This window comes from Chanodichthys erythropterus, chromosome 15, assembly GCF_024489055.1.
Source record: "Chanodichthys erythropterus isolate Z2021 chromosome 15, ASM2448905v1, whole genome shotgun sequence".
NCBI lineage: Eukaryota > Metazoa > Chordata > Actinopteri > Cypriniformes > Xenocyprididae > Chanodichthys > Chanodichthys erythropterus.
In genome coordinates this window covers 4,381,351-4,525,529 of record NC_090235.1, presented here as the reverse complement: position 1 = coordinate 4,525,529, position 144,179 = coordinate 4,381,351, and the positions used below count along the sequence as shown (strand labels likewise).

The window sequence follows — 144,179 nt, the reverse complement described above, 5'->3', positions numbered from 1 at the left end:
TAGTGCTTGTAAAAATGTTGTTGCCATGATACTAGTGTTGTGTATGTTTCCCAGGGTGTTGCTACATGCTTTCCAAAGTGTTCTGTGCTGTTTTATAATGTGTAAATCATTCCAATTAGAAAGCTAATAGCACACCTTTCCTCAACAAGCCACATAATCTGAGGTATCACTCATGTCCGATGTGAGTTACAGTACACCCTTATGTGAAGGGGTTTTGGAAAATAAGTATGCTACACCTTTGCATTAGTAAAGAGAGAAACTATTATATACACACAAAGGAGACTAAAAGCTTTTAATGAAAATGACAAATGAAAGAAGCAAATATGCATAAACATGCAATATGCCTAAACAAAGAGTTGATACCGCAGTATTTTTCTATTACAGTACTATACAACACTGTTTTCTTCCCAAAAGCTCTGTGCGGAGAGTGAACGATAAAGCAGTGCACCAACACGCAACCTGTCATAACAGACATTAACATTTATAGTGTGCTCAAATGTTGCTGTGTTATGATGGAGAAAGCTCTGCTGCGGTAATTTTAGTGTGCAGGAGAAAGAGAGAGACAGCGGTAAGGAAAAGCCTCTGGCATAATCAAACACATTATCGCAGTCTGTCACTGCCAGCTGTCTATGCTGCGAATATCGACAAGGAATGTGCATACATATTTCCTTTTCACATTAGAAATGCAAGACATTGGATGTTAAACTGCTGTCAAATTAAGGCATATATTTCCATAATACCAAGCAAAAGCAGGATGCGTAGAGACTGGATATACCTGTTTCTATACAATGGTAAACTACAGTCTATAACATCAAAGACTATGTTTTTTTTTTTTTTTTGCAGAGTTGTCTGTGTTCAGCACTTTGCAACAGCGCTGTTGTGGTGTCTTGTGCTTTATTAATAATTCTGTAGTACAAAATGCTGAGCTAAATGTAACATTATCACCTGATGCAGCGCTACACGGCACGGCGCTGGGCGTCTGCGCTGCTGCTACACTAATCTGCAGACGTACTTTCTCCTGCATTACAAAATCCATTATTATTAAACTGCAGCAGTGCATGCATTAGAGCCGCATCAGCTGCAACACATGGGGCATGTTGACTGGGCTCTGCCCCACCCCTATGCAAACGATTGGGGAGCTTGCTGATTCTACCACTGCTGATGACTCCTTGCTTTTCCCTCTTTGTTCATTTCCTGATATCTAATGAAGACGGTGAGGCAAATTAGATTTTAACAGCCACTCAATGATTTACTGTTTTGATTGGAGTGTAAATGGTATTGCGTTGAAGTGCAAATCAAGTGCTGCAATTAAGCAATAAGTGAGAGACTAAGCTGTATTTATTATTGTATTATGTGAAATGTACATTACAATGTACACTACGGTTCAAAAGTTTGGGTTTGGTAAGATTTTTAATTGTTTTAATGCATTTATTTTATCAAAAAACAATAAAAACCATACTATTGTGAAATATTATTACAATTTTTTAAAGTTTTCTATTTGAATATATTTTAAAGGTGCCATAGAACATCTTTTCTGAAGATGTAATATAAAGCTAATGTGTCTCCTGAATGTGTCTGTGAAGTTTCAGCTCAAAATACCCCATAGATTTTTTTTAATTAATTTTTTTAACTGCCTATTTTGGGGCATCATTAACTATGCACCGATTCAGGCTGCGCGGCCCCTTTAAATCTCTCGCTCCCTGCCCTCCCGAGCTCTCGACTACAAGTGCAGTTATACAGTGCATTTACAAAGTTCACACAGCTAATATAACCCTCAAATGGATCTTTACAAGATGTTCGTCATTCATGCTGCATGCATGCATCGATTCATGTGAGTATAGTATTTATTTGGATGTTTACATTTGATTATGAATGAGTTTTAGGCTATATGCTCTGTGGCTAACGGGCTAATGCTACACTGTTGGAGAGATTTATAAAGAATGAAGTTGTGTTTATGAATTACACAGACTGCAAGTGTTTAAAAGTGAAAATAGCGATGGCTCTTGTCCCCCGCGAATACAGTAATAAACGATGGTAACTTTAACCACATTTAACAGTACATTAGGAACATGCTAACGAAACATTTAGAAAGACAATTTACAAATATCACTAAAAATATAATCATGGATCATGGACCATCTGCAATTTTTCGCTATTGCTCTTGCTTGCTTACCTAGTTTGATGATTCAGCTGTGCACAGATCCAGACGTTAATACTGGCTGCCCTTGTGTAATGCCTTGAACATGGGCTGGCATATGCAAATATTGGGGTCATACATATTAATGATCCCGACTGTTACATATCGGTGTTATGTTGAGATTCGCCTGTTTTCCGGAGGTCTTTTAAACAAATGAGATTTATATAAGAAGGAGGAAGCAATGGAGTTTGAAACTCAACGTATCTCTTTTCCATGTACTAAACTTTTGTTATTCAACTATGCCGAGGTAAATTCAATTTTTGATTCTAGGGCACCTTTTAAAATGTAATTTATTCCTGTGATGGCAAAGCTGAATTTTCAGCATCATTAACTTTTATTATTATCATCAATGTTGAAAAAACATTGATGCTTAATATTTTAAAATAAATTAAATGAATAAAAACTAAATATTCTAATAATTAAAATAAATTAAAATGATAAAAACTACTTTGTGTTTCTTTTTCCTCAATTAAGCTTTAAATTAAAAACATGCAGTTTTAATCTACTGACACTCCTAGTTTCTGTTAATAAAAAAAAAAATTGGAAACTTTATTAAGATTAAGTGTTTACACTTTATTTTGATGGTTCCCCAGACATTCTGTTGAATATAAGAAATGTTGCACCTACATGTCAAATAGCTCTTAGAGTATTAGTTGAGTATTAGTAGACTGTTAGGGTTGGTAGAATAAGTTGACATCTACTTATAGTCAGTAGAATATCTGTTGGGGGACCATTGCAATAATGTGTTAGCAGATATTAAAGGATTAGTTCACTTTAAAATGAAAATTACCCCATGATTTACTCAAGCTATCCTAGGTGTATATGACTTTCTTCTTTATGATGAACACAATCTGAGATATATTAATACATCAAAGCTTTATAATGGCAGTGTATGGCAACGAGTATGAAGCTCAAGAAAGCGCATTTATCCATCATAAACGTACTCCACACGGCTTCGGGGGGTTAATAAAGGCCTTCTGAAGTGAAGTGATGTGTTATGTAAGAAAAATATCCATATTTAACACATTATAATGTAAGTAGAATCCCTATGGCCGTTTGGCCGGAAGCTAGTTATTTTACATCTAAAGCGCATATTACGTGAGGCCAAGACGTACTATGCGATGTATAACGTAGGATGTCACATAGTACATCATGGTGTCGTGTAGTTGACATGTAGGTGCATCATTACTTATAATCAACAACATGTCTAAAGGGGACCATCAAAATGAAGTGTTGATAATACTGTAGAGTCAAACAAGCTGAGAACCATTGCTGCATTCTGTAAGGAATTGATTTGAGTTGAAACTATTTTATTATTTGAGAAGAAACTGTGTGTGGAGTGATACGAAAAATGTGAAAAAGAGCACAGCTAAGTGGAAAATCAATAGCCTTGGACACTGATCAGTTACACACATAATTATACAAAAGTATATAACTACATGCAGCATTAGGCAATCAGAATCATGCATTCCACAGTGCTGTTTCAAAACACGCCCTGATCCAGTGTTCTAGAACTGTTCAAACAAAAGCTTTCTAAACCTTCATGGGAAATTTGTTCCTGCAGGCTGATTTGTACAGCTGTCAGCAGGCAACTGATATGATCAACTGATATAGTTCTGCCATATAGCTGTCTTTATGCCACACTGTGAAAATCACAGCTCCTCGCTACAGTCTGAATGTACTGGTACACCTTGAGAAAATTAGCAATTATATTAAAATATTATTTTTGGTATCAATCCAGCCCTGCAATATCATTTTTTGTGACGTTGTGTTTAGTGTAATACTTAAATAACGATTTCTTTCAAAACATTCATGAAAACCAGATCTCTTTTAGGACATACTTTGCATGCAAATTAGTCAAATCTAAACACACTCTGACATTCTTGACAATCTGTTTCTATTAGCCGAATGCAAATGACAGCTGTTAGGCAGAGCTCTGTTGACTGGATTGGAGAGACCGCTCTTATTAATTACTGTTTGTGAGAAAAAGGACCATTTAATGGATATTGTGTACCGCACATTACCATAGATGGATATCGGGAACACCATTCATTAAATATGCAAACCTCTCAGTGGGATTCTCAGCCTGATTTCGGACAGAGTTGTGGAGAATTACCAAGCTCACCACTGAAACTGAATATCAATAAACAGAATCTAATCTAGAGTATGTAAGAAGATGTACAACTATGGGCTGCAAAAGTGGGAACATCATGAGAAACATGATGGGAATCAAGAACGCTTTTTAGCTGATTTTCATATGTTATATTTCCATATAAGAAAGCACATACAACTTACCTGATAAGATGAAAAAGATCCCAGAGATGAAGGCCAGGATGGTGCGTTGAGGACGGATGTGGCCGATGTTGCTTATGACAAAGGCGGTGAAGACAAAGAGGAGGGAGACCATTGGGAAGGGGGTGGCCGTCCTTACCATTTCTAACAGAGCAAAGAGACGAGGACAGAACAAATGATTGAAATTATGAAATGTTAGTCCCTCAAAATCACTGAGTCAAATGTGTGACATTTATTTTTGTAAAATTTGTATGCATTTTATGGCCTCATATTATATTGAAAAACGTTAAATTGTCCATTTGGCATTAAAAAAGCATCTAAAAAAGACAAACTAAAAAATATAAACTAAAATGCCTAAAATATATATTTATATAATATAATAATATTTTTGTATAATTATTATGCATTTTTATTTTATTGCCTAATATTATATTGAAAAGCTTTAAATTGTATGTTTAAAAATTATTGTGACATCAAAAGATATTTGATAACTAAAAGGTGATTAAAACACTTAAATATTAAAGCAGATTACCATTTACGACAGCTAAAATATACTGGATAATATAATATAATATAATATAATATAATATAATATAATATAATATAATATAATATAATATAATATATACTTTATATATAATATAATATATAATTTGACTATTAATATTTTTGTTATGATTATTATACATGCAGTTTTTATGGCTTCATATTATACTAAAAACACATTAATTGTACATTTAAAAATCATTGTCACACTGAAAGACTATTTAAATTGACTAGTTACAGCAGCTAATGTAAAAATAATAATATAATATAATGTAATGTAATGTAAAGTAATGTAATATAATATAATATAATATAATATAATATAATATAATATAATATAATATAATATAATATAATATAATATAATATAATATAATATAATATAATATAATATAATATAATATATGTGCTCTCTATACAAACAATATATCTAGATTTTGGAAAAAAGTTAATGCCCATGATTTCTATATATATCCAATTACAGAATATAACTGAATATTCACTTTTACACTTTAAATGAACTATATTGAATTTAACATCTTGTACTCAAATCGTTGTTTTCCCATCTATATTCATATACAATAAAGTGCATTAAGTTTTCTTACTCAGTATATTGGCTGTGTTCTCAGTGGTGATCTCTATTTCGGGCTCGGTGAAGTATTCAGATGCCACACATCTCCCCTTCTCTGGCCCTGAGATAGAAAGAGAGACAGAGAGAGAGAGAGACAGGGGAACAAAGGGAGACAGGGACACAAAGACAGACAGAGAGAGGGTGTACAGACAGAGCAGGACAAAGATTGACAATGACAGTAGGGGAGACAGGGACAAACAGAAAGAAACACAGCAATGATTTTGGTCCAAACACTGAGAAGAGAGGCGAGAAAACTCACATGCATTACACATATATACTGCACTTATAGTCAGAAGCATCATGCAGTTTTTTTTTGCACTGGTGGCTGTCCTGACTTACTTGGTGGCCTGAGCAAGATAAGAGATGTATGCATTATATCCATATAGGAAGTAAGAAGAACAGGAGTTTTATTTATTTATTTATTTATTTAATTTTTTTTTACTTTTTGATGCAAAATGTATGCATTTTTTGATGCAAAATGTTGATATGAAGACAACAAAATTAAATAACTGACATTATTAAAAATGTTTGTTAAATATTACAATATATTAAATATATTGTAAGTTTACAGCATATCTGTAAAGAGCCCCTAAATGTACATGGTGATGTTAAAAAAATGAGATGGGGGGGAATTATATTTCTAACTTTGTTTTGCTCACAAAACAATTAATATGAGGAAAATAGCATGAAATAATATGAGGTGGGAGGAAAAACTATATCAGTACTTTTGGAAACACAATAGCTTAGCGAGTGAGAGCAAATGTTTCAGAGGGGAACGCAACTTTTTTTGAGAGAGAACGCAAGATTGCAGATTACTTTTTTTTCTTATTGTTAAAAAACTGTCAAAATGTTAAAATAAGCTAAAATTATTTCATGAATTTTGACCAGTCTTTGGAAAGCAGAATATTTAAATATATATATATATATATATATATATATATATATATATATATATATATATATATATATATATATATATATATATATATATATATATATATATATATAAACATTGCAAATAGTAATTATATTAAACATATTTTATTAAATTTTAACCCTTAAAATTTAACCCTAAAAAAGGTACACATATAAGTCCAAAGAGGACAAAAATGTCCTTTTTAAAGAAGACCCTTGGCAGATTATTGTTGAAGTAAAAAAAAAAGTTTATTTATTTAAAGTGAAATAAGAAAAAAGTTCTAGAAGTTTAAGTTTATGAAAATTATTTATGAACATTATTATATTAAAAAAAAAAAAATTATAAAACATGTTGAAACTGCTAGAAAATCAAAGCTATAAACCTAAATAAGTTCCAAATTTGACGTTGATATCTCAAAAAATGAGCTTTCGGTAAGATTGTTTGGGCGCAGTACCAAACTTTCTCCATTAGATGGCAGCAAAGCTCCCCTGGTACACACAAAATTTTTATTTTGAACCCTTGCCAACAGAATGAAAGCCTATTAACAAAGATTGCATCATTTTATTGTTAAATGGCCCTGGAATTAAAAATTGCAGTTTCAATGTGGACATTTTTATCCTGAGAGGAACTTTTTTGTGTAACTATAGTGTTAATTAGGTTTATTAAAGGAAATGGGGGTGAAATAGTAAAATTCCAATAAAAATACACACCTGAGCCTAAATGTATGAAGTTGGCATTAACACAGGCAAAATTATCAAAATAAACAAAAACTAAAAATGTACAAGGGTTAAGAGCACACGTTAACATTGACATTTGCTTTCTCGCAAATCTTTTACAGACCTCCTTGTGGCCCCCACAGGTTGAAAACCTGTTTTGGACAAAGTATTTTAACTTACAATCATTTAAATGAAATCAACTTAAAGGTGCTAAAGAGGATGTTTTGTTTTATACATTTTTGCAATATTACTTGAAACTGTCTTTAATAACTGATAAAAGACTATTTATTAGGTGCACTGAAAGTAATAATAATACTATACATCATCTGTGCACGAGGTAGGGCCTTAAAAACATCAGCCAATCGATTGGCCCTCCGGCTTGTCAATCACTGCCATGACGTTCCTTGTGAGAGACGTGCGCGGCTGCGCTCTCCAGTAACTTTCCACACTCCACAGGCGCTGCATGCAATGTTTTTGTCAGGAGACAGGAGTAACAACTGCAGATTATGAGCTACCTGCAGTGAGTCCGACATAATGAATCCACTAACATGACACAGCGAATGCCGGTGGTAAACACTCGTGTTCCAATACTCGTGCACGAGTTTTGGGATGCGTTCCCTCGAAATGAGCTGTGAAGGAGGGGGTTGTTCTTACGCATGCGCTCATCACAGTCTTTGGTTTCTCAGTCGACGAAAAGATCCTCTTTAGCACCTTTAAAAATCTGAAGAGGCACTAAATGGGCATGACGCTTCTGCATAATGTGCATGAAAGAAGGGTACATTAGACCTCGCTCTTGGCACACACACATATAAAAAAGATCCTTTTTAAACACATAAATCATATGCTCTCTAGAGCGCATGAAAAGAGTGCAAATTATACACACAACACACCTAATGGGCAAAAAGTATTCCTGTAGTGATTTTTCAAACACCCACATACAGGCAAACTAAATACCAGAACTGGTTAAGCTAGAAAAAAGATGACATCATTCTCACACTTCTCTTAGTCAGCCATTTGCCACCAACTGGTGTGGCATCGTTTCAGTCCACCTCAGCACTTCCTGTCAGTGTCATGAAAACAAACCAGCATGCGATGCAAAACAACATATACAATTGCAACACACAAAAAAGATAAGGTCTTTTCCTTAAAGTGCAACTATTATACTTTTTTAAGTGCCCTCAAACACTGTAGTTGTAGCTGAGACCAGGTTCGTGTTGAGACCTGGTCCTGCTCTGCGTACACTTTGCATGTACTTCCAAAGGATGAGGAATTGATACGGTAAAACCTACTGTTTTGTTACTGTACATATCACTGTGTATAAAAGTGTTGAGGAAGCCTCCGGAGCTAAAATTCAGATATGGTAATGGGTGTTTAATTTATGATATGTGCTGTAAGCGGTAGACCAATCACAACAGACTGGGCCATCTGACCAATCAGAGCAGAGTAGGCTCTTGGAAAGGAAGGGTTTAGAGAGATAGACTTGTTTATCAAACCATTTCAGACACTGTGAGAAAAGAGGTGATGCCTCAGTGTACATTATGAGTGTTTTTTTGTAGGAGACCTCCAAAACAAAATTAGGAACATTTAAAATAGCAAAATAGGTGCACTTTAAACAAAACTGAAAAAGGCATGTTTCATTGCATCTTTTATTAGCCTGTGGTTACTGATTTGGCATCTTGCAGTGGTTTGCCCACACAGCCTCACTAGGTTCTGTTTCAATGTGTGGCACGATTTGGGAGGGTGATGCAACAGGATGCCACACCAGTGCGGTGCAGGGACACTGAACACCAGCTGCATAACACAGCAGGACGCCCCACAAATAAACTGCAACTTAACCAAGGGATTTAGATGACGCTACCATTCGATGATACACTGATGCACAGGGATTCGCCTGTGAGCAAAACCTCGACGTCGAGAGGAAGTGATGCTTGACACAGCATGATGCCACAATCAATTGCCATTTGGTTTTTAATCAGGCATCTGTCTCAGCAACCAACTGGGGTGCATTTCCCATGTAATAATTAACTACTACAGTAGGTACAATGCATCACTGAAGAAACTAACCAACAATCATGACTGTATCCCAAAACCGTAGTAACATGGTCACACATCTGCACATTGGTTCACAATATAGGACTGTTGCAGGTGCACTCAAAAAAAAAAAAAAAAAGAGAGAGATTCTAGCTGTTTGCTCAGTTTATTTAAATAAAATAAGCTGAAACACCACAACTTTTTACTTAATTGTAATTTGCACTCAATTTAATGAAGTTAAATGAAATTAAATTTAAATAAAATGGTACAATGTTAAATTAACTTAAACCATTTGTGTTAGGACTACATGAATCATTTATGTTGCGCTGAATCAAACTGGGCAGTGGATTACTAGTTCCCAGCATGCTTTGTGTACGGATAGATCAGAAGAGTAAATGTTGAAAATCAGTGCTATTTAATGTGTTTTTTAGTAAAGGGAATGGCTTGTTAGTGTTTAATGTTCAGTTATGCTGGACATTTAAAAGAGTTTCTATTTTGACATTTTTGTGGTTACCGCTGTGCTGAAGAGTAGAGATTGTTGTTAGTGTAGGTTGTGAGTGGCGACATTAAACTATTATGATTTTTACTTTACTCTTTGAGCCATAGCTTTGATGGCATCAATGCAATGATAGGTAATTTCTTGTTCATTATATTCACATGCTATAGCTATAAAAAGTTATGCATGAACATGTTCCATACTAGCTATTTATTGTAATTTGAAGTAAGATTAGTCGATTACTATGCCCTACTCTTCACCACAGTGGTAACCACAACAACTTGATGAATTTAAGTTCATACAACACTACAATAAATCAGTCCAACTCAACAAATTCTTTCAAATTCTTCTTTCTGATACAAGAACCTAAATTGATTAAGTTTGTTCAACAATCTATTTTTTGTTTAAATGGACTTGTTAAAGTCTTGTTGTATCAACCTAACTTAATTGTCTGGAAAAGTTTTCCTTAGTTCAATGAACAAACAATTTATTTGAGTGTAGAGGAGTATAATAAGTTGCGAATTAATCTATTCAAGATCTCTGAGATGCTGCTGTAATGAGCATGGTGCCTAATGACTTACTTCAATGTTTTTGTGCCATGACATTTTGCTTTATTCTATGTTTGATTAATCGCGGGCTCCTGCATACTTCATTTTCCAGAGTTCTCTTGCGCATTTTAAGTAACATAGGCACTCTTCAAAAACAGTGCTGATTGTTGACACACTAATATATATATATATATATATATATATATATATATATATATATATATATATATATATATATATATATATATATATATATATATATAAATATAAATATAAATATAAATATATATATATATAAACAGAACAAAATATATCCACCTTATTCCTGATGAGCCTATTGCGTTTTGAATTATTGGAATTTCTGGTTTGGGGAACTTCCATTCAAAAACACTGAAACGAATCATTTCAAATCCTAAGGATGCCCTACAAATAAAGCTTTTCTGTCAGTTTTCCTTCATTTTTAATAAAGGATTCATAAGAATCATAATTTTAATATCATAAGAATAAAGTAACGCTTGGTATTTTAACGTGACGTTATAACAAGAATATCTATGGCAAGAGCTCTTTTTAGTTTTCCTCATGATTATTTTCTTTTTTCCTTTTGCATTCTGCTGTAACAGTATTAAAAAGGACAACATAAACTGCACATCTGTGGTCTGTTCTCCCGATTTAATTTATGATATATCCCATTACTAATTCACTGGAATCTCTTGCTTTCTCCTCAAATCCTCACATCTCTTTCCACGATTGTTTTCACAGGTAAATACAATTTATGATTTGTCAAAATCACTTTGAAATAGTATCACGCAGTGCTGAATTTAATGAACATTTTTGATTATTTAACCCTTCTGTTATTGCTGTGGAAATAGTCGTACTTTTGGAGTTATTCATGGGCTGTTGAAAGAACCTTGTTGATGCTTTTACACTTTTAAATGTCCTTTTCAATGGTTGAAGGGTGAGTAATATCATCTCATTGTACCCATTTTATAAAACACGTATTATTGCGTTTGTAGATCAAGCCTTTCACTGATTGTTTACAGCTTAATGGAAGTTACACCCATAATTCATGCAAAGCGTCATGGGGCGTAGGAATAAGATGGATAGAATGTACTGAACGTTAGGTTGCATATTGTGCCCAAGAGCATGATCTACTTAAGTCCACAAGTCATTTAAAAAGAAACTATGCTTCTAACCACATCTCTAGAGCTGTGGTTCCAACCGCGTAAGTTTGCTATGCTGTTTGTGAATGTTTGCTAGAACTATGGTTTCAGGAAACGGCAAATCATTGAATTATGTTGGTAATGACAGAACTTGCGACCATAGCTGGCTAACAACACTTTCAGGAAATGCAGTCCTGGTTAGATGATGCAGCTCTATCAGTAATGGTACCTACCAGCCACAAAACAGACCCTCCAGAGTCCAGAATGCAGAGCCATCTTCACCTCATTGGTCTGGTTCTGCTGGAGGACAATGCCCTCTTCCATTAACAGCCAGTAGTCCGTCGACACAGCCACACCGACCAGGAGCAGCCCGCACGCCCCAAACACGGACGACAGGAGCGTCAGTGCCCTGGTGCTAAATGAACTCATCTAAAAAGATGAGAGAGAAGAACATGAATAAATAAATAAACAACTAAACATGCAATATAAAAAATATAACTTGTGATAAAATAACATTAAAGGGTTAGTTCACCCCCCCGCCCAAAAAAAAGATAGGTTTCTGATCCCCAAGAGAAAGCAACGTAATTACCACGTTCAAGGTCCAGAAAAGTAGTAAAGACATCGTTAAAATAGTTAAAGTGACTACAGTGGTTCAACCTTAATGTTATGAAGCGACAAGAATAGTTTTGTGCGCAAAAACAAAACAAAAATAACTTTATTCAACAATTTCTTCTCTTCCCAGCGTTCTCCTACGCTGTTTATGTTGTAGAGACAGTGCAGCGCTTTCAGGTTAACGTCAGAACACCGACTCACGAAAAGCTCTCGGATTTCCTCAAAAATATCTTAATTTGTGTTCTGAAGATGAATGAAGGTCTTGGAACACAGGTTCCACAGGTGTGGAACAACAGTAATTAAAGGTTTAGTTCATCCAAAAATGAAAATAATATATATTGTGTCTCATCCTTATGTGGTTCCACACCTGTAAGACCTTCGTTCATCTTCGGAACACAAATTAAGATATTTTTGATGAAATCCAAAGGCTCAGTGAGGCCTTCATAGGGAGCAATGACATTTCCTCACTCAAGATTCATAAAGGTACTAAAAACACATTTAAATAAGTTCATGTGAGTATAGTGGTTCAATCTTAATATTATAAAGTGACGAGAATATTTTTTGTGCGCAAATTATCTAGTGATGGGTGATTTCAAAACACCGCTTCATGAAGCTTCGGGGCATTACAAATCGAATCAGTGGTTCGGAGCGCCAAAGTCACGTGATTTCAGCAGTTTGACACGCTCTCTGAATCACTGAATCAACAAAAAAGATTTGTAACGCTCCGAAGCAGTGTTTTGAAATCGGTCATCACTACATATTGTTAAAAAGTCGTTTTGTTTTTTTTGTCAAACAAAAAATATTCTCGTCGCTTTATAATATTAATATTGAACCACTGTACTCACATGAACTGATTTAAATATGTTTTTAGTACCTTTATGGATCTTGAGAGAGGAAATGTCATTGCTGGCGATGCAGGCCTCACTGAGCCATCGGATTTCATCAAAAATATCTTAATTTGTGTTCCCAAGATGAACGAAGGTCTTACGGGTGTAGAACGACATGAGGGTGAGTAATAAATGACATTATTTTGGGTGAACTAACCCTTTAAATAATACAGAAAGTTTCCCCATCATAGGAATAAATCACATTTTAAAATATATTAAAGTAGAAGACTGTATGTTTGATCAAATAAATGCAAGATTGGTGAGCATGAGAGACTTTAAAAACATAAAAAATATTCTTACTGACCCTGAATGAATGCTAGTGTATGTTCTGAATGAAAAATAATATATCTGATCACATAAACAAACAAATAAATGAATAATAACACCTAAAATAACACATAACCTTATATAAAAGCAATCCTATCCTGTCACTATGTGTGTTTCCTAGGAGTCAAACCCATGAGCATACAAACTGCATTTGTATGTAATAATGTTGCTGGATCAAACCAACTTAAGTTGTCACTTAAATAATCACAATTATTATTTTATTAATAAATAAGATAATTCTACTCAGTTTGAACCATTAAGCAACTTATATCTCTGCAAAAGTTAACTAACCATTTGCCAATGAGTCATTCTTTCTTAATTTCAAACTCTTGAATTGTTTTACTGGCTTTTGTTTGCCACTTAAGGCAAATAGAGTGCACTTTAATAACTATAGGCCAAGAATTATTATATTAGCTGTGCCTGAAGGGCTTGATGAAAAATTCCTCTCCATCGACTACTGAACTAGTGTGTGACTCATCAACAGAACAAACAGATGAAGGACAAACAGTGTCCTTAAACACTGTATGACTAAAATGATTAGGGACAAGCATGCAGTGAGACATATCTTCAGAATTATATGAGTGCTTTAAGACACTATAAATCATTTGCTATTTCATTTTTATGGCTTTAGGCTATAATGAACAAGATGGAATAGCAGGAAAGTGTGAGGGAGAGGGAGCGAGAATGGGATTGGGACACAAACTGGATTCTGCACCCTATGTGAGCCAGTGCACTACCCACTGTGCCATGGCTCAATGTTAGCTATTAATCAGCCAGCCCCTAAAAGGTCCGTATTCCGACAAATAGGCAATTACACAAGCAAATCATTAGCTAAATTCATTGTTTAGGGTTATAGAACCGACGGTTGTTGTAATACCCTGCAGTAAAGCATCACAGCTGCGTATCGCTTTATATCTGCTGAATAGATTGACACATCAAAGCTTGAAGGTAAACAAAAAGAGAGAATCAGAAAGAATAATCAAGAAATAGAGAATGTGAACAGTATCGGAAAGGTTTTGCAATGTAATACCTCCTGGATTGTTACACGTTTTGCACTCACGCTCTGGAACAAGAATGAGGATTTGATTGGCATGCCTCCAGAAGAGCCACAATTCCCTTAATTCACAGAATGGCACCATATAGCCGCTGGATTAGAAGCCCGGAAAATTAACATTTTTTTTTTAGGCTTGGTTTTTGGCAGGGGGAGAAGAACACAATAATGGGTTATTATTGGTGAAATCCTCTTCGGTTAGTGTCGGGAGCCCCAGGGTGTGCTTGATATGAATGAAGGATTCGTAGTGAATAGTGGTTTATGTGTGAGGGTTAAGATAATCCATAGAGCATTGACAGAGCAGAGCAGAGCAGAAAAGAGGAGCTTTGAAGAAGTTAAAGGTGAGGAAAAATGGCTTCGGGAAAGATAATATGGTGAATAATGAAGTTCCTCTGAAGAATGCATTAGCACTTGGTGTACTAGCTTTGGAATAGTAGTACATTTTATGAAGAAGTATAGTGTGCATATGCAAAAGTTGTGCGTGTTTGGCGGGCCATTACTACGCAGGGTCTGAATTGTTCAGAGCAGATAGGGAACTCTGGATGGTTGGTTACTGGCCTGTCAAAAAAAAAAAAAAAATTCATCCAGCGAGCAAAAATGATTGCTTAAAATAAATGTGTTGCTCGATCTGTGGTATGATATATACAGTACATTTATATTAGGGGTGCAACAGATTGTTGTTCATCCATGATACGTACGAAACAGGCCCCACGGTTCGGAGCGCATGTAATTCAAGGATTAATTGCGCTTAGCCATTATAAGTTAACTATTTGCACGTTTGTAAGTCTGAACAATTTAAAACACTCACATGTTTTTAATCAATTCAAATGCCTTTCAGATGGCGCGCAAACACATAATAGAGCGCTATTTTGCGACTCCATGAGCTTGAATGGACACATACACAAAAAAATTATTCTTGTATACAGTCGGTTATAAAGTATTAAGTGAACCTAAGCAGTTGAGATAATCGGATGCGTTTCATCATATTGGTTCCGTGCATTCGGTCGTGCATTCATACATTGGTTCTGTGTATTTAGTGACAGCAGCCTAAAAATAACTGCTATGCCATTATTTGTCAAACAACAAAACAACTTTAACAATGATTAATCTATATTTAATGTATACAGTGAACACTATTCATGCAGCATAATTACAATTATATTTATATTATTACATTTCTGTACCTACTGTTAGACCTAACTATTTGTAACTGTTCTATAGTATTTATCTCTGTTTTAATTTGCGTATTCTTATTTTTGCTGTCTGTTCATTTGTCCTTAATAATGTTTAAAGTTTATTAGTTAGGAGTTTTTTCTGTAGTATCAAAGTACTTAAAGTGTTCTTAAGTAATAAATGGGACGCAAAGTTACATTTGTCTTTAACCCCATATTTTTATTTGTATTTTATCGATTTATTTATTCTTTTATTTTACTGATTTGAAAAATTATCCGATCTGCGACTCAAAAACCGTAATATGATCTGAATCGTGAGTTTTGTGATCTGTTGCACCATATATATATATATATATATATATATATATATATATATATATAAAATAATGATATATAATATAATAATTAAATGTATTAATTTAATTATTTGTATTTAAATTATTTGTAAATAATTTAATCATTTAAATATGTGTGAGTGCGTGAATAGTGTACACGTAGCATATGGTAATGTACAGTTGATAAGAAAAAAATACATGAATAAATCATAGTGGTCAATATGTACAAAATTGTGCATAATGCAGAAACAGCAGGTCATGTGATACAGCTATTGAAATGTAAATGTGCAGGTACCAATGTAACCCATTTTAAAAGCCGTGAGGGGCGAAGCGAGTAGAAAGACACTCAGTGAAAGAGAAAAATATAAAAGAGAGCAAATCAAGGCTACAGGGTGGGAAAAGAAACAGTGAGGCAATTGGGAGCTGTCCATCACAGTGGTGCTGAAATCAGGCGACACACAGACCTGTGTTCCTCCACCAAAAACTCTGATCACGAAGGGTTTCTGGGGGTTAAGCGATTTCTGTCACATGTTTATGAAAATACAAAGTATAAAATATTATATTGATATATAACATACATATACATTATATATATATATATATATATATATATATATATATATATATATAAGGAATGTGGATTCCAGAAAAAAGTAATCTAAAACTTTAGTGTAACTGTACAGTGCTGTAATATCTACATTGCCAGTCCAGAAAAGAACATAATAAAACCCTCAATGCCGTGACCATTAAAAACACTATAACATAACTCAACCAATCTAAAACATCAGCCACTAGTCTTGCAACACAACAGAACAATATCCAGTCATCCTTTATTTCTTCCAGGAGATTTAGGCAATATAGGTCCTATGTAGGAGGGCGTTCAACATATGCCAGACATGACCACATTTAGAAAAGACGGCCCTCGTGGTGTACTGGGGGTTCCACAGATGGTGTGTCCACTCGACTGGGGAGCAAGAGCCCAGGGGGAGTGTAGTTTTCTGTAGAGAAGGCAATATGTTCCCCTGTCAGCAGGTTAGGCCAACTGGCAAGTGGGAAGTGTGTGGGAGGAAATGAGTAGAGAAAACAGAGAAATGTGCGCTTTATGAAAGGAAGGTATTGAAGTATTTAGAGCAAAAGGATTGAGAGAGAAAAAAAAGGAAGGGGTCTGGGGAAAGACCTTGGCCCAAAATATCTCAGAGGACAGTCGCGCATGCAGGCCTACACGCATGTGCGAGCTCTCAATGACACACGCACATGCATTCACATGTGCACATTCATGATTTCAGATACAGCGCACCATTCATAAAGCTCAAAGTGATAACTTCATTCCAGCAAAGGCACAGGAAGGCAGAAAATAATCATTCCTGACTCGAAGCAGAATCAAAAAATATATATAAATAATTCTACACGTCACTTTGTCCTCATCCACTCTCAAACACACACACACACACACACCACCACCAAAGGAGACTTTCCTCAGAGTTCATATCCTCTCTAAACCTTACAGATACATTTCAAACATTTACATTAGAACATTATTTAGCATATTAAGCCATTTTATTCACGAGGACAGTAAGTTGAACCCCACAAAGTCATTTCACAAAGTGATTACAGAATTTACTATCTTTGCGACCATTTGGTCCCTACAACATGAGCCTCACAAATATACACATATATTTCTTTACCATTATGGGGACTTCCTTATACTCTGCTAATGATATTTTCTATCCACTGCCTCTAAGCACAACCCTTACAGAAACATTTCTAGATACATATCATTAGATAATTATTTAGCATATTTCTATAGTATACAGCTGGTCCCCACTATGTAGTGGAATTCAGGTTTTACTATCCTTATGGTATGGACATTTGGTTCTTACAATGAAGGCAAATCCTGACCCCCACACAAACATCGTGTCTCCTTAAATTTTCACAACCGCAGTACTCTTTTCTCGTAGCGTTACCAAAAGTCAGCACTAGAGAAATGAGCAACATCCATGACACATACCAGTCCGTCCACGACACGAGCACATAACCTACGAGTCTCGCGCAAAGTGCGACAAAAAAAATTAGCGATACAAAACTCACAAATTACAATTTCGACCTTAGTCGCAAAATAGAGAAAATAATGTTAAATTAATACACGTGAAAATGAATTAAATCAGCGTTCCACTATAGTGCGTGGTCCGCAGGCTTACTGGATATGAATTGACTGGATCTGTCATACTTGGCTCGAAAGCACCGGAACGAATCGATCTCTCGACTTGAAACTATGCTGTCTAATCACGCGCCACTCATACAGCGACGGTAACGTGCATGAAGAAAGAAGAGCACGAGCACTCACCCTCCAGCACGCGACCCAAGTCAGCGCTGCACAGGCGTCGAGAGGAATAACCAAACGCCTGGAAAACCTTGACAGATTTTGCAGTTTTCTTCTCTCTCTACTCACTCGCTCTTTCACACACTAACACACACCACACACACGCGTGTTCTCTTCCTCTCTTTCTCGCTCTCTCTCACGTCGCTCGCTCGCTCTCACTCTTTCAGCACTGCGGTGATTTGGCTGAATGGGGATGGGATGACAGAAGAGAGACTTTCACTCAGTTTGACGCTGATGAGGCTCAATAAGGTCACAGTTAGTTTTAGGTCTGCATATGTCGGTGAAGGCATGTGAGTCATACAGTATACGGTTAACATTTAATTAGCAGATTTTTCCCTAAACAACAAAATTGTGTCCATTAAAACTAAAATGCATATTTAAGTGTGCTTAATGTATAGGTTATAGGTTTAGGCTTTTATGATATTGTATTTTAATATATAAAGTGATCTGATTCCAATCAGTTGCACAACTATTTTTTTTTTTTTTTATTATATAACAATATACTTTAACAGTAGGCTATACTTTTACTTTAAGTGTAGAAATATAATACATATAATATAAAATATATTCAATTCATACTTTTACAATAAAATACATATATTGTATTTGAAAAATATATATTTTAAGGTAACTAATATAACTTTTACTAACATTTTATACAGTTCATATTTACACTAGTGTCATTTGGACTCTGTACATGTCATTTAGATGATTGTACATGTATCAGTTCCTAACTGTAAGTCTTTAAAGTATATATACTGACCAGTTTTTCCCTGTAAAACAAATGGATAGCACAAAAGAAGGCAAAATGATGTCTTAAAGTTTGTCCAAATTTGTCTCTGCAGTAACTGTGTCTGTAACAGCAAAGGCAAAGCACAAACACAAAACACCACAAAGATAACGCACAAGATGCTAAAATTACACAATAATAAAGCAACATTAAGGGCAACCTAAAGCAACCCAAAGTACATAGATGATAACGCCAATCAGAAACTAACTAAAATCTAAACAAACTCACCCCTGGTTTCACAGACAAGGTTTAAGCTTAGTCCTAGACTAAAATTAGCTGTTTTAACTGAAAGCAATTTGCAGTGATATATCTTAATATATATGAAATGTCTCAAGATGATCACCAGTAATGTTTTTTTCTAAGGGAAGTTTATAAAAGCCACTTCAATTCCCTAATTGAACTAAGGCCTAATCCTGGCTTAATCTAAGCCTTGTTTGTGAAACCAGGCCAATAATAGTTTGGAGAGGGATGGTCTCTTTATTTAAGGAGATTGACACTTACTTACAAAATATCACTTTAACAAAATTCTTTCACATTAAAATACACTGCCTGGCCAAAAAAAAAAAAAAAAAAAAAAGTTTGGATTTTAATAGGCAAATACTTAAGTATCTATGAATGGATCATTATTACAGTGATTATATTTTTCTAGCATGTTATATGTTTGGCGATGGTTCTTTTAACCCTTAAAGATGGAGTGTGTAGCTTTTCATTTTTTAAACAACCACGTAGGAAGACACATGGCCATATTCCAAGATGACAATGTCAAGATTCACCAGAGTTTTGAACCAAAAATTGGTTCAGAGATCATGAAAGTCTTTGGGATGTGCAAGATCTTGACCAAAAATTGATGCACCTCTTGATGAAAATAACATCACAACATTTATTTCCATCGAGAGGTGCATTATTTTTTGTGGTCAAGATCTTGTATTTATAATGCAAGAGGTGAACACTCTGTAAAGTCTCCTCCAGCACATCTCAAAGACTTACACTGAGGTTAAGGTCAGTGCCAATTCATGTGTGAAAATTATTCTTCATGTTCCCTCCCAACAATTCTTTCACAATTTGAGCCTGATGAATCTTGACATTGTCATCCTGGAATATGGCTACACTAAAAAAAAAGATTATTTTGATGCTGTTCAGTTTATTTAAACAATTTATTTTGATTCAACACCATTGTATCAGGTTTCTGGTTTAAATGTGATTGATTCATGTTAAATTGACTTGAAACGATTACTCTTTGACTTAAAGGGTTAGTTCACCCAAAAATGAAAATTCTGTCATTTATTAACGACTTATCTAGTGATGGCCGATTTCAAAACACTGCTTTATGAAGCATCGAAGCACAGATGAATCAGTGTGTCGAATCTGCTGTTCGGAGCGCCAAAGTCGCGTGATTTCAGCCGTTGGCAGTTTGACACGCGATCTGAATCATGATTCGATACACTGATTCATTATGCTCCGATGCTTCCTGAAGCAGTGTTTTAAACTAATCGGCCATCACTCAATAAGTCGTTTTTTTGTTTTTTGGCGCTCCAAAAATATTCTCGTCGCTTTATAATATTAATATTGAACCACTGTGCTCACATGAACTGATTTAAATATGTTTTTAGTACCTTTATGGATCTTGAGAGAGGAAGTGTCCATTGCTCCCTATGGAGGCCTCACGGAGCCATCGGATTTCAACTAAAATATCTTAATTTGTGTTCTGAAGATTAACGAAGGTCTTACGGGTGTGGAACGGCATGAGGGTAAGTAATAAATGACACAATTTTCATTTTTGGGTGAACTAACCCTTTAACTTGATGTTTTCATATTGGAATAACATGTTTCAATCAAGTAAACCCAACCAGGACTCAATCAAACAGGATTTTCACTTCCCATCATGCTTTGCAAAGGGGCTGAACTAGGAGTGTAAATGTTGAAATAAAGTGTTATTTTAAGCAGTTTTTAGGAAGATGAGAAAATGGAAAGACTTTTTAATGTTTACTGTTCTATTATGTTGGTATTTAAAAGTTTCTGTTAATTAATAGTTTTAGGGTTACCATTGTGGTGAACTGTTGCACTTGTGCTTGGGTTGAGGACCTGCTAAAAAACTTTCAAATTACTTTAATAAGAAAGAAATCACCGTGTAAGTGCTCTGGATTGCATTTCCCAAAAGCATTGTAAGCCTATGTTGATTGTAAAACCATTGCCACCAATGGACTTATGATCAATCTAGGCTTTACAATGTTTTTGGTTAAGGCAATTTAGGATTAATTCAGTATAACATCTAGATTTCTAACACAGAACATCACAAAAGTTATATAAATCACAAAATTAAACAAGAAGAATTAATTGTAAAAATCAATGCATATGAAAACAATTTATTATTTATTTATTGCTTTTTATTTATTTTCCAAAACTTTTGTAAATTAGTTGGGCTGACACTAAATTAAATTAAGCTGTGCCATCCATAGTAAATAAGTTAAATCAACCTTAATAAATTAAGTTGACCCAAATTAAGTACATTAAATTGGAATAACAGAATTGCATAATGCTGAAATAAAGCAACTTAATCATGTGGAAATCCTTTCCATGATTTTTTTATGTTCTTTCAGAGTTATTTTGTTGAGTGTATGATACACCTTAATACATGTTGTTTAAAAAATGAAAAGCTACACACTCCATGAATTAGGGTTAAAAGAACCGTTGCCAAACATATAACATGCTAGAAAAATAATAATCACTATAATAATGATCCATCCATAGACTCTTAAGTATTTGCCTATTAAAATCAAAAGAGTGACTTTTTTTTTGGCCAGGTAGTGTATATGAACTATAATATAAGACATATTAAATTAATACTTTGACATTTTAAAATATAATATTCTGCACTGTATGGTTAGGTAATTAAGATAACCTTTTAGTAACATTTTCTACTGTGCATTTAAAAGGTTTTTTACATACATTTTGCTTCTTTTTTTAGCTAAAAGCTATGAAAAACAATATTAGGATTTAGATGCCCAATATGGATCAGCACAATTAACCTTAACTCTCAAGGAGAACAACTACAAACTTTTGTCTAAAAAAGGATGATGAATAACAGATGTTTAGGTCCACAACGCACTGTCAGATGTCCACTGTACTGCAGTAAAAGAAAGCTAATTCTGCTGTGGGAAACTTAGAGATACCACAAGACTGCAGCATATGAGCAGATGTTTATAACACTGCAGTGTGTTTGTGTGTGTGTGTTGTATACAGCCTCTACTGTATGTTTGTCTATATGTGATAAACATTTATGTGATAAAGAAAAATTGTGCATAGTTCAAGGTGCAGCACTGCACAGCCTTGAGCTTTTTACTCCCAACCTACCCACTGACATTTGTGGTGCATGTGCATTTGTGCATGTGTGATTGAACAAGGAAGCATAAGGTGAAAAACAAAAGCCTGTCATTTGGAAATATTTAGATTACACCAAATCAGAATGCATACACAACATACACCAACAATCACACGCCTACATTTTGTCCTTGGTTACTTTTTCTGCCTTAGTAAGACATTTAACATTCAGTCAATTCTATCAGGATCAATAATAGCGTTTGAGGTTAATAATTCAACAGATAACTGAAGCGTTCTCATCTTTTATGCTTTGCTATTCATTCTGACAGTGAAAGAAAGAAAGAAAGAGTAAGGGTAGAATAACTGCTCCAAACAGCGGAGGATCACAGCCAACACTGTAAAAAATAGAAACCTGCAAATGTGACCTTAAAGTAATAGATCACCCAAAAATGAAAATTTGCTGTTAATTTACTCACCCTCAGGCCATCCAAGATGTAGGTGTCATTTCCTCTGTAGAAATGTAAAAAGAAGATTTTTAGCTGAAACCGTGGTCCTTGGTGATTGGAAGTCAATGGGTGCCGTCACTTTAAAGGGTTAGTTCACCCAAAAATGAAAATAATATCATTTATTACTCACCCTCATGCCGTTCCACACCCGTAAGTCCTTTGTTAATCTTCGGAATTAAGATATTTTTGATGAAATCCGATGGCTCAGTGAGGCCTGCATAGTCAGAAATGACACTTCCTCTCTGAAGATCCATTAATGTACTAAAAACATATTTAAAACAGTTCATGTGAGTGCAGTGGTTCAATATTAATATTATAAAGCGACGAGAATATTTTTGGTGCACCAAAAAAAAACAAAAAAACAACTTATTTAGTGATAGCGATTTCAAAACACTGCTTCATGAAGCTTCAGACGTTATGAATCAGCGTGTCAAACCGCCAAACTGCTGAAATCACGTGATTTTGGCGCTCCGAACAGCAGATTCGACACACTGATTCATAATGTTCCAAAGCTTCCTGAAGCAGTGTTTTGAAATCGGCCATCACTATATAATAATAATATTAATATCGAACCACTGTACTCACATGAACTGATTTAAATATGTTTTTAGTACATTAATGGATCTTGAGAGAGGAAGTTTCATTGCTTCCTATGCAGGCCTCACTGAGCCATCGGATTTCAACAAAAATATCTTAATTTGATTAAAGAGTCAAAAACAATATATACAGGCAAAACAAAATTAATACCCGTGGCTTGTGACGATACATTGAGGTCTTATGAAGCGAAATGATTGCTCTGTGCAAGAAACTGAACATCATTTACAACATTATTACCTGTAATTCACAGCCTCGGCAAACAGTCCTGAGTGCGGTCATGGCAGTCTGGAGCACAAGCTTCCCGTCGCATGATGACATATGCACGGGAGCGACCTCACAGGTGAGCTGACACTGTGTTTGTTTACAACAGAGAGGGAAGACATTGTTCATCAAAGTGGTATTTACTTGTGCTTATCCTGGATGCCACAACCTCTACAAAAAATTAAGATTACGTTCGATTGTGTGATCTTAACCGGAAAGATTTACTTTTTTTTTCACATATTCCCAAGGTTTGAGCTCCTGCGCATACATTATCATGTGATTGTAGCTGTTGACTTGCATTATATAAATCACCAAGGACCACGGTTTCAGCTAAAAACCTTCTTTACATTTCTATTGAAGAAAAAAAGACACCTACATCTTGGATGGCTTAAGGGTAAATAAAATTAACAGGATATTTTTGGGCGAACTATCCCTTTAAGGAGATATTTCTTCCTCATCTAAGCTTTAATTTGGTTGTGTACGAATATGACATGTAAATATAAATGTATTTGGCCACAATTTTGACATTGTGATACACAGACACGCTTTTGTGAGTATGTATCTTGTAGCAGATCCAGGCAGGTGGAGCTGGGGGAGGTGGAGGGTTTCAGAGGAAGTGAACCAGGTTTTTTAAATGTTGATTTAAAGAAGAGTGATTGATTACAGATTGCATGTGTGGACTATCAGCCTGTGCCATCTAGAGTTTCATGACTGAACTAAAACATGTATTTTGAAGAATTTGTTCCTGGACGGAGGAGGCTGGAACTGGCAAATGATGAATGTAACTTTAATAATAAAATACACAAACAAATGAAAGTAAGTCGACAGCCCCTCACAGATGACTGTTGCATATAAATAAAATGAACCAATAACATAAAGTCCCAGGCCTGGTCCTCTATTGCCTCTACTGTCATCACTCCTCCTTTTATCGTTCCAGAGCTCCTCAGTGGGATTCACTCCATTCCCACGGCTCTCGGCTTCGCCCTGCAAGCCACAGACTCAATTTACTTTAATTGTATGGACAATAATTAAATAAAGATATAACTAAAGGGTGGGTAAATTATGACAGAATATTTCAATTCTGAGTGAACCATCTTTATTAAATAAAATCTAACACTTTTAGATCAACATTGTGTGTGTGTGTTTGTGTACCTGGGCCCTTATTTATCAACAGTGCGTAGAAAAGGTTCTATATTTTGTCCAACAAATGAAATTTAGAATGTGCCTAAGTACAAGAAAATCCGCATTTATCAAACGTGCGAACGCAGTTCTTACGCACATAAGTAAGCAATCATTGTTGATAAATCCCACATGTGCGCAAGTGCCATGCTCGTTCACGTTCAAGGTCATTAGCATTCGGAAACGCCACCAATGAACCATATATGGTGACAAAACTTCCCTTTAAAAGTCACGTGATTGTGTTTTTTCCTCACCGCAATAATAGCAAAGAGAGCTCTTGCCAAGCAGATCAGCATGATCTTGGAAAACGTGCTTTCTGGAGCGCATTGTTTGCAAAGTCTTCCAATAATGCAAGATAAAATAAAATAAAGATAAAGTTTACTTAATTTTTACTTAAGTTTTTGCACACAAACTATTTAAGTAAATTTCAAATATGGGTTTAAGTTACTCTACTTAGCTAAGATAAGTAAAATTATAAGTAACTTTAACTTTATTAGTAAAAAGTTAAGTAATTTCTATTTAGTTTAAAACTCTCTTGCAATACATTTTACACAAAACAATATAACACTGAATGAAACCATGCTGTTGATATGTATGCTTTTACTTAGAAACATCTAAACAGATAATACAAAAGATATTGTATAGACATCATATCTACACATTAAAATAATGCTATAGTTGAACACAGAGACCTCAATACTTGGTAGACAACACACAATGACGGTAACATTCGATGGAACATTTTTGAGTGTGATTGTGGCATTTTGAGTAGAAAATGAGCTCCAAATGTTACAAAATGTTAAGTTACTAAACCTAACCACAAAAGCAATGATAAAACAGTGTAAAAACAGCTGGAAAACAGCAAAAAATTGACCTCATTAATTATTCAAGGCCCAGTGCATGATGGGAACACCAGTATCAGAAATAATTATATAATGTTGATGTTTACACTGTAATTTCTACAAGCTTAAATTGAGTACTACTAAATAACTTGCATTTGTTTTGTTTTATTTTTGTTTTTCTGTACTTTTACTTAACCATAATTTTTTTGGTTTGTTTTTTTGTTTTTTGTTTGTTTATCAGTGACACCAATTACGCACTGTGTGTAAAACTAGACAATTGATAAATTGAGTGTTTTATAAATAAAGGAAACACAGGACATGTGGGTTGCTTAATGCATACTGTGACACTCTTACAGTTTTTTCCAATTGCTAACACACAATTTTTCAAACTAGTCTGGTTTTATCAAAACACTTAACACAATTCACAAAACCACACACCCAAACTGCAAAATACCTCATATATCCTGCAAAATGAAGCACTGCAACCGAAACTACACAGAGCATTATCAAAATCAAACTTTTGCATGAAATGGCACACACTTCATTCATATTACCAGATTTTTGCCTAACCACCTACACACTGTTGGGCATAATGAAAAGCACCCCCATCTTTAGTATGCTTTGCCATAGTACTAAAATATGTATCAGATTGTTCACATGCACAGAAATATTTGCAGATACACACACATGCTGTTGCAACATTTTTATTTTTTTTCCTTCACTACAGTAAACAAGTCAGTACAACATACAAGTACAAGCACAGCAGATATATTTACATGGGACTGAACAAAAATATTCTTACAAAAAAAGTAAAGTGAAAAAGAAAATTTCTGAAAAAAAATATATTACAGTAAAAAAAAAAAAAAAAAAGGCAAGAAAAATAATTAGGCAGCATCTTGCCGCACAGCCGGGTCTGGCCACAACGCCTCGTCAACATCACAGGCAATATCTTCCCTTGCCAGACATCGAGGGAAGAAGCGCCTTGAGTGCCTTATCCATCCCTGAATTGCACCCACATCAATCTCATCACATGCCTCTTCCATGGCCTGCACAAGAGGCATGCGCACAAAGGGCTGCCGGTCGTATACCTTCCACCGCCATGCCGAAAAGAATTCTTCTATGGGGTTCAGAAATGGTGAGTATGGTGGGAGGTATTGCACGAGAAATGTTGGGTGGTCAGCAAACCAGTTTTGGACTGGGGCTGCACGATGAAAGCTCACAATGTTGTGTGTAGTGTACTGCAGTCAATATAGTACTTACATCCACATATGCTCGTCTGAACTCTTTGTTTCTTTGAGAGTTTCTCTCAAACGGCACCTTATAAAGTTGTTTCATTCTGATTTGGTTTCGCTTGAGAATGCGAGCCAATGTGGACAGACTAACTCGTTGAATGTTGTTGAATAAGGTGTTGTCTTGGATGATGTGGCTTTGAATTTCTCGTAATCTGATTTCATTATTTTCCAAAACCAAGTTTACAATGGCAGCTTCCTGTACCCCGGTGAACATTTGGCCCCTTCCTCCACCATGGTGTCGTCTCTCAGTCCTTTAGAAAAAATAAAAAAAATATATATAGGGCTTGGACAATGCAGCCTAAATATTTCCCCCCACAGTAGAGTACATTGTACAGGAAACTTGTACAGTTCATGAATGGCTGATGTCATACACTAAGTAAACAGGTGTCACCCAACTGATACACTATGACATGGGTTATACTACATGTGTACTACATGAAATTTTGGTTACATACCTGTTCTCCAGTCTAAAGGTCCGGATGACAGAGGCGACAGTAAAACGGCTCAAGTTTGGCTGCACTCTCTGTCCAGCCTCACGCATTGTCAACCCATGGTTGATGACATGATCTACTAAGGTTGCTCTGATTTCATTTGAAAGTGTTTGTCTTCTTTGGCCATGAACTCCTCTACCTGCTCTACCCCTACCTCTCACTCTTCCTCCCCCTCTTATTCTCAACCTCCCTCTTCCTCTTCCTCTTCCTCTTCCTCTCTCTGCAATGTCTTCCATTGTTGTTGTAAAAAAAAAAAGGTTCTCACCTGTGGTCTTTTCATAGTGCTTACATCCTGATTGAAGTGTTAACAATTAACCACTGAGGTGTTTGGCCAGGTGGCACATGTAATTGGCCAATTAGCTCATGTAGTGTCATTTTGAATGGCAGTGTTTTGAAATGGCAAACATGTGACTTTATGTCAGATTGTTGTGTCTTATGCAGAGAACTGTATTTAGTGAATTTAAAAAGTGCTATTTTGAAATGCAAAATGTGTGTAAAACAGAAAAGGTGTTTAGACTTTTGGAGACTTGAGAAGAAGTTTTGCTCTCTGTGTGTCAGTTTAAATAATTGTGCTGTGCATGTCATTTTAGTGTGTTAGCAATTGGAAAAAACTGTAAATGATTTTTGTGTGTAGTGTCACTATTCTACCACTAGATTATCTGCGTAAGCATGCTCAGAGGTGTGCTTATATTAACACACATTTCTACGTTTAAGTACAAGTTAGTGAATCCCACACTTTGCATGAAACTGTTCTTACTCACTACGCACAAATCTGTCCGTACGCACCATTGATAAATGAGGGCCCTGGTATTTACTACATTATGGGAATTGTGTCCCCACAAGGGTAATATCAGTAATTTTTGACCTTGTGGGGACTTTTTTTTTTGTCCCCCTGAGGAAAGCAGCTTATAAATCATACAAAAAGAAGTTTTTGAAAATATAAAAATGCAGAATATTTTCTGTGATTGGTAGGTTTAGGGTTTAGTTAATAGAATTTACAGTTTGTACAGTATAAAAGTCATTATGTCTATGGAAAGTCCCCATAAAACATGGACACTAGTATGTGTGTGTGTGTAAACTGAAGCAGACAAGGCTTTAAAATATATAGTGATAATATTTCATAAAACAGCTTTAGCTAAATGCATAAATCTGTCATATTCTATTACAGTCCATTTTCCGGTGATTTGCTCTTTAATATAGGGTTCATCCAATTTCTAGAGCTTGCACTGAACTCAGGCTTCAATCTGCACACATATACCAAAAAGGCTTGGCCACTGGCAGTATGTAATGAAGGATTCACTTCATGGTGGTCTCGAAATTGAGACCCTTTGAGGGTCTTCGTGATCGATCCACTCCAGTAGAAAGGCCACAAGAGGAGGAGCGGTCTAGTCTTTCACTCGCTCATTCTTTCTTCTCTTCCTCCCTCCCACTCTCAACTAAACTTCCTCTCCCTTCCTTTTTTTTTTTTTTTGTCTATTTTTAGACCCCTGGTGGGGAAACCCAATACATGTGTGATAAAAATAACACACAGTGCTGTTGACTGACCTGATATCTCCATTCAAGGATGGCCTAAAATCTACATTCAAATCTCCTACGTAATATTGCACTCTCAAATATCACAGACAGCGTGACATTTGAAACCAATCAGCATTCAGTGATGACAGACATGTTTTTAAATGTGCTGGGGGGAAATTACACTTCTGAGGTTGAACATTTACAATTGTGTTTGAATGATAGCCATATTCACTCACCAAGAAAAATGCTAATTTTAGAGTTTGATTTATATACTTGGGACGATCAGAGAATCCCCAGCATTCCACAGAGAGATAGCCCGCAACCATCCCCTCACTACCATGTCGTTGCTGTGACAACCGTGACTTCAAAGAGGTCTCATCAGAGAGGCGGGAAGTAGGGGCGAGTTAAAACATGAAATCAACAGAAAGAGAGAGGGAGAGTTAGAGTTTGATGGAAGAGGACAAGGGAAGGCAGGGATGCAAGAGGGAGAAGCTCACAGTCCAGCCAGAGAGAACAGAGAGCGGGAAATGCACAAACACTCTCTGTTGCTCTAGTTCTATTTGTGAACAAAAACCAACAACAAAACAAGTTTAACAAAAAAAGAAGTTTAAATAATTGTTCAAAAAATTTTAAAAGCGATGTGTGTCATTTCTGGTCAATAATAATAATAATAATAATAATAATAATAAAAAAACATTTTATATTATATATATATATATATATATATATATATATATATGCCCATATTAATTGATTTCATTTTTTGTATATATATATATTATAACAAAAAATTTCATTAAAAAAAAAATTAAAATCCCAAGGACTATATCCCTGCAGCTTTACACAGAAAATGAAATCAATTAATTGAAAAGGCATATCATTTCATTTAAGTGTCACACACACACACACACACAATATAGTGCCAAGTATTTTTTAATCTAAACTAGCATTTATCTTCCTTCTCTTTTCCCTGAGAGCAAAGGCAGTCCTGAAATCACATAGGGAGTTAATTACGGGCATAATGAGCACTTATGACACATATATACAAACTTAGTTGGGATGAACACTTGCACTGAAAGACAATCTCTTTCTCTCTCTCTCTCTCTCTCTCTCTCTCTCACACACACACACACACACACACACACACACACACACTTGAATATGTGGTTTACGGGAACTCTCCGTAATGGTTTTTACATTCTACAAACTGTATATTCTATCCACCTACACTAACCCTACCCCTAAACATACCCCCAAAAAAACTTGTTCAGTATGTTTTTTTAAGCCATTTGGTTTACGACGACACAAGAAGTGTCCTCATAAACCATAAATATATATGAGAACACACACACACACACACACACTATTACACCCACTTTTCAGAGTGAGCAAAGTTTTTCAAAAGGTTTACAGTAAAATAAAAATGACAGACAACCTGATCACAAGTGGACTTATAAAATGAATATGGGCATTTTTTCAAGTTTGCTGTATAGTCGTATAGAGCTTGGAAATGATTTTAAGTGTTTGTGTGATGCACTGGATGTTTTTAGGACTGTTATGTTTTGTGGCTGTGACCCAGTTCAGGGCAGCGCTGTGCTGTGCCTTGATGTTCAGTGTGTGTGTGTGTGTGTGGCCTCGGGCTGTCCAGCTCTGCCACATCTGTGACAAAAATCACTAGAACTCAAAGTTTTTGAGGAGTTAGTTCTGAGATGTTGCAAGATATCTTGAGTTGTGTTCAGTATTCAGGATATCAGGATATCAAAAAATTGAATCTGACACATTTGTCAAAAACATAGTATACACTGTAAAAAATGATTTTATGGTGAAGTAAATACTACAAAAAAAACAAATGTAATTTTTACATACAAAAAGTTAGTTCAGGCAAGAATTTAAAAAACTAAGTAAATTCTATATTAGTACTCAATTTAAGCTTGTAGAAATTAAAGAGTAAATATCAATATAATAAAATTAAGTAAAACTACTCAACTTTTCTGATACTGGTGTTCCCATCATGCACCGGGCCTTCAATAATTAATGAGGTTGATTTTTCACTGTTTTCTTGCTGTACTTACACTATTTTATCATTGCTTTTGTGGTTATGTTTAGTAACTTGCCATTTTGTGACATTTGGAGTTCATTTTCTACTCAAAATGACACATTCACACACACACAAAAAAAAAAACGATCCATCGAATATTACCATCATTGTGTACCAATTGAGGTCTCTGTGTTCAGGTGCAACATAATACTTAACATAATACTGAAATGTAGATATTATGTCTACATAATATATATTGTATTATTTACTTAGATGTTTCTAAGTAAAGCACACACTTTAAAAGTATATCGTTTCAGTAAAATGTATTGCAAAGGAAACTTCATCTAAGTAGAAATTGTTAAAATGACTTATTTTCTTTGTTAATTTTACTTAACTTAGTTAAGTAGAGTTTACTTAATTCCATACGTAAGTTGACTTAAATATGTGTGCAAAAGTAAATTTTACATATTGTTTTTTTCAGTGATGAACTCATATATAAAAAGCAATAAATCATAATATATTTATAAGCATTACTTAAGCAAAATTTACAAACAAAGAGTCAATAAAATTTACTGGTAATTCCCAAGTACAAACCCGATTCCAAAAAAGTTGGGACACTTACAAATTGTGAATAAAATAGGAATGTGATAATTTACAAATCTCATAAACATATATTTTATTCACAATAGAATATAGATAACATATCAAATGTTGAAAGTGAGACATTTTGAAATGTCATGCCAAATATTGGCTCATTTTGGATTTCATGAGAGCTACACATTCCAAAAAAGTTAGGACAGGTAGCAATAAGAGGCTGGAAAAGTTAAATGTACATATAAGGAACAGCTGGAGGACCAATTTGCAGCTTATTAGGTCAATTGGCAACATGATTGGGTATAAAAAGAGCCTCTCAGAGTGACAGTGTCTCTCAGAAGTCAAGATGGGCAGAGGATCACCAATTCCCCCAATGCTGCGGCGAAAAATAGTGGAGCAATATCAGAAAGGAGTTTCTCAGAGAAAAATTGCAAAGAGTTTGAAGTTATCATCATCTACAGTGCATAATATCATCCAAAGATTCAGAGAATCTGGAACAATCTCTGTGCGTAAGGGTCAAGGCCGGAAAACCATACTGGATGCCCGTGATCTTCGGGCCCTTAGACGGCACTGCATCACATACAGGAATGCTACTGTAATGGAAATCACAACATGGGCTCAGGAATACTTCCAGAAAACATTGTCGATGAACACAATCCACCGTGCCATTCGCTGTTGCCGGCTAAAACTCTATAGGTCAAAAAAGAAGCCATATCTAAACATGATCCAGAAGCGCAGGCGTTTTCTTTGGGCCAAGGCTCATTTAAAATGGACTGTGGCAAAGTGGAAAACTCTTCTGTGGTCAGACGAATCAAAATTTGAAGTTCTTTTTGGAAAACTGGGATGCCATGTCATCTGGACTAAAGAGGACAAGGACAACCCAAGTTGTTATCAGCGCTCAGTTCAGAAGCCAGCATCTCTGATGGTATGGGGTTGCATGAGTGCGTGTGGCATGGGCAGCTTACACATCTGGAAAGGCACCATCAATGCTGAAAGGTATATCCAAGTTCTAGAACAACATATGCTCCCATCCAGACATCGTCTCTTTCAGGGAAGACCTTGCATTTTCCAACATGACAATGCTAGACCACATACTACATCAATTACAACATCATGGCTGCGTAGAAGAAGGATCCGGGTACTGAAATGGCCAGCCTGCATTCCAGATCTTTCACCCATAGAAAACATTTGCCGCATCATAAAGAGGAAGATGCGACAAAGAAGACCTAAGACATTTGAGCAACTAGAAGCCTGTATTAGACAAGAATGGGACAACATTTCTATTCCTAAACTTGAGTAACTTGTCTCCTCAGTCCCCAGACATTTGCCGACTGTTATAAACCGAAGATGTGATGCCACACAGTGGTAAACATTGGCCTTGTCCCAACTTTTTTGAGATGCCATGAAATTTATTAAACTGAACTTAAACATTTATAATTAAAGCTACTTATAATTATGTTTGTAAATTTACTAGCCTTTTCTGAGTGAAAATTGTTTCCAAGCTTTTTTCAACTAAATCCTACTTCAATTTTTTTTTCAGTGTAGGAACCTATATATATATATTAGGATGTACACTACAGTTCAAAGGTTTGGGGTTAGAAAAAGTTTTTGCTTTGATTTATTTAGCAATGATTTCTGAAGGATCATGTGACACTGAAGACTGGAGTAATTATGCTGAAAATTCAGCATTGCATCAGAAATAAATGACATTTTTAAATATATTGTAATTTTAAATAATATTTCACAAAATTACTGTTTTTACTATATTTTGATTAAATAAATGCAGCCTTAGAAGAGGCTTCTTTCAAAATCATTTAAAAAAATCTTACCAACCCCAGACGTTTGAATGGTAGTCTACATCCTAAATACCAGACTAAATAATAATAATAAAAGTTCTGATTTTAAGATATTTATTATTATTATTATTATTTTCCTTTATTTAACCAGGGGAAGTCATATTGAGACTAAAGTCTCTTTTTCAAATGATCCCTGGCCAAGAAAGGCAGCACTTAAAAATGTATCAGCACCCCATAAGCCATACAACAACACCTAAGGACAAGAGTTAAATACAACAACAAACAAAATATAACACAATATCATAATCAAGACAAGCAGAAAACAAAACAGAACAGCAGCCTATATACAATCACACTTATAGCTGAAAGTTTCTGTGACATATAATTTAAAATCTTTAAGAGATATAATAATGCCTAGCTTCAACTGTTTTTGCAAAGCATTCCAGGTTGAAGGGGCATTGTAACGGAAGGCAGTTTTACCAAATTCAGATTTTACAGCAGGTATAATAAAAAGAATGCTATTACTTGATCTGAGATTGTATCTATTATTTTCTACCAAAGAAAAAACTGATAAGTAAGAAGGCAACAGTCCTATCACTGCCTTATAAATAAAAATAAGCCAGTGATGCTGTCTACGAATTGAGAGTGGAGGCCAACCTGATAAACTGTTCAAAGTACAATGATGTGTAGAATATTCAGCATTAGTAACAAAGCGTAAAGCAGAGTGGTAAATAGAATCTAGTGAACATAAAACAGACTTTGCTGCATGCATATACAGAATATCTCCATAGTCTATAACAGATAAAAATGTAGCAGCAACAAGTTCCTTTCTTACTTTTAAATTAAAACAAGCCTTATTTCTATAATAAAAACCCAGTTTAACTCTCAGTTTTTTTTACCAGGTTGTCTACATGGGGTTTAAATGTGAGCTTTTCATCTAGTAAAAAACCCAGATGATTATAACATGACATTCTTTCAATTTTCTGATCATATAGAGTGATAATTTGAGGAAAATTTTGTAAATTGCTGGAGTGAGTGAATAACATAAATTTTGTCTTTTTAGAATTAAGTACCAATTTCAATTTAAGTAAATTATTTTGTAGAACTGTGAAAGCATCCTGCAATTTCTTTAATGCCTCATATGGAGATCTAGCAGTACTATATATAACGGTATCATCCGCATAGAGATGTGCAGCTGCATCTACGTTTGTACAAATATCATTTATGTAGATTGTAAACAACAAAGGCCCTAATATGGAACCTTGAGGGACTCCAACTATTAGTTCTGTCTCCCCTGACATAATGCCTTCACAAGTGACATGCTGATATCTACTAGACAGGTAATTTTTAAACCATTCAATAACATTATCAGACATCCCAATTTTAGACAAACATTTTAACAACAAGGTGTGATCAACCGTATCAAAGGCTTTTGAGAGATCAATAAATAATGCTGCACAAGATTCTTTACAGTCAATAGCACTAACAATATCATCAACTACCTTTGTGGCTGCTGTGATGGTGCTATACCCTTTCCTGAAACCCGATTGAGAAGGAGTAAGAATATTATTTACTGTTAAAAAGTGCTTCAATTGATCACTAACCAATGACTCAAAAATTTTGGCCAATACCGAGAGTTTTGAGATAGGACGATAATTGTCCATAATAGTTGGATCTCCATTTTTAAAAAGTGGTGTTACATGCACTGTCTTCCAAGATCGAGGTATAATATTTTGTTCTAAAGATAAATTAAAAATATAAGTTATTGGTTCAACAATAATATTAGCCACAAGTTTCAGGAGGAAAGGGTCAAGCCCATCAGGACCAGCTGATTTTTTACAATTTATATTTCGTAACGCAAATAAAACCTTCTCCCTTGAAATTGGCTCAAAAGTAAAGAGGTTCGATCCCCAAACATTGGGGTGAAAAAACCCTGGAGATAAAAGATGTTTTTGCTCTGACTTAAAAAGGAGTCCGGCAGAGGCAAAATGATTATTAAAGAAATCAACTATATCTTTTTTATCTGTAATTTGTACATTATTCACATTTACAATTTTAGGAAGTACAGAAAAAGAAGAGTTTTGTACTATTTTCATAGAATTTATAGTTTTCCAAAATTTAGCTGGGATTTTTAAATTTTTTGTTGTCTCATCAAGATAGAATTGTGACTTAACTTTGCGTATTTGTGTAGTACATTTATTTCTTAAATATCTAAAATTAGCCCAATCATTTTCTTGTCCAGATTTCCTTGCCTTTGCCCAGGCTAAGTCCTGTTCATGCAAAAGTGTAGATAATACATCAGAAAACCAGGGATTGTTCCTACCCTTTACTTTGAACTTTCTCAAGGGTGCATGTTTATTTAAAATACCCATGAATGAATCTTTAAAATATGACCACGCCAATTCAACATCAGGAATTAAACAAACCTTTTTCCAATCAAAATTTAAAAAAAATTAAAAATTAAAAATATCATGGATAAAAGCTTGCTGATCGAATAATTTGAAATACCTTTTCACCACAATTCGTGGTACTGCCTTTTTAAGTTTACAATTTCTAATCATACCAACAACACAATGGTCACTTATATCATTTGGGAAAATACCTATGTGTGTGCATTTATCTGGGTTATTAGTTAAAATCAAATCTATTAAAGTTGACTTTTTTGAGTCCTTTACATTTGGACGGGTGGGAGCATGTATTACTTGAGTCAAATTCACAGAATCACAGTAATCTTTAAAATCCTTCGATACATCTGTCAACCAATTCCAGTTCAAATCACCAAGCAAGATAATTTCTTTCTGCTGTACAATATCTGCAAGTGCAGTTGAAAGTATGGATAAAGGTTCATTATTCCCATAATGGTTCATTATTTACATAATGGTTCATTATTCCCAGAATGATTTGTAATGCTAGAAATCAGGAATATATATATAATATCTTTAATCAAATATATGTATCATTGCAGACCTAAATAAAAAGAATATGATCCTCTTATATTATTTATAAAAAAAAAAAAAAAAAAAAGATAAATGCAAAGGGCATGTAAACTTGTGAACTGCAGAGAAATAGAGAGAAAGAATGACAAAGTTAAATTCAGTCAAGAATGATATAAAAACGATTATGTGGAACAAGTCTTTGTTTATTTTCTCATACAGTTGCTCATTACTGTCAGAAATCTACAGAGCGCAAAAAGACACAGACTAGAGCACACAAACACACTTAGAAACTTGCAAATTACATAAGCCCCTTTAGGTCAAAATACAGGCGCAATCTGTTCTTATTAGCGACACTCATACAGGGCTGCTAATAGTCTTGTTAGGAGAAACAGGCCCATTTATTAATTAATTTGACTAATTAAGATACTAAGGTGAGTCAGGAATGAACTAGCAAATGCTTCATTGGCCAACAGTTAAAACAAGCCTCTTTAATTATCACCTTGACTTTGCCATTAGTTATAGTTCAGAACATATTATTACCTAGAAAATGTCATAATTAAAGGGACATTTAAATTGCCATACACCCACTACTGGCATTCACTCTGGCTCCCTTCAATTATCTAACAGACAGAATTGAGTGTTCAGCAGCTTAAGGTGTCAGATCACAGTTTCTCGTTTCTCGATTTAACAAAATGTCTTAAGGCCACAGCTTGCCATTTGTATCTAATGATGTTTGGATTGCAAGTTTGGAGCGTTTGTGTACTGCCGGCAAGACTTGGTTTTATCTCTCTCATGTCATTAGAGCTTGTAAAAGTTTATTTTCCTCATATGTCATATTTGACTTTTGACAACTCGTTCCCAAAAGTGAGAAAAAGACTGAAGATTTAAAATGAATTCAGGAAAATCAACACTTTTACAGTCATCTCAATTATAATGCTTACTTGAATTTGCTGTATAAAGTATGAAAACTAGTAGTGAAACAGACAAAGGTTATAAAAGCATGTTAATGTATTTACATGTTCATGTTTCTTGATTAATTTTTTAAGGGTTAGTTCACCCAAAAATTTAAATAATGTCATTTATTACTCACCCTCATGCCGTTCCACACCCGTAAGACCTTCGTTAATCTTCGGAGCACAAATTAAGATATTTTTGATGAAATCCGATGGCTCAGTGAGGCCTCCATAGCCAGCAATGACATTTCCTCTCTCAAGATCCATTAATGTACTAAAAACATATTTAAATCAGTTCATGTGAGTACAGTGGTTCAATATTAATATTATAAAGTGACGAGAATATTTGTGGTGCGCCAAAAAAACTAAATAACGACTTATAAAGTGATGGCCGATTTCAAAACACTGCTTCAGGAAGCTTTGGAACATTGTGAATCTTTTGTGTCGAATCAGCGATTCGGAGCGGCAAAGTCACGTGATTTCAGCAGTTTGACACGCGATCCGAATCATGATTCGACACAAAATTAATCTGTAAAATAAACCTGATTAATCTGTGAATCAGTCTGCATCTGCAAAATTATTTTAAAAGTTACTTAATCACAAGTGAATGGAAAGTAATTACATACAATATAAACAAATTCTGTTTCCGTCTTGAATTTAAACGTAGGCTAAATATTGTGTAGACTTATTGTTTCATTTCAGCAATTTTATAAAGACTACATTTCTACACACTGTTGTTTTAAATTTTACTTGTAACACAATACAGGATATGCCTATATAATGAGAGGCAGGAAAAACTTGCCATATTAGCTCCCACTTGCAGTTTTCTCATTCCTGATTATCTCTGGACGATGAAATATTTAATTGACAGTGACGTGTTACTAGTTTTTTAGCGAGGCAAATTAAATTCGTCTGCGTCACAATTACTTGTCCAACATATTATCCAGCATATGCACGTGTGAGCACATATAAAGTGATTCCCCCTGTCAAGCTGCCCCAGTTCAGCCTGAGAGCGCCCCACTGCTGTCAGTTGTGGCACATGCGCAGCGCAGGTTAAATTTATACACCAGTGTGGAGTTTATTGGTATATTTAATGCGTCAAGACAGGCGGGCCATATTTTCTTTGTATGTTGTCTGCCACGGAGGTTCTTGACCTAAATATGGCTGGCTGTAGTGGATTTAATAGGCAGAAGGCTGTGTAATTGGTTGTCATTCCGATTTATGAGCTTTTGAACGTCTCCGTTTGGGATTTTCCTGTAAGGAAGAATGGAAATGCTGTCCCCTTGTGGCATGGTATGAGAATACCATGATTTGTGGGCCTTTTATTCGTAATATCATTACATATTATTACATTGGAAATGTTCCATCACTGAACATACAGTGGAAAAGATTGAGACCACATTGAAAATTTGATCTTCCCCCAATTTAACATGATAATAAGGGATTTAAAACTAATAATAAAATTATTTAATATGAACAATATTTCATAATCTCCAAACAAGTACATTTGTGACATTGATCAACTCCTTACAGATGTTCTTGCTTCTGTTAAGGTTCAAGATTCTCTTTGGATAACTGCTGGTTAGTTTTACATGTTAATTTTTTAATACAAAATTTCACTCAAATTATGCCAATAAAACAATTTAAATAAAACAGAAGCATTTATCAGACATTTAAAGCATTTATACCATCATAATTTATTATTTTGCTTATAGGCCAAAACAAAAGATAGAAGAGGCTAGTTGCTTGAGAAAGCTTTAAAGATGCTCTTTAGGTGATGATACACGGGGCAATTTTGCCGAGCGATGGTGTTGTGGGCACTTTCCCATTGAGAATAGGCAACACATTTTTCTTTGTATAGGCTATCCAGATTTGTTGCCCATTCTCTATTGGAGCATCCAAGTAACATCTTTCAGCAACATTCCTCAAAAAGTTGCCCTGTGTATCATCACCTTTTGAGCAGAAACAACACTTTGCTATAAAAAAAATATACTTCATGCACCATTTTGGGGTTTCTCTGATTGCCACACTGCAGGCAGAAACCTCTGGTGAACATAGGTGCCCTTTAAAAATGGAAATTCCTGCAAGATCTTTAAAAAACACTTCAGGCACACAAAAAAACATATTTGAAGTTTTGTCAGTAAGGAATAGGTATTAGAGATACCTTCAAAAGGATGTGTAGATGTTCTCCATAGGGTTCTTATCAGCGTGACGATCGGAGGAACCCCAAATGGTGCCTCGAGTATCTTTTAATTGTCACAGTGATTAGCAAGCTCCTGCCCTCCACCTCTCAGGATTCAAGTCGGATAATCTCACTGCAGGCATCCATTTCCTGTGATGCTGTAATCCAGCTTCCACATAATAGCAGGAGCTCTATCAAGATAGAAATTTTCCTGAGTGCATTTCACCAGAGGCAGCAGTTTATCAGCGCATTTTCGCAAATCAAACCGTTAAATTAATTTCAAATTAATGTTTGTCGTTTTATCTGGCTCTCACAACCAGTCCCCCAAATCCCAGATTTTTCTCTTTTGTCTGTATGGCTGTCCTTCTCCCAATGTTTCTCAAACCCTCCTGTATGATTTTTTTCATCTCTTATCGTCTTTCTCCTTGGCCTGATTTCTGCTCTATATTCTACTACAGAAAACGAGGCGAGAGAGAAAAATCTTTCGAAGTCTGGAGAGATACTCGGCCCTGCACTGGCACATCATCAAATAGAATTGGTCTGGTGATAAGACATAACTGAAAGATTCAAACGTGACTCAGAATCGGTGTTTGCTTGAATTAGCTACCATCTATCACAAGCACTGCAGTTCAGAGTAAGACAACGGATGCAAAAAAAGTTTGATATAAAATCAATACAAAATAGTAATCAATATCAGTGATTACTCATTTATATATTATCCTACAAGTAAGCGAACAAGCCTTTCTCTTTCTGTTTCTCCCTGTTCACACCCTCCAAACTACAGCCCTGAAAGGTAAAGATTTTCTTACAGCTCGCCTCTTATTTCCTCCATTAATCTCCAGTAAATGGCCCCCATCGGTTAATTATATTCCCTCAGTGGTGGCATGGAAACAGTGTGGTTACATAAATCTTGCATTTGTAACTAATTAAAAAATGGAAAAGAGAGTTCACAGACTTATGATACAAAAGAGAGAATAAGATGGAAGTGTGTGTGTGTGGAGGGGGGTGGGGGGGAGAAAATTGCAGCAAGAGTCTGTTCAAAATGTCTGATGTTTGATAAATGCTCAATCTATTACTTAGGTAACCCGCAGTAACCTCTCATTCTCGCTTTTCTCTCTGGAATGAGTAATACTAGTTACCTTCACCTCAGTGCGTCTGCTGAGATGAGGAGGCAACGCTTTCTGCAAACTTGCCGTCACCTGCATTTTACATGCTTATATTTCTCTTGGGTTATACAATCTCTAATGTTCCTGCATAACAACAGCTTGTGTCCAATAGCTCTCTTATCTCCTGTTTCCAACATTTCAAACAGAATTCACTCACTCTCACAGAGAACACATGCTGAATTCACTGCAGATGCTAGCATATTTGGAATCAAATAATAAATGGTAGATTAATCTGAAACCCTATGCTGAGGATATGGAATAGATAGCAATGCCATGGACATCATGCAATTCAATATGGCCAATGTGGAAGTGAGATACGAGTTACACTTTTTAGAATTTACAATTTTGTAGAATTTTGTAAAAGGAGGCTACTGTGATGTCTGAAGCAATCACAGTAGGAACCTCTCAGGAGACTTGGAGTTCAAAGTTTTGTTTCAGATTTTTCTCTTAAAAATTAATGCCTTAAGACATTTTAGGACAAACCTCTGAAACATAACAGGATAACACTGTGTGTGTGTGGATATATAGTACCTGTCAAAAATGTGAAAACTTTCACCATGGGTGTATTTAATCAAAATTACAGTAAAAAACTGAAATATTGTGAAATATTACTACAATTTAAAATAACTGTTTTCTATTTTAATAAATGTAATTTATTTAATGTAATTTATTCCTGTGATGGTAAAGCTGATTCCCTTTCGAATGGGAACTCACACTGCTTCCAAAGACACTTTGGGGAAGGCCGCCAGCATGACTGGTGTCTGAAGCACGTGATTCAAATGCGATAATGTCATTGGACAGTGACAGCCCGTGACAAGGCTACGTGTGTTACTGTGAATAAAAGAAAGCACCTGTTGTACGAGTTATCATCATTTGCTGTCTTTAGGACCCGTTTGTTTGCGTAAGTGTGAACGTGAATATCATGAAGAAGCACTCTGCCAAGTGTGACACCAAGCCCTCTGCAGGCCACTGTGATAAGCTGTTTTTAATGTTGAGTGTAGTTTGGCCTGCTTTCGATCTGAGAATCTTACGGTTGAGGCCTCCAGTGACAGCAAGTGTTAGACCACCTTAATAGACTGTCTTTAAGGTTAGGTGTGGTTGGCCTCCTCTCATTATAGAGAGTCATTCTGCTGAGGCCTGAGCTTCAGCTAGACAGTGACATCAAGTGTTTGCCCTTCTGTGAGGTCGCCTTGATAAATTGTCTTTGAAATTGAGTGTGATTGACCACCAGAGTCGTTCTGCTGAGGCCTTCGCTCACCTAGACAATGATATGGAGTGTTCGGCCCTCTCTAGGCTGCCTTGATATGCTGTTTTCTAGGTTAAGTTCCTATTAGACATTTACCTCAAGTGTTCGGCCTTCTGTGAGGCCGCCTTGATAAACTTTTTGTGATGTCCAGTTTTATTGGTCTCTTTTCGCTTTAGAGAGTCATTCTGCCGAGACCTTCACCAAGTTGAGCTCTAGTTAGAGATCAGGTGTTCGGCCCTCTTGAGGCTGCCTTTGTGAACAGCTTTGAAGAGTTGTTCTGCTGAGGTCTCTGCTCACGTGAGCAATAGTTAGACAGTGACATCATCTGTTTTGCCCTCTGTGAGGCTGCCTTTATAAACTGTCTTTTAGTTGACTTAGGTCAGCCTCCTCTCACTCTGAGAGTCGTCTTGCTGAGGCCTCTGCTCACCCGAGCTCCAGTTAAACAGTGACATCAAGTTTTCAGCCCTCTGTAGGCCACCTTGGTAAACTGTCTTTGATTGGACCCATCCTGTGCCTTATTTTAATTTGGCTCAGAGATGCTGACTTCGAATCAGGCAGGGTTGAGCATGTCTTTTCAGCTCCCCAGGGTCCTCAGGGGTTGAACCAGATCCTGCTAGTATAGTGACAAGGCGAGGAAACGCACATTTCTCTTTGCCTGTATTCCCTTAAAGGTAATGCCAGTCTCTGACCTTGAGCTCTGCCCTTGGCACGGGCACTGTTTGCTCACCCCGGTAAGGGTTCTTCCTTGCTTAGGACATGGGCCTAAGTTGTGGAATTAGGGAATGTGTCACTGACAGTCCAGTGTTTGACTTGAGTAAGGGATTGGTCACTGGCATCTAAGTCCGTTAAGCCTTCTTTGTACTTGTCATAGCCATTTACGCAGTTATTCCCTCAGCATGGCGGAGCGGGTACTCGTTCCCCAAAGTGTCTTCGGAAGCAATGCGAGTTCGAAAAGAGAACATCGAAAGAGAACATCTCAGGTTACACATGTAACCATGGTTCCCTGAGAAGGGGAACAAGACATCGCTGCCATGCTTCGGGCATACCTGGTTGTTGACGTGTACTACAGGTGCCCTCTTGTACTCACGTTTGAATCACGTGCTTCAGGTCATGCTCAAGGTGTTTCCAGAAGTGTTTTCAGATGCAGTGTCTTGTTACCCTTCTCAAGGTAACATGCTTAACCTAAGACAATTTTCAGCAGCATTATTATAGTCTTCATTGTCACATGATCCTTCAGAAACCATTCTAATAAGCTGGTTTGATGCTCAAAAAACATTTATTATCAATTTCGAAAACAGTGCTTAACATTTTTGTGGAAAAAAATGACACATTTGTGGTAAATTAAAGAGAAAACAGAACTTTTATTAATCAGGGATGTATTAAATTAATCAAAAGTGACAGTGAAGGCATTTGTAATGTTACAAAAGATTTAAATGTAATAAATGCTTTAATAAATGTAATAAATAAATTTAATAAATGCATATAAGCACTATTCATTGAACTTTCTATTCATCAAAGAGTCCTTAAAAAAGTATCACCATTTTCACAAAAGCTGCACAACTGTTTTCAAAATTGATAATAATAATAATAAATGTTTCCTGAGCAGCAAATCTTGAGCAGTTTTTACTGTATTTTGAAATAATAAATGCAACATTGGTGGGCATAAGAGACTGTAATGTTTCCAAACTTTTGACAGAGTCAGGAGAACTCCATATATGGAGTTCTCCCAACTCTATTAAAACTTATTAAAATTTCTCTGCATTAATCAAGGTAAAACATAGGTGTCCTCACCAGGGATTTCAAAAGGCTTTTCACTCTTCTTTTCAAGTCCTCTCTCCCCAGAAATCTAGAAAACAAAGACTTGAACAACTATTCACCACTTTTGCTGTCAATCACAAACATTCTCTGTTGAACACATGCTGAAAACAACAAAACAGACCAAACAGTGTTGTATTAAAAGTCTTTTATTCTGTTCTGCTCGTAGCACAGCATAGTATAGTCTCCCATGGTCGAGCGGCCCAGCGAGTGGCCCCCCTGTGAGGCTCCCCTACTGAGAGGAGTATGGCACAAGAACCTAACACAGTGGTACCGGGGGGCACTACCGTCCTGGCACAGAGTGGCATAAAACATAACTGGCTCTGCTCAGCTACATTATCATAAAGTATTACAGAGCAGCATCGCATGTGTTCGAATGAGTTTTCAGCATAACACAATGCAGCTTGGCACAGACAGAGCGCACACACATACCGCTTTCAAAGCCAGAACTGTGATGTGGAGACTGCAAAACTTTTGACGTAGCAAGGTCAAATCTATCTGCTAAGACCTACTACGCCAAGATGTACGCTCATAGTGATCCTAGTGTGTAGCCTAAAGTTGTTCTCAAAAGTTTAATCACCTCGTCCCAAAACTTTCACCACAGTGACACATACACACCGTTGGTTATTTGCAACATAAATTCAATGTGGTCGATGGTCGGCCATGTTATTCATAAAAACACAGTTGAAAACTGGTCTCTGATGTCAGCTATTGTGAGACGAAAGAGGACAAAGAGACAAAAGAAGATCAATTCAAAGAGAATAAATTTAGTAGATAAACATTATATATTTATATGCATGTTATTTGTTGAAATATATAATTTATACCTATATGTATATATTTATATGCTGCTGCTTCAAAAAGAGACTTCTCCTTAGAGTAATAAACAAATAAACAAACAAACAAACAAACAAACAAAACATTTACTGTCAAAGACACTATCAACACAACAAGACACATGTCTAGAGAAAGGCCTTTTAAGATTCTCGGTGGCGGTGGTTCCTACTAAAACATGTGAAATATGCCTGATATTTTATTGTCATTTGAAAAAAAAGGCATTATCTTAAGGTCCTTGCTGATTCAGCTCAAATATTTTATCAAAGCGGTCTAGTGAATTTAATGTGCACAATGGAATGGAAAATTATTTTTTGCAGCTAATACATGAAACACATCTTAATTGTCAAGTCTGCCAACAGAAATGTTTGAAAACAATACTCTTGTCTTCAGCTATACTGCTTTGCTGAACAACTATTTCTCTATTGCTATCTAAACGTCACAAACACATATATGAGGTACATCTATATATAAAGTAATCCAGACACATATTACACAACAAAGTTGGAGTCAAAAGGATATACATACATAAGCTGCCAAATATTCTAAATGTTAATGTCAAACTACCCCGAATTACTCTGAAATCCGTAACAGTGAGGCAGAGTGTTATGATTCTGGTCAGAATTGACAAGATTTTTTACTGCCCTTCAGATTTCTCCAAACAAATGTCATTTGTTGTTTAAAAAATTTAAAATAATCATCACCCATCGTTTCTAGTACTCCATAGTCTCTTGACATTACGGTTTACCCCACTGACAACAAAATATATCCCAATTAATTAGTACTACTTGTAAAAAAGCTCAGCATACAACAAATAAGCTAAATATGGCTCAGATGCAGTTACAAGCACTCACAAAAAAACAATTAGCCTGTTGGTCTGTGCATGGTTCTGTGTCAAATATGCAATTAAATAAATGTATACATACATACATATATAAATAACAACATACAATATTTCAAATCAAACTTAAAATAGTCAACCTTTGCTGCTGGCTTGACAAAGCCATGTCTGAAAGTTTAAAAATCCTTGAGTTTGAATAATTTAAGATCTTTCAATTTCAAAATTTCTTACTTTTCCAGACTCAAATTTCCAAACCTCTCTGTAGATTTTTTTTTAGACCATACTTAACATAAATGATTCATACAGCATTATTTTCAGCATTATGTTTGGTATATAGTACAGTCACCTGTAAATATTTTTTATTCTCTCTCTTTTTAAAAAAAATGGTTTTCTCAAAGTGATAACATGTAACATGTGCTTACATGATGAGAAGAAACCTAAAACATTTTATAACCTGCATATATTCATCTCTGACACATCAGTGTGATACTGATCACCAAACAGCAAAGTACAGTCTGATTTAGATGATGGTTTTCTCCTTTATCTGTTGCTGGTTTGAGTTGCACACACACTTATTGGATGGGGTTGTTGTAACCTGAACATCATCTGATTTGTTCAGAAAAATGTTGGGATTTTGAAAAACCCAAAATAAAATTTGTTCAATACAGTATGCTGGCTTTGTCAAGGCAATATAATTACAAAATTGACCATTAATCTGAGTGAAGAAAAAAAAAAAAAAAAAAAAAAAACTTGGAAAGACAATAAAAACTTGTTGAATAAAAGTTTTAATACTATATAAATAAAATAAAACATAGTTGACTCAGACCTGCTGCCAACACGCATTGCCCTTAGCCATATTCACAGTCAATTATAGCGATCACTTCAAAAATGCTAGCTTTTGGCTAATGGTAAAAGCAAAAATAAACAAAAGATCTACCTGACTGGTTTGCAAATCAGTCTTTTCCTCACAATTAACAGAATACTTGATCTGGCTTTTTTTTTTTTTTTTTTTTTTTTTTTAACAGATATGTCTAGTAAAAGCATAAAATTGCAACTCTATTTTGCTCTCATTTGACAAGTTTATCCTTGCTGCTAATTGTACAGCTTAAGCAAACTTGCTAAGCAAGTATGGATATTGTGTCATAAGCTAATAAATGGCAGAGCAGAGCAGCTTGTAAAAAAATGTGTAAAAACACAGTGTTAAACTGTAAACAGTGCTCTCCTTCACTTATCGCTCTCTGAATGATGACGTGTCTTTCATCACTGACATCTCGGTTAGCGAGTACAGTGCTGCAGTATAGCTAGCCCTGTCATCCTGGCACTCACAACATCAGCGTTCAAAGCTACCCTAACTGGCTCAGACGAGAAGGTCTCCCCCGAGAAAGCTACGATCTTAAAAGTGTCTTGGTTGCAGCACACTGTGTTGTCATGGCAACATGTACATTCAGTTGAGAGGGGAAGGGCTGCCACCGATTATAGGTAGTTGAAACATTGCATGTGCCCAACGGTAATACAGCACAGTGCTTGTATTCTTTTAATAATTTAACATAACTGTTTTGAACCAGATCACAAAACATATATATTATATATAATAAAATAACTTTTAAATATAAAATATATGTATTGAATGCTGTTCGTTAATTATGTATTGCTCAAGGGACAAGAATGAAACATGAGGACCTGTGAAATGGTTTCAACAGAACAGGACTGTACATCAGCTCCACTTAAGTTTGGCATTCAGCTTCAGTAAACCAATATGTGATCAGTCATGGCTAACTTACCCTGTTTCTAGAAATATAAACACTGACGACAACACAGAGTGCTAGATGTCATTTTGCGGAAGGTGGAGGTCAAGGAAAATGCTCTGAGAGGAGAAAAATGGATTGCTACTTTTCTTTGAGAATGCTTCCCTTGAGATATTTTTAACAAATACACACAACAACTATATCATGATTCAGAGCTATGAGAGCATGAGAGAGAGAGAGAGAGAGAAAAAAAAAAGATGGGTGCGGGGCATTAGGGCATTGTATTTGACCTCAGAATCTCCCTTTGAAAAAATCTTTCCTGAGCCATCGAGCAGCAAAACACTCCAACAAAAATCACATTTACCCACATTATCGACGCTCCACCTTAAAGCCCCCAAGTAAGAGAAGCAAAGCCAATTCCATATAAACAGCCTCGCTAACATCGACAAGATTTGTCAGCATGGCAGTATTCCATTCTTACACAAGAAAAGAGAAAGGGCTACAAATTATGTGACATCCCAATCCAGGTTTGTCTCTAAGGAGCATTAGAGCTTTTGTGCAAGAGGAGGGTGCCAGCAAAAACAACCCAACTCGACTGCTATGAACAGTTAACAGTTTGTGGCATGAGCAGGTGACTTGATCGCCCCTGGGGCTACTTGCTGATGTTCCTCATTTCATTATGTTGCTCAAACCTCACTCTCCACACTGGAGAATTGGGCAGAGCCTCGACGGGAGCATAGGCTCTTGGTTTTGAGGGGAAGATGTGGGGATTGATACCTTTGGGGTTGGGGAACTGACCGCAGTTTCTGGTATTGGAGTTTAGCACTAGAGGAGGACAAAGAGGAGGGCTGTGGGGCACCAGGTGTAGATGAGACAACTGAAGGGGAGGACACGGAGGAAGAGGAGGTAGGTGGTGGAACATGTATATGGTGAGAGGAAGAGGGTGGTGCTGGGAGTGCAGGGACCATTGGAGAGGGTAAAGAAGGTGGTAGACTCTGAGGAGGGGATGGCGGTTGTCGGGACCGGTCTGAGCGCTGTGGTCTTTGTGCATTGAGGTTGGATTGGCTTCCAGATTTTGCCTGGCTCTGAGCCCGATCCGGTTTAGATGACTGGCGTTTGGGCCTTACGCTGCTGCTGAAACTGTGGCAGTGGGGGAGTAGTTCCTCCTGGCTCCTAGAAGTCACCCGATTCCATTTGGAGTGAGTGCTGGCAGAATGATGGGGTGACTGGCAGGAACAGGATGTGTGTCCTCGACTCTTCTCTTGAGACCTGCTTTTAGATTTCTTTTCAGTTTTGACTGGTAATTTATCTACAGACCAGTATCTTCGAGGAGGTGGGGGAGTCAATGGAGTTGGAGGCCACTGGTTTGATCCTAAACCTCCTGAACTCCATCCTGCTCCTGCACCGAACCCCAAGCTACTTTCTCCACCACCCAATCCCAAAAAGGAGTCATCTCTACTGTTTATACTGTTTCCTCTTTCTCTGGCTGGGTACGTGCCAAAGAACCATCCTCCTCCTCCAATGCCTCCAACTGCCCTTCCTTCGTGACCCTCCCAGTATCTCTCAAACTTACCAAACTCTCCTGAGGAACCTTCATCATCTGTGTATATCTCAACAGTTTTTTCTCTGTCCCTTTCAGACTCGGAGTTCATTCCTCTGCTTTCTCGCCGTCTCCCCTGTTCTTCTGGCCTACTTCTTTCCACTTCAGACTCTTCATCTTCTTCCTCGGATTCCCATTCCTGAAAAGACAGGCCTTCTCTCGAGCAAGGCTTACCTCTACAGTGATTTCCCAATAAGGGTCGACTCTCTACACCTCTTCCATGCTCATCTCTTTCAGCTCCTACAGACTTTCGTCTTTTAGAGGCAATAGGAAGTAGGGGTACAAAAGACGATGGAGACTCTGAAGTTGGGTTCCCACTACCCCAAAATTTGACGGTTGAAGAAGGTTTGTTTGAGGTGGAAAAATGCTTGTTGTTGGACATTGGCCTGGAGTTGCGAAGTGATTTTGGGCTTCTGTGATGCCTTTCCTTTACCCTACTGGGTTCTTCATTATCTCCTCCTTGATCATCTCTATCTCTCTTCACTCCATCTCTGATAACATCCCACTCATAACTCCTAGTAGAGCTTTCACTTTTTTTTCGGAATGAGCTCCGTCTCAGTGCAGGATAGGAATAATATTCCTGTCCTATTCCTTTTTCGAACACATCTTTCCTGTCCAAATCTACTTCCTCTTGTTCAGGTCGCTTTTCCCTCTCCCTTCTTCTGGATTTCTCCTCTTTTTTCTTTTTCTTTTTCACCTTACGTCTTTTACGCTCCCTTTCTCTTTCACGCTCTTCTCTCTTCTTTTTCTTTCTACCCTTCTTCCTCCTCTTTCTCTCTCTTTCCCTTTCTTTGTGATGCCGTTTCTCCTCCTTAACTTCTCTATCTCCAGCTGCTCTTCTACCTTTTTCTTTCTCTCCCCAAGACGCCCACCACTCTTGAAGCTGTGCAAGCTGACTGCCTGCTCTGTCTCTCACCTGTGCCCTCTGTGCGCAAGGTTTGCGGGGTGGTATAGGTGGTGGCGGAGGACTGCTGGGCAGGGATCGAGAAGACATACGTGAACGACTTTTTCTCCTCCCCAAAAGCAAGCTTGATTCCTCTGTAAGCTCATCAGTGTCATAGTCCTCATACACGTCTTGCACATCTGTCCGGTATCTGAAGCTTTGTGATGATGTGTATGATGATGAAGAGGAGGGAGAATTGGATCGGGAGACTGATTCTGAAGAAGAGGATGAACTGGAGGTACTGGAGCTGCTGGTAGAAGTGGATGTGTAGCATATAGATGGAGAAGGCGAGGGTGGAGTTTGTGTTGGGGAAGAAAGGGGCACAGGTATAGGCAGAGGAAGGGGAGGAGGACGACGTCCTCTTCTTCCACCACCACCGTCCCTTATTCCATATCTGCCCCCACCTCTTCTTCCTAGTGGAAGGATGTTTTCGTACAGTGGCCCCCCTGAGCCCTTCCTTTTTGAGAAGCTGCTTCTCCTCCAGATAGATTGATGGGGTGGAGAGAGATGTGGCAAAGCAGGGTTAATTGGTATGTGTCCAGAAGCTTGACCTTTAGGAGGTAACCGTGGATTTCCAGAGGATTTTGTTCCTCGATGCTTAGATTTTGGAGTTTGAGTGCCTATGTTTTGAGGCTCTGCAGAGACCCCTAAGCCCTCTGGATCAATTGGCCCATAGTATCTCTTGTATTCATCCAGACCCCCCTCCCCTCCAGTTATTCCTGCACCCCAGTGAGAGGGCATGCCTTGGAATTGTGTTAAGTCTGTAATCCCACTGCTCATACCACCGGGCTTCTCAGGACCCACCTTTGGACGGGTCCACCGATCCACCACAGCTAATCGGCGATCATGGCGTGGTAGGAAAGTAGAGCAAGGCATGGGTGCTCCAAGAATGGGACTGTTCGATGGCCCTAGAGCCATTCCAGAATGTCCACCTGATGGAGGGGAGCCAGGAAGAAGAGCATTGTATACTGGTGGCTGCTGGTGGTGTTGCTTTTGTTGTTGTTGCTGCTGTTGTTGTTGTGCCTTAGTGATAGGGGGATTGGCCACGGCTGTAGAGATCACATGAGGTGGCGGAGGAGGGGGAACTGTGGAAACATGATGATATTGTGGAAGAGTGCTTTGGGAACCTCCAGGAGCTGTTTCATCCTCAAAATTGCAGCAGCTGTACATTCCCTGTAAGAGATAACAAGCAAAAGATTTATTTAGTAAACAGTTCAGGATATCATAATATTCCCCTTGGTGGCATACAAACAGATTTAGATGCTTGGAAAATGTCTCTGTAAAGATGTGAAACATTACCATAATAATGAAATTGTAAAGCTCCCAGTGCTTTGATGATGCAAGAATACACACTGTAAACTCAGCTAACGTTTTTCTGAGGTAATGGCAATGCTGACCTCACTGTTTGAGTGTCCCATCTAATCTAACTGCCTTACATTTCTCTCAAAAGAAAGTCTGTTTGCTTGCAAAAGGGATTTAAGGTTCTTCTCTTTCTTTCCATAATGTAAACAAAGACACAAAGTGATAATACAGAATGAATAAATGATCCATCTTCTGTCATCTTCCTCCGTTATTCATTACTATGAGAGAAGTAAGGGGCTTTCATAAAATCCCTCTGTGTGTGCAGTGGAAATGCTGGATGCCATCACATTTTAGAAATGACAGGAATTAAAGGAGTGTGCTGCAAAGTTCCCTTCTAAGGATTTAACGCCAGATTTCTGCGTGTCAGTCTTTGTTCTTGTTGCAAGAACAAGAATTGGAAAAAAGGGTAATCTTGCCTTTTAACTGAAAATAAATTCAAACAATTACAATTTTGTTTAGGTTAATTTTTACATTTCCTGGGATACTAATTTTAGTTCGCAGAGCTGGAAGTCATTATTATGACACAATTATTGTTTCTTAATGTATTTTATCACCTTCTCTCTAACATCAACAGTGTTTCATAAGAAATATTCATAAAATGAATAAATTTTTTAGTGCATCTGATTAATTAAATGTTTAACACATTTAAAAAAAAAATTTAAGCACCATTAACTCATTTATTCAATTTGATATTAAAATTAATCTGTTCTGTGTAATTTTTAAAAACTAATGGGAAGCCTTCAGAACTAACCAAAACAGTGTGGAGCCACAGCACAAGTTTCTCTCTCTCTCTCTCACACACACACACACACACACACACACACACACACACACACACACACACACACACACACACACACACACACACACACACACACACACACACACACACACACACACACACACACACACACACACAACCTGTTTTATCAGTAGCCTAAATGACTGAGAAAACCATTCTCCTACAAATTATTTATTTATAAATCAAACCCAGATGGGACATTTAATAAAAGTCATTTGCAGCCTTTATATAATGAAATTGAATAATAATCGAAGCTCAAAAACTGAAACATCATCCACTAGTGGAAAACCGTCATTCATAAAAATGTTAATGCAATCACCAACGGAGGACTGGGGGTCAGTGGTGGGGGAAAAAAAATGCATATATATTGTGAGTGCCATTAACACAAATTGAAGAACAATAAATTATTTTGTCATCTTTCCTTAAAAATTAACTGAATGCATTTACATTTTAACAAAATCAATTGACAGCCTTAATATTTATATTATTACTGCAATTATTTGGTGCACTCACCCGACTGAAAGCCAGCAGGAAGTCAAGTCCTCCTGAGCGGCCCAAACAGTGGCGAATCTTCCAATAGACAAGATGCTCCCACGCAAACACCAGCAGACTTAGGCCCATGGCAACCAGAAGCATATAGAAGACTCCTGCCATGTTGTCTATGTCCAGTTTGGAACTCATCACCTCAATTTTATCATTATGGCAGATCCCAGACAACCAGAGTCGTTCAAGCATGTCAATCTCATCTGAAACGAACGAAAAGATGTGCACAATGACAGGAGATAAGAAGCATGAACAATAAGCAGTCTTACAAACAGGGTACAAGACAGATGGACAGAAGGCAGAGAATGAAAAAAAAGGCTAAAGAAAGTAAAAGAGCACTAGAATCTAAAAGTATTGTTGGGGAAAGTGAGTCTTTAATTCAAATCTCCAGACAGTGGAGATCTTGGTTTAGCTTCGGTTATTATTACACTGTGTTCACAAAAAGGTGAAAATGGAAAAGAAAAAAGAGAGGAAAAGAATCATGAAAGGCAAGGAGGAGGAAAGAGAGAGGCAGAGAAAGAGAGACTGGAGGATAATAACAGCTTTGATGGAGGTCTGAAATGGCCTGGTTTCGAGGCTCTTGTGATAAGACAGGCACGGAGTAGTTTGGAGATGAAAGCTCTAGACTGATGGGCCTACCTCCCAACAATAGCCATTAGTGCATTTATCAGAGTGAAAATGTCACTGTGGAAAAAATAAAGGCATGACAAGGGCATGTTTCTAGGAGAAAAAAAAAACCGACATATGCATTTAGATGTCGGCTTTATAACGAGGATTATTCCTTCACTCCGAAGGAGGGAAAGAGATAAGACTAAATCCTCTTTTCATATGAAACAAAACATAAAACTATAACTGCATTGACCCGCAGGTTAATTATGTGTTTCAATTCATGACAATATGGCCCTGAACCATGGCTTAGGTAATGGGAAATTTAATCAAAAGAACTGAAATCATAATATTTTTCATTATATTTATTTATTCAAACAAGCAAAAATCACCCCTAATGAGAATTCCAATCCAAATAGGAAAGCATCAAAATTAAAAATCGAGGCGTTCGACTACCACACTGTTTAATGAAGTGACCCTTTGGCTATTCATAATTGTGTTCATTTGCTGTGACACTTTTTCTAATTTCATTTATCATATTTCAGTGAGACTTCCAGCTCCCTTTCACATTTAGTCTTTAATCATTATGGGGCAACTCACTAGGTTCCTCATCAAAAAGTGTCTTCAAAGAAAAACAAGCATGTAAATGTATGCATATGAGAGATGGAGAGAGGGAGACACCTCAGAGAATCACAGTAACAAGTGTAAAATAGCTTAAAAAAAGTTTATTTCCAAAAAAATAATAATAATCCTGCTCAGTCACAATATTTTTTCGTCAGGGGTGAAAATAGTACTTCACAAATAAACAACAAACAAAAGCAAGATTTAACTTCTTAACTAAAGAAGTTTGTTAAATGAGGGACCTTGTGTGTATCTACAATATTCATTTCATTCAGAAATTCTCTTACCGTCTCCAACTAGCTGCAGCAGGGCAAGGTCTAGTGGCCGCTTCCAGCGGGAGTTCTTGTGTAAGGCAATGCCATATCCTGTTGTAGCGAACACTTTGCCAGAGCCGATGGTCATTACTTTGCAGCCCTCGTCTTTACGGGCCATGTAGTTCAGGACAGCCGCATCATATATGAATGCATCCAGTTTGCTGCCGGGGAAAAAGGAAATCGGAAACAAAACATGGGGAAATTACTTTAAGAGACTAATTATCACTTTATTGATTGTTACATGTAAAGACAAAAACACTGATGATCTTCAGGGAAATCCTATTCCTAAACTAAATAGTTTGTAATGGGTAATTAGTGAAGCCAATCAAGCACCTACCCCAGTTTTAGACCATGCATTTGTTGGCTTAACAGCACTGAAAATCCTATTTAGGACTTGGATTTTTTATTCTCTCTCAAGCTCTGTATTGCTACTGGCAACTGCCTTAAAAGACCAATGGATTTCCATGATTTTTCTATTACATTTCTATGAACTCAATTAATGTATAAGGATTTAAATAATAATAATAATGATAACTGTATTGAGATTTTACTCAAAATAAGCCAATGCATATCTCAGAGCAGAGAATAACTAGAAGAAAAAAAAAAACTCCACTATACCATTCAAAATTTTGGGGTAAGAAAGATTGATTGATTGATTGATTGATTGATTTAAGAAAGAAAGAAATTAATTTTTTTCAGCAAGGATGCATTAAATTGATTAATAGTGAATGCAAAGACTTTTACATTGTAAAAAACTATTTAAAATAAATGGCATTCTTTTAAACGTTATATTCATTAAAAATCCTAAAACAAAAATGTACCATGGTATCCACAAAAATAGTGAGCAGCATAGTAATTTTTTCTTGATCACCAAATCAGCATTAGAATGGTTTCTGAAGGATCGTATGATCAAGTAACTGCATCCATACGTTTGAATTACAGTGTATATCCATTGCATTGAATTTTCACAACTTTTTTGGATTTTGTTAGTATCACAGTTTTCAATGATCATGGACCCCTGTGTATTATACTTTTACAACGATTTCCATTTAAAAGTGTCTTAAGGATGTTTAAAATGGACAATCACATGCTAATTTCAGATGCACTGAAAGCCATTTCAATTCTTGTTTTTCTTCCCATTTTTTGTTTTTCTCAATCCTTCACTTCTCTTTACAATTAACATAATTACAATGAATGTTTTAATTTCATACAAATACAGTATTAACATATTAAAAAATTAAAAACGTGAAGAAAAGTATATTATGGCCCGGTTTCACAGACAGGGCTTAGCCTAAGCCAGGATTAGGCCTTAGTTCAATTAAGGCATTTAAGTAGCTTTTATAAACTTTCACTAAAAAAAACACATTACCGGTGTGCATATTGAGACAAAACAATGACACTGACATATTTTAAGATATATCAGTGCAAGTTGCTTTCAGTTACAACAGCTCAAACATGCATTTTAGTCTAGGACTAACTTGAAACCGGGGGTTATAAGGTACTAGGGAAGTATAAATAAGACTAAGGTAAACAGCTATTTCATGCATGCATACTCTGTTTTTATATACAGGCGGATAATCAAATAACTCAAGAGTTTTCTGGAACACGTCTTGTTTCTTTGCCATAAATGTGATAATATATGCGCACAAGCACTTTGCAGAATAGCACCGAAGAACGGCGTTATTGTCTGGCTTCGCGCCTTGCTGAAATGAGCAGTGCATAATAGGAGGACTAATTTGTGCAGACACCGGTCTTCGAATAAACCCCATGTAGAAAAATACCACCTAAAATTGGGACCAGATTGACAGGCTGCAAGTATCCTATGAATTCTGAGCTGTGGCTGTGCGGTGTTACACAAATACACATTTCTTCACATAACTGTTCGTAATGCGATGCTTGGTATCATGTGTCACTTGAGCAATAACTTTTCTAAGCAATCAGACTAAACATTTTCACCTTGCTGCATGATAAAACACGCAAAAAATGTGACATTTACATGCACAGGCACCACTCACATTCTTAAAGGCTAAAATCTGCTTTAATCTTATTACTGCATATTCACAGAGCTAAATAATTTAGCAGGTGAGTCTTTTACAGTAAAGACATAGAAGTAAGTTGCTTTTCAGAAGTCAAGGAAGCATTGTGCCTTATCAGAGTCAGGTGCACCGGTATGCCTGTTTTCTTTGATCATATTTTTCCCACCTTGTAACATGCCAACGTCTGCAACAAAAACCCAAATTGACAGCTTATTACTGGCTACTCTTCAACCTCCTGCTAAGCACAACTTGAGGTTATTAACAAGCTCAACTTGGTCCTCTAAGACCAACGAACGGCGCATTAGCATTCAAGGTGGCAGCTTTTGTCAGAAGTGTTGCATCCAACAAAACAGAGCCCTTGGGGGAAAATGAGTCACACATTTCAGTAAGAGTGAAACCAAATGAATAGAACACACACAGACAGGTGTTTGATAGCGCAGCATTCTGCCCCACAGTGCAACACTGAAATAGGTAGGCATAAAAGCAGTAGGTAGGCTGGTTGAGGTACACAAGTGCCTTTGAGAATCAGCTAGGACCTAGATGGAGACCTGGCTTGTTGACTTATGGGCTGGCAAGCTTTCCTTGAATCGCGCAGCTTGAAAGCGAAAGTATCACTCTGCAGGCTGAAAATATTATACAAACCAAGTACTTATGAGCGACAGATGAAATCTTCATGAGAAATTGTAATGGTGGCACATCATGATTTCACATTCTAGCCTGCAAGCATAACCTTTTTTACGATGGGATGCATATTCATGCCCTTTGTATGCATAATGCAGGAACTTGAGTTTAAAGGCGGCCATAGACACACAAACACACACACTCGTACAGATAGATCCGAGGGCAGTGAAGTAGTGTTAGCGATACCACACTACTATTTAATAATTCTGGAACTATGGCATCTTATGATGCAGAGCAGCAAATTAATAATACACGAATGTAGAATTGCTTTTTTCAATGATTAAACCAAGCGGCAACCTCCCCCTTTCTCTCGTGAAGCCAATACGGAAGTAACTTAAACTGCGATTCATCGACTGGCCGCTAGGGACAGGCTCCAAAAGAGAGCAGAATCTCATAGAGTCCCATGTTAAATTGGCCAAGTTTATAGCAGAAAAAAACATATTTACAAGTTGGTTCAAATTGTGGTTTTGGTCTATACGGCTATTTTTGCCATTCATGACAACTCTGAGGGGGGTGAATTTTTTTATAACTTATCCGTTTAAATTATATTAAGCCTTAAAGTTCTGCATAATTAAGGGCGTGGTCACTTGAGTGACAGGTAGACTGCGCTGCTGTCTGTGAGGCGTCATGTTACCTCAGCTGCCGCTGAATTTGGCATCTCAGCCGTTTTTGTGCTTTTTTTTCTCGATTATTTTATACAATTATAAAATATGGCTTGCTGCATAATATTTGAGACTGATGTGTGTCTGTGTGCATGCATGCGGAAGAGACACAGAACACACGTTGTTGGATCGTGGCATTGACTGAAAGTTTTGATTGCGAGATTTACTACAATGACAATACCAAGAGGATATACAACTCTGACAGCACTGCTTGGATATTATAACTAAAACTGCTGCACTATTTTGAAAAATATATACTTTGGACACAGGCTCATTTGTTTGTTAGATACGATCGTATACAGTTTTACAACATAAAGGCTGCTCAGATTGCATCCTTTCTTGAAGAACGATGACAGAGAGCAGATCATTCAGAAGAAATGTGAAATGTTTTTTTTTGTTTTGCAATGGACATTTATATTTTACCCAAGTGCCACAGATTGGATTCATCTCGCGATCTCTATTATAAAGGTATGAAGTCCCATTTGATGTTCCATGTTGTTATTTGCACACCCAACACAAATGTGTTGGAGCATCTATATCTTAAAAAAACACCGTAAATTGACAGTAAACCTTTAGAACTTTCTGATGTTAAAACTTATCTTTATTAATAATTTAGATAGTATCTAGATAGATAGCTCCTTTGCTTGCTAATGTGGTCACGTCGAGCTAGGCGGGCGTGGTTTCAGCAACCAATCACATCAGCTCAAACCACCTCCCGGCTTCTTTGCCCATTTTCAGTTATCCGGGAGTGACGTGCGGTGACGCGCAGCTAAGATGGCCGCGGCCTCATTTTCGCTTCAAAACTGCTGTTCAGAACTCTATGGGTGACGTCACGGACGCTACGTCCATATTTTTTACAGTCTATGGATTAAACGCTACCTGATGAAAATCGAATGACGTAAAATGTTCTTTCTATAACAAAGTCTGGCAAAGCATTTTAAAAAGTTTGGTTTCCTAACTAACATCATGCAGAGTGGTGTCAACTGACTTGACACATTAAAGCACCATCCTAGGAAAACTTTACAGTTGACTGAACAACTGTAATACCACCAATGCCTCTACACTCTCTCAGTATGACAATAATAAAACACATTCTGCTACTATAAAGGTACTGTAGTCTCTTGTAGCCAGACCTTCAGACTCAGGACAGAAGGTCTGAACTTTATAGCAGCTTTCACTGGCCAAGGACCACTCAGAGGCCATCTTATTGACATGTAAAGCAACGAATAACAGTTTGTTTTGTTCAGCATCATGTTTAGCATTAAAATGCGCATTGTTGTCCCTACAATAACAGACCTGCGTATACAATTCTTGGACTTATTTTAAAAATTTATTCTGCGAACTTCACATACTTTTGAAAATCCAGCATTTAGTTGACCCTGATAATCACTTATTTTCACAGCTGTAAACACAACAATTTTCTTCTTCCATGAGGGGGTTTGGCATCATGACAGGTTTAACCATTCAGATGACAGCTTTGAAACTCCTAAAGTGTTTCCAATTTTGTGTGTAATATGCATCAGATGTTCAACTGACGTCTGAGGCTGAGACTACTATAAAGCAGATGTTATTGTTTATATCAATCTAAAAGGTAATGACACTACCTGCTAGATTCACATTTCCTGAAGGAAGTATCAGTGCTTGCAAAGCAGAAAAAGACCATCATTATACATCAGTGCTTGGAGAGAGCTCTTAACTTTAAAAAAGTAGTTATCTAACACTAACAAAAAGTAGAGGATTACTGTACATTGATACTATTTAACAGGTTACTAAGTGCTCCAAAACAAACTAGATAAAATGTTTTAAATAGCTACCATAACATGCCACTGTAACACATGTCAGTGAAAGTCAACTTGAAGATTTTAACTTGAAATTTTGTATAAACTATTACATTTATAACAACCAAAAATACATTAAATGAAATACATACTACTGTGTGGGGTTTTTAAATGTTTTTGAAAGAAATTTCTTATGCTCACTATAAAATATTAAAATTTTAAATAACTGTTTTCTATTTTAAAGCTGCAATATGTAATATTCTTGCAGAAAAATATCCATAAACCACTGGGCCAGTGTCTCCATCATGCATTAATTAATTGCATGCCATTTATCAACACAGCTCATCAAGCATTTAATATGATATTCTAAAATCGATCTATCTTACTGCAGTGTCCAGAAAGTGTCTCACAGCAGCCGGCAAGTGAACGCACAGAGAAATGTCATAACATAATTTTCAACGCACTCAAATGTATCTAATATGATAAACAAAGCTGCGTTAGCTCATACTCATGACCGGAAAAGCGGAAGCGGCGGCTGTGGCATAATAAAAGTTCTAATGAGTTCTAAGAGTGTTGCGTTCGTCTCTCATTAGCAATCACTCCAGCGGCCTCGTTCAGCTCCCACAACACTTGGTCCTGCTCTGCTTCATACTACAGTAATATTAATAATCTCATCCATGAACATGATTTCTGCCTGCCTTTTCCACCGGCTGTGAGATGAAGGGCACACGTCCCAAGATTCCTTACTCAAACTTGGCATCATCCAGCTACGCCTTTGTTTTGAATAGGCGACCTCTAGCGGACGAAAAACTACATATCGCACCTTTAATATATTTCAAAATGTAATTTATTCCTGTGATGGCAAAGCATTATATACAAATCTAATATGCTGATTTGTTGCTTAAGAAACATTTTTTTTTATTATTAGTGTTGAAAACAGTTGTGCTGCTTAATATGTGTGGAAACCGTGATACTTGTTTTCAGGATACTTTGATGAATAGAAAGCTTAAAAGAACAGAATTTATTTGAAATTATTTGAAATCTTTTATAACAATGTAAAAGTCTGTACTTTTAATTTTGATTGATTTAATGCATTTTTGCTGAACAAAAGTTACTTTGCTGAAGAAAAAACAACAACCTTACCTTAAACTTTTGAACGATAGTGTAAATAGTTACTGCACCCTTATAACAAATTGCTTGTGATGTTCCTTACTTGTAAGTCACTTTGGATAAAAGTGTCTGCTACATGAATAAATGTAAAATATAAATAAATGAAATGAAAATGTAAATAAAATAAATGAAGTTTGACTGGACTAAGCGAGAGATATCAAATCCATGCTCGCCCTGCAAGAACTGTAACAAATCAAGTTAAATAAGTTTCATCCTGAGGTGATAGCAATGCCTACTGAATGTTTGGTCCTTCCAGTGACATAGCACCAAGGATGAAAGTCAATCTTCACACTCTCCTTCGAAATGGAGACGAAAAGCGACAGCCAACAAAATAATTAACGCCTCTGTTGTGATCCATCATGTCACCCATATCCGTCAATTACTTGTGAGCACATCTGTTTTGCCCCACTGCTTAAAAGAACATCTTGATCCGTTGTGGTCTGATTTAGGGCCAGGATTAAAGCTTGAGTTTGGCAGATTTTTCATTTGCCAAGCTGGCCATGTAAAATGCTTCATTATAGATACATTTTATGCATATAGATTAACTTATAGATTCTTCCACAAATGTGTACAACTTTGAACCTGGCTCACCATATCAGATTTTAGAGTCATTAGTATAATTTTTATATTGTCTTTATCAGTGGTCGCCAATCACTCACCCGGTTTTAAGGTTGTCGATGGCCTCTTCCACTCCTCTCTGATTGTTACGCACCATGTACTGATGCATGCTGGGGTAATTGCTCCGTATATTCTCCTCTGTACTCCCGTTTGGGACAGTGCCGAATCGTAAGGGAGGATACTGCTCTGTGGGATGTTGAAACTGAAAACAAAAGTGGGAGATACTTCATTAGGTTTCTGAAATATGAGAATACAGTTTAGGCCTCTGAATTTCCGTTAATTAATCATTTGGCTAACTATGATGGGAAACCCAAGGGGGCGGGGGAGATGCTCTAACGGGGGTTTAAAAGAATGAAAATCGAATCATTGTTTCATAGGCCGATGATTTATTTGCATAATTTGTCCCTAACTCCTCCACACAAACAAACGTCTGGTTCATCTTCAAGTGAGACCAGTTTAAAAAGATTAATAGTGTTTGACCATATTACAGTGATGTCAGTTATTGTTATAAATCACAATTTCAGCTTATACTAAAATTGGACGCACCAATATTAAAATTGTGACTCAATAATTTTAATTTTAAGGCTTAGCAACCAGTGTTAAACTATTTAAAAATGTTTTAATTAAACAAGGCGGAAGTAAAATAAAATATAAATTATAAATGACAAAATTAAACTTAAAGGATTAGTTCACTTTCAAATAAAAATTTCCTGATAATTTACTCACCCCCATGTCATCCAAGATGTCCATGTCCTTCTCTCTTCAGTCGAAAAGAAATTAAGGTTTTTGATGAAAACATTCCAGGATTTTTCTCCATATAGTGGACTTCAATGGCCTCCAAATGGTTAAAGGTCAAAAAAAATTAGTTTCATTGCAGCTTCAAAGCGTTCTACACGATCCCAGATGAGGAATAAGGGTCTTATCTAGAGAAACCATTGCTCAAAAATGGTCAAAGTTTGAACTAATTGTTATATACTTGCACTAGCATATTGTATATGACAATTTACTTCAAATTTTGACCTGTGGAGGGCAGTAATATACTTAGCAAGTGTAATACAATTACACTTGCTAAGTGTAATTGTATACAGTAATACACTTAGCTAGTTCAAGGTGAGCATTTATGGTTACAATGTATAAATTTATTATTTTTTTTTTAGAAAATGAGCAATGGTTTCTCTAGATAATGCCCTTATTTCTCATCTGGGATCGTGTAGAACGCTTTGAAGCTGCAATGAAACTGTAATTTTGACCTTGAACCGTTTGGAGGCCATTGAAGTCCACTATATGGAGAAAAATCCTGGAATGTTTTCATCAAAAACCTTAATTTCTTTTTGACCGAAGACAGAAACACATGGGGGTGAGTAAATTATCAGGCAATTTTAATCTGAAAGTGAACTAATCCTTTAAAGTAAACTTATTTCAGTTAGTTGCCAACTCAACAAGTACTAAAATGACTAAACTGAAAATATACATTTCACTTTAGTCATTTAATAAATTAATTAATAAATAAATAAATACTATAACAGTATATGAATAATACTAAAATAACACTGCTGATAACTGATAAATATTTGATTAATATCCTACATTGTTAAAACCAAACATTAATAACTAAAGAAAATATTTACTTGTAGTTGCTGCAAGTGAATTTATGCATCACAATATTAGGCATTACCATAATCTATTAATCCTTTGAACCTAAAACAATAATGCTTGTTGTATTCTACTCCGTGAGACCTTTCAAATGACATAACACATGACTATCTGAGCTGTATGATGTTTTTGACATATTACAGCACATAGTACTAAAAAAGTTTTTGATAAATGATGAAAACTTTTTTTTTTATTAGCAAACAACTCAGCACTACTAGGAGTTAATCAAATTGGCTACATGCATTGTAAAGCTCAGACTCTTAAAGGATTAGTTCACTTTAAAATGAAAATTAGCCCAAGCTTTACTCACCCTCAAGCCATTCTAGGTGTATATGACTTTCTTCTTTCTGATGAACACAATCAGAGAAATATTAATAAATATCCTGACGCATCCGAACTTTATAATGGCAGTGAACAGGGTTCATGATTATGAGCTGAAGAAAGTGCATCCATCCACATGCATCCATCATAAATGTGTACTCCACACGGCTCCGGTTAATAAAGTCCTTCTGAAGCGAATTGATGTGTTTGTGTAAAAAAAAAAAAAAAAAAAAAAATCCATATTTAACAAGTTATGAAGTAAAAAGACCGCCTTCCGCATTCAATGTACGAAGTAAGTGTAAACTCTTGCAGTTCAAAATGCTACGTCTTACGCTTTCCCTATTCAACTTATGGAAAAAGTGTAACAGACGCGACGCAGATTTAAACTTTCTTCTTAACTTGAATATGGAAGGTGGTCTGGCGGAAGCTAGATATTTAGAGGCATCAGGATATTTATTAATATATCTTAGATTGTGTTCATCAGAAAGACGAAAGTCATATATTCCTAAGATGGCTTGAGGGTGAGTTAAGCTTGGGCTAATTTTCATTTGAAAGTGAACTAATCCTTTAAGCTTTCAAATGACTCCTATCTTGTGTTGATCAAGGCAGTTGTTTTGAAAAATATTATGATTATTCTTTTCATAGGTAGGTGGCACCTGCGGGGGGTACACTCTATTTAAGAGGGAATACTCAGCATTGATAAGAGTTGATCAAAAAGGTTAGATGCGTTAAAACCCTGAGTTTGTAAGCTTTAAAATGATTCCTATTTTGTGTTACTCAATTGGATTATGAATTTTTGTGGGGGGGTTAAGGGATTAATATCCTTTAAGTATTTAATTAGTGCTATTCTTTGAATATTTAATCAGTGGTAAATGGTAATCTAAACTTTAAAACAGGCAGAAACAATTAAATATTCAATAGTGGCAGCTAAATTATGATGATTACAAATGATAAATAATTATACATTTAAAAACACCTCAATATAACAATTGTCTTATTTGCAAACAAGATTTATTACACAAATATAAAACATATCTAATCATACTTATTATTATTCAACGTAATAGCTAAAACAGGAAAATTTGTTACTAATTAAATAACTCCTATCACTGTCTACCTTCTTATCACTGAGGCCTGACACAGTGTCGATGTATTCTTCTTGGATCATGAAAGCAGCCAGGTTAGCAGTGTAGCTGGCTAGGAAGATGACAGCAAAGAAAGCCCAGACCAGCACCATTATCTTACTGGTGGTGCCTCTCGGGTTTTCCACCGGAACTGAGTTATTAAAAACCAGAGCCCATAGCAGCCAAATAGACTTCCCTATGGTGAACTTTGAACCTCCTGCCTCTGGGAGAAGAAAAACACAGGAAGGCCAAATGAGACATGTCTTGTTATGACATGCTGATAACAGGAAGTGTAAAGGGAGACAACAGTAAGACACATGAGGGAAGAAGATAGCTCGAGGTGAACTGTGGAACATGCTTACAATGATAATAACAATGTGTAAACAAGTAATTCATTGCTGATTGCGTTCAAGAAAGTGCCTAGAGCAAAACGTTAAAATATATAAACGACATACTCTTCCCGCTCTGTAAGCTTCGGTTATATCCAACAGGGCTGAAGAACTCGAATATGAAAACGGTCACAGCCACCACAGACAGGCACATGACGAACATCATCACCCACACAGCTGGGCTGTACGGCTCTACAATAGTGGAAAAAACAAAGAAACAAATGAATAGATGACATTCCAAACACATTACAGTTTTTTTTGGTTTGCTAAATGACAGTGGGCACAACTGGAGTCACATGTGCAAAACTCTAACTACAGTCTGCACAGCAGCAGTTCATGTGGACCAAACTCTAGTTCGTTTTTCATTGCTTGAACACAGTTTTCAAAACTCTACACACTTATCCCATGACTTTAACCACAACCTGCACAACACTGTGGATTTACAGCACTTTGTTCAAATGCTAACACACTGCTATCAAAACTGTGAACCACACATTCAAAACAGAATAGATTTCAGACTTGTGCCTTTCAAACATTGCAATTTCAGCTGAAAGGCTAAGCAGGTGTCTTTTTTTAGACTTGTTAGTGAACACACACACATATATATATATTTATGTAACTCATTACTGTAATTCCGTAAATTAATACAGACTATTGAAGCAAACTGCTAATTTTCATTTACCTTAAAGAATTATGTTCTAAACATTTAAATATATCATGTGAAAGAATGTCACTCTTTTCTTTGAAGAAAATATTACTTTGTATGAAGTCACTGAAATTGTTCAAACTGTAAAGATGAAAAGTTTGTATTTTCTGTGTTGGTGTTTGATGCTAGTGTTTTTACTCTCAGTGTGTTCTGAGTGACAGTGTGTGTTATCTCAGTGAGGGTTGTGCACAGTGTTTGGCTGCACTGAGCCTGTTTTGAGTCATGTGTTAACTGTTTAGCTCAGGTGACTGTTGGTAGTGCAGACTGTAGTTAGAGTTTTGCACATGTAGCTCCAGTTGTGCTCACTGTCGTTTAGCAATCGAAAAAAACTGTAAAGTGGTCATATCATATTTTCCTCAGAGCTCCATTTATAAAGTTAGCACATTTTTTTTTTTTATCTTGTGCCAAAAAGTCTATAGCAGGGGTTGGCACATGTGGATAATGACTGGCATGTGACAATAGCTAAAGAGATGTATGTATTTAAATTTAAATAAAGTCCCTCAAACTTGCAAGCGGACATACCACAACCTTTTGAGGTAATCATTCCTCATAGTCACACAGCTTGCTTTAAGTTAGGTGCTATAAATACTATTTAAGTGTGACATTTTAACTGACAATCCATTCGCGTCAATGAAGGGGCATTCTTCTGTGATTACCCCTCCGTGTGATCAATGTTTAGGAATAATAGCATATATCATATTTTGAAATTTTCAGCTATTTTTGTGGGGATCCTTCAGAATTAATTTGCAGAGCAGTAGGTGTTACACAAAACCAGGAACGACATAAGAGTTGATGAACTTTCTCACATATTACCGTTCTTCTTGTTTAGGAATAATAGTATATATCATATTTTCTCCTTTTTATCACACCAAAACTTCTAATCACCCAATTATGGAAGCTTGTTTCTGCCCTGGAATAAAAAATAAAAAAGGTCACTGTGACTGTCTATCTCACAATTCTTACTTTTTTCCCTCACAATTGCGAGTTTACATCTTGCAATTCTTACTTTTTTCTCAGAATTGCATGTTATAAAGTCAGAATTCCAAGTTATAAAGTCAAAATTGTGATATAAAGTTTCAATTGCGAGTTCTAAATTTAGAATTGCGAATTATAAGGTCAGAATTGCGTGATATAAAGCCACAACTGCATGTTATAAAGTCAGAATTGCGTGATACAAAGCCACAACTGCATGTTATAAAGTCAGAATTGCGTGATATGAAGTAGCAACTGCATGTTATAAAGTCAAAATTGTGTGATATAGTCTCATTTGCGAGTTCTAAAGACAGAATTGCATAATATAAAGTCACAATTGCGAGTTCTAAAGTCAGAATCGCATGATATAAAGTCGCAATTGCATGTTATAAAGTCAGAATTGCATGATAAAGTCAGAATTGCAAGTTATAAAGTCAAAATTGTGTGATATAAAGTCTCAGTTGCGAGTTCTAAACTTAGAATTGCGAGTTCTAAAGTCAGAATTGTGTGATATAAAGTCAGAATTGCAAGTTATAAAGTCAGAATTGTGATATAAAGTCGCAATTGCATGTTATAAAGTCAAAATTGTATGATATAAAGTCACAATTGCGAGTTATAAAGTCACAATTGCAAGTTATAAAGTCAAAATTGTGTGATATAAAGTCTCAGTTGCGAGTTCTAAAGTTAGAATTGCGAGTTCTAAAGTCAGAAGTGTGTGATATAAAGTCACAATTGTGAGTTCAAAAGTCAGAATTGCGTGATATAAAGTCTCAATTGCGAGTTCTAAAGTCAGAACTGTGTGATATAAAGTCGCAATTGCGAGTTATAAAGTAGAACTGCGTGATGTAAAGTCTCAATTGCGAGTTCTAAAGTCAGAATTGCGTGATATAAAGTCGCAATTGCGAGTTCTAAAGTCAGAATTGCGTGATATAATCGCAATTGCGAGTTCTAAAGTCAGAATTGCGTGATATAAAGTCGCAATTGCGAGTTCTAAAGTCAGAATTGCGTGATATAATCGCAATTGCGAGTTCTAAAGTCAGAATTGCGTGATATAAAGTCGCAATTGCGAGTTCTAAAGTCAGAATTGCGTGATATAATCGCAATTGCGAGTTCTAAAGTCAGAATTGCGTGATATAAAGTCGCAATTGCGAGTTATAAAGTAGGACTGCGTGATGTAAAGTCTCAATTGTGAGTTCTAAAGTCAGAAATGCGTGATATAAAGTCGCAATTGCGAGTTATAAAGTAGGACTGCGTGATATGTCTCAATTGCGAGTTCTAAAGTCAGAAATGCGTGATATAAAGTCTCAATTGCGAGTTCTAAAGTCAGAAATGCGTGATATAAAGTCTCAATTGCGAGTTCTAAAGTCAGAATTGCGTGATATAAAGTCGCAATTGCGAGTTCTAAAGTCAGAATTGCGTGATGTAAAGTAGCAATTGCATGTTATAAAGTCAGAATTGCGAGTTCTAAAGTCAGAATTGCGTGATGTAAAGTCTCAATTGCGAGTTCTAAAGTGAGAACTGCGTGATATAAAGTCTCAATTGCGAGTTCTAAAGTCAGAATTGCGTGATATAAAGTCTCAATTGCGAGTTCTAAAGTGAGAACTGCGTGATATAAAGTCTCAATTGTGAGTTCTAAAGTCAGAATTGCGCGATATAGTCGCAATTGCGAGTTATAAAGTCAGAATTGCGTGATGTAAAGTAGCAATTGCATGTTATAAAGTCAGAATTGCGCGATATAAAGTCGCAATTGCGAGTTATAAAGTCAGAATTGCATGATGTAAAGTAGCAATGCATGTTATAAAGTCAGAATTGCATTATATTAAGTCGCAATTGCGAGTTCTAAAGTCAGAATTGCTCGATATAAAGTCTCAATTGCGAGTTCTAAAGTCAGAACTGCGTGATATAAAGTCGCAATTGCGAGTTCTAAAGTCAGAATTGCGTGATATAAAGTCGCAATTGCGAGTTCTAAAGTCAGAACTGCGTGATATAAAGTCGCAATTGCGAGTTCTAAAGTCAGAATTGCGTGATATAAAGTCGCAATTGCGAGTTCTAAAGTCAGAACTGCGTGATATAAAGTCGCAATTGCGAGTTCTAAAGTCAGAATTGCGTGATGTAAAGTAGCAATTGTATGTTATAAAGTCAGAATTGCGTGATATAAAGTCTCAATTGCGAGTTCTAAAGTCAGAATTGCGTGATATAAAGTCTCAATTGCGAGTTCTAAAGTCAGAACTGCGTGATATAAAGTCGCAATTGCGAGTTCTAAAGTCAGAATTGCGTGATGTAAAGTAGCAATTGTATGTTATAAAGTCAGAATTGCGTGATATAAAGTCTCAATTGCGAGTTCTAAAGTCAGAATTGCGTGATGTAAAGTCTCAATTGCGAGTTCTAAAGTCAGAATTGCTCGATATAAAGTCTCAATTGCGAGTTCTAAAGTCAGAACTGCGTGATATAAAGTCGCAATTGCGAGTTCTAAAGTCAGAATTGCGTGATATAAAGTCGCAATTGCGAGTTCTAAAGTCAGAACTGCGTGATATAAAGTCTCAATTGCGAGTTCTAAAGTCAGAATTGCGTGATGTAAAGTAGCAATTGTATGTTATAAAGTCAGAATTGCGTGATATAAAGTCTCAATTGCGAGTTCTAAAGTCAGAATTGCGTGATATAAAGTCTCAATTGCGAGTTCTAAAGTCAGAATTGCGTGATATAAAGTCTCAATTGCGAGTTCTAAAGTCAGAATTGCGTGATATAAAGTCAGAATTGCGTGATATAAAGACGCAATTGCGAGTTATAAAGTCAGAATTGCAAGATATATAAACTCGCAAGTGTGAGAAAAAAAGTCAGAAATGTGAGATAAAAAGTCGCAATTATCTTTAAAATGTTTTTATTCCGTGGCTTCCATACCCAATTGATGTCAATGACATGTCAATGACATGTTGATGCATTTATCTGTATACATGAGTCATTTTTGCTGTTTAGATTTAATAAATGCTCTTTTTAAACTATGAAGGAAGTTTATAGTATGTTTTTAACTAAAAAAAAATCAAGGAAAATTTGACTCCTTATGCCAGCTTAACATTTAAAAAAATGTTCATTGTTAGGGAGAAGCCAAGTTGGTTTGCAAAATACAAGATTATTTAAAGATTTATAAACATCCGTTAAACACTCATTTGGCAGTGTGCATAAAAAGTTGAAAGACAACCAGCAAAAAATGTTTCATGTAAAAAAAAAAACAAAAAAAAAACAATAATTGTAAATCTACAACATTTAATATAAACATAATATAACACTAAATCCGAAGTAATATTAAGTCTGTGGCTCAACTGGTAGAGCACGATGTTGGCAAAACCAAGTTCAAGGGTTTGATTCCCAAGGAAACAGATACATGTCTGCCAAATGCCTGAATTTAATAATGATGATTCTTCCTACTTCCTTACCGAGGAAAGCAGATGGTGACACAGTGCCGTTGCTACGAGAGACCATGACACTGATGCCAGTCTCCACAAACGGAACAGAGAACTCCACAACCTCTGACCTCTCCTCATTAATAGTCAGGGAGCCGATCGCCATGTCGGCCCGCTTGGACACCACCTGGTGGGGAAAGAGGCTAATAACATTACGAACAGAGAAAGTGAATTAAAAAAGTGAATAGGTTTGTCAAGATACTGTAGTAACTAACTTTTATTATTTGAATGTTGCTTAGTTTGGACATTTAAAAAAGTTCAATTATATGTTTATAATTTATATTCAAGAACATTAGCGTGCATATTAAGCCTGATGCTTCATCAGTGACAATTCAAGAAAAAAAACCTTCTGCACCTGAATTCAGTGGACTTTGTGACAATAAAATCAAGATCAACAAATAGTCGAGAGATAAAATGAGGGCCTGACCTCCCCGACCATTCCATTCCACTCTCCATCTATGTTCTTTCCATGCCTGCCATTGGTCACCAGATAGAGGTCATAGGTGAAGCCCACTATTTTAGCCAGGCGCTTGAGAACATCAATACAGAAGCCTTTGCAGCAGTGCTTCATGGATTGAATGCCCTCAACAACCATGCTGTAATTGAAAAGAAGAAGAAGAGAAAGACATAGAAAAGGAAAAAGAAACAGAAAGGGGACAGTGACAAAAGAAAGATATAATGTAGAGAAACCAAGTAAAAGAAACTAAATGAACATCCCTGCTTAGAATTCAGTGCTTTGTCACCTAAGGCAAACACACATAATCTGGGGTCTATCAGCATAAAGCATAAGATTCTTAAATGAAATTGTCTGCTGTTTTATAAACCAGCACAGGAGTTGTGATCAAATAGAAAAAGATTATTATTTATCTAAATACTGTATGTCATATTTCACCCGAAAATATAATACAAAAAAATATTTAAATGTTTTTGAGATTTTAGCCTTTTGAGTAAAATATCTAAGTTATGTTGAAAAAAATGAAATCTGTTGAAATCTTAATTATGTCAGATAACACTTAAGCAAAACATGGTCAGGTCAAAGTGTCTGAATAATTTTTGGTTCCACTGTATGAAGAATTTTTGTGTATAATATGTCACAGTTTACTTTATTTTGCTATCCTCACTTACATAAATGAACTAAAGTGTCCTGCAGCCACTAGCAAAAATATATCAAAAATATAAAAAATGTCTGAATAATTTTTGGTTTGACTGTGTGTGTGTGTTTTTTATATATATATATATATATATATATATATATATATATATATATATATATATATATATATATATATATATATATATATATATATATATATATATATATATATATATATATATATATATATATTTATATATTATAATATATATATATATATATATATATATATATATATATATATATATATATATATATATATATATATATAATTTTTTTTCCTTTTTTTTTTTTTTTTTTTTTTTTTTACATGATATTTTCATAATTAAGCATATGTACCCCCACAGATTCTCAATACCGGAATGCAAAAAAGTCTTGTTCTCATTTCTGCAAAAAATGAGAACGAGACTTTTTTGCATTCCGGTATTGAGTATCTGGGGGTAAATAGGCTTAATTATAATGAAAATGTCATATAAAAAAATCTTAATGTTCCTAAACAAGGCTTCATTTCCTTCATGAAAAATTTAGTTGGCTAAACAAAATCATAATCTAATTAAAATCTAATTTCCAATACCTTTCTTTTAATTTTGAGGTGAAATATGATCTGGGCGTGCTTTTGACAGTTTTTGTGTGATTCACCCAGGCACTGTATATGCTAGACCAGGAAGAATTTGGAGAAATTCTCCATTTAAATAAGGTAAATGAAGTAAAGTGCTCTAACAAAGAACAATCATTGATCAACCTCTTCCATTTCTACGTGAATTTCTAATTTATTTAAATTCCATCAGTGCTAGTGACAGGACGGGGAATTAATGCCCCTGGGGTAATGTGAATGTAATTTGTAACATCTGCATATTCACTGCCACATTTGCTAAAGTGATAACCCCAAAGGTTTAACATTTCTAGTCTAGAAATCCACAGACTGAACCTTGACCTGGTGTTGAGTGGCAGACGGCATGGAACAGAGTCTCTGATGCAGGAGCCTGTTCCAGGATCAGCAGGCTCTACGATGACAAATGGCCTCTCCTCCAAAGTAACCACTCGCAAGTGCTGGGAATCATCAAGAGGTTTGAGGAAGGGGCCGTACCGGGACCAGGGCGGGTAACGCAGACGCAACACTCCATTCTCCCACCAACCTACCTACAGCAATAGCAAGATGCCATTAAAATGGTACAAACACGTTTCTGAGACCTCAGACAGATGCAAAATAATTCATAATGGTGCTTTGATGAAGTTAAATATGATTGGTGTTGGCAGGGCCTTTCTGTCTGTTTCCTATCTGGCATTCTTTAAATTGTTAGGGTAGTCCCGACTTTATGAAGTTAGATGCTTGAAGCTACAGAACATATAAAATGCCTGTCATCCTAGTGACAGCTATTTTACCTTTTAACACGTAAACCCAAATCTTTCAAAGTGACTGCAGCATGACACCTTTGTAAGTTCACATGATTCCCAATCTCAAGTGCAAACCATCTGTCAGTGAACATGGCAATTAAATGTAAAAAAAAAGACCTTTGTTCTATAGTATCTCAACAATGAAAGATTTACTGTTTCTACAGCTCCCTTGGTAGTTCTGAAACCAGCCTTTTCAAACTGTCAAAAAGTGCATGAATAACCAATACCAAAAACGTTCCTGCAAAAATCTATTATTTCCTATGACTTATTGACATCTGCCAGGAAAATGCTGTATGTGCAATCATTAGCAATTGCCACTCAATTGCATTCAAGTGCACTGGCCTGTAAACCATTTCGCTTTTGAGAGTAATTTAAAATAACTGATAAGTTATTGGAAAAACAGGAACATTGTGAATTATACAGTAAAACATAAATAAGCATATGAACTTTTTTTTTTTTTCACCATGAATTTAAAGTTTTTAATATGGGAGAGAGAGAAATTACAAACTCAGTGTACAGTAGGTTGATAATTTTTCTGCATGATATGTAGAAGTATATGTACTGAAAGTACTGAATATGAAAATTACTGGTCAGTACTGTCATGTACAAGGTATAAAATAATGTAATAAAACAATGATAATGATAGTTATGTTTATAAACATAATTTTCTCATTCTTTTTCAATGCTTTAAAAATTGCAGTTCCAATGAAAAAAAGCACCATAGTGACCTTGACTTACTTGATTTGCTTTGCTTTGCACAAAATGTATTGTAATATAATGTGAATGTGCATATATTTATTCTTTGATGTACTTCCGTCCCTTCTCTATGCGACATGGTTCATTTCAAATGCATTCTTCACATTTCAATTATATTGCATTTAAATGGCATGGCAAAATGTGAACTCACTTGGGAGCTGCATTTAAAACAGTTCAGTGATAACCATGAATATCTAAACACATTTAAGCATACTAATGGCTCCACCCCTACCTCCTCCCAGCCTCTTCCTGCAGTGTAGGAGATAACATCCAGGAGCGGATTTGCTAGATAACCGTCATTATTAAAGGAATAGTCCCGTCCAGATAGAGTTATGTTACTGAAGAACCTGCAGGAGGAGAAGAGGAAAAAAGAGAAGGGTGATAAAGGAGGAGTCTGAGTGAAAGTGATAAAGAGAAGGAGAGAGAGCAGTGAGAGATAAAGAGTGATAGATGGGAGTTCCATTAGTCACCTCTCCACTTGGGGTGGTGTGTGTGATTTGTGCTGAATGCTTATGGGACTCTAAAGCAAACCTTCTCTGCTGAACATTAAACAGAAATGACAACACTGAATCTCAATGAACATAAAAAAGAATTTGATTTACATAATGACGGAAAACTGAAGGTACAACTGCTTAACCAAATGAATGAATCAATTAATTAATACAGAGTAAAATAGTAACAAAAAAAAAAAGGTTACAAAACTAAAGGAAAAAAGTAAAGCTAAATGAATGAATGAATGGCTACAGTGAATAAATACATATATATATTAAAAGTAATGAAAAAAGTAACTAATTGCATTACTTTGCAAGTTTGCATAATATTGAATATTTGAATTTGATCGTCGATAGACAGATAGACGGATGGATAGTTGGATGGATGGATGGATGGATGGATAGACGGATGGATGGATGGATAGATGAATAGATGGATGGATAGACGAATAGATGGATGGATGGATGGATGGATGGATGGACGGACGGCAAGTTCAGCAGCATAGACATTAAAGTGAGATTAAATACATATAGTATATCTGTGTTATTTAAAATATCTAATTATTGCAGGTTTGCATAATATTCAGAGTTTGCATTTTACAGTTTTTATTCTTTGTGAGAAATACTAAAGAAGTTTTTTATCCAAGTGAGATGAGTAACATTTATTTTAGTCAACAACTACAATAACCATCATGTTCACACAGCGCACACAACGCCTCTGCACGGTACTCCCGATTTCTATCAACATGGAGTCAGGAGAGGTGTCAGTCAATAAATGGGAAAACTGAGTTACTTGCATTACTTATTTGAAAATGTAACTGAGACATTTTGTTGTAAATTTAAAAGTAATGCATCACTTTACTCATTATTTAAAAAAAAGTAATCTGATTACGTAACCGGTGTGCCTTGTAATGCGTTACCTCCAACAATTCCTAACTCTAATGGATTCATGGAATAAAATTATTGAAAAATGTATTCATACTAGGGCTGCCCACTAATAGTCGATTAACCGTTAATCGACAGGAAGAGGCTAAGTCGACCAAAATTTTATTAGTTGGTTAGTCACAGAAAAAAAAACCTCCACAGGAAGTGGCGAAGTCATGCAGTTTGTGACAGACAGGAAATCCAAAGTTAACCTATCATTCACCAAACTCAAATATGGATTATAGTTTGAAACATGTAAATAGTAGCAATTTTACATGGCCGCTCTCTGACGTTAACCAAGAAAAATGTGTGCTAATATCTGCCGCATTCAAGAGTTTGTGCGACGTGTGGAAGAGGAATAGTAGCACTCTTACTGCATGACAGTTAACTTAATAAAGAGGCACCGGTAAGATTACTTGCATTTAACTTAAAATACTCTGTCATTTTTGGTCATATATATAAGAGTAATATCATTCAAAACTGTAAAGGGTTGGGTTGGGGTGTAATGATTCTCGATGCATCGATTACAAATCCTGACGATGCATATGCATCGATCTTAAAACATGTTTTTTGAATCATGAATCGTTAATTTCAGTCAATAATCGATGTCAAACGCTAAGAATTGGATTAATCGGATTCGATAGCGATACAGTACTTTAAAATATATAAACATTAAATTACTACATGCGCAGATACGTGCTGCACTCTTTACTGCCTTTCACAGGATCGTGTTCTTGTCCACAGCTCACGTTGATACATTTTTGAGCAGCCCATGTTTGAGCTTTCCTCAGGACAGTTATTCACATGAGCAGATGTCTCTATCGAGACAGCAATAATCCTGAGACAAACCGATCAATAATCGATAGAGCTGCCAAGTGGTCACTACTGTTGAAATAAAACACTTTCATTGCGTGGGAACGTCACCATTATTTTCTAAAAAGATTAAATACTCAAGTTTTATGGAAATGGGTCATGCCATTGACATTACCTGAGCAGTTGAAGTAAAACCCCGCTTATTCAAGGGTGCGCATTTATTGCATGGAAGGAGCAAACACTTAATGTGAGTGTCTAAATAGTTCCAATGAATGATAAATGAAATGAAACATAATAATTTTACAGTGAATGTATGAAGGAAACTGCTGAAATAACTACATTAACAACACTGAAATAAGAGCGCGTGGTTTATCAATCAGATGCGTGTTACAGTTGTGATTGTCAGTATAGCAACAGTAGACGCCCAGCGCATTTTCTTTCAGAATCATTGTAAGAATCATTGCTCCGTATAAAGAGAACAAAGAGGGCTTTTTTTACTATTCCGTGAAAAAAAAGATAGTTTAGGATTAGTTGGGAAAGTGCACGATATTCTAGGGTAGTCTCTCCATGTAAGCGTATGTTTGATGTACCTGGAACATGGACAAAAGGTTGTTTCTTTTTTGGCCTTACCCTGACCCCCTGAAAGTTGCTGTGTAATTTGCACCCTGACTAAGACACATTGGGGGAAACATTTCAATAACCCTGTGAATGCATATAAAAATGCAGAATCGAATCGCATCGAATTTTAATGTGAATCGTATCGAATCGTTCTGAATTTGCAAAAATCGTTCTTGAATCGATTCAAACGCCTATGAATCGTGAATCGAAACGATTCACTGTTTACCCAAAGATTCACAGCCCTAGGTCAGGGTTGTGTACACTCACAATAAAAACGTTGTTCCTTGGAATGGGGTGCGCTTTCTGCCTTCTCGGTCTCTGTAAGCGCGTCAAAAAATAAACCAAAACTCAGGGTATACCTGCCTCACAGACATGAGAAATATAGCTATAGAAAGCTTGAAATGTCAAGTGATTTTCAACAAATTCAAGTGGAAAACAAATATTCTCAGATTATGTAATCTGTATAAAAAAAACGTGCATATAGATGTGTCCACTACTGCGGAGATGACAAGTCAGCATCTTCGACTTCATCTCTGTAGCCGAAAACACAAAAAACATTATCAATAAATTATTTAAATGTTTAGACCATCTCCTTGCTGTTTTTCACGACACATATCATTATCATTACTTTTGCCAGTGCACTGTGTCAAGCTTTATGTGTGCTTTTGAGCACTGATTAGGCCATGTATTATATAAAGGCTCATTATTCTGATTTATATGGCTTATTAATATACAAAAGCGATTAGTCAACTAATCGATTAAATGAAGTCGACTACAAAAATCTTTAGTTGAGGGAAGCCCTAATTTATACTTATTGCTATTTTTATGGAGACAAAATTGGATGGATGGATGTATGGATGTATGGATGGAAAAAACATGGGTAACAAAGGATAAACAGAGGAATGATCCCTTCACAGAGGAATGAATCGATGAATCTTAAAAAGAGGAACTCAGTGGATGGAGGATGAATGACATGCCCTAAAGCACTGCAGCCACAGCTCCGACTGCACTTTTATCACACTTCCAGATCAGCGGCAGGACATGGCAGTCATCTCGCCAGTGGCTTGTTTTCAATATTCAGTGTTTGGAGCTCTTAGAATGCTGCCGAGATGCTCTTGTTAGTCTCCATGACAACTAGGAGCATGAGAGTAGCACTGAAATTCTGGAACAGAGGGACGTGAAACGCGAACATCACAACAGAGTATCTTTCTCCCCTCCGCATGTGTAAACTACATCTCTCATCAAGCATTTGTCAGCAGTTTTCTTTTTACTGGTGACGCGGTAATGGCCAGAGAAAAAGACTCTTTCAACCAGCTCGTTTTTCTTTTTTTTTTATTTCAGCCCGTCATTGCACGGGACGCTCGGCTCGTTTTTATGAGACATGTCTCATAAGTCTTTCCACTTCTGTCTTTGGGAGAAATTGCATTTGATATCTAATCCATAATTTATGACAGGCTCTATATAAGAGATTATGTTCATTTCAAAGCGTTGGTCGCAATGACGGCTACGGCCCGCTTCTGGTTTAATGCCCCATTTAATAGAATGTGAGCGGTATTGCTTAGCCAAACTTCAATCCTCCGTCTTGAAATGGCACACTAAACACTTTTTGGAATACGGAATGAAGATTATGAATGACACTGCTCATTTTTCATGGCACATTTTTTTTCTCCATGCACACTCAGATCTGGCACAAGGGAATCATAATCGAGTTTACAAATCACTCTCAAACTTCTTCGATCAGTCACACACGATATCTGCTTTGGATCGGCAATTAAAGAAAACGTCCGATCCAGTGTAATTAATTTATCTCGCACTCATTTCGAGAGTCCAATGGAGAGCGTGGCAATCTTAACAACCTCGAGTCTGCGATGCCAGCACTCACACTTTCCTCGTTCCCTCGCTCTAGACCCCTGCAAGGTTGTCATAGCGACACAGCCATTGACATTACATGTGTTCCGCTAATGCCTTACATTGTGGGGTGAACAAACAACCTAAAGCACAGCACGTAGCGGAATACAGATGTCACTTGTGTCATCACAATGAAGACGAGAAAGAGAGAGGCAGGAAAAAGAGAGCGTGAGCCTGACACAAAATGGAAACGTAGCAGTGATGTACTGTCATACAGAATGTGAAATGAAAAAGCCTGGAGACACAAGGAAGAGGAAGCAGGGGGGGAAAGTGTGAGGCGCACGCATGCTAGGACAGGATAAGGAGAAATGTGGAATGTTTAAAAATCACAGGGGTGTTTAAACATCTGAAACATTTGAGGGGTTTTAATGTGTCCATTAAAGCGGCATTAGTATGGTGATGAGCAGAAGCACTGCCCTCTGCAGCTGTGTGTGTGTGTGTGTGTGTGTGTGTGTGTGTGTGTGTGTGTGTGTGTGTGTGTGTGTGTGTGTGTGTGTGTGTGTGTGTGTGTGTGTGTGTGTGTGTGTGTGTGTGTGTGTGTGTGTGTGTTTGAAAGAGAGAGTTTTCAAAGCAGTTTTAATGTGGCTGTATACATTGGCAATGTGGTTACCCTATGAGTGAAAGTCATAAAAGAGAGAGGCTATTCCAAAGCATAGTGAGACCTAGACAGGATTTTTTGGGATCATGGGCAGGTTCAAAAGTTAATTTTGAAAAGACCAAAAATGCTGTCTATGAAGGAATGTTCAAGCTTACCTGTGATGCCTAAAACTGCTTACTAGGCACATTTAAAGGGTTAGTTCACCCAAAAATCATGTCGTTCCACACCCGTAAGACCTTCGTTAATCTTCGGAACACAAATTAAGATATTTTATGATGAAATCCAATGGCTAAGTGAGGCCTCCATAGCCAGCAATAACATTTCCTCTCTCAAGATCCATTAATGTACTAAAAACATATTTAAATCAGTTCATGTGAGTACAGTGTTTCAATATTAATATTATAAAGATATGTTTTTAGTACATTAATGGATCTTGAGAGAGGTCATTGTCATTGTTCCCTATGCAGGCCTCACTGAGTCATCGGATTTCAACAAAGATATCTTAATTTGTGTTCCGAAGATGAACGAAGGTCTTATGCTGTGTTCACACCAGACGCGACTTGCGCGAATAAATCGCGCTATTCGCGCGTAGTTGGACGCTTGAACATTTTGAGTTTACTCGCTTCATTCGCGCGTGAAAATCCCTTCACAACAGACGCGAATTCGCGTCATGAGAGGGGCTCTCCGCGCTTCAAGATGTGTCCCAGACTCTCCAACTGCTTTCTGCACACTTCCTCTGAATAAACACAACTTGTCAATAATTGTAAATTACAACGAATAAGCTCAATTGGTCGTCTTTAGTTGGCTTGTAGTCTTAATATGTATGTATATATATATATGTATATATAGCTCAAATTGAGTAAAGACCGTTTTTTACAACTTATCAGATTGTCCGACCTCCTCACTCACTTTCTTTCAAACACGATCCTTTTTATTTCTGTTGCTATAAATGTATGAAGATGTACAGCGACGATGATTTTGTCCTCCGTTGTTGTTTCGAATTTCTGCCTCAGCTCGCTACGTCACGTCACTACTAGAGCAAGCTCCTGATTGGTTAACGCGCCGCGTCATTCGCGCAGCTTCATTCGCGCGAATCGCGCCGCAGGATGTCAATTCGCGTCTTTGCATTGACTTAACATGTAAATCACTCGCGCTTACCGCTTCATTCGCGTCCGGTGTGAACGCACCATTACGGGTGTGGAACGGCATGAGGGTGAGTAATAAATGACAGAATTTTAATTTTTGGGTGAACTAACCCTTTAACATGCCTATGATGCCTAAAAGGGTATACTTTGGTTTTTTACACATACGCTAGCGTACACACAGTTGAACACACAGCTTTGCAAAGTATACTTCACTATATTTTGCAAGCACTATACTTTTTAAGTATACTATACACAGGCGTTTGACGCATTCAGATTTGAGCAATGTCTTGCCATGAGTTGCAACCCATATAAATATATTTGTATTCTTTCATGCTAGAGTTGTACAAATGAGGGTACTTTCTAACCTCTTCGCACAATCTGTCGTATATATAGGCCTCCGTTGTTGCTGTAGCAGTCTGTTCTGTTTTTTGCAGGATTTCTTCGACTACCTTGTGAATCGATGCCCCCAGGGCAAGACATCCATACCTTGTGGATAAACTAATTACTGCAACAAAAAAAAAACAAACAAACAAAAAAAATTTAAATGCGCATGTGCGACCTGTGCATACAAGTATGCGTGGTAACAAAAATCCAGTAGTGCACGTACTCTGCTGATGATGGAATTCACGTGACACGCACGGTACGCTAACCCTCACATACACATAAAAAGTGAAGTATACTTTGAGCTTTAGGGTTATTTAGGGCTATCTACACAAGAATGTTCTAAGGGGCCATTCACACAGAATGCGTTTTTGCATTTACAAATGAGACGCAAGGCAGTGCAATTTTTATTAACCTCCTTTCCTTTAACCTCTTTTCTTATTAAAATATGCTGCAAAAGATGCAAGACATAAGCGCAATGGTCAATCAAGTCTGTCTAGTATATTTTTATAAAGGAAAACAGTGAATGTCCAAAATGAACATCTAAGAATGTTCGAAACACCTACAGTGCTGCTTGAAAGTTTGTGAACCCCTTGCAGAATCTGGGAAAATGATTTGAACAAAATAAGAGGGATCATACAATATGCATGTTATTTTTTATTTAGTACAGTCCTGAGTAAAATATTTTATATAAAAAATGTTTACATATGGTCCACAAAACAAAAAAATTGAATTTATAAAAATGACCCGCTCAAAATTTTGTGAACCCTTGATTCGTGTGGTTACCTGGATAATCTATGACCTTTTTTTTTTTTTTTTTTTTTTTTGTGATGGTTGTTCATGAGTCCCTTGTTTGTCCTGAGCAGTTAAACTGCCCAATATTCTTCAGAAAAATCCTCCAGGTCCTGAAAATTCTTCAGTTTTCCAGCATCTTTTGCATATTTGATCCCTTTCCAGCAGTGATTGTATGATTCTCAGATCCATCTTTTCACACCGAGGGCAACTGAGGGACTCAAACATAACTATTAAAAAAGGTTTAAACATTCAATGATGCTCCAGAAGGAAACACAATGCATTAAGAGTCAGGGGAGAAAACTTTTGAACAAGATAAAGATGTCCAAATTTTTTCTTATTTTGTTTAAATATCTTTTTTTTTTTTTTTTTTCATTTTGTACTGCCCTTCGACAGCAACAGAAGACACTTCAATGTTTGCCAGGCTCTTAATGAATCGTGTCTCCTTCTGGAGCATCACTGAATGTTTGAACCTTTTTTAATAGTTATGTTTTGAGTCTACCTTCCCGAAGATCTCCCAAATCTTTCGTACCGTTTGAGGGTGGAGCATCCACTCATCTGAGGGGACATTGCTCCACGATAGCATGTCTGCCCCAAGGTTCGACTTGCCAGGAATGTGTGTCGCTCTGAGCGACTGCAACCTGGGCGTTGCCCATTCGAGGAGGTGCTTTGTCAGGGCGCAAAGGCGGCTGGACGAAAGGCCTCCTTGGTGGTTTATATATGACACGACCGTCATGCTGTCCGACTGGACTAGGACGTGGTGTCCTTTCAGGAACGCCTGAAAAGAGTTCAGGGCATGCTCTACTGCCAGCATCTCGAGGCAGTTGATGTGCAGATGGCTCTGCTCGCGAGTCCACGAGCCAAAGGCTGGTCTGCCCTCGAAAACGGCGCCCCAACCCGTGTTGGAGGCGTCCGTTGAAAGCACCTTCCTTCTCGTAACCGCCTGAAGGGGGACTTCATGCTTGAACCAGCTGGGGTTCGTCTAAGGTCTCAGGGCTGTAACGCAGGCCTGATTGACCCTGATAAGGAAGCGGCCGTGCCGCCAAGCATGTAGTGGAGTTTCAGCCAGTGTTGCAGAGGCCGCATTCGTAGGAGGCCAAGCTGCAGTACTGGGGAGGCGGAAGCCATCAGCCCTAACATCCTCTGGAAAGTCTTCAGAGGGTAACAGCGTGCTCTGGAGAGACTACAGCCCTCATGTGGACTGAGTCGAAGACTGACGAAGACTGACTCAGGTCCAGTGAGAAGAACCAGTCCCCGGGGCGTATTTGCACGAGGATCTGCTTCAATGTCAACATTCTGAACTTCCGTCTCATGAGGGAGAGGTTCAGAAGCCTTAAGTCTAAGATGGGTCTGAGACTGCCATCTTTCTTGGGGACAACAAAGTAGCAGCTGTAGAAACCCGACTCGCTCTCTGCGGGGGGAACGATTTCTATGGCTCCCTTCTGTAACAGAGACGTCACTTCTGCGCGGAGGACATGAGCGTCGTCTGTTTTGACCGAAGTGGTGACCACACCACTGAGGCGCGGCGTCCTGGGGGGGAACTGTAGGAGTAGCCGTTGGATATAGTCACGATGACCCACTGTGACACTCCTGGGATGGCTTGCCAGGCCTCGACCCGTGTGACCAGGGGTTGAATAGCGTCTGGTGACAGACCGCTGTGCAGGGGTCTTTGCACCGTCATTATAGGAGGAGGAAATTTGCTCTCTTTTTGGTAATGTAAAAATATTGGGTTCGCCATTAGAACGGCGGTTTGTGTGGGCGCAGTCATAGTGGGCCCAGGGCACATAACCCGATGAATTCCAGCACCCGGAGCTAAGCGAGGTGGCAGGGAATGTAAGCGAGAGAGCTTTTGGGGCGGTCTGGCCATGGCGAGACCTAACACCATCCTCTTTCTTCCTGCTTGATCAGGAAGATGCCGGAGGCGTCGGGTCCAGCACTATCTTAGGGCGGGGACCCTGGCGTCTCAGGAGCGTGGAGCGTTACGCTGGGCGGGCCCGCAGGCGCTGCACCTTGGGTGGCGCTGGCTGTGATGCGGAAGGGGCAGGCTTGCTCTGAGGCTGGGTCGGCGCAGGTTTGGACCAACTTGCAGCAGATGAAGAGCTGGAGCGCTTTGGCAAGAAATGTTGCATTGCCTGGGACGATTTTTGCGCGGCCGAGAAGCGCTCGGTGAACCCCTCCACGGCTGACCCAAAGAGACCTGAGGGGGAGACGGGGGCATCCAAGAAGTCCATCTTGTCTGCGTCTTTGATCTCTGTGAGGTTAAACCAGAGTTGGCGCTCCAACACAACCAGGTTGGCCATGGACCTACCTATGGCCTGGGCCGTGGTCTTCGTGGCGCGCAGGGCCAGATCGGTGGTGCTGCGGAGGTCACGGAAGGCCAGCGCATCAATTCCAGACTCGTCCAGGGTGCGGAGGAGGATGGCCATTGAGTGGAGCGCTGAAGCCGCTTGCCCTGTGGAGGAGTACGCTCGGCTGGCAATGGCAGAGGTCGTACGGCAGGCCTGAGAGGGAAGGGCCCTCTTGCTCTTCCAGCCCACGGCAGCAGGCGGGCAGAGGTGAGCGGCCACGGCTTTGTCGAGCGGCGGCATCTGCTCGTAGCCCTTCTCACGGGAGCCGTCAACCGTGGTGAGGGCCGCGGGTGAAGAAGTGCGAAGGCGGGCGGAGTAAGGGGCGTGCCAGGACTTCGTGAGCTCTGAGTGGACCTCGGCGAAGAAGGGCGCAGAGAGCACCAGGCCTGGGACATTTATGTTGTGTCTTGTTATGTTTATATGCAGCAGCTGTCTTCTGTGAGGGGCTGCAGCTTTCATTTTGTTGTTTGTTTACTTTTGGATAAAAATTATGTTGAACGTTCGCCGGTTTCTGCCTCCTCCTTCCCTAAACTTGAACTTCATTACAACTATCCTTCAAATGAATCTATGATGCCCAAAAATGTTCTACATAAATGTTAAAACCCACCCATAATGTAGTCAGGATTCCCAAAAAATCTGTTTGTAAAAATGTTCAATGTACCTATGATATTTATGTAATTTGATTCCAAAATATTTGATTGCACCTAGATCTGTTTGATGCTCAAAAATTAAGCCTACGCAAGAAAAATTCACACACATCAATAATGCACAAAAATGCAACCAAAGTAAGAATGTTCTTATGTGCCTGTGATATCCAGAAATGTGTCTAGATAAGCAACTCTCTAGGTTTTAAAACAACCAGAGAGAGAGAGAGAGAGAGAGAGAGAGAGAGAGAGAGAGTTGGAAAAGTTGAAGACGTCAATACTGCTGCGACATCCTGCACAGACAGCATGAGTTAATAAGAGGAAGTGGGCGTAAGAGTGAGTGAATGAGGGATGGAGCAGACCTTGAGTGAATGAATGAGTGAGAGTAAGATTGAGTTTGAGTGTGTGTGGGTGAAGCCGGGTGGCTGCGAGATCAGTTCCATTGGTGACAGTCTGTGATATTTCCCCCTGCACTCAGCACACCATAACCAATTATCCTATTTACATGCAAAACGACACTGCATGCGTGCCTCTTTAGAGCCGCCCGCAGGGGCAAGACGAGAGCGGAGAGGAAAAATGAAGGGATGAGACAGTGGGGGCCAACAAAAGGGTAGGAGAAAAGGAGGGGGACAGGAAAGAATGAGTGCGAGGAAGAGCGAAGAGTAAAAGAGATAAAGAGATGGAATTAGAGTGGGGGAAGTAATGTCAACATGATGAGAGAGGAGAGTTATTATGAAAGAGTGCAGGGACTGAGAAATGCACAGGCATGAAAGAGTGAGAGAACGTGAAAAGGAGGGGAAAAGAATGACAGAACAAGAATGAAAAGAGAGAAAACAACCCAAAAAGAGGGTGAAAAAGTTGAAAGGAGAAAGGCAATGAAGGGTGAATAACAGTGGACAGGCGTGCAGGTGAGTATTCATCACACTCCATTAACTTAGGCAGTAACAAAAAGTTAGCAGTAGGGGGCAACAGGTCTGTTGTAATATGCTTATTCATAGTAATGCCAGCACTCTTGTCTCCTGCCTCTAATGACTGATTTAGAAACAGCTCTCGGCACATCTGCCTCCATATTTAAAAAGAATAGCTGTAATATACTGCTCCCAAAGTAAACGGCCTTACGTGCAACGGTCAAACCTGAATAATATTCAGTAACCGTGGCTGTAATCTGCGAACTTGCTCCGTTGATTGGACTGTGGATCATGCTGGATGTGATTTAATTATTTCGTCAACTCAAAAGTGGACTTTAGATGAATCATATTAATAAAATATGCTATATTATCAAACTGACCACCATTATACAAATCAATTTAACTTCACTAAAACATGACCACAAGCTCAAATATCAAACATTTGTGCTTCATAGCTCAGAAAGCTTGATCAATATCATAATCATAAACCACAAGAGACATGAATTTCACCATACCTGTCATGAAATATCTTCAGGACATATTTCATTTGACGATCAAAAGAAATAGAAATTATATTTTGCTTAAAGAAAATGCAGCCTATTTGTTTCACTCAAAAATACTGTCATCAATTACTCAAGGTGATATCAATTACTAAGGTGATATTTTTAATACTGCTTTTGTCCATACAATTAAAGCTAATGGTGTTCAAGGGAACATTGTCTTTGCATTGTGACATTATTTTCATGACAATTTCCCCCCAAATTCTCATTACCACAATGTGGCAAAAAAAAAAAAAATCGTTCATTACTATATAATGGAACAGATAATGGTATTTTATTTAAAATGTAAGGTCATTTAATGAGAACCTAATGAGAATCATGTTTGAAAATAATGAGAATAACAAATAAAATTGAAAGTAAAATATCCTGATATACTGCTGTAATGAGAATATGGAAGAAAAATATGCTTATTTGTCATGAAAATAATGTCGCAGTGTCACAATCTTAATGGTCCTAAAAATAGGCAATAGGCAAAGAATAATTTCTATTTTTTATATTTATTTTTGAACTGAAATATGAGAGACATGTTCTTTGGAGACTCATCCAACCATTTTAGAAAATTAATTAGAGAACAAAAAATGTACTCTGTGACTCTACTGCTTCAACCCACATGAAGATTGAATACAAGTAAGCTCAAAGGCAGTTTGCAATGATTTTAAAATAAGGAAGAAAACAATTCCTATATGAAAACACTCGTAAAGGATCTATAGATGTGATTCCGTGGTCAGTGCTAATGAACAGAGATCAATGGGAAAACCTTGAGCAAAATATAGCAGCAAGTCTTAAAGTGTACAGGCTGTCCACTGGCTCCCCCGAAGGAATAGATGTTGCAATACTTTGAGGTAGAGAAGCAAATCCCTTTCAGGCAAAGAGTAGAGAAATTAACTTTAAAATATGGATAACTTTGGTTAGACCTAATATGCAGATGTCACATCAAACAAAACCTGATGATTGATAATAATTGTGCTAGTAAAGTGGGCTTGAGAGAACGTCGCTCAATATGGAAATGAAATGGCAGGGTCAGCTAACCTAACCTGATGGCATGTTTAAGTGATTGACTTTTGAAGGTGCTTAAAAGATTTATGATTCCCTTAGTTCATGCCTGAGTGACACAAACACTTCCGAGAGAGCTCCCCCCCCCATAAAAGACAAGTCAACGGTGATGTTTGAGGCCAGATTTTTTTGGGAGACTGAGTGATTTGTGAGAAGTATGACTGACAGGCAGCAAATCCCTGCAGTATGGGCTGTCAAACACAAATCAAACGCAGGTTAAGGACCTGTGTGTGTGACTGAACACATGTGGCCTCATTGGGTTATGGTTGAAAAGAGACCCAGGTAACAGACAACACAGGGTTTTGATTCAGTCATCACAGTCACACTGTTTGGCACTATCTTTGAAATTTGCACTGCAAGAGATGAAACAGGAACTCTGTAGTTTTTTTTTTTTTTTGCCGCTCATGATGCACCCGGTTTAGGGCCATTTCCTCTAACAGTACAAAGTCAATGTAGTGTTCATACATAATTAACACCAGTGATGCACAGCCTGAAATAAAGAGTTTCAGTTTGTGTTAGGAGTCTGTGGAGAGATATATTACAACCAAAAAGTAATAAATATTTATCAAATGAATGCTTTAACAATTTTAAATAGAACAGCCTGGACTGCATTTGGGTCAGTATACTTTTATTCTTTTATTCTTACAAATGCAGCTGGATCATGTGCAGATCATGGTTAATAAAATAAATAAATAACTTGTTCGTGATTATCTAAAGATCTCACATTTTGTGGATTCAAATTTTAGCTTGGATGCCATTTTATATGTTAGTGTACTCTTAATACTCTTTAAAGATAATCATGATGCATTAAGACCAAATCGATTTTTTCAACATCAAGGCGGGTGTCCGGCAAGGATGTATTCTGTCCCCTATGCTGTTTCTTGTAGAGATGGTCTTCATTATGAGAAAGTCAACTGATTATGTTGGGGCTGGCATCCCTTGGACTGACCATGACTGCTTGGCCAAACTGGAGTTTAAGGACGATGTAGCGCTAATTGTGGAAGACAATCTGCGGCTACAAGTACAAGCTACGACATGCCTGACCCAGGAAGCGGCAAAGGTCGGGATGCGACACCAAAAATCGACACCAAAAAATCAAAGTCAATGCCGGTAGGCCTAGCGAAACCTGGAGCATGTTGGCTCGTGTTCTGAATAAGGTAAACGCCTTTCATCATCGACGCCTCCGCTGTATCCACAAGATACGCTACTCTGACCAAATCCGAAATTAAGTGGTGTGGCGACAGAGTGGATTCGACATAGGGCTGCACGATTATGACAAAAATCATAATTGTCGATTATTCCCTTGAAATTGTATTTGCGTCTATTAATTACAATTATCACAATTTACATTGAATGATTTGAATAGCTTCATACCATTGTTTGAAGCAACTGCATGCCATATTTTTCTTCCTGAATTTTTTATTGCTTTTCTATAGCATTAAGCCTCAAATGTCAATTGTACATCGATTTGGTTTCTTCTTTAATTAAAAATTTTTTTTTTAAAAAAATTGACATATGGGCCATTTTCCGCAGCGGACATTTATTTTGATGGTGCTGAGAACAGCTCAGCCAGAGCCTGAACACACAGTGCTCGCATTCTCCGGCTTCATTAGTTTGCGGTCCTGCCTAATACGTTATTAGATACAACTTTTATACAAAGAAAGAAGACAGTATATGAGAAAAAGTATTAGCTTTTGCCATGTGGTTGATGCTCAATGTCGCTAGCTGAGCAGAAATACATATTCATGTTTGGCTTGGTCTGCTCAAAGTCAAACGATTTTCTCCTTAGCGTAAGGTTTAGAGGGCCATCTATCACTGTTTTGCGTGTTTTAGAGTTAGTTTGTGGAGTAAATATATAGGCAATATACATATATAGCTTTTTAAAAATGGCAGGTGCTGGTGTTTCACGTGCGTTCGACCAATCAGCATACACTTACGTCACTGGTAGTTCTGTTTGTGCTGGGTTAGACCTTTTACACTCTGAAGTAGTCATGATTCACCTCTCACAACGTAACATGCTCTAAACACACCTCTTAAGCACGTAGAATAATGTAAGTAGATATTTTTTGTAATCACGCCTTTGAACGATTACAAAATTGTGGCATCCGTAATCGTAATTGCGATTAAAAATTCGATTCATTATGCAGCCCTAATTCAACAGGCTGGACGTCATAGTTGTGGAATGCCGGCTTCGTTTGGCAAGGCATATCTTCCATGCCATGGCAGCCCTCCTTCAAGTGGCCATGAACTGGATCCCACCAGGTGGTAAACGTGGACGTGGTTGTCCCCGTATCACCTGGAGCTGCACTTTCACAGCCGACCTTAAACTCATTGATATGTCGTGGAATGAAGTCGCAGCCACTGCGATGGATAGATGTAGATGGAGAAAACTTGTCGCCCGATGTGCTCGTAAGCATGGGAGGAACTAAGTCTAAGTAAGCCTAAGTACTCTTAAATATTGACAGAATCTACTTTTAGTGGATATGTGCATTTATTTACAGTCTTTCTCTACAAAAAAAGGGAAACCAAAAATTGAGGACTGATCCTGCACTAATTTTCAAATTTTCATCCAATCAAATTCATATTCATACTATAGTTCTTCTTTCTTCTTATTTTTGAATGAGACATGGGTGTACATCAAACAAAGCCGTGAACTTAGCAGCAAGCTTTGCTTACCTTATCCTATCTGGCACCCTCTGGGTTTGATTTCCATCCATCATGCAGTTCCCGGCGAAGCTCGTCCCTCGAGCCCCAGCATACTCCCTACGCAAAGCCATAGCACCGTGCGTCAGTACCGACACACCCTTTGCAATTCGCCGTCGTGGCTCGTCCCTCCATCCCTGTGGCCTCACAGCGAACAGAGCCTTGGGTAGACCCTCAAGACCAAGTCCTGACAGAGCCGGGCCCACCGCAAACCACATATGTGAGGGAGTAGCCTGCCCTGATGCCCATGCAGCCTTAAAAATGTGCTCCGCCTCTTCCTGTGAGCAATACAGGAGTCGTACCTGTAAAGAGTGGTAGAGTGAGAATAGAATAAGTATTCAAAGGGACCACTTTTTCCTTTTAAATTCAACATAAAATCAAAATGTATTTACTTATTGCGCATTCCTGGTTTTATTGTGCACAATGATCATTGCTGTAAATTAAAAAAAAAGTCTTTGTAATGTTTAATAAAATTGGAAAAACTTGATCTACATCTTTTTCTCATTAAATATCCTGATTTACTCTGAAATGTGTCACATTATGGAAGAAAAAGAAAGTTTGGAGTTTATAAAAACATCCTTGGTCATGCTAGGGATACTGAAGAACACGAATATTATTCAAACATGAATATCATTTCATGTCACAAGCAGAAATAATGAACACTTTACAGTCATCAAGCTCAATAAGCTCTTTCTGGCTGCTCATGATACTTCTATGATTTCAGAAATTGCCCTATCGGAACAGAGTGATCCGGTCAGCTTGTTATTCATGCACTAGCAAGTGTTCTTCAATATCCTTAGCATGACCAAGAGTGTTTTTATGAACCTCAAACCCAGGACATGGTGTATGAGGGCTTTTTCCACACACATTTCAGAAAAAGGTCAGAGATGTCAGACATCTTAAAATTACTTTGATGTGTAAGGGTCTTGTTTTTCTTGTTGGAGATGTGTTGCTTATCCTACTTGTAGACATGTAGCCACAGGCTCCTGACAGGAAGATAAAACTACTCTTGAGGGTTGTTGACTGGTGACCTGCAAACCTCCAAAACAATTCTTACAGTATAACAACTGTAGCGAAAGTAGAAGTGTGGAATCAATAGATCTTCCAGCAGGGGCAAGACTAGGACCTGCTATTGAACTACTCCCCCAAATGTTTTTTTTTTTTTTTCCTCCAATGGCTGTGGGTCTTATTTCCTTATAAAAATAAAGAAAGAAATAAACGGGCAGTTAAAATAAACTTGCAAAAAAAAATAAAAATAAAAATCTGAAACAATATTCTCAGTGTTCTATCAGCTCTTACTTACATAATTCAGGATACTTGTGATATTTGTACCCTTTCATTTGTTTTTACTGATTTTGTTTTTAAATAAACATTCATATTTTATGTCAAATTCTTACATTTTAATAAATAAATTCACTTATAATAATAAAGACACTGAAGGGCTGTTACCAATCAAATGAAACCAGTATCAACAAAATCCATCTTTCCACTGCAGAGGACAGCTGCATCTAAAGTGGTATTTAAATGTATATACACAGACTGTTTAATGAAGCTTAGATGTGGCATGAATGCATTTAAAGTGCAACTGCATAAATAAAGTTATGAGATTAACATTTTAAATGAAAATTTCTAAATATGCAAATATAAAATGTTGGAAAAAATTATATTATACTTTTAAACATAAAAATTAACTAAAGCACCAGTAGGCGGTTCATTCAACTGAGTCATTCCAATGGCTGATTCAATCAAGAATGAAACAAGTGTCTTTCTGAATGGGTCATTAAATCATTGACTCACTCGATTCATTCAAAAACAAAACACTGCAGTGTTCGGACACGCACACCAGTTATGCTGTGACTTTGTTTTGAACTACTTTTGTTGACAAAATAGAGCAAAAAAAAAAACAAAACAAAAAAAACAATATTGTCAGAGATATTGTGAAAATCAAATTGTGGTGATATATATCATTTCAGACATTCATTCAAGGCCTCTGTAATTTTAATGTGGTAGCGTAAACGTTTTATTTGTAGCCCTGTTTGAATTAATGCCTTTACAGACATGAAAATTATGTTTTGCTTTTCTCTCTTATAGTCACCCACAAGATATATGCCCCAGCATATGCATTGATACTTTTTCACTCTCTTCAACTGACCATAAAGAGACAGAGAGAGCAGTGCAAAAATCAGCAAGGGCCAGCAACAGCTTTAGCATAGATGCTGATGAGGCAAAACAGGGATGTATGCATGTGTTTTTCTTCATGATTAATTTGTCCATGCTCTCGTATTTCTCAAGAAGCTGAGAGTATCCTCAGCTGACTCCTTCTACCTCCAGGTACTAGGCCTGGGCGGTGAGTGCTACAATGAGAGATCTGCCGCTGGGCCAGTCCTGTAAACCTCTCATTCCTCAGCATGCTCATTCCCCCCCGGTCGAGTTTCCAGATGAGTTTAGCGGCTAACCCTCTGGCGAGCTTAATTTCTCATTTAGGAATAGAGAGGAAGATGAAGTGTCACTCCTAGCATTATGCCTTCTGCCGCTGATGACTCGTCTGTGCTGCTGCCTTTGTGCACGACAGCGCAGTTTGAGGCTGAGGCAGAGTTGGCAACCGTGCTTTCCTAGGCAGCCATGAGCATTGGGCTTGAGTGGTCTCCTCCACCCTGTCCCAAGCACTAATGGCTGGACGATAAGTTCTTGGCATCAAGCTATGGCTATCCTGCAAGTCTACCAGGCCAAAGTGTTGAAAGACCTGCTTGAGGGCAGTCCTGACCCAGAGGTAATGCAGGGACTGCGTTCAGCCACGGACTATGCCTTCTGGGCTGCGAAGATGATGGCACAGGCTCTGGGTCAGGGGATGTCCGTTAGTGGTCCAGTAGTGCCATATTTGGCTCAACCTCGCAGAGATGTGGGATGCGTAGAAAGTGTGCTTTCTCTATGCCCACTCCCAAGGTAGCCTGTTTGGCGACACAGTTTTCACCAGTGAAGAAGCAGATAGAGCTGATAAAGCACATCTTGCCTCGACACAGGTCTTCCTCTAGACCCCTGTTAGCCCAAGCTCTGGCTGCTCATCGCCGAGGGTGGCCTGCAAAGGCTGCACTGGTCCTGCAACAGCCTGGACTGGTAACAAGGCCCCAGAGGTCCAGTAGCAGGAAAGGTGGCACCGTCCGCCTGTCGTCAGGATACTAAGAACCCCCCACAAGGTGTCAAAGCGTTCCTGAGATGGGTGACGCAGGGAAGGAGAGGCTCCAGACCTGTTCGCCCTGGCCAGAGCAAGCCTCACTCCCATCAGAGGGGGGAGTGAATCTTACATGGTCATTAAAAGAGCAATTTCTTCTTTCCCTGGGTCTCTCACACACACACACACACACACACACACACACACAAAATGCTCATGGCCCTCATCGTCTTCATGACCGGACATTGAACACTCACACCAGAAAATCGGGGGGCTGCTCCCCACGTTCATGAGTCTGCTCAGAACTGCTCAGAGTGTGCTGAGTATTGATGAGGCCCAGCCTCCTTGACTGTCACAAACCGCCGCCACAGTGGACCCGGGGAGCAAGGTATGTGCGTCAGCACATTGTTCAGCATGAGTAATGAGAGGGTGGGAAAGAAAGGAGGTGAGTTGAGACCAATCGCAGATCTGTAAGTTTTGAATTGGGCCCTGCACAAGCTTCCATTCAAAATGCTCACGCTGAAACACATTCTTTCATGCATTCAACATCAAGACTGGTTCACAGCGACAGACCTGAAGGATGAGTACTTTCATGCCTCAATCCTTCCATGGCACAGACATGTTTATACTGTTTATACGGTTTGCCTTTGAAGGTTGAGCATATCAGTACCTCCCCTTCAGACTGTCCCTGTCTCCTTGCATCTTTAAGGATGTCGCAGAGGCTGCCCTTGCCCCTTTAAGGGAAGTGGGTATTAGCATTCTCAACTACCCTGATGACTGGTTAATCCTAGCTCACTCGCAAGAGTTGCTGTGTGCACAGGGACCTGGTCCCGAGCACCTAGCCAGATTGGGACTTGAGGTCAACTGGGTGAAGTGCAAGTTCTCCCTACTGGCTTTATTTGCTGCATTCACGCCACTGGGATTGATGCACATGAAACCACTTCAGCATTGGCTTTAGACAGGAGTCCCGAGATGGGCATGGCGCTGTGGCACATCACGTTACCATCACGCCAATCTGTCATCTTTATTCAGCCCTTGGTCAGACCTTGTATTTCTACGGGCAGGAGTTCCCCTTGAACAAGTATCCAGGTGTGTTGTTGTCACAACATACTCCTCAGAGACCGGCTGGGGCACTGTATGCAATGGGCACACAGACTCGGGACAGTGGACAGGCCCCCGACTGCACTGGCACATCAGCTGCCTCAAATTGTTGGCTGTGCAACTAGTTTTGAGGAGGTTTCGACCATTTATTTAGGGCAAACATGTGTTGGGCCGGACGGACAACACAGCGACAGTGTCGCATGTCATAACTTGTCCACCATCTCCTCCTCTGGAGCCAGCAGTGACTGAAATGCGCCCCCCTCGGCACGGATGCACTGGAAACATAGCTTGCCCCAGTGAGCCTGACTGCACACTCAAGGAAATGAAAAACAAGTCCTAATAGTCACGCTCTACTGGCCCAACCAGACTTGGTTCTCGGAGCTCAAGCTGATGTTGTTGTCTCCTCCCTGGCGGATTCTCCTGAGGAAGGACACCCATGCCTAGAACTCTGGAACCTCCATGTCTGGTCCCTGGATGGGATGAAGAGGAATTCAGAGGACCATCACCAGCAGTGTTAGATACCATGCCTGTTCACTACATGGTGTGCTTCCTGAGGTGAAGACCCACGCACTTGTGGCATTGGGTCAGTGCTTTCTTTTCTTCAGCAGGGCCTGGAGAGACACCTGGTGGCCTCCACCCTTAAAGTGTAGTTGGCTGCAATAGCGGCTCATCATGGCACAGTGGTTGGCAACTCCTTAGGTAAGCACAACCTGATACTTAGGTTTCTGAGAGGTGCACAGAGGCTAAACCCTCCTAGACCTCAAACGGTGCTTCATTAGCAGACATTTGTAGAGCTGCGGGATGGGCTACACCGAAAACACCTTTATTAGATTTTATAGTCGGTGCATGAAAACAGTTTTGTCTCTATTCTTAGGCAATAAGAGGTAAAACTCGGACAAACTGGTTGGATGTAGTACTTGCATTAGAGCCTTTCCCCAGGTGATAACGTGCACCATTAGAGTTTCCTTTGAATGATGAACCCTAGGAACTTACTACCAGGCCCATTACTCATAGGGTATGCCTCTTTTCAGGTGAGCCCTTGTAATCTGGCTAGTGCTCTGAATGTAGTGGTTGCCTAACAGTGACCCCATATGATGTATTCTTCCACTGTTCAGTTTCCTTCTCTGTGAACCCAACTGCCACTGAGGGGTTGAGATGCCGTCTCGGCTCTTCATAACAAAGCTAAAGTGTGTGTGCAGCCGGGGTATGGCATGGCATGCAAATTCCACATGCCAATTCCCCCGGCTTTTTCTGAATACGTCAGAGGGGTGTGGGGCACTCAAGGGCAACCCCTAGTGTCTGTATTTCAACACAACACCTCCATCAGGGAATCAGGGTTACACTGGTAACTAAGACGATTTCCTTGTACAATTCTTCTTTTGTGTTCTAATAAAGAACATATCTTGGATGATCTAAGGGTGTATCAGCAAAGTTTCATTTTTGTGTGAAATATTATTAATGAAGTTGTCCTGTCACAGTAATAAGCAAAGCATATACCAACTGGTTTTATTTTGCACACATTGAGTTAAGGTGTATTTATATAGGTGTTTTTATTTGTTGTTGTTTGTTTTTTGATTAAAGGGTTAATTCCACCCCAAAAATTAAAATTATGTCATTATTTACTCACCCTCATGTCATTCCAAACCCGTAAAACTTTCGTTTACCTTCATAGCACAAATTTAGATATTTTAGATAACCCTCCATTGACAGTCCATGCAACCACCACTTTTTAAAGAGACCATAAAACTAATCCATATGAATTGAGAGGTTTAGTCCAAATTTTCTGTAAAGGACAAATTTAATAAAAGGTGCAATAGGAGATTCTTTTCATTCTTTTTTTTTTTTTTTTTTGTTATGCCGGTTGTAAGTATCCTCATATCCTATTAGCAATCACTATGTGGTCTAAATGTTTTTTTTTTTTTTATATATATATTAACTGTGGAAGGCATAGGACCATAAAATGTTCGTTCAAACATTGCATTTGGTCTGAACAGCCCGATAGTATGTGTTCCCTGTCAGTCAACTTGTGTTTGCATACCACTGCACAGCCTGTTCACAAAGGAATCATATGACATCAGAGCGTTTCTTGTACGCTGTGCAGATTCAGCACATGAATGACAGGCAAACAGCAACAACCTATCTGTCCTTCCGAACCGACAACAAGTGGCACTGTGAAAGTATCTAAAATAAAGAGAGTCTTAGAAAGGGCTACAATGGAAAAAGGCTGGATTGTTAAAGAGCTAAATCCCCGAATTAATAACGGTGTTGTTTTTCCACACTGGAGACAACTGTGGGAGTTAAAGGGTCTGAAAGCTGATGCAATGGTTGCAATATTTATTTTGGACCAGTAAGTATATAGTATGATTAAATTTTGATGTGTTTTGGTAGTAACATGTAATGTAGCATATGCAGTTTGTGTACCTTTACTAATTAGCTCAATGACAGCAGCACCCAGCATCTAATCGGGAACTATTTTTATATTGTCAAAGTTATGAGCAAACTACAACATCCACACCTTTGGTGCATGGACAACAAATGTTTCGACCATTTGTTTTTGGGTCTTGCTACAAACAATGAGTAAAACGTCTTGTTTCCTCCTTCAATGAAAACACCCTCAGCATCCCTGCAGGTAATGTGCGTGCCATCTTTAACACAAAATATAGTTTTGTGTTGTTCCTTTGCTTGATATTCTGGCAATGTTTTGCTGAAATACTATCGCCTTTCTGGTTCTAAAAACAGTGATGTGGTTTATTTTGTTCTCAATGCTGCTATAGTTTTTAATCAGTTGTCACATTAGAAATGTCCAGCATATTCATTTGCTCCATCTAATTCCGTTTTTAAAAAGATGTTTACATTCGTTATTGTAGTACTGTTATTCACTGTACTGTAAAGTTTTGAATGAATGACACAATGTAATCCAATAAGGTTGTCTCTGGTCATCTTGCTTCTGGTCTGTGGCCGCACTTCTGTTTAATTTGGCATGTCTCACAAACTCATTTAGGCAATGGCGGATAGTCGCATATACACCAAGTTGTATGGGAAGCCATTCACACCGAAAGTCGGATGAAACAGTGCGCTGTTACAGAGCTTGCCCCGTGCTGTCTGTACTAATGAAAGCCAAAAACACCAGAAGTGGGATGATACAGCGCAGTCTTACAGAGCTCGCGCTGCACAGTCATGTCATCTGCACCGTTCAATGGACTGAGTTGACTTGACGGTCAGCGCAGTGAGGACGTGTTTGCTAGCACCACCAAATGGACTCTCACCAATATCAGCTTGAGCTCTGAGAATCTCACCAGCGTGGCGCTGAACAATTAAAGCGGCACAGTGCAAATCACAATTACTGCTCTGCAGAATTTCAGCTGTTTTCCCCTTTACATAAGATAATGAAGATAAAGAGAATTAAGTTATACATTTCTTTTGCTTATTTTGCTTATCTTTCATATTAGTAGTACATATAAACAAACATTATTGTTCCTTAGGCTACTTATAGGGCACAAGTTCTGTAACCACGTCCCACTTTTGCTGTGTTTGGCTTCCCATACGTTCAGTGGCACTACACGCTAGTAAACACGTTTCCCCTGCAATGTCCAGTCGGTTGCGCAGCCCGGTCCATTGAGCCGCACCGATGTCCACGCAGAGCAAGCTCTGTAAGAGCATGCGGTTTCATCCCACTTTCAGTATGAATGGCTTTCCATAGTTTGGTGTCCTATACAACTCATTCAACTATCCGCCATTGCCTAAATGAGTTTGTGAGATGCGCGCCAAATTAAAAGGAAGTGTGGCCACAGCTTCCTTTTCAAGTGAAATTAGCTCTCATCAACTAATGAAATCTTTTCTCATTTCAGTAATGCGTATGAATGAATTTCACTAAGGATGATCAATGTTTTCACTAGTGTTTGTAAGAGTCTTTTTCAGTAATGCATTTGAATGAATTTCACTAAGGATGATCAATGTTTTCACTAGTGTTTGTAAGAGTCTTTTACAGTAATGCATATGAATGAATTTCACTAAAGTGGATCAATGTTTTCACTAGTATTTGTAAGAGTCTTTTCAGTTATGTGTATGAATGAATTTTACTAAGGTTGAGCAATGTTTTCACTAGTGTTTGTAAGAGTCTTTTTCTAATGCGTATGAATGAATTTCACTAAGGTTAATCAATGTTTTCACTAGTGTTTGTAAGAGTATTTTTCAGTAATGAATATAAATTAATTTTACTAAGGTAGATCAATGTTTTCACTAGTGTTTGTAAGAGTCTTTTTCTAATGCGTATGAATGAATTTCACTAAGGTTGAGCAATGTTTTCACTAGTGTTTGTAAGAGTCTTTTTCTAATGCGTATGAATGAATTTCACTAAGGTTAATCAATGTTTTCACTAGTGTTTGTAAGAGTCTTTTTCTAATGCGTATGAATGAATTTTACTAAGGTATATCAATGTTTTCACTAGTGTTTGTAAGAGTCTTTTCAGTAATGCGTATGAATGAATTTCACTAAGGTTGATCAATGTTTTCACTAGTGTTTGTAAGAGTCTTTTTCTAATGCGTATGAATGAATTTCACTAAGGTTAATCAATGTTTTCACTAGTGTTTGTAAGAGTCTTTTTCTAATGCGTATGAATGAATTTCACTAAGGTTGAGCAATGTTTTCACTAGTGTTTGTAAGAGTCTTTTTTTAATGCGTATGAATGAATTTCACTAAGGTTGTTCAATGTTTTCACTAGTGTTTGTAAGAGTCTTTTTCTAATGCGTATGAATGAATTTCACTAAGGTTGATCAATGTTTTCACTAGTGTTTGTAAGAGTCTTTTCAGTTATGCATATGAATGAATTTCACTAAGGTTGATCAATGTTTTTCGGTTCACTAAAGTTTATAAGAGGCTTTTCAATAATTATGGCCTATTCAGCCCCTCATACGTTAGGGTTGCAAAATTTCCCTACTGTTTTTTAATACACTAAGTGAAAGTTTTGAATTCAGATTTCAATTCAGATCTTTATGCATTATTTCATTGCTTTATACAAGCATTGCAATTCTGTTACACTGGGTCTCTGAGGGTTAAACACTTGTGAAGAGGGAATGGATTATTTTCAGTGGAGCAGTTTACAATTTATCATCATGCTGGTCTTTTTGTTAAATCTTATTAAAATAAAATATAGCTAGTAAGCTTATGCTTTAAAGCAAATCACTGGAGGCAGAGTTTTTACATTTATAACAAAGCTTGTCGATAACATCTGCACTTTGATGTAGTGTTGTCTGTTGAGCCCTTACAAAAACCACACTGATGTTTAATCACTGTGAGAAAAAAACAGAAAAGTTCCTATCGCATAGCATCAAGCTGACCCCAATTTTTTCCTCATTCTTTTCCATGCGGGAACCATGACAGCCACTTTGAATGTGCTCCTGTATCAGTCACTGATTAGGGGCTGAAAGTCTGTGTGCTTGGACACTGTGGAGAATTAATCAGTCAAGTTGTTGAACGTAGAGGATGTCTGCTGCCGTGGCCAGTCCTGTGGGGAATTGAGTTGGCCACCTTTGGGTCAGATGGAAACTGTCATTTAATGTCACGCTGCTCAGTAACATTATGGATGCCATCTCCCCTTTCATAGGTCACACGACCTCCTTCTCTTTGGGAGCCTTCACGTAAAGGCCAAAGTATGCCGGAGAGAGAGAGAGAGAGAGAGAGAGAAGAGAAGAGAAGAGAAGAGAAGAGAAGAGAAGAGAAGAGAAGAGAAGAGAAGAGAAGAGAAGAGAAGAGAAGAGAAGAGAAGAGAAGAGAAGAGAAGAGAAGAGAAGAGAAGAGAAGAGAAGAGAACGAATACACAAGCGATGAGAGAGAAGGTTAATCGAGAAATCAAGTTGGGAATATCGAGGAATTGACTTACAGAATGCATGAGGAGCTTTACCATATGTTTCTTAATTTGAATTTCTATAGAATAATTGCACAAGACATTAGAGCTGTCTTCTCTCTTTTCATTGTCATATTCATACTTCTATAATTAACCAAGACTGATTTGGTAATACAATTGTTAATTGCAGTGAAGCCACTTTCAATTAAAATGGAAAAAATTAAATAGGATCTGGTGGACTGGGAATGCTAGTTCAATGAAAGGAAAAGAAACAGTGTAAGAGAATGAACTGGACAGTTGCAATTGAGTAAAAGAGCTGTAGTGCTGTTCACAAAAGGGATTGATTTATATAAAGATTGGAAAAAATGAACAGATTAAACCAAAACATTGTTTGTGAACCCTTTGGAAATGCCAAGATTTAAATGAGACCTATTACACAAAATTCACTTTTACATGGTGTTTGAACATAAATGAGTGTGTACACAACCACCCTATAATGATAAAAATCCACCCATTTTTTTTAATCCCCATAAATTATAAGAAATGTTTCAGAACAAGCTGTTCGTAGGTTCTGTACAAAGTGACGTGACTGTTGATGGACACTGGCGTATTAGCATAGACCCCACCCTGAGTGAGTAAACTCACCAGTCCGCCATTGTCTCTAGCGACAAGAATGTCTGGTAAGCAATTGAGGAAATTTGTTGCTGTATTTAAGAGTGAACATAACAGTCTTCATTTACTCCTGACATCTAAGCCGCTGAAAGCAGTGGACTAGTTTTATTTTAGAAGGGAATGCGCCACAGATATAATATACACATGCGAATTCTGTCCCTGCTGGTTACGTTCGCAGACATATAATCATCTGTGTTTATGTGAACTCTGTGTTTTTGACAACCTTGTTTGGATTTGACAGTTTAAGCACAGTAAAATGTGAAAGCGACGTTAGTTTAATACTCACGAGACGTGCCATCTGACAGCCAGCTTTATGTGCGTGTGCTTCAGATGCGTGCACTCAGAAAAAGATAAATTAGAAGTTTAAACTGATATAGCTTTAAAGGGCATATTGCAGGTTAGAGCTTTAGTGATTCGATGTATAGAAAAAAAATATATAAATCCGCTACTTAGGCATCTACAGTCGTTTTTTTGTGAGAAAATTTTACTTCCGCATCTGAAAAATGCCAAATCGGAAGTGACATAACGGGAGGGAGTGCGGTCAGTATAAACAACAGGAAAACAATGGATCGCAATGACAGTTCGGACGCTGAGGAAATTGTAAATGTTTATTCACACTCATATAACAGACCAAAGACATAATTAGCCTGCTATGTGGCCAAAAGAGCAGGGACAGGCAAGGATTAGACAGAAGAAGGAGGAGACAAATTGAGCTGTGGTGTAAGGGGAACAGGCCAGAGACCGGTGTTAGCGTATAGATACACGTTTTAACAATTTGTAACACTGTGCTTAGATCACAATATTGTACAGATTATTATCATGTATCAGGCAATTGCAAAGCTAGTACTGGTCATCTAGGAGTATTGATTACTAATAACAGAAACTAATAAACTTTGATCAGGCATAGCCTTTCACACAATCATGTCTCCTGCCGACGGCCGAACCACAGACAGTATAGTGTTTTTGAATGTGTTTCATGTTATCCTTTATTCAGTAATTCTGTGTTATGTTTATTCCGTGCCCATTCACTGATAGTGTGAGGATGCATACTGTATGTCATCATGAGTATGTAGCTGAGTGAACTTGAATGTACATACATGGCATGAATCAAACTGGAGTATTTACATTACCAGTGCGAGTGTGAGACTGTATGCATTTGTATACACTGCCCTCCAAAAGTTTGGAAACGCCCTAGAAAAGTGGGGTTTTGGACAATATTGGCATGAATCCTTTTTAATTTGTGATAATTTTGCACTGATAAGGGACCAGTGTTGGGGAGTAGTTAACTACATGTAGCAGTGCTACTAGTTTAACTACATTTTTCAGTAGCTTGTATGTAGTTCAGTTACTTTTAAAACAGTGTAGCTTTTCCAGTAGTTAACTACATTTTCCAGCAAGTATCGGTGTAGCGCGACCAAAAGCTACAAGATACATTCCGTTTTGCGTTCTGACGAATTCGTCTTCAGCATCTTCAGATCACGAACTAAAATCGTGCATTACGCCATCTATTGTTATATATAATGCATCTTGCGGCTTTATCAGTTCATCAACAGTTCATCGAGAAGAGATCGTCTGGTGATTATGTAAAGGACAAAGCATCCGTCAACTGAACAGAAAACAAAATCGTGTTATAGCTTAGTGCACTTATCACACGGCAAAGGCTGATCTAATAAAAACGGTTGCTTGGGTATAAGAATGTTCACACGAGAAGCACATGATTCGCATCTCAAAGCTTTATAACTGCATGTGCTGTGAGTTTAACCTGCATTTTTCTGTGTATCCAATTTAAGTTCCAGTTCGGTTTAATTGCAGGTCCAGTTCCAGAATCAAATCATTGAGTGTGCCTCTGAAATTAGTGAGGGTGTAATAGTAAAGTGCAGATGTAATGTGTAAACAACGGCTCCACCATAATAAGAATAGCAATGTATAGTGAGACATTTAAGATTAAGTAATTTTACAAATAACTGGAATAGAATTTCAAAAATATTGATACAAAAATTCTAATATTTTACTAGTCTGCATTTACATTTCTTATTCTTATTCTTATTATTGCATATTTTTGTCCCGTGTTATGGTTATGGTAGCAATTTTGAGCATGAATCCTGCATTTATATGTAGAAATCACTTCTGAAACTGCAGAGTGCAATTGGTGGTCGGTCCTCTCATAACATGAAAAACAAAATTTATATTAAAATTCTGAATCTATTATATATAAAGCATGCAAAGAGAGTCAGTGTGAGATATAGGCTACATTTGAGTAGGCCAATTGTATCTTTTGATATAGTTTACAAAATAAAACAGTATGCTTTGAAATCATAATTGTAGTGAATTGCTTTGTTTTAAACACCAATGTGCAACACATCATGCTTAAACAAATTTTCATTAACAGTTATCCAGTTATTTGTAATAAGCTATGTCATAAAAAAAAAAAAAATCAAAGTAGTTTCAATGTAGCTAGCTACTAATAGTACGTTTCAAAAGGGTTAGCTCGACAGTAGTTTTACTACTTTAATTTATGAGTAGCTTGTAGCTTGTCAAACTACAGTTACAGAGTAGCTTCCCCAACACTGTAAGGGACAACACAAACTACAAAAACATATTTTATTACATAAACAGTTTATACACAGAAAAAAAATTAATTTTCGATTCATCAAAATATCCACCATTAGCAGCTATCTGACATAAACTGGGTTCTAACTGGTTCATTGTATTCTAAACTTAATTGGCAATCAGTTTTCAGTAATCATAAGCTATTAAGGTGTGCTGACCCAAAAATTTTTTACAAACCTAGGCCAAGTTTAAACCAGTAACCAGGCATTACAGCTAGCAAAGAGGCATGTCTGACTTTGACATGTATATATTGCCATTATTATGTAATCAAAATAAAAATTGTTATTGCTGGTCTTCAATGATAATGTCAAGTTACTTTAATGCACTTGCACCAAAAAATTATAAGGATTTATGCTGATATCGTCCAAAACCACACTTTGCCAGGGGGGTTTCCAAACTTTTGGAGGGCAGTGGACATAATTTGTATTCATCAGTGTTGAAACTGATTCACGTAAAAAAAGGTGAAGAAGCATCGCGTGTGTAAGTTTATTAATTTAATAGCATTATTTACACTAGTATTACAATGTTGAACTCCACCATATCGCCGGGATGATAATCATCCGGTTTAAATTGAATGCGTTTGTCGAAGCAGATGCAGAAGTGAAGTCCCATCTCTTCACCTGCACAAAACACACTCCAGCACAGAAGATAGCACCGTCCTTTTTCTTGTTAGTAAACCTCTGGACTCGATGTTCTGACATGCTGGAGTTTGTGCAACCTCCACAAACACAACTTGCCATGACGATGATAAATTAAAATACAAAAACCACAGAAAACACACTATTCATATTGGTATACTATTCGACTGCTGTCACTGAATACCAACCTACTCTTGCACTGAGTCAACACAGAGCTTGGCGAACAAATCCCTCTCGTGACGTAAAATGATGCGACGTTGAAAAAAAAGTGTTTTTTACAGAGACCATCACTTTATCTACACTACTTTGTGCCCTTATGTCCTGCAAAACATTTCTAAATCCTGCAGTACCTTTTTATATGATACTTTCGTACAAGGTTATATATTCATCTCTGGAAAAAAATTTTTTCCTTCAATATGCACTTCAAAATCCATGCAGATAATATACTTTAATGATGAAGAAAAACTGCAATGTCCCTGAGCGTGATCGTGATATAGATGATAATCAAAACCAAGCAGATGTCTTGTTAGCATTTGGCAGCTATGAATGAAGGAAGCACTATTCTGGATAGGGGTCGGGGAGCTGCAGCTCATTTGCATTTAAAGACACATGCACGAAAACAGCATGTTTTTGCTAGCACTCAAAAATGGGAATTTACAAAATGGTATAATAAATGATCTGTGAGGTATTTTGAGCTGAAACTTCACAGACACATTCTGGGGACACCTGAGACTTAAATTACAAAATGGGGCATAATAGGTCCCCTTTAATGTATTCTGTAATAATAATAATAATAATAATAAAACATCCAAAAAACAAATAAACAGATGTATAATTTATTTATCAATAATCTGGACTTCAACCCTGGAAATAAATAATTTTAGAATTTAATATATATATGTAAAATTACTTAATAAATGATAATGAATAAATAAAATGGGACAAAAAGTCAGACCGGATTAAAAATCTAGGCCTCGAACCTAGAAATCAACCTAGAAATTTTAGATTTAAAAAAAAGAGTTTATTGATATACAAGAAAATGAAATTAAAATAAATAAAAAATTATTTGAATCTGGATATTAACCATTTCAACTCTTTTTGGATTTTTTTTTTTTTTTAAATTTGAAATTTATAAATATTGAAATAGGAAGAAGAAAAATTAACTACCCTACACTATTTCTATATCATGAATCACATGTAAATAAATTTGTAACATTGATCATGTGACTTCTTTGTACAGGCAGTCAGATGTTCTTGCTTCCATTGAAGCTCAAGATGCCCTTTGATCATGCTGGAGAACATGATCATCAGGTTTTACACAAACTTGTTGAGTTCAAGCAGCTGCTCGAGTGCTGCTGTCATTAAAGCAGAAGAGAGACAAACCAAATACTAAGACATTCTGAAATGTTTATGCTGATAATATAATTTGTAAATAAAATGTATCAAATTACAAAAGGATTCAAAATGGAAGCATTTGTACTAGTGGTTTCAGACTTTCAGTTTTCACTGCATTTATATTCCCACTCCTGACCTGTGCTTCATTCTCCTTCAGTAGCCTGCGGGTACGAGCCCCTCCCGGGTCATCGGTCAAGTTGAGCATCACCACACTCTTTCTCTCCCAACCGATGAAGGAGCCATCTATCATGCCTTCCACCATGGCCAGGAAATCCTCATAGCCATGGTGGCGTGTGGTAACCACAGAAAACGCTGTCCAATCAAACTCCTCTAGGACTTCAAAAATGACCTCCAGTTGCAGGCCAGTGGAGCACAAGAACTGCAAGTAGACGGAGCCGCTCTCCTGAAAGAATAAGAAAATTTGGGACATAGTAAAACTTTCCAACATAATATTTTGCATAAAGAGAGGCACTTCTGAAATGTCTAGGGTATCATAGCCGGATTCCACTTCCCTTGGTAGCCTAAATTTCTGTTTGTAATTTTAGATCAGTCGTCTACTTGCCCTTTGTTTCAGCATTTCTCATTCATTAGATATTTTTTCCTTCCCTCCATTTACCCTCTGCTTCTTACTCATTCAGATCAATACAGTCATTCTTAATACCCACACAGCATGACGTAAAGGATTCATTGCTATTCATAAGCCTGTGTTTCAGGTGACATTAGTGTCCTTGGCTGTTTTAAGATTCGAAACAGTCCATTCGGCCTTGCTTCAGCTCACCTCACTGTCTTTTTTCTATACCCTGGAAGGTGACCATTCCACTGTACAATCGAGGAGATTTATGACTCTGACATAAAGCCATATTTCTGATAGTGAAAAATAGCAACGCTTACTCTGACACTTGCTAATGCATCATAATCATGATCAAATATATCACGAATGTGGCATGACACCTGTTTTGTGGCTGCTGGTGACACTGGCCATTATATGAGAAGTGTGCCGCCTTTATAATTGACTTTATTTTTTGAGACGAGCTGAGCTTGACCTGTAGATCTTTGAAGAGTTATTTGTGGGCAGATGTTTTGTGTATCCAGCAGCTGCTAAAACAACACATAAGTGTCAATATTTTAATTGCACCGATGCAAATTACATAGAGGCAAATCATTCATTTCCATGTCAGACTACTTATATCTGCATGCAAACAACATGATCTGAAAAAAAGCGTATAGAAAAGCTTATAGCTTATTGAAAACATTTCAAGGGTTTTTTTTATGCCTTTAGAGAAATTTACATACATAAATGTAAGTGTGAAGTGTTCGGTGCAATGAGGGGTTTGTGTCTTTACACTCTAAAAACTGCTGGCTTAAAGGATTAGTTCACTTCAGATTTCAAATTTCCTGATAATTTACTCACTCCCATGTCATCCAAGATGTTTATGTCTTTTTTCAGTCGAAAAGAAATTAAGGTTTTTGAGGAAAACATTCCAGGACTTCAACGGCTACTAACAGGGTCCAAATTGCAGTTTAAATGCAGCTTCAAAGGGCTCTACATGATCCCAGCTGAGGAATAAGGGTTTTATCTAGTGAAATGATTGGTCATTTTCTAAAAAAATGTAAATTCTATACTTTTTTTTACCACAAATGCTCGTCTTGCACTAGCTCTGCAATGCGCCAGGCATTAAGGCCAGAACACACCAAGCCAACACCGATGAACTAGTGGTGATGACAGCAGACTGCGGGTTTGGCTCACGCGGCAGTGTCTGGCTCCAAAGTTGCCCCGACACACGAAACTGACGCTAGTAGTACGTCTGTTCTGCACCTGCATAAGATGAAATGCCTTTCCATACCAGCAGGTGGCATTAGCTGAAATGCCAATCAGAATGAACAGATGGCCCAATGGACCGACAAACTCCGACGCGGATTCAATATGGAATCATAGACAGTAAAAGAAATGGACACAGCGACCCCATTGGAACTCAATTGAGACAAGTGAAGCCCATTTTTAGCGATTTTTAGCACTTCCGTTTCTGACGCGCAGACTCACACTAAGCTTGATGACGTCCGCAACCTGTCTGACAGATGTAAATCTTCTAGTAGCTGTGCATGAAAACTGCCATCGTTAATCTTGCAGAGACGGCGAGCTTGAGCGGGGAGTTCTTTGGCGTGAGTGAGCAGGAGTAAGTATTCTTATTAATTAGTTTGTATAGTATTTTAAAATGTAATGCCAGTACGCCATATTAAGTTAATGCATACTATTGCCTGCGAGCTTCTCCTCCTGTCTGTACGGTAATTTCTCTACTGTGCGACAGAGAGTCGAGTGGTTATGACGTAATCGTTAGCCTATTTTTACAAAAACTGTTTCTACGGGACCATAATGTAACATAGAAGGTAATGGAGCCCTTTATACATTGTCGTGTATGTTAAGAAATAAATTATGGACAAATGGAGTCTTTAAATGCCTCAGATGTAAAGTTATTCCCTGTCAAAGTGACGCCAAAATGAATGGGAGTCAATGGGATGCTAACGCAAGTGAAGTTCTGCTAGAAGATGGCGGCACGCGGCCGACTTCAACTTCCGGTCGACTTCCTTGGGCACTGTGTGGAATAGGCCGAAAAACTTCAGCCAACAGTGCAAAACAAACTGAGAAAACCGATGAACAAAAAACGATGAACAAAAACTGCCCGATGGCCGACCGTTGGTGTTACGACCCAGATTAGGGACCAATATAAAAGCCGTTCAAAAGAAGTTATAAGCAAAATGCGCAATTGGTGTGTTCCTGTCTTTAGACTAAGTTAAAGCTAAAAAAAAAAGGTAAAAAGATGTCGGACTATGAAGTTGGAGAAGTTGGAGTTTTTCGCCAAACTGCGGTACTTCCGCCTACATCACGCATGACCTTTCCAATGTGATTATGTAATGTGTGGCGCATCACAGAAATAGCGCAAGACAAGCATTTGTGGTTAAAAAGTATATAAATGTTTATTTTTTTTAGAAAATGACCAATGGTTTTGCTTGATAAGACCCTTAATCCTCGTCTGGGATCGTGCAATGAATTTGCAGTGAAACCGCAATTTGGACCTTCAACTCGTTGGTAGCCGTTGAAGTCCACTATATGAAGAAAAATCCTGGAATGTTTTCCTAAAAAAAATCATAATTTCTTTTCAACTGAAGAAAGAAAGACATAAACATCTTGGATGTCATGGGGACGAGTAAATTATCAGGAAATTTTAACTCTGAAGTGAACTAATCCTTTAAAACGCCTGCTTTTTCTACACCAAAATATAACTAAGTCTCAACAATATACCTATTTCTGCTTAACTTCACTTTAGTTTGGACTAATTTCAATTGCTAGAGTTGCTAGGTTTCCACAAGCGTAAACATACATCGTGTCTGAGCGAGTGAAAAGATATACAAGATGGCCCCCAATGGAAGTGATCTCCAATGTCTGACACAAGGATTACACAAGGTAAAGCTGTTTTTTTCTCTCTCTTTCTTATTGACATCCCTTTATAAACATGAATATTAGCTTAGGGTTTCATACATTAAACTGGATTTAATCACATCTTTGCAAGTCTATAATATATTGACTCCTTGGTTGTCTTTTGCACATTTAATAAATGACACTATTTTGAAATAGCAAGTTGTCAATTTTATCTAAAATACATGATTGGCCTTTTCAAGTTCACTGTTAATCAGTTTCTTAATAGATTTATATAATTATCTAACCATTTTATGAGGTGAAATCAATGCAGAATTTGAGTCAAAATGAGCTACCATCTGTGTTAAACGTGTAACCCAGCAGTGCTGGTTTAAATGAGCACCCCAACTTGTCAGATAAGATTAACACAGCATGTTTTCTGACTATTATTTACCCAATAGTGTGTTTAAAGACTACTAAAATTGGCTTGTTTTTAACCCAACATTTTTTTTTTTTTTTTTGAGAATAGACCTGAAATAATGATCATAACAAAATAACAGTCATGACAACTACAAACAACTCATCTAGAACAGCTTTTCCATGTTACAAACACTTCCTATGCAAATAAAATCTCAATTAACTCCACAGTACTTTTCCCATATGAATAATTTCCCCCTAGGCGTTACCTTGGCAATCTGGCAGATTTTTTTTTTTGTTTCATAATTACACTTTGACTGTTAGTTTAGTCATGATACATACTTGTAAAATGTAAGCAGAGGAATTTTTAACATCCGTCAACATTCAAGACAACCAGCATGCATTCCAACATGCTCATTACAATACAACTGCCTCAAACATGCAAAACAAGTGTTCATACTGTGTGACCAAAGGATAAAGCCAGGCTATTACACTGAGTCTTTCAAATAATAACCAGACAGAGGAGCCGCAAACCTGATGAGCACAAAAATGTCACGACTGCAGAGTAGCATTAACCAAGCATAAAGACTCACCTCCGCTCTATATTTAAATGGAGACCAGCTTGTAAAAGCCAAAAGAGCTTACAGTAGTACTGTCACTTGCAGCAGTGAAGCACTTAAATGGGTCAGGTTACATTTTCCACAGGACTACATTTCCTTCAACTTCGTATTGGAATCAAATACCTTGATAAATTTGATGCACTAAAATTGGAGCAGGCATATATATCTTTTATTATATTTTACTGAGAGCAAGATGGGGGAGAGAGTCATCTCGAATCCGTATGAAAAATTGAAAACATAAATTAAATGATAATTATAATTTATTGCGATTTTACAGGTTTTATAATTATTTATATGAATATGTAGGCTAATAATAATAATAATAATAATAATAACTACCATATTTAATATCTTGATAAATACTATCCTGACCAATAACACTGCCATAGATTATAAATATTTATTATTATTAGTAGTAGTAGTAGTAGTAGCAGCTTTCCTCCTTTTAATCTTTCATTTGCTTAAAACTTAAGAAATATGCAATTCTCCATTTCTTTTTCATTGTTTTTACAGAAGGAGAATGAGTGCCTGAGGTGTTTGTGTTTTCAAAAGAATCCCAGTACTAACAGGCTTCAGTTTCTTCTGATGCTGCAGCTTTCATTTGGCTAAAATCAATCTACATTGAACACTTGAAACTAGATTTGCTGCATACATCAAATGCATTGCAGGTGGGAAGGTTTAGATTAAATTGCAAAACAATATATAGTATATTAAACACTACTAAACCAATTTCAGCTCTAAATTACCTCAAATATAAATCTATATGTGCTAATGAAGTACCTTCTGTTAGTGATTACATTTTGTACATAGAGAAATGGAACAGCCTGCTCTGCATCCTCTCACCAATCAAACCAAACACATAATATTTTTGGAAACGTATAGATCAAGTCTATATTGGTAAGAATATCAAAATCAATTTTCATTTTTTTCCCCTCTAAAATGACCTATTTAAAAGAGACAGGAAACCTTTTTTTTATTATTTGAACTCTATTGTTTAAGCAGTGAAGGTTTAGATGCATTTGTGCCAATTTCACATACATTTCACATATTGATATATGAAGAGTCCAGCGATCTAAATGGCCTGTCTTCCTTGAGGAACACTTCAACAGCCATTAATATAATCTTTTTAACATTTGCCCACTTATAATCAGAGGTCACAGCCTTTGAAATTACTTGAATCCACAATGACACATTTAGTGCAGTTGCTAGGGAGATTCGAAAGACTTCAGGATATATTGCAGTGTTGCATGAATGTCACACAGTTTATAGCGTAGCATGCACCATAATTGTGTAGCGTCCAAATCCTGCTGGTTTTATATGTGTTGCACTAGAGTTGAACCAGAAGTTGTGCATGTGCTAGCTTGTGCCCCTGAGACGGCAATAATCGTCTGTACAGCATTATGTGCCATATTGAGGTCCAGATGGACTAAGTGGTGCATTTTATTTTATTTTATTCAAAAGCTTTCAGAAAATAAAATGGACCCTGGAAGGCTATGTTTACCAAAATCTGCTTGAAACTTAAGAAATATGCAATTCCACGTTTCTTTTTCATTGTTTTTGGGGGAGTGGGTGCCTGAGGTGTTTGTGTTTTCAAAAGAATTCCAGTACTAACAGACTTCAGTCTCTTCTGATTCCGCAGCTTTGATTAGACTGAAATCAATCTACATTGAACACTTGAAAATGGATTTTCAGCATCAGATTTTGAAGCTCATGCAGAGGATGCAAAGTGGCAAAATAGTGGCAAGATCTACTTTCTTCTCACACCAGAATATTTAACCACATTATGTAATTAATTACTGTCATAATTAAACCAGTTAAGTGACTCCTTTGTGCCATGCTCTGGTTGGCGGTTTGTGAAGTGGTAAAGGAAGTCTCTGGAGACATGCTCTGCGAAAGAGAGTTAACTCCATGACTCCAAACCCACGCTCTCACCAATCCACAACACATGAGCCTTTCTAAATGTAGTTAATTAAAGCCTAAGCAAGCAAATGAAAAAGTAATGTAATATTTTTCACAGGAGAGAAATATGCTGGCAGAGAGGATGTCTCCAGAGTGTGAATAAAACAACACAGGTAGCCTGAAACTTATTTGAGTTTAATTGGTCATCTTAATTATGCTGAAATTTTATTAAGTGGTAGGACACGGTGAATTTTTAGTGCACTGTCACGAGTGGAAGATACTGGTTTCATGTAGAATGAATAATTTAAGTAGGGATTTTTCCAAACAAGCCTAGGCGGTGTTTGTTCAAATGAAGGAAAAAAGTGCGAGACTGACTGAGATTTTAAATATTGTAAATCCAGGGCATGAATTGACAGCATGAGGCTTAAGTGACAAAAGAAACCTTCAAAAGGCCTCTGACTGAGTCATTTCTGAACATAATAGTTGTACTGGGTGTGTTTATGTATGAGTAACACTTGCACACTGCAATCACAGAGCGGGTACAAAACTACATACATACCATTTTCACATGATTTTCAGTTTCTGATGGAACCTTACTATAAAAATACAATGCTATTTTAATACATAGTAGTTTACATTTAAATTGAACGGGCTTTAAGCTGTTTTTGTTAGAATGCATTGAATCAAATCCTGACAATCACTAAAATGTGTTCTGAAATATCCCACCTGTCTTTGTGACAGCCCTAGGCTCTTTAAACATATGGGAGTGGCCCACACTTTTTCAGTCAATCAGAAATGCTCTCTTGCACCTGACATTCTGACAACTTTGGAGGGTAAAAAGTAACAATTTTCTGAACTTATGGTCAAATGGAGCATCACTTTCGCAAACCCTTGCATTTTTCCTCGATGTCAGGGGTGTCCAGCCCTGCTCCTGGAGGTCCACTGTCCTGCAGAGTTCAGCTTCAATCCCAATTAATTACCAACTAATCAAGGCCTTACTATGCATACTAGAAACTTCCAGGCAGGTGTTTTGAAGCAAGTTGGAGCTAAACTCTGCAGGACAGTTTACACCTGGTATTAAAATGTGTTTTGGCCAATTGGATTACAAGTGGATGACTCTAAATATAGGTGTAAACAGGCTCTAAAATGTTTTGAGCTTGTCTACTTCCGACCACTTCCAGTCAGAGGTAGTCGAAAAAGCATTCAACCAGATTGCTTTCGTAGTGCAGATGCTAATGTGGCCATTCAATCGAACAGCCACAAAAGACAGCATACTCTCCGCCAACTGAACTAATGCATAAATGCACGAGCCAAATGGGATTTAAACTTCGTTGGCTGAAGACCCATGTTTGGTTTGAAGACAAAAAAAAAAAAAAAAAAATGTACCAAGCACAATGTTCTCTCACCATACCTGATTTCTAACACGGACTCACCGTTCGGCGTGGTCTTGTGGCTATCGGAGCGGAAATGAAAGCTGTTGCTCTCCATATGTTTTTTTGTCATCTCCGGTCGCGTTTATATGTTAATTGCATGAGCTTATTTCGTTCATTAGATCGAAAGACCTGAAAAAGCCCATACATTTACCCACCCATAGACCCTCCCCTCCAAGTAATCAGGACAGAAGTGGTTGAAAGTGGACAACAGAGATAGATTAAAACACCAGGTGTAAACGGGAATGTGTCTCCCTCGTTTATGCCATCTAAATGATCAAAACGCATCTTAATACAAGGTGTAAACATTGCCCATGCCAATATGTACATACATTCTAGTGTGTATAGGTGTTATATAACTCAAAATGTAATTACCATAATATTGGTCAAATATTTTACTATTGTACACAGGCCTCTTACACAACATTTTGCTGTTTACTGCCTATTTATTGTTTAAAAAACCCCGGCTGACCTGTATTGTTGACTAATGCTTAATACTTTGAATAATTACCCACTGTTTTGCTAAAATTAGAAGAGGCATATCTGGGAGACAGCTCAGTGCTTTTCCAGGCCGCTGAGAGCAGTGTACATAGAGAGGACAACTGAGGTCAGGGCTGAAAAATGACCAAATACCATTACATCTCTGAGGGAAAGTGTTATTGTGCATTCCAGAAAAAAAAAGAATTAGGTCTAAAAAAAATGGTAATGAGCTTTAGTTTATTTCTATTAGACTAGATCAGGGTTCAGTTAGTACCTGCTGGTACATGTTGAAACAAAGAGGCATCTACGAAAAGCATCTTTCTCCATTCATGCCAATTTAAAAGTAACTGAGGAAATAAATTTTTTATATATTATAGAAATTTTACCCATGACCAATATGTTTTAAAAGGGCTCTTAAAAGTGTCAAATTAACTTTTTTTCACATCAGAGCTCAGAATAGTCGCTAACGAATAGCTTGTGGTTGTGCACGCTCGCTTAATGTCATTAGCCATTCAGTTGTGTCATGATGTCATATTTACGGCTCAGGTGATCGCTCTAACATACTGGCTGCAGAACTGATGGCTACATCCACAGACCCTTTTCACAGACTGTCATGCATTTCCGCAATGATTAACCTTGTAAATCTATCATGTTTTTTATATTTTCATCTTTTAAAAATGTAATCCTACAGGCAATTATGTCACCACTGTGTAAAATTATTTCCACTACGGGTCTGCAGCTATTACATTAGTATGCTCTTTTCTTGCTTTTTACCTTTTCTTTTTTGCAAGTTGCTGAACTAACTTGTTTTGCAAGTTGCTGAACTAAAATCTACAAAGAATTAATTTGTACTTGTTTATAGCTAAACAGCCACACAGATTGTGCTCAAATTTACCGGCGGGTGGTTTTAATTCACCGGCTGTCGTGTCACAGAATGTTATCATTCAGTAATTCCCCTGCTCGTATCACCAAATGATGATCATTTATTCATATAAAAAACAAAATCCACAATGCATATGCAAAGTTGCATTAATCTATAAGCAGAGCAACTGTACACTGTGCAACAGCAACAATACACATCGCAAAAAAACACTTTTTACATGCAGTGTGATAATGTAAAGTCACATCAAACAGAATGATATAACCAATAAGCACCATTATTTCGAAATAGTTCTTAAACTTAACTCTTAATTAGAGCTTTATAGTCCCACCAATAAATCACCAAGACTTTCATGATGTTTAATTAGTACTTTTTAGTTTGAAATTCGCCTATTGTGGATTTTTCTTTTGCTATTGATGCAAATGGGAACACAAAAATTATGTTTGTTGTAGTTTCGGTTTCCTACTACAGAAGTTTACCTAACTATGATAACTTCTGCTTCGGAGACCCTGGAAATGTCAGTTTTGCACAATTTATTTTCCCAAAGCAGTTAAGTAGGAACACCGTAGCCAATTCCATTCTCACAAATTCATGAAGAACCATTAAATTTAAGAATCTTATGAATGAATCTTAACTCTTACCTGTGGCTCCCTCCCCAGACCAGCCCCTCCTCCCACAGCAATGACAGGCACTCCTGTCTGAGCCGAGACAAATTCCAGCATAGGTGCTAAAGGTGCCCGGTTGGGCGGTGGTGGCTTCTCTTCCTCAAACACAAGGCCTTGTAGCGGTGTGGTAGCCAGTAACTCGCATAACTGTAGCAAGAGGCTCCCAGGACTGCTCTCGTTCACGGCCAGCCAGATCACGTTCGCGGGACCCCACGGCGTCATCACACTTTCACCCACCTGTCCTGACCAGGCCCGACTTAGAAAACCCGTCCCCGAGTTGCTGCTGCTGCTGCTTGGCCCGGCACCGGAGCCGGAGCCCGCTGAAGAGGCACCGCCCACACCCCCCACCCCAGCGCTCGTTTCCGGGAGGTGGGAGGAGCCAGAGTGAACCACAGCGATGTTGACTCCGCCCGAAGCCCCTCCTGAGTCCCTCTCTCTCTCCCGGGGGCGGAGCAGCAGTGGGGGGGAGGGCTGGGCCGGCCCAGTGCACGCCAGCACAGCCAATAGAAACGAAAGGGCGGGCCTCGCCGCCATAACACGGGCAGGGAGTCACTTGGGTGTGTAGCGCTTTATGCAGGAACGAGACCTTGAGGGAGAAAAGAAAGAAGGACTGTTAGAAACAACGTAGCTCAACTGAGGGAAAACATGAAAGGCACACTGTCAGCATAGAGTACATCAACATCAATTAGGACGCCACCAGACACCAAGATACATTAACCTGGCAGAGGTAGTTAAGTCCCTGCATGAGGATTGGAGAAGAAAGCTAACACATCTCACCTCCCTGAACCTTACCATTCCCTGGGGAGCATGGGAAATCATTACCTCCCTGCATTGATTCATGCATTAGATCCTTCAACGCAGGAGAGTGTCTTGAATCTCCACTATAAATCTGCCTGGTTGTAAAGCGTCCATCTCTGCCTGGGTAGATCCAGAGCAGGCTGAGTAAATAAAAGTGAAAATAAAGAAGAACAGAGGGGATGAGGCCGCCCTCTGCGCCTTTTGTTTGTGTTCCTGATACAATGAGCGAAAAAAGCGAGAGCGCACGAGAACGAGAGAGGGAGGGAGAGACGGCGTGCTGGTACTGATACAAATGGCAGGCCATGTAAGCGCCAGCAACACCATGAATCATTTTCAAGTCACTTTGTACGCCAGCCATCAAAACCTACCCACCCATCCCTCCGCCTTTGCTGTAGACGTGCACATACACACTCTCTTTAATTAACCTCCCACTAAACACACTTATTTATACTCAAACAACATGTACGTGAGCGCACAGACAGGCAATAGTGCAATATACTGTGTGATGTATAGCACAATCGTACCTATACTCGCACTAATGTGTATATTAAGTAATGCACTGACTCAGGGTCTGGCAGCACATTCACACACCCACATGCACACACAAACGCAAATGCACATCTATCTCTTCGTCATACTGGCTACATTTCAGAGCTGGAGCTGCTAATGTCATAGCTTTGAACCAGAAGGCACGCTGACGTCATAATTTCTTCTCTCATTTCCCTCCTTCACTCTCCCCCATTAATTCTCTGTGCAGTTCTTTTGACACTGGGAAAAAGACACAGAATGGGGGATTAAGACTTGGGAAAGCAAGATCCGTTTGGGAAAGACCAATAGGCAGAGGAGAGGGGGTGAAAAAAATGAAAGAAGTGGACATCTGAATAGAAGCAAAAGAGTGGAAGAGGGAAGAAAGAGAGGGGGTGGAAATGATGGGAGGTAAAAAGAGAAATATTTAAGAGAGTTCAATAACATAAAGGACAGATGCCTATAAAGGGGATTTGAGTAAAGGCAAGGGGCCTATCAGAGGGTCTGCTGCATAATTCAAGACATCATTACTATGGGCCTATGGGCAAACACTGCAGTAGTGAGTAGGGAGGAAATACTGCAGACTAAATGGAAGAACACAAACAAAATGTATTTGACTCTGTGTTATTATGTCTAGCACACAGTACTTCAAGTGGACGGCAGGCTATATGTTTCAACTCTCATTCTGCGTGGCGAAACCCAAAGGGATTGAGGACCAGAGAAGGTGACTTCTTTGTGCATCAAGCATAAAAATCCATTACAATTATAATTCCGCTTCAAAGAAATACAAAGTAACGGATGAAGAAGAAAACAATAACCTGTACAGTAGACCGAGTCTAGATAAGAACATCTGTTCTGGATAGTTAAGTATGATTATAAATGAAGCTGCTCCTTATGTTTAATCCAAATGGGTTATTAGTAAGAGAGTGCAAAAAAAGTAGAGTAGGAACTCCAGTACACACCTCAGGCAAAATCATCAGACTTACGTCTAAACATGCAGTGAATTGAAAATGAAGTTAACGAGATGTAAAAACATCTATAGTCACTATAGCTATTTCCTAAAATAATTCTAAGAACTGCTAAAGCTCAAAGTTGCAGGCATCACAATTTTTCAGACTTTTGATTGGTTTGGCGATAAAGTCTGGTTTGGTAGATTGCTGTGAAAGGTGTTTTCTGAATGCAGGTATATAAGCAGCTGCATGCTTCTTGTGAAAATGAGGATGAGGGTTCTTGTCATCAAGGCCAGAACACTAGAGGCAGTAAAACAGCAAGCGCTTTTAATCGTTTTCATACACAGCTACGATTACAGGGTCAGATTATGGACTAATAAAGACTTGTTTTCATGTCTCCTTGCACAATATTTTATTATGACTTCAAAACACTTTTTACCAAAGTGCATGATTTGTAAACGAATATATTTTTGACTTTGCATCGCTTAACCAGATCCATATGTTTCGCTTTTCTCACATAACAAGCTTGCTCGGTAGCTCAGCTGGAACGGAGTTGTACTTAGGATGAGGAAGCTTTGGGTACGAATCCGGTGAAAAACAAGTCATGGTAAAAGAGCTCAAAGATGAGAGATCAAAACAAGCTAAAACGGCATGATTACGGATGCTTTTTATGTCACATTTGCTTTTGTTAACACTATCGGTTAGCCTGGGTGCCAGCCCGAACCCCGCCCACAACATTTTTTGGACGGGAAGTTCGGTCTGGACTCGATCCATTGTGGAGTAATTATGCTCGGCTCCCAGAAGGCCGAGCCAATCAAATTGCCAGGGCGGGCTTTAATCGATGATGGACAGGCTATCTGCGGTTACGTAACCATCCAAGTCATCAAAGAGCGCTTGGGGAGTTTGATTGACAAGCGATCTAACCAATCAGAACGCCGCATCCGCCATTTTGTCCAACAAAGCAGTCAGGAGTTAGAAGATTAACATCGGTGGAGTTAAACTTGAAAAATTGTGCATATTGACGTCTTTCCGCGTTTGAAATAACATTCATTCTCATGTTCATTCATGTTTATTTGATGCTATAAATGGACTAGTAGGAAGAGATGATCGGTTCACGAGCCTCTTGAGCTGAGGCGCTACAGCAATCTGTCACGATCATGGTCACAACACATTAAAGAGCCACAAAACGGTTTTTATTGTTTGAATTTTTTTAATAACTACACAGTTTGAAAGCTGGGACTTTGTCTAATATCATAGTAACCTGCTCTGTCTCGTCTGTCAATGTGTTGTCAGTTTCTTCTTTGCTCCGCAATGTATTTTCCACTCTGTGGCGTGACAGCGCCACGGCTTGTCGGACAAAGCAACAGTAACTAAGGGGGACGAGTCTTTGCAAAAGGTCAATTAGTTTACAACAATGATGGCTGTTGAAGAACTGAGATGTGTAGATTCCGCCATCACGTCCGTTATAGAAGATATCGACAGCACATTAATTTTAAAAGAGGAACAGAGGACCGCGATCAAGGCATTTGTCGATGGGAAAGATGTCTGCCATCCTTCCAACGGGATTCGGCAAAAGTTTGATTTATCAGCTGGCCCCGATGGTCGCTAAGAAGAGTTCTGTTGACAACTATGCGTCGCTCAACACACGTCACTTACTCTGTAGCTCTGATTGGTTGTAGGTCTATCCAATTGAGGTCTTTCCTGGATCGGTTGAAATACGCCCCCATAATCAATGCCCAATGGAGCAGTATCAGACTCATATTCTGACTAGAATTGAGTATGACCACGTCAGGCTAACTGTCGGTAGGTTTAGGTGTAGTGTTGGTGGTACGTTATTATAAAACGTAATGGAGCATTACACTTTTAGCATTACTCACCAGACAAATTTCAAATCAGAACTGCGGTGATACGTATAAAACCAACATCATAAAAACGTACCATATTCACGTTTATCTGTTCCGGCAAAAAAAATTAAACATGCTTTTATCGCCACTCAGCTGACAATTCACATTGACATGCAGTGCGTACGAAAACGAAAACGTTCCCACAAGTACATTTTTCTAATGAGACCAGGCTCATTTTATTTACAAAAGTCTATTTTTTAATTTTTAAATATAGATTCATGCATCTTCTCTTTGGGAGTGACAAAGCTGGACAGAATTAGGAACGAGTACATCAGAGGGACAGCTCATGTTGGACGTTTGGGGACAAAGTTAGAGAGGCCAGATTAAGATGGTTTGGACTTGTTCAGAGGAGGGAGAATGAGTATATTGTGTTATGAAGCTAGTGGATGCAAGTGTTGAGGATGCAGAAGATAGAGATCGGTGGAGAAAGATGATTCGCTGTGGCGACCCCTGAAGGGGGAAGCCAAAAGAAGAAGAAATATACATTCATGCATCTATAAGACTTATGCATAGCCAATACTGTTACATCAGCAGTGCAGGATGTGAATAAGTAACATTCACTTTAAGATGTGCTGATATGTGTGTATACCACAATTTTAAGAACAAAAACGGAGGTAATTGACAAAACGGCAAGATGTTATTCTTTTTGCCCTTAAAGTCTGTGAGCTTGACTTTCTGAAGGCGAGCTTAAAGAGTAGGCTGCTTTTGATGCTCAAACACTGAATTCAGCAATGATATCGACATGAAACCAGACTGAGGAGTTCAAGCACTTCTAAATAGAAGGGTGAAGCTTTAAGACACACTACATTGCTCCAACTTCATAAATACATACATTCGTTGGATGAATTTTGAGTTTAAAAGTATTGTGCATGAAATAGATTTGCAAAACCGAAAAGGAGAAACAAACATTGCTCCCTGTTTTTATGAGCATTTAAAAGCTTGTTGCCACATGTTCATGACAGAAACGGTTCGGCACATTGGAAAAAAAGCGTGAAGGCAGACTAGAGGGGAACAATTGAAATTGGGTATGGACTGAAGCAATCGTACAAAGTGTGAAAACACTCTAAGTCAGGCAATTTGGCCAGTCATTGCCTCTGTGAGTAGCCGTCTGGTGATTAAGACTGTGCTGATAACGCAGACGTCCCAAATGTGATCCTAGGCAGGGCTGACACATAAACTGGGGAGTTTCTAAGTGAAGCCTAACACAATCAAGTCTTTCATCAAGGCACTTAATACCATGTTGCTCTAGGGAAACAGCTCCTGCCATTTGTGTACTAGTAGAAAGTGTCTGCTAAATGACAAGTAACCTTCATGAAAGCACACTTATGAATGAACTTGCCCACAGAAATAAAAACAGCACCCAGCAATAACTTCACAATCATTTGTTAAACATTTTGATTTATTTTTCCAATTGTACTTCAAAAACATTTCATTATTACATGTTAGATCTTGTGACAAAGCAGCTGCTGAAAGACAAAAAAATAACTTCATGCTGCTATTACAGGCTTTAAATGAGTTACACCCCAGCCTCAGAATAAGCTACAGATCTAAAATAAATCAACTACCACACCACAATTTAGCATGTCTTATATATTAAACTCCTGCTATTGCTGAAAAATGTAAATGTATGTAGAATTCTAAATGGAAAGTAAATGCAAGTTTACCTTTTCCTGTGGGATATTGTTGAGTGAGTTCATGTTGTTTTCCCAAGAGTCTGATGCCAATAAATATTTAAGTCTCCGTTCAGGGTTGATAAGTAGAATCGACTCATTCAGCGGCGAGTGACCTCATGATGAAATGAGTCAAAGATAAAATGTCTTGAGATTTCTGTGGTGCACTGTAAAGGCAATATACTTTTTCTGCTTTGTGACCACATCTTAGCACATCACTGCTCTCCAATTTGTACTGTACAGACAGTTTCTGATGCTCAAGAAGCTGAACCAATAATCTTAAGCAAAGTAATCTTAAGAAAATGAGCCAAACTAGCTGTTCAACAAAAAGTGGTTTAATGTGTTTTAGTAATATGTACAGTCAAACCAAAATTTATTCAGACATCTTGAACATTTCATTCATTAATACAGTTTATTCTCTATAGTTTAAAAAATGGTAATAAAATATGACAAGATCTCAGAGTTAAACTGTGTCAGAAAAAATTAATCTTAATTATGCCAGATAACACTTAAGCAAAACATGTTCAGGTCAAAGTGTTTGAATAATTCTTGGTTCCAAATTTTTATCAATTTTACTGGTAATCAACTGTAACCAGCAAAATCTCCAGAGTTAAATCAACTCTGCTCAGAGTACATATGGTCCCTCTCTAAATAGTGTTAAAATAACACTGAAGCAGAGTTAAAGTTAATGAGATAATTAAGCAATTAATTAAGTGATGATTGTCCATTAGTGATGAACGCCTGCTGTTAACAAGCAGAATCACTAAAGAAAAGAGAAACACAAGAACAGCCTTATTAATTGCTTAATTATCTCATTAACTTTAACTGTTTCAGTGTTACTTTAACACTATTTAGAGAGGGACCAAATGTACTTTTTTTACTGTGCATGAAGAATTTTTGGGTAAATTATGTCACAGTTTATTTTATTTTGCTATCCTCGCTTACATAAATGAACTACAGTGTCCTGCACACATTAGTAAAAATATATCAAAAATATCAAAAATGTCTGAGTAATTTATGGTTTGACTGTACATTTATGAGAGAAGTAGCAGAAGGACTGGGCATCTATACAGGTTTGCCAGTTGATAAGATCTAATTTGATTCAGATTCATTTTAATATATTTCAGCAAATGCCTATTTTGTTTACTTACGAAAAGTCATTTCGCCACTGAAAATATAAGATTGTTGAAACAAAGATTGCATTTAATCCAATATTGATATATATGTTAATTGTTTGATCCAGTTAAAAAAAAGAAAAGAACAAAAAAAGTGTCAATTATTCTTATAAAGAATATCTTGTAAAATATCTTGTGGCTTCAGAAGACCTAGAACATACAAGTTGTTTGAACCATCTTGATAATACTTTTATGGTGGTGCTTTTATCATTTTAGAGCTTGACAGCCAAAGCCCAAATTCACTTCAATATATGGAAAAGAGTGGAAAGATAATCACACGGATTTGGAACAACATGAGGGTTGGTAAATAACAACAAAATTTGAGTGAACTGTTCTTTTAGTCTTTCAGAACTACATCAAATATGATAAACTATGGAAATAGTCAAGGTAACTGAAGGGCGAAAATCAAATAAGAGCTGCTCGCTGCTCAACAAGCAAGTTCTTTTCAGCATGGTTCAGGTTGAGGTACTAGCATACGCGGCAGTAAATTTGTGGAGCTCTGTATCCGACTGAGTGACTCTGAGAAATTGACTGGCTTGGAATCTGTTCTCCTAGTCCTCATGACTTGCCAGCATGCGTATGACTTGACATATCGTGGCAAAACAGGATCTATTCACATAGCTAACAACAATTTATTGCTCTTTTAGTCAAAAGTATTCAACATCTGAAATTGCATTATTTTCAAAACAGAAATTTGTGTTTCTGCGAATGTCTAAAGCGGAGTACAGTGACTTTGACAAGCACTGGTTATGCTTTTGTAATCCGCAGAGCAATCGACGGTTTTTCGCCATCAAAAGACACTTTACTCAAAGCTTTGGAAAATGCTGGCTCTTCAGGGCATTTTCATGTTAATAATGCACCTTTAAATAACATTCTGTCTCTAAATGACATCTCTGGGATCATTCACTTTTCAGCTGCCCCCCATCCCTCCACCTCATGAGGATTTCGCTGCAGGTAAATTTACAGCAGCGCACTTTCATCAGTCTTGAATGACTGCAAAAATCTTTTAGTGTTCCTCAATGAACTCTCATAAATATTCCAGTGTGACACAGTAGCATCTGTGTGGTGGGTTTTGAGTAGCTTGCAGGTTTCTTATATGTTCAAGTTGCTTGTTGGGAGAAAAATGGAGGGCTGAACAGATGGTCACTTGTTCAGATCATAGGTCTGCAGTGCAGTGCTTCCCAGAGAGAAGCACTTATCCAAAATGACTCTCTTAGGAAAAATAAATAAATAAATAAGAGATGCTAATGCGGGTATGTCATGCATCAGCATCTGAAAAAGCCCACCATGGACCTCTTTCCTTGCCATTTCCTATGTCTGGGTAGTATTGCCTTCAACATCACTATCAAAGCCTCTTTTTTGTGAAAGACCTGGATGTTCTGTAAGCAAGCCAGCCCTGCAGGTCTTTTTTGTTGTTTTTGCTGTAAGGTATGTGGGTATATCTCTGCATTGTGCAGTGCTGTCTAACATGCGTCTTCTGTGATTCGGACATGGAGATGAGTTATGGTGGAGTCCGCTGTGTCTCATATAATAGCCCGAGCCCTTCATCATTCACAGCTCATGGCGCAGGTTTTACAAAGACTTCTTTGGATAGATTTAACATTCCTATTGTTTAAAAAAAGTCAAAATTTACAGTCAACATTAATTCAATATATGAAGATGATAAAATTATATCTTGTGCCAGAAAGAACCAAAAGGGGATTTTAGACACAAGGCCATTGAGGAATCATTTTTGGTACCCTAGAGAAACTTTCAGTGAGGAAGAACCATTTTTTCCCACTTTGTCACTCTTAGAAATAAAGGCTCTTTGTTGGCATTATGGTTCCATGAAGAACCTTTAACATCAATGGAGTAGAAAAAGTTTCTTTAGATCATTTAAAAAGGTTCTTCTCGTCTAAACTGGCTTCCACAGCGTTTCAGAAACGATCTCCTTCTAAACTACATGACCGAAAACGCATGTCACATGACCGTTCATGCACATTGGGCATGTGCGTAGTGTAAACAGTTGCCTCTTGCGCATGTAGGTAGCTGTAATATTAAAAAAATGCAGTTCAACTGCACAATGGATGCTAAAAATGATAACAAGGCCAGCAAAGATTGCAGTTCAGTCTCCATGTTAATGTTTACATGGTTGTCAATGATACGCAGAGCAAACGTGGGCAGCAATGCCATCTTTTCAAGTGTCTCCATTTCCCCAGCGTTTTCAAACTAAAATGGGCTCTACAGCAAATTCTCCATTTTCGAGGGAATACTACATAGTAGTGTAAACAACAGGCATAACTGTAGCAAAAGTTAAGCGTTTTAAAATAAAAACGTTCTTGTATAAATGGGGCCTATGACAAAAATGGTTCTTCTCAGAATATATTACTGACAGGTTCATTGGGGAATCATAAATTGTTCTTTTATGGTATTCCTATGAAACGCCTTCATGGAAGAATACTTTCCAGGGCTGGACTTAATTTAATCAATCATTGGAACTGATTGGGTTGTGAAAAGTGGGTGTTACATTTCAGAAAAGGCCAAGGTGGAAGCGGTTGAATATAAGAGGAATTGTCAACTTCAAACAAAACGGAGCTGTTCAAATTATTACATTTTGATGATAGAATACAAATACTTTTTTTTTTGTCCAGAGGTGGAGCAAGTTATTACATTTTAATGAAAGAATACAAAGACAAAAACAAAAACAAAAAAAAAAAACAGAAAATATGAATACAAAAATGAAATTCTTTTGAATAATGTGCATCACTGAATCATGTAAATCATGTATGAGCAGGAGTGTGTATCAAGCAAGTAAATAAGGTCAATTTTGATTTCATGTTGACTGTAACAAAGATGGATTTTACTGCCCTTTCCAACAGTTCCCATTTCACAACACATTTAAGCCTATGTGTGGTTATAACAGAGTTCAGAGTGATATTATTGTACAATGCAGAGTGATATTATTGTACAATGCAATGCATGAGAAAATGTCCACCCACGGTCACTTCAGAGGTCATGCAGTCCACCACCATCTCAAACACACTCCTCCGCACAGGACAGTTTTAATGACATAATAATATGCAATACCTTGAAAACCTGCTGTTAATTACTTTGGATAATTAGCAGAGCAGAGACCCCATTCATTGAATACATTACAGTGAGGAACCTTGACGTAAGCTGCCATCCCCTCGGTCTTGCTAGTGCAAAAGAACACACACAAGTGCTCTCTGCGCGGTGCAATAACCTTCTCTGTGGAAAAGGATTCTATAGTAAGGTGTTATCTCTGGATTCACAATCGAGCTGAAGATTCCCTCCCAACAAAAACATCCTCTTAGCAACATATTGTACAGCCTCAACCCAAAAGAAAGGAGGAGAAAAGTGAAGAAAAACAAATTAAATTCTGTCGAGATCGAACTGCTTTTCACGCCACTGCAGGGCCCCGGCTCTGACAGAGATGGAATTTCATGCAGCTAAAGATGGCTTCCTCTCACTCAGGCCTAGCCTTGTCCCTTGCAACAGGGGTGACGCTCCGTGTGCTACTCGCACCTTAAAAAAATATTAATTCATATGGCGATGTGGCAGGCCGCTTCAGGGCACTTCCATCCCCTGTGCAACAGGCACTAATTTCACAGCGTGCCTTGACACACAAGCCCATCTTTACAGCAATAAATTAATTTTTAATCGCATATTTGTTTTGCGTACGATAATGCCATCATTAGTTCCTGGGTGCAAATTGCCATTTCTCTTTCACAGACCCACCTGGCAAAATCAGTTCTGTCATTTTATGAAACAAATCTTCATTCGGTCTTCCACGCAGTTTGGCACACGTCCACCGGCATGAGGAGCACGGAATTGCAATTTATTGCACCATAGACACTTTACTTCATGCATATTCTTCAAGAGCATGTCACTGCGAGAGAGCAGATTGTACCTGAGAACTAGCAAGCCCCGAAGCACAACGAAGTCAAATCAAGTAAAAGAACTTCTCAGTTGATTGGATATTGGTGCAGTCTTTTGTGTCCACAAAAGGACGACATGACGAAAAGCATACTGTTGTTGTAAATGAGGTGTTAAAAAAGGAAAGAAAAAAAAGGGTGTTACGGTATCCGTGAGGTTTCAAGCATCCAAGCATATGAATCAACACATGCCGGCCGGCTCTGCTGTATTTTGCAACAAGGGGAAAGTAATCAACAGGCATCACTGTGACCTTGTTTCCAGTGTTCTTAATAATCATTTATTTAATTAGATTTAAAAGAGGCTTGGGAAAATGAGGGTGAAATTCAGCATGGCTGTATATTCCAGGAAATTAAAGATTACAAAAGGTGAAAGAGGTTGTGAGCAGAAAGACAAAGTGTGAGCAAAAGATATAGGCCACAGACAGGGAGGAGCAGACATACCAAAAAAATAAAAAAAAAATCAGGGAGCAAGAGAGGGGGAAAGAAACAGAGAGTGGAGGAACAAGAAATATGAAGACAGACCAAGGACAGTAGCAAGAAGGTCTGAAAATATGCTAACAAAACTCTCTTTCCTACCTTTTCCCTCTCAAGTGTTTCCCATGCTTCTCACTAGGGCTTAAATAGATTCAGTATCCTTTTCCCTGTCCTTTTTTTTATATTGCAGTCCCATTTGCCTGAGCTAATGAGTTGATATTTAGCTGGCTCAGACACAGGCTCTTAAAGAGAGCTGCTGGGAATTGCAGGCCGGTCGGGGGCCTCAGGGCCCACTCCACCATGCAGATAGAATTCACACTTAAATAGGGTCAGTCATAGGTTTACAAACACAAGACCATGTCAAATGTAATAAAACACACACTTAAGGTGAACCACAAACAGCAAATGTTGAGTTTTCTTGCACAGCTGACATTACATCTAAAAAACAAAAACAGTGGCAACTCACTAATTACCACGACCCTTTTTTTCTACATGTGCAACAATTAAATTAAACTGGGTCAATCTTACAAAATCTAGAACAAGTTCTGTTCATATTTCACACCCAAATGGAAAAGAAAAAGAATAACATTTTGCTTAAAGCAAATTATAAAAATCAAAACATCATTTTAAAGACAATCCCTAATTCTTCATCTCTAATGCAAATATATATATATATATATATATATATATATATATATATACATATCTAACATAATTGTTGAAAATTTACACTATATGTATATTGTATATTAATTTAAATAAATAAATTTAAATGTATTATATAATTGAATACAGTATACTTTACTTATACAATGTGATATTTATAAAGAAATTACAATAAGAGAAGAAAAATTCCAACACTGAGGAAATTGAATTTGTTGATAAGTGAGTACATACAATTTTGGCCTATAAATTGTAGACTTTCATGTAATATATTTGGTCGAGCATAGTAGCAAAAAAATTCATAAAAAATTAAACAATTTATTAAAGAAAGCTGTAAAATGACATGCACGAGGCATGCAGCCTGATGCTGATGTAACAGATTTTAGACAGCATTTACCACATCAGGACACATCACTGCAATCTCCAAGGCTGCAGTCGATCATGGAGCTGTCGAGTATTTCTAATAGAACTGTCCCTGATGACATCTACTAGTAAACCGTGTGTGGGCCATACTGTGCCATTCATTTTTCTGATGTGAAAAAAAACAAAATACACATATAGTGTGTGTGTGGGGGCGGGGGGGGGGGGTCATGCATCCATGCATCATTCACTGCACACATGACTTTTGGGTCAATTCTTTATATTTTTAATCAATAATGATGTATTTTAAAGGTTAGGTTTCTTTAAGTTGTAGTGAAGCTTCAATTTTCAGGTTAAACTACACACTGTATGTATGTATATATATATGTATGTATATTATATATATATATATATATATATATATATATATATATATATATATATATATATAATATATGTTTATAATATATGTTTGACACAATACCAAAATTTCAGTAGTTCAATAGTAAGTAAATACCACACTGAAATTACACACTCTAAAAAATGCTGGGTTAAAAACACCCCAAGTTGGGTTGAAAATGGACCAACCAAGTGAATGGGTTGTTTTATCCCAGTGGTTGGGTTAAATGTTTGCTCAACCTGTTGGGTAGTTTTATTTAGCTATTTTTTTTTAAAAATTACTTTATTGCTTGCTTAAAATGAACCCAAAATATGTTGGAAATGAACATTTATTATTATGTTAAATAAATGAACATTTATTAATAAGTTTAACGAATAATAATTAAACAAACATTTATTAAATTGCTTATTAATAAATGTTCACCTTTTGACAATTATTGTTATTATTATTATTATTATTATTATGTGTCTGATTTTTAATTTCCAACCTATTTTGGGTTCATTTTAAGCCAGTCATATAGTAACTTTTAAACAATAGTTGGGTTAAATAAAACTGCCCAGCATGTTGGGCAAACATTTAACCCAACAGCTGGGTTTGTCCATTTTCAGCCCAACTTGGGTTGTTTTTATCCAACATTTTTTTAGAGTACATAATTCACAGCAAAAACTAGTCATATTAAACAATATTTAAAAAAATGAATATTTATATCTAAAGTTGAATTAAAAGAAAACTGGGTCTTTAAACATTTCTAATTTAAAAAAAAAATAAACGAAGAGAGAAATCAATTAAAAACAGTAAGTAGTTTTCTCATCAATTGTGTTTTTTTTTACTAAAAACATTAATCAATGCTATATGTTGTATTCACAGATCAAATATTTTGCACAAATCCCATTTTTGTCCCGACTGCTTACATTCACATAACTGGCTGCGTTTACATTAATATCTTACCAAGACTGCATTTTCAAGTCGTGCATCGTTCGCATTGCAGCTGCATTAACATGAGGTGTAAGAGCTCTTCACAGATCATGCACATAAATGCACACGTCAAGGTTGAACTTAGTCAAAAAACACCAATACTTTTGACATTCCTACTATAACATGATCTATCAAATCTGCTGTCTTCATTTGGATGCCTAATGAGCCTTGCATTGAATAATATCACTATTTTAAAACTATGCCTAATGCGCTATCTGCACTGTTGCTTTTATCACCTTGCTTTTCATCCATCTACTAATAAATACCTAATGTATGCACGCTTTATAGATAACTGTGACTGCATCATTAATAAATTAACCATACCCATTTATGGGATTTGCAGCTAGATTTAGAGATGCCAATGAATCTGGAACAGAGTGTTATATCTTTGTTATGTTTGGCTGTAACATTAAATTTACTGACGGCCTGCCAGTGGCATACCATCGCGGTTGGGCGACCTGAAGCGATAACTTTCCCAGCATCAGCGGAGCGGGTCGTCTCGCTCACTGGTGTATGAAGCTGGCAGCTGCTCAGCTAGAATTCCTACAAATTGAGATTCGTACAAATTCAACATTGTAGTGTGTTAGCTCTGTGAATTTCAAAAAGAGACAAAATGGTCGATTCACCACAAATATTTGCTTGTAAACTAAAGGGTTTTTTGACATAAGTAGGCACACATTATCCAAAACTAAAAAACTAAAGCACAAAGCATTTGGTACATGGACAGAAAAAAAATCAAGAAGACACTATTTGGCACAATCAGTATGCACCCCAGTGTCTTCACACAAAAGTGAATCTGCTTTGGACTTTAGTGATTGATGTGCTCTCCACTTTAAGCCTTGATTGACTGATGGCATTAGTGCGAGTAATGCATGTTAAGTTTAATCCAACGTGGTTCAATCAATAAAATTCCAGCTGTGGTCTTGGACTTTCTTGCAACTTTACTTTTGTTACTGATCTAATATACATATATAGCCCTAAGTTTAACCTTCATAGTTCATCCTAATCTCTATTTTCATCCCACAATCCCATACTGCATACTGTCCAAAATGTAGCAGCAGAGTTCTTACTAAAACCAGGAAGTATGATCATATTAGCCCGGTTCTGTCAACACTGCATTGGCTCCCTATTAAACATTGCATACATTTTAAAATCTTGCTAATTGCTTACAAAGCTCTAAATGGTTTAGCTCCTCACAGGGCTTCACGCTTACTTTTTCCCCCAAGGAGCACATGTGCTTGCAAGTTGAAAAATGTAGGAGCGCATTTAAAAAAACTTCAGGGGCGTAAAGCAAATTTATCAAATAATGCGTTTTACTTTAATAAAGGGATACCCAAAAATGAAAATAATGTGATTTATTACTCCCCCTCATGTCGTTCCACACCCGTAAGACCTCCGTTCATCTTCAGAAAACAAATTAAGATATTTTTGTTGAAATCCAGGGGCTCAGTGAGGCCTGCATAGCCAGAAATGCCATTTCCTTTCTCAAGATCCATTAATGTACTAAAAACATATTTAAATCAGTTCATGTGAGTACAGTGGTTCAATATTAATATTATAAAGCAATGAGAATATTTTTGGTGCGCCAAAAAAAACCAAATAACGACTTCCGAATAATAACGCCATCAGATTTCAACAAAAATATCTTAATATGAGTTCTGGAGATGAACGAAGGTCTTACGGGTGTGGAACGGCATATGGGGGAGTAATAAATTACATTATTTTCATTTTGGGGTGAACTAACCCTTTAACTGAGATTGATAAATGCTTTAGAAGTATTTTTCATTGTTAATTCATTTTAACTAATGAATCAACTAATGTTAAGTACTTATTGTAAAGTGTTACCAAACAGTAATAAAGATTCAGAACATTTTGGGTCAATGTCTAGAGCATGTTTTAGTCCAGATTAAAATGTATCCTAAATAAATACCTATTAAAGTATTAAAGTACTAAGTATTTGGTGCTGAGATTAACACCAGAGCGAATACATAAATCTGACTGGCTGTTTGAAACTTTTAAATACTTTTAAATAAGAAGCACAGCTGCTTTGAAGTTTATATTTTAACTTTAATAATCATATTAAGACATTTTATTCACACTCGTGCTCCTAAATAAATTTTACAGTTCGCACACATATATTTTTAGTCGCAAAACGCTTGCACTATCGAGCCCTTCCTCAGTACTTGAGTAAGCTCTTATCGCATTAGTCCTTCAAGTCTCAAAATTCTGGCCAGTTGATCATACCTAGAATATCAAAATCGACCAGGTGCAGTAGATTCTTTTGCTATTTAGAGCAAACTCCCGAACAGTCTTCCTAGAGTTGTTTGGGATGCAGAATTTAAATCTAGATTAAAGACGCACCTCTTTAGCATTGCATATGTTTACACTATCACATTTCTATACATTCAAATCCATTAAAGGATTGTTAGGCTGCAAAGAGTAGGTCAACCAGAATCAGAAACACTTCCCACAACATCTGATGTACTTGTTACATCGTAAGAGGAATGGGATCTACGCTAATATTAGTCTGTCTGTCTCATCCTTATCCCGAGGTTAACGAAGCCAGCTGGATCTGGTCAGTATCCAGATAAGATGGCAGACCTGCACCTAGACACAACCACGCTGCATCCCTGCAGAGACCATGTCAACTAGATGAGCCCTACAGACGGATCCCCTGTGAGGACCTCGTCGACACGACAGCCGTCGGCACAGATCCTCAGCAAAGACCACGAGAACCAGACAAGTCCTCTGCAAAGACCCTTTACGCCAGCTTTGTCTCCATACCGGTGTCATAAATCCTGATCTTCAAGCAGAAGGAGCTGTATGAAATATTCTAAATGATACCAATCCACAATCTGACTTGTGATTAGGGGTGGGCGATATGACCAAAATCTTATATTACGATATAAGTAATTTTATATCATGATAACGATATACATCACAATATAGTTATTTCTGCTGACACAATTGAAATAGACCTACCTGAAAAACTTCAAGCACTCAAGTAATCAAATGCATATTCTTTACTGTGTAAATTAAATATAAATTTATTCTTATTAAAGTTACAAAAGCAAGCAGTGAGAGATTCTCTCTCTCTCGTTTGATTAGCATTAATAATGACAGCAGGTAAATTTGGATGCTGTCCCTTTAAGACCATCTGCATCCATTATACTCATGCCTTGTCTCTGTCGACTGTACCTTCACTTAAGACATAAATGGCTCTGTTTACTTGCAAATACATGGTCACATTGACACATAAATATGTGTTTTTTAAACTGCAATGCTTAAAAATGCATGCAAACAATAAGCTTTTGTGACTGCGCAGCACAGCAACATTAACAGGAGGAGCATAACCTACAGACGATAGACCAAAATCTCTACCGGTCGACAAATTTCTACCAGTTAATCGTGTCTATCGGTATATCGCCCATCCCTACTTGTGATGCAGTCTGAATCATAATCACTCTGTGTTTGTTTGTTGACCAGAGGAGAACTGGCCCCCCGACTGAGCCTGGTTTCTTGTTTTTTTCCTTTATTTCTGTCACCTGATGGAGTTTGGATTCCTTGCCACTGTCACTACTGGCTTGCTTAGTTGAGGAAACTCAATATTAAACAATATTACAATTTGATTGCACTGACACTATCCAATGAGAACTGAACTGAGCTGGATGATGATATCACTATTTTCTGCATAGCTGCTTTATAGCCGAATTGAACTAATTTAATAAGTGATGATTATTGAACTGAACTGACTTCAGCTAAACAAGGACACCACTTTTCTTTTTAATTGAACTGTTTGCATCATTGAATCAGTATTTGTTCACTGTAAAGCTGCTTTGAAGCAATCTGTATTGTATAAAGTGCTATATAAATAAAGATGATTTGACTTACTGTTCTCTTATGTTGTTTTCTCAATGCTGTCTCTAAAAATGCATATGGACAATATTCTTGGAGATGCATCCATTAAAAACGCTGTAGTCCAGGCACTTGCCGTTTGGCATGGTATCCGTCCCTGACTAGACAGCATTCCCAGACTCTGAGATAACATTGAGACATTGAACAAAAGAAAGTTGCACATAAAAGGACAGATTCCAGCTATGTCCAGAATGACAGCACAGTTGCCCTGTTTACCAATGCACTTAAATGAAGATGGTGAGTAATGGAGTGGGCAGAAACATCTGGCTGAGATGCTCTACTCCAAAAGCATTGTTACGGCTAGGGGCATTGTTAGTGTGAAGAGGACTAAAGTAATAAAATGGGGAATGATAAATAATAAACAGAAAAGCATTGACAACACACCTGAGGGCTTATTTCATTACACAAGGACCCTGCACTTTATTAGAGCTAATGAGAAACAATCCCAGGGTGAGTGTTACAGTTGACTGCTTCGTAGTCACTCTTCTCATCCTTTGATACCGATGTCATTGGATTTATCCATCAAATGGGCTTCTTCATCTTCAATACAATCACTTAAAGTGTGGCTCTGATGAGTAAACCGTGTGGCTTCTGAATGCTGACATATGTTTCAAGCTAAAACAGGTTTAGAGAAATAGAGACCTCTCAATTGTTTAATACCATGTTTCTCCAACAATGTGAGTTGTTTTGGTAATACTTTAGAATGGAGAACACATATTCACTATTGACTACAACTTTTGGCTCAATAAACTCCTAATTTACTGTTAATAGTTAATACTATTAATAGTTATGGTAGTTGTTTATTAGTAAGTACTAATAAACAGCCAATATCCTAGTAATATGCAAGCTAAAAAGCAACTAGTTGAAAAGTGAGAATTGAATCCTAAAATAAAGTGTTAAAGTTGTTGTTTTTTTCTTATAAGAAAAAGACCCAAACAATCAAAGTTTCTACTCTAGAATTCCACAGAATTATTTTACAAAAATCTCAATGTCACAAAATGGTCTCAGATTTACCCAAAAACCAAAGTCTACCATCAAACATCAATGATTTCAATATGAACTGAAACATCTCATTAAATTCTTCTAAGACAAAATTATCTGAGCTTTGCCATCCATGTTAATATAATATCTATATTTCTGTTTGCCGACAATTCTCACTTTATTTCATTTTTATAACTCCTAAGGAAATTTAACTAAAACATCTGAGGGAAAAAAAGCAAAAATCTGGGTTACAGTGAGGCACTTGTTGAATGGGGACAATACATAAATGTTAAAATGCATAAATGTTAAAAAGATGTAAACACTATGTGTGTTAACATGATTTTGAGAACAAAAAAAGAAAAAATACTTAAAAAACCTTTTCTTTGCAAAGTTATATTCAACTTTTACAACTTTGTCACTATGACAACAATCACCTAAAATTAGGGTGGGTCAAGTCGGTGCTGAAATTTTAAAAATGTGATACCAGCATTTCCCAGTAGCATTTTGAGCACTGTTGAGCGCATTCTGGGACACACCTGCTTTCAAACGCTCCCGTGTGTATCTGTGTAAGAGCTTGGTGAAGAGCGTCAAAGATGTCTATTTACAACATGTTTTTGAAGCATTGATCATCGAAGCCAATCACAGACATATCTGTTGAGCGTATGACCACAATGTCCAATCAGAGATGTTTAAGAATGCGCTCAACTGTGCTCAAAATTCTAAGGGGAAATGCTGGTATCATCACATTTCTTTAAATTTCAGTACCAACTTGGTACCAAAGTAGTCACTTTTGACAACCCAAAATGGGAGTAAAAATAATTTAAATATCTTAACTTAATATACAAACAGATAAACAATGTTAATATAAGTGTTTATAAAATTATAAGCTTCACATTAGGGCTGCAACAACTAATCGATAAAATTGATAATAATCATTAATGAAAATCATCAACAATGAATGTCATTATCGATTAGTTGCGTCTGCCCACCGTGCATGGAAAACTTCCACCTCTTGCATCAAATTACAGTTTCCAGTGAGCGGTATGGTTCAGTTCAGTACAGCACAGTACGATTCAGGATGGTAAACCCTGATCCGGCTTGCGTTTCCACCGCCAACAGTACCCTTACTTGATAGGCGTGGTGTATGCCGGAAAGTAGGGATGGACGTCATTCTCACGTGAAGAAGAAAGTTACAGTAAACAACAATGGAGGACATACAGCTGCTTTGTTTGAGCAAAGGCTGAAAGCAAGGAAAAACAGCTGAAAAATAAACATTGTGTTGCAAAGTGTAGTGTTTTGTCATTTCCCTTGTAGCAAAAGTGGTACGGTTCGGAATTAGGGTACCATTTACAACTTTTGGAAACAGCAAAAATTGCTTACCGTACTAAACTGTACCGCTCTGTGGAAACAAGCCATAAGCGTTACAAATTTATGCGAGTATTTCCATTTTGCATTAAGGCTCGTCCTGAAAGGTCTGCGTTAAACTTCACACTTAACTGAATGAGTGCCGGTGCACGTAGACACGTCAAACAGACGAATTTGAGAGGGAGACAATTAAAATTCAGCAAAAAATATTTATTTTGCTGAAATATCTGTTGTTGGACTGTAAATTGAGGTTTAAAAGTCAACATGTAAATCAAGTATTTTATGAGAGTGGTAACTGTAAAGGTATAACAGTGTATAATTGAATATAAATGTAAGACGTTTCGTATATTTACAGAATAAAGAAATGATAGTAACAGGTTACTGTGTCCAGAATGAACGTGTGCGCAGAACATTCCTCTTATCTGTTAATGCTGAGATTAAGTTTTTATTTTTCTTTGTTATCTTTATTATTATCTTAATTTTTAATGTGGGATTTAAACTCTCCTTTTGCTTTATAGCCCTTTTGTACATAGCTCTTTTGCATGTAGCATAGATATACATTTAATACATGTTTGAATGGCATTCCGTTGACACGTTTGTTTGAAGGACAGCACTGGCAGGATGTGGAATAGTGTTTTGTCAATAAAATAAATAAAGAAAATTGGGCTTTTTTTTATCAGATTAATCAAATAAATAATTGGCCAACTAATAATTTATCAAAATAAACATTAGTTGCAGCCCTCACATTTCCAAAAATTGGCCTCATTCACTTCCATTGTAAATGCCTCACAGCAACCTTGTTTGTTGCTATTTTTAAAAAAAAGCAAAAAAATTTTGTGGTAATCAACAGTACTGTATACAACAAACACTTTCATTTGAGCTTAACTTGTACTGAACATGGGACATTCCTTTAACAGAATCCGAGACTTCCCCTAAGTCCCCTGAGCTGCAATAAATATTTCCTATGGAAGTTTCTTTGGATGTACATCAAACAACATATTTTTATCAATCGGTGAAGCATCAGAAAACAGCACTGCCCAAAACAAAGAAGCCTCTTGCCATGAATCCATGATAAATTAATGCCTCCTCCTTGAGGTACAAAATGAAAAAAGCTGAAAAAACTCGTTCATCTCATCAAACACAGAGCCGCATCCCACTCAGGAGACAAAAAAAAAAAAAAAAAAAAAAACTTGCAAAGGTGAGGAGCTTAATTTGAATCATATCCCAAAGCCCAGTGGGAGGGAGGAGAGAGTGGAGCACCAAAGAGTAAAAGTGACAGTGGCAGCAGCAAGCCATATTGCCTTGCGTTGGCAATCACATCTGTGGAGGCCCCTGAGATTTAATTTCGGATGCTCGCGGGGAGCCGGTTTCTGTCTGTCTCACTCAGGGGAAAGAGAAGGAGGGAATCCCTGCAAACTCCACCCTACCATCCGCCCGCCCCCACAAGACATCATGTCAGATTAATTCGAACCCAGGATGAGCTTGGCTAGCTTTAGTTTCAGAGGCTCTGGACTCCACAGCTCAGACTTCATCAAGCACAAATGAAGTGCACAGATAAAATATTGGTTTACATTGGAACAAAAAGGGATTTACAATCAATGGCCAAAGAGAGAGAGAGAGAAAGAAAGAAAGAAAAACATTCACGCCTGTCCGATAAGCAAGGGTAATTTGCAGCTGATTTCAAGCCCTGATGTTAACAGAGTGCGAAATAGCGGTTCGCCCTTGTTCCCTTTTCACTAAGGTACTTATTTAGATGAGCAATCAAGCCCAGCGGTTGAAAGACAAAGACATCATTCCACCACATATCACTTGAGATGGGAGGAAAAAATACAACTTGTCCAAAAGGCTACTAATTAAGGACAAAACTCAATGGGCATCAAGTCCATGAGGAAACCAGCACACAAGGGTAGTGCGCTTAAGAATCAAACTAAAAATCAGATGAATAAATACATCTGGGGAGTCTCTGTTGGTATCGCGAAGAAAGTGTGGAGTTATTAATTCACAGTGATCAGAGCGCATCTGGGTCTGGGTGAGATTCTTCAGGGGGTGGAGAAAAGACCGGCGGGAGAGAGCATGTGGAACGATGCTGGCTGCCAGGCAGCCTAGTGCAGGACCATTAGACAGAAAATGTCTGTTGCGCATTGGGAGAGATTGTGTTTAAATATCATGTCACTCTGTCACGGTATACAGCAGGGGGTCAGAGTGTTGTTACAGCCAAATAAAGCAAAATAAGGAGATTGAATAGCCAGAAGGAAAGCAGAAATAAATGATAAATTGAATAAGAGGTTAGATTATATGTTCAGTTGCTCATAAAATGTTTAATTTCCCATTTCAGTTCAATAATCATGGGTTTGATGGGTAAATGTTATCCAATATGCGCTTTCTGTGGAAATCAGAAGACTGTCACTGAAAAATGATGGAAGGCTTAAGCTATTTGGAATTGTGGCTCCGTTGCATCATTGACTTCCTGTCACATGCCTTTGAGGTCGACCTTGTGGAAGAGCCGAAACCCTGTTTTGACATAAAGTTGGATCAAAAGTCGAATCTATTGTTTTCTGAGAGTATCCTGGGAATGTGAGCAGCCCTACAATTGTCTGGAGACAGGAGTTTATAAACAAAAGTAAAAGCTAAGGTGAAACTGTGTCTAGAATTGTCATTGAGACGGTGGCTTCCATTATTTAAACGCTACACAAGCACAACGAGGGCTTCCAAAAGAGTTTGGTTCATCACACTGAACATAATGTCACTGACTTAACTGCATTTATTCTCATTAGCCACAAATGGACAATGTCTGCTCTCCTCTGTGCCTCATAATGCTGAAATCATATGAAAGAAAGACAAATCTCCGCAATTTCGCAATGGGCCGGCCCTGGGCATCAATATCTAGGTAAAAATATATCACAGACATAAATAAATGTCTTGCGCACAGGCATATGCCTTTATGTGCTTCAAAGCTAGCAGTTTTGCTGCTTCAGCGTCTTCCCCGGTAGCATACATAGAGTTTTTTTAAAAGTAAAATGCCTTCTATTTCTAGATGCAGCCAGCGTCTGAGTTGTTCCTCCCAGTGATCTCACTGCTGAGCAGTGAGAAGAAAACATCAACAAATACGAACCGTCAAGGAGAAGAACAGAAAAAGCAGGATGCAGAGCTGCTGAAAATCATTAGCACTCTAGTTCTCAGAGAAGCTACACTGTCAAGATTCTAAGTCTCACTTTGCATAGCGATGTTGACAAATCCTATGGTACCCTGGGAAAGTAACGTCGGGTACTACCAGCCTCTTCATTTAGATTCAATTCCAGCTGTATATGCCTATGAGCTTCAGACAGCAGGAACAGAAGGCTATAGGGGTTATTTAACTGTACCATGGTAAAAGGGTTTGACGAGCCTTTAATGGTTCTTTAATCAGTCATTTGCCCGTCGCATCCCACTGGTTAAATAATAGATATAGAAATATTCAGTGTCTCTGTGGATTTTAGGAGCCCATTTCTCGGACACCTGTTGAGACATGTTTTAGAAAAAATTAGGTTAATTGCTTCTATATCTCTTTTTTTTTTGACATTTAATTAAGTTTAAAGGGGGCGAGGTAAGTCCTTCTGGAGGGTTTTCGGGTATTCAAATCTATTGTGTGACCGATATTAACATACTATCGACTAGAGGCAAATACAGGTGCATTCTGTCTAAGGGGCCATGAAAAGAGTATCCACACCCTAATCCAGCACAACACTTCATCACACAATGAAATCATCATACAATTGAATTCATTTGAATATTTTTTTTCTAATATGTAAAAATGTGTTATTCTGCATTCAGTGTATCGCCCAACCGCAAACAATAAAGCGATCGCTATATGACATTAGATAATGTAGTCAAACTTCTCTGAAGTCTCGAGAAAAATATCAGTCAGCCTCAGTCTTGTACATAGGGTGATGTAACACAGCGCTGATGCATAGACATGACAGGGCTGGACGTAGGAGGTGGCTCCTCGGAACAGCTGGGGTCTGGCAAGCACCGAATCCCGTAGGGAGGGGGCTTGAAAAGGCGAGGGGAAAACAGGACGCAATTTGGCTCCTCTATCGCTTTCTCCCTGGGATGTGCCTTTTCAAGACCTCTAGGCCAGCTTCCTGTTGGGCAGTCATCCCAAAATGCCCTCAAGCTGTGCTGCTTCAACTGAAGCAAGTGAGGGGTTTATTATTTGTGTATGTGTGTTTATATGGTGGGTGGTTCTTGGAGTCAACAACTGTAACCTGGGGAGGACTCTGAAGCAGTAGCAATCTCTGAGACAGCCCAAATGGTGCCCCCTCCTCCAGTATCACCAGCTCCCTTCTGCCACCTTCAAACCTGTCAGATGAGCCTTTAGGTGGCTCCAGCAAAAACCTGGCTTTCCCAAGGGAATTCATCTGAAACTGTCAAACCAACTCTGATGTCTCAGGCAGATCACCTGCACAACTTCAACATTTAGGTAGGAGGTGGCTGAAGGCTTAGTGAAGCACTGTCAAATACACAGAGTACCCTATATAAAACCAGAACACTGAGAGCTGGCCGAACATGATAAGAGAAACGAGTAGAATGGCAGCCACACCAAAAGTAATTGAATATATGACTCAAATATGGCATTCATTGTATTCAAAGCATTCTGATATTTGCAGCAATGTTGAAGCCCACGGAACAATAAAAGTCAGCTTATTCCCCCTAATAAGCTGGAGACATGCAGATTCTGTGGATCTTGATTGCCCAGTAACAAGTGGCACACAAAAGGAGGCAATCTGAGCCAAGAAAGAAGCACCACAAATTACTAAACTCAGCACACTGGATCTGATATTACAGACCTGATGAAATGTATTTGATTCTCGCATTTTAAAAGCATTATATTTATTAAACACTATACTGTGACCTGTTTAAATAAGGCACACTTCTAAAACAATGTATATCCTCTGAGTTTCAGCAATTACATCATTTATGTGTATTATATGAGGGAAAAGCACGTTGAAAAACCTTGAAATGTCGATATATTCTTGCAATTGCGGCTACACACAACATGATTTATCATTTGATAGCAACTACGAAAAAAACACGAATGGCTGCATTAAAACTGCAGTGTTTTCACATGAACGGTAAACAAACAAAAAAAATAATAGCTGGAAAAAAAAATATCACTATTGACATCAGTCTGTCAATGAAATTCGCGCGACCACTTGTCACACATAACACTGGAATACGGAATGGCTTTACATACGTGCTCTCCTGCTGCTCTCCCTGAGGAAGCATACTAGGCTCTGTCAGCGAGGTAAAGTTGAGACCATATTCGCGAGCCCGTAGGGTAAAAGTCACTACTATCCTATATGTGTTTAGGATGTCTAGGTGATAGTCGGGTTGGAAAGAGAGAGAGAGGCATTGCGTTATGTGCACGCGCATCAATGACAGAGGGGTCAAACCCCTCGCGCACCGGCCGGTTGTCTCCTATCCATCAAAGTGGATATGCGCGCGAGACGCAGGAGCGTTCAGGCGCTGACGCATAAGCGTGTCTCGTGCTTGACATCTTTTGCCGATTTGAAGGGCAAAAATCCGTTGAGGACTTCACCAAACACCCCACAAGAAAGAAAAACCAGCATACTCACTGTTTTCAGGATCCAGACACTCTGTTCTCCCTGCGGCACTTCGTCACTTGTATATCCATTCCACAGCTGCCCATTTTCACGACGTTTCCACCTGGTATGTTTCTCTGAGGTAAAACGAAAAAAAGAAATTGTACGTACACAGTCTCGACCTCTCTTTACTCAGCCTGCCTACATGTTGCTGACTAGCTCTCTCCCACCCTCCTTACCTCCCCCCTCCCGTATCTTTCTCACTCACTCAGTCTCTCTCTCCAGTTATTTTGTTAAAATTCAGTATATACGCCCCGTCACCTAGCAACCTCTCTCTCTCTCTTCATCACTCACGCGACACGTGTTGAATGCTAAACTTGCCGTTGTGGAAGGTTGCAGGGATATTTTAAAAGCGCCTGTACACGCGCCCGTGCCGTATCACTATGCAATCAACATAGTTATTATAGTACGCTTTCTCACACGCCTCCTCCCGTCCTTTAACCCCCAAACTGGAACGTTTCGCTTTCCCCCACCTAAAGACCCAGACGCAACTTAGCGTCTAGCTGTCTAAAAGGAGACGAAGATACAAAACGTTCAATAATTACGACCAAATTATTCTCTAACCTTGTATTATCCGTTCTTTGCTGTCATTGTGTTCCACAAAAGCCTAACAAAGTCATTTTTACAAATAGTTAATTTTTTTCAATCCAAATGGGGTTTGTCTGGCGCAAGGAGAGAAAAGGTGAGCTATTTTGAGAGCATTTCAAACTCTTGAGGATTTTTGTCTGTTTTATCGTACTCCTCCCCCCGAGTCGGTCATTTTGTTGTCCTCTGCTGGACATCAGGGTGTTGAATGCTGCAGAGAACGCGAGTGCTCAGCACTCTGCTGTCCTATCTGAAGGTAATCACTTTCTGCTGTATGTGTGGACGGACTGAGAGAAACAGACCGTGTTTGGGTGGATGGAGATGATTGAGTAGAAAAGTGTGTATTTGCAAAATTGAGTTTGGCCACACCCCACAGGAAGTTGAATTGAAGAGAAATTTATTGAATTGGAATTAGTAAACAGAAATACATTTATGTGATGAAATACACTATTACACTATAGAAATTAAACACAATTGGTTAGCCTAACTGTAAGTTAACCTTACCATATAAATACCTTACTATGAAAAAATATAAATGGTTTTACATTAGCCTATTTTTAATTTAATGTATATGTAGACCTAATTTTACTTTAAAATGTCTATTCATCAGTCCATTTATGGTTATCTTACCATAGGTGACCCTGGAACAGTCGCACAGGTATATTTGTAGCAATAGCCAACAATACTTTGTATGGGTCAAAATTATCTTTTATGCCAAAAATCATTAGGACATTAAGTAAAGATCATGTTTCATGAAGATATTTTGTAAATGTCCTCCCGTAAATATAAAAAAATAAAATAAAAAATTGTGAGTGGATATGCATTGCCAAGGACTTCATTTGGACAACTTTAAAGGCCATTTTCTCAATATTATGATTTTTTTTCACCCTCACATTCCAGATTTTCATATAGTTGTATCTCGGCCAAATATTGTCCTATCAATAGAAAGCTTATTTATTCAGCTTTCAGTTGATGCATAAATCTCAATTTTTAAAAAAATGGACCCTTATGACTGGCTTTGTGGCCCAAGGTCACATATACTTAAAGGTGCTACAGAGGATCTTTTCGTCGACTGAGAAACCAAAGACTGTTACTGAGTTTTTGAAATGAGCGCATGCATAAGAACAGCCAGGGGGGCTGTTCTTATGCATGCGCTCATTTCAAAAACTCAGCACATTTCGAGGGAACACCTCCCAAAACGAGTATTGGAACACGAGTGTTTACCACTGGCATTCGCTGTGTCGTGTTTTTTGGATTCATTATGTCGGACTCACCGCAGGTAACTCATAATCTGCAGTTGTTACTCCTGTCTCCTGACAAAAACATTGTATGCGGCGCCTGTGGAGTGTGGAAAGTTACTGGAGCGCGCAGCCGTGCACGTCTCTCACAAGGAACATGATGGCAGTGATTGACAAGCCAGAGGGCCAATCGTTTACGCAATCATTGCGTAAACGATTGGCTGATGTTTTTAAGGCCCTACCTCGTGCACAGATGATGTATATTAAAATTATTACTTTCAGTGCACCTAATAAATAGTCTTATATCAGTTAGTAAAGACAGTTTCAAGTAATATTGCAAAAATGTATAAAACAAAATAGGGCTGGACAATAATTCAATATCAATATATATCGCGATATAATTTTTTTCGATAACGATGATATGATTTTTAAACACATTTCCGGTATTTCGATATATACATTACAACATTTCTCACTTACTTGAGGCGCAGCCGTTAGAAAGAGCAGAACGCGATTGGCTATTTGCGTGATGACGTACACCACAGAGACACGCTGCCATCAGCGTATCTATTGGTTAATATGGTTTGTTTAAAATAGCAACGTGGAAAACAGACAGAGTTCAGATAATGTATGTTTCAGTCGATGGATGCACAAAACGTTACAACAACGATAATCAGAAAGCGTGGACAAAACAGTCATTCTTTGTAAACTGTTAACAGCTAGTGCCGTATGCTATAATGTCCAGTTACGCCGTCATCACCCGGGTGTTGATAGCACGAGCGCAGGTGAGACCTGAACAGCACACGATGCTGCTATCTGTTTAAACTAAACTCATTTAAGCTTTGCTGATTTAAACCAAGAACAAGACGCAAAAGAGAACTCGCACGCGCTGTGAGAAGATTTGTGTGCGCTCATTCGACGCGCGCACACGCTTATTTCAGTCAGCGCGCAAATACTGACTTCTCTTTCAAGTCTTGCGCTTCGGAGGACAAATTCATACAAAAATTAAGTCAACATGCCCGTCTTGGCGAGTATCCTAGCAAACATAGTCGGTTATGTCTTAAGTGAACGTATAACAGTCGAGAAAGACATCGCATGTGTAACAGTATATGTAGCTACTGGATCGTGCATGTCTTAAAGGGAAAAAAACTATTCCTGCTGCCTGTTTTAATGTTAAATCAAACAACAAATAACAAAGAAATCACACACTGCTCTTGACTGAATAGTTTTTGTAACTTCAATAATGATTAATACTATTTATTTTATACAGTAAAGATAATATGCAGTGTTATTTTATGTATGATTACTTTATCCATTCTGTACCTGAAAACTGCTGTTAGATACCTGAAAACCTGAAAAGCACTGTTTATTTTATTTGAATATTTGCTTTATTGTACTTATTTGTGATGTGCTTATTTGCTTGTAGTTTGATCGTTTGTTCTTATTTTCTTTATTTTTATTTGACAGTAGTCTTATTTTTAGGGTCACGGTTTCGGTACGTGCTAATAGCACATAACGAACTGTACCAAAACCGTGACCCTAAAACCGTGATACGAACCGAACCATGAGCAATTTGAACCATTGCACCCCTAGTGTCATCAACACTCAACAATGTTCCTGGCCCAGCAATGTGTTTTTGTTGTTTCTCACTGTTTCTCACTGTTTTTTTTTCTGTTTTTACTTTTCACAATCTTTGTCTTGGCTGAAGCACTTTTGTTTTAATCTATATTAAGGATAATAAAATCAGCCTACGTTATAGTTTAATGTTAAAGATATTAATATTACAAAAGTGAGTGAGTCTTATGTTTATTTTTTATGTTTGTATGAAGGCTAAATACAAATAAAAGCTGTACATAAATTTATTTGTACTGTTTTTATTTCTTAAATATTATATAGTTTTATAGGAAGAGATTTCATAGATTTGGCAAATTCATTTTTCAGACGTTGTGGCCATTCTTGGCAGTTTTTCTGAGGCTATTATATAGTTCATATCGATATCGGAATTATATCGTATCGACCGAAATTAAGAATTATATCGTGATATAAATTTTGGCCATATCGTCCAGCCCTAAAACAAAACATCCTCTGTAGCACCTATTTAACATTATATATAATTTAGATTTTAATTTATCTGTATATGTAATTTACAGTAAAAAAAAATATTTTTTTTAGTATCTATCTATCTATCTATCTATCTATCTATCTATCTATCTATCTATCTATCTATCTATCTATCTATCTATCTATCTATCTATCTATCTACAGTGTTCTCCACAATTATTGGCACCCTTAGTAAATATGAGCAAAGCTGGTTGTGAAAATAAATCTGAAAAGGTCTAGAAATATTTCAGTCTATTTATAAGTCTATATCTGTTGGTCTATCTGTAAGACGCACAGTATAAAAAGGACAGATTTTTTAAAGCCAAAGTTTATCATGACAAACTTTCATTTTCTAGTTAAACAATTATATACATTTGATATTACTCAAATTATATCAGTTTCTTTAATTTTAATTCTACTTTCTTAAATTTCAGATTGTATTTTGAATCATCTTTGTGACTTTAAAATTTAAAAGCCAATTCACTTCTGATTGGCAAACAACCCTGCTGTG

The 144,179-nt window shown here is 37.6% G+C and overlaps 2 protein-coding genes across 3 annotated transcripts in view; both read right to left on the bottom strand.

The window, feature by feature from the left end:
• Nucleotides 1–11,962, bottom strand: part of cacng7a (calcium channel, voltage-dependent, gamma subunit 7a) — a 17,570-nt gene extending 5,608 nt beyond the window's left edge. For both annotated transcript variants that reach the window (XM_067412318.1, XM_067412319.1), the window contains exons 1-3: nucleotides 11,767–11,962; nucleotides 5,641–5,727; nucleotides 4,493–4,633 (exon numbers count right to left, since the gene is read on the bottom strand). In XM_067412318.1, coding sequence (XP_067268419.1) covers nucleotides 4,493–4,633; nucleotides 5,641–5,727; nucleotides 11,767–11,962 — 424 coding nt within the window. The remainder of the gene's footprint in view (nucleotides 1–4,492; nucleotides 4,634–5,640; nucleotides 5,728–11,766) is intronic.
• A 35,958-nt stretch (nucleotides 11,963–47,920) lies between these two features.
• Nucleotides 47,921–114,547, bottom strand: grin2da (glutamate receptor, ionotropic, N-methyl D-aspartate 2D, a). Its single transcript, XM_067361650.1, has 14 exons — nucleotides 114,355–114,547; nucleotides 113,990–114,255; nucleotides 104,347–104,613; nucleotides 88,757–89,085; nucleotides 73,130–73,244; nucleotides 71,681–71,886; nucleotides 70,021–70,189; nucleotides 69,567–69,720; nucleotides 64,524–64,649; nucleotides 64,062–64,291; nucleotides 61,012–61,172; nucleotides 53,999–54,186; nucleotides 52,455–52,687; nucleotides 47,921–50,950 (listed from the first exon to the last, which is right to left on the bottom strand). Exons 1-14 carry the CDS (start codon nucleotides 114,545–114,547, stop codon nucleotides 47,921–47,923), a joined length of 5,667 nt encoding a protein of 1,888 aa, XP_067217751.1.
• Nucleotides 114,548–144,179: the final 29,632 nt, after the last annotated feature.

Coding starts and splice junctions, on each gene's coding strand:
- grin2da (XM_067361650.1), bottom strand. CDS start 114,547: ATGGCGGCGAGGCCCGCCCTTTCGTTTCTATTGGCTGTGCTGGCGTGC. Junction 89,086..104,346: donor TGAAGGAGAATGAAGCACAG/GTCAGGAGTGGG, acceptor CACTCTTTACAG/GTACGACTCCTGTATTGCTC. Junction 73,245..88,756: donor AGGGTGCCAGATAGGATAAG/GTAAGCAAAGCT, acceptor CTCCTCCTGCAG/GTTCTTCAGTAACATAACTC.